The sequence below is a fragment of the Amborella trichopoda genome, chromosome 9 (genome assembly GCF_054954075.1).
Source record: "Amborella trichopoda isolate Santa Cruz 75 chromosome 9, AtrichopodaSantaCruz75HAP2 v2.0, whole genome shotgun sequence".
Classification (NCBI taxonomy): domain Eukaryota; kingdom Viridiplantae; phylum Streptophyta; class Magnoliopsida; order Amborellales; family Amborellaceae; genus Amborella; species Amborella trichopoda.
Window position 1 is genome coordinate 12,932,858 of NC_142344.1, and position 122,250 is coordinate 13,055,107.

Genomic DNA, 122,250 nt, shown 5'->3' on the forward strand with positions numbered 1-122,250 from the left:
AAGCCTTGCACTGTGATCTACTATAAATTAATCACGTCATGTAAGTGTTTGTATTTTGCACCATGGATATAGCTCATAACATTTTGCATGAAACTTGCAGCCTATTTTAAAAAACTATCAATCAAACTATTTATATTATGATGATTTAACAAATCACACCTGAACTAAAATTGCTATCCTCTTTAAGGAATGGAACCTGTCGGTGCTTGGGTTTTGTGCTTGACTGATGGTGAGTTTCACTGATCCCAAAGCCTATGCTGAGCTTTGAGTCTATAGTACTACATAAAGAAAGCTCGAAGTAGCCCTGGTTTTATTGCATACATTTGCTAAATTTGTTTGGGAAATAAATTGAAGTTTACTTGAGACATCACCATGCTTGAGGATTTCTTGATGAGAAGGGTCAAACTCCATATTGGAGTGTGCCTATGTTATCAAACATTCATATGTGTGCTTATCCGTCAAATATGGCATTCTTCATTTGTTTAGCTGAGCTACTAAAAAGAGTTGGCACGAAGCATGTTGAAATGCAAAAATATGCCAAACAAATTTTGGGCTGAGACGTTCTCTTGTGCTGTCCATATTTTGAATATTTTCACAATAATCCTCAGGGAATGCTTCAAATGATTCAAATGAAAGGCCACTCAAGACAAGATGCTTGAATGATATCTATGCTCAAACAGAAAATACTAACGATCAACATAGTTTATTTTCTTTCTTTGTTGATGGTGAGCATGTAGGTTTTAGTGAAGTAGTTCAAGACAAAAGGTGGAGAACAACTATGGATGAAGAAATGGAAACAATCAAGAACAGTGACACATGGGAGCTCACTTCTCTTCCACAAGGACAAAGAGCAATTGGAGTAAAGTAGGCCTTCATGGCAAAGAAGAATGAAAAGGGCGAGGTTGAATGATATAAAGCAAGAACGGTGGCCAACGGTTACAGGCAAAGAGCTGGAACCGATTATCAAGAGGTATTTGCCCATGTTGTTCGATTAAATTCTATTACATTAATTATTTATTTGGCTGTTGAAAAGAAATGGAATATTTTTCAAATGAATATCAAGTCTGCATTTTTAAATGGTTATCTTGAAGAGGAAGTTTACATTGAACACCCACCAGGTTACATTATAAAGGAGCATGATGATAAAGCTTATAAATTGAAAAGGACACTATATGGTTTAAAACGAGCTCCTAGAGCTTGGAATGCAAGACTCCATAAATATTTTTAAAAAAATGGTTTCTCTAAGTGCCCTTATGATCATGCTTTATATTTGAAGGTAAATTATATTGATAGTATCTTTATATGTTGATGATTTAATTTTCACAGGGAACAATCTTAACATGATTAATGATTTTAAGTAGTCCATGATTAGTGAATTTGCAATGACTGATGGTGGGCCTATAAAGTATTTTCTTGGAATTGAAGTTAAACAATGTGATGATGGGATTTTTATTTTCCAAAGTAGATATGCAAAGAAAATTCTCAAAATTTTAAAATGAGAAGTTGTAATTTGGTAACTAATCCGGTGGAAAGACATAATGCTTCTAGAGTGGATCCTACTTATTTCAAGAGCTTGGTGGGAAGTTTATGTTATTTAACTTGTACTCGCCTGGACATATTGTATGGAGTTAGGTTGCTAAGCTGACACATGGAAGCTCCCAATAAAACTCACTTGAAGACAGCGAAGAGAATTTGTCGATATTTAAAAGGAACACTAGACTATGGATTGTTTTATACAAACTCGGATGAACTCAAGCTTGTTGGTTATTGTGATTAGTGATTGGGGCAGTGACTTGAATGACCGGAAGAGCAAAACATGTATGTTTTTTATATTGGTTCCACAACCTTTACACGGTGTTCAAAGAAACAACCAATTAGCACTCTTATCAACATGTGAAGCAGAATACGTATCTTCATATGTATGTCATGCAATTTGGTTGTGTAATATGTTGAAAATTGTGAAGGTTCCACGAGGAGGCCCGACAATAATCAAAGTCGACAACAAATCAGCAATAGCATTAGCAAAGAATCAATTTCTTAAGGAGAAGTAAACATATAGATATAATATTTCATTCCATTTAAGAGCACGTTAACAATAATGAAGCTGACCTAGTCCTTTGAAGGACCGAAGATCAAGTTGTCGATATTCTAACAAAGCCTTCGAAGTCCGACATTTGGAATGATGAGAAGATTTGGAAAATGGGTTTAAGGGGGGATGTTGACTTGCATGCCATGGATACTATGGTACCAATACATGAAATGTGTAGTACCAATACATGAAAAATATTGGTTGGCTTTGAAAGAAGGGTTTGAGAAAATGAGATTCTAGAGATTGCTGTACTTTAGAGAGAGAACTTAGAGACATCTAGATAGAGAAGGAATGGTAAATAAATAGGATGTACTTGTAGTGTCTAGTAGAATTAAGAAAAAGAAAACAAAGGCGTACCTGTGAGAAAAGAGTGAGAAAGGTGAGACAAAAAGGAAGGCTTGTAAAAGAGATATAAGGAAGAAAAAAGTCGTAAGTTTTTAATTTTGTGCTTTTGTAGCACCTATCTCTCTTCATCTACTTCATACTTTCATTCTATTTTCACTTGTTTTTGTTCATTTGATTCAATCAAGATAAAACATTGTGATATATTTTCTATTTATTTAGTAAATATTATGTTGAAAGATGGGTTTCTACAAAGAGACTATTTATTTTTTGTACATGAAGGTCACTTTCATTCTTACTCATTGGATGTCAAATTAGATGGCTTGGGGTGAGTCACGAAGTCGGAGAATTTGTTTTTTGGAACTTTGGGTCCATTCGATGACACTCTTACAAGCACCCATTTTGAAATTTGAGAGACAAGAATAATTATGACCTCCATTTACAAAAGACAAATGGTTACCAAAATGACAAACCCTAAAAAATAATCCCTCATTTAGTTTATAAACTCAAGGGTATGTGACCGTCAATTATCAACCTTCACAGCACAAAAAAGTTCCAGAACCTCTATACATAATATCAATGGAAATTAATTGTAGCATACGGAAATTTCTCAAAACAAATTCTAGCACATGGAAAGTGTGTATTCCTACCTATCCAGAAAAGGAAAAATATTTTTACATTTTTATGGATTTAGTTGTTTTATTTTAGTTTACTTTTTTATGTCATTTTCGGTAAACTTTTGCTATTTTTAGTTGATTCATTTTAATGGCATTTTTTATAATTTCCTTTTCCTCAATCTTTCTATTACTTCATTTGGTGCGTGGCCCTTTCTTTCCAAGATTTATTAGTTCACTGTATCTTATTTTTGGAGACACCTAGCTGTCAAAAGAACGGATATTTTGGGATCTTTATTTTTGACCTCTATTTGAGGTAATGGAGTTATGAGGGGGAGGGTCCTCCACCCCTATAAATTCACCCTTCTCCGATACTCTTTCACTTAAGGTAAGGACACAAGTCCTACCAAGTTCTGCATGTTTTTTTTTTTTTTGTAGCACAGGAATGAGGAAGTATTATTGAGCTACTGTCCCATCTTAATCAGATAAAAAAGAGCCCAAAACCTAAGCTACTATCCCGGCTCAATCAGAGAAAAAAGAGCCTAAAACCACAGTTTCAGGCATTCTGATTGAGCCGCGTCAGTATGTCAAAACTTCAGTCTCTATCTCTATCCCACCTGCCAATGTTTTGGGAAGGTGCCATTCATGGCTAACATTTAGAAGGTATTGTGCTATTGTCCTGGCTCAATCAGAGAGCCACAAAAACCGAAACTACGGTTTCAAGCTTATCTGGTTGAGCCGCGACAGTATCTTAAAACTTCTCAATCTATTTTATCTCTCGCTGGCTGCAAATGATTTGAACATGTTACGTGCCACGCATGACTTACATTGAGAAGTTGTTGTGCTATTGTTTTCTCAAAAAGAAGATATTGTGCTACTGCCCCATTTACACCATAAAAACAAGTGTCCGAAACCACAGTTTCATGAATTAAGTTTTAGTATTAGCAGTAGATCAATTTTTTTACTCGTTCTTCTCTCTCTTGAACATCCGGCAAGTCAAGAATGAGTTAAGGTGAATAGCTTTTGAGAAATTGCTCCATCTGAATCAAAGAGACAAAAATAACTGAAAACTTTTTTTTCTTTTTTTTTGGGTAATTCAGTGGAACGAATTCAACTCAAGGCCTCCCTCTCTTCACTCTTCAACGAGCTGCAAACGATTTGAGCAAGGAAGCACCATGTGTGGCATGCATTAATAAAGTATTGAGCCATTGCGATATTTCAACCGAGAGACAAAAGTATTGAGCCATTGCAATATTAAGACAAAAGCATTAATAAAGTATTGAGACAAAAGCATTAATAAAGTATTGAGCCATTGCAATATTAGATTGTTTTAAGGTCGCAATCTTATGCAAACTACACCCTGATAATCTTTAACTGCACCACCAAAACCAGCACGTCCTAGATTTCCAAAAGAACCCTAATAAGATATTTAAAATATGTAATAGGATGCAAATATATTATGAAGTATGAACTATGGTAGACCCTAAATAAGCCCATTCTTATTGGATTATTTTTCCTTCTTCCTTGCATCAAAGCACCACGCTTGACATGCATTGAGAAAGTGTTGAGCTGCTGCCCCATCTCAATCGGATGCAAACAATTTGAAATCATAGTTTTTGGCATTCTATTGGAGCAATAGCAATAGCTCAAAACTCCTCATTCGCTTTTTTCTCTCTCTTAAATGTGACTTACATTCACTAGGTTTCGAACTATTGCCTCATCTGAAAGCGTTAAAAGATCAAAGCCAAAATCTTTGGAATTCTTATTGAGCCATGGCAATGGCTCAAAACTTCTCAATCTCTTCTCTCTCTCTTCAATTACAGCCAAAAGAATGAAAGATGAGGAAGTAAGTTCTCGTGGACGACTACAGAAAGAATATATTGAACAAATGCCTCATCTTAATCTTTTTGTTTTTTGGATAAATAAAAGAAGTGGTAAATGAGTGGAGATTTGGCCCCCACCCTTTTGGTGAGTATGTTAAAAAACAAGTGGTAACTTCTTAATATGTTTCTTCTCTCAACATTGCCTCTCTCTCTCTCTCTCTCTCTCTCTCTCTCTCTCTCTCTCTCTCTCTCTCTCTCTCTCTCTCTCTCTCTCTCTCTCTCTCTCTCTCTCTCTCTCTCTCTCTCTCTCTCTCTCTCTCTCTCTCTCTCTCTCTCTCTCTCTCTCTCTCTCAGCCTCAGCCATGAAGAAAAGAATAAATAACATTGTCAGAAACTACTCTGAGAAGGTGACATTTTAATAATAGGGACTGGATTCTATGCTTGCATTTGTGCCCTCCACAGTTGGCATGCACCCCACTATTCAAAGGTGAACGATGGGTTCACAATAGGAAAACCTAGTGCTAACATTTTATACAAAATCTTGTCAATAAAAAATATAACATTGTGAGATATTGTCAGTTTATTTAGTAAATATTATCTTAAAAAATTGGTTCCTAACTGATCTAATTTAACTAAAGGCTATTATGAAATGTATGTGGAACATCAATGAGCTTTACCAAAATGACAAACCCCAAAAAATAATCCCTCTTTTAGTATATAAGACCCAAGGATATTTGACCACCAATTATCAACCTTCAAAGCCCCAAAAAGTTCCAAAACCTCTTTAAATTATAGCAATGGAAATCAATTCTAGCACATAGAAAGTATGTCTTTCTACATAACCCTCCAAAAAAAAATTTCATTTTTATGTTTTTATGAGTCTTTTTTTTTATTTCAGTTTACTTTTTATGCTATTTTCAGTAAAGTTTTGCAATTTTTTACTTGATTAATTTTCAGGCATTTTGTTTCAATTAAAGAGGTGGTTTTATAATTGGAAAAAGTTTATATTGAATCGAGGCTCTAAACAATCAAATGAGAGCCTACCTCAACTATTTCACTAGAAGAGGTTGCTTTGATGCCCAAATATCTTCCAATTGATCAGCTCGACATCAAGATGTATGGACATGAGAAAAAAAATAGATTTCAAATTGTGAAAATAGTATACTTTGTAATGCATTTTGGACCGTCAAGTTTCAAGATTTTCAAGTTTTCATAGATTTGTCAATCTACACTATTTTTTAAGCTTTAAACTTTATAAATATAGATGAAAATATATTTTAAGGCAATTACAAAGATTTTCAGTATTAAAACCATATTTCTCGATACTTTTTGAAAGTAGGCTCTAATTTGATTGTTTAGAGCCTAGGCTCTATACAAACCTTACCCTTTATAATTTCCTTTTTCTCAATCTTTCTATTATTGAGTTTGGTACATGGCCCTTTTTTTCCAATTTTTTTTAGTTTTTGGGAGACAATATACAGTACCTTATTTTTGGAGACACCTAGCTGTCAAACGAGCAGATATCTTGGGATCTTTATTTTGGACCTCTATATTGAGGTAATGAAGTTATGAGGGGAGGGACCTCCACCCCTATAAATCCACCCTCCTCCTATCCTCGTTTGCCCAAAGTTAAGGACACAAGTCGTACAAAGTTCTGTTTTTTCTTTTCTTTTTCTTTTTTTTCTTTTGTTTTTGTAGCATAGGAATGAATGGAGTAATATGCCTCACATTGAGGAGGTATTAAGCTACTGCCTCAGCTCAATCAGAGAAAAAGAGCCCAAAACCGCAGTTTCAGGCATTCTGATTGAGCCGCGTCGGTATTTCAAAACTTCTCAGTCTCTCTCGACCACCTGCGAATGATATGCGAAGGTGCCATTCATGGCTTACATTGAGAAGGTTTTGTGCTATTGTCCTGGCTCAATCAGAGAGAGCCACAAAAACCAAAACTGCAGTTTCAGGCTATCTGATTGAGCCGAGACAGTATCGCAAAACTTCTCAGTCTATTTTATCTCTCTCTTGATGGTTGGCAAATGATTTGAACATGTTACATGCTATGCATGACTTACGTTACGTTGAGAAGAAATTGTGCTCTTCGTTTTCTCGAAAAGAAGATGTTGTGCTACTGCCCCATCTGCACCACAAAGACAAAAGTCCGAAACAACAGGTTCATGAATTTAGGTTTAGTCTCAGCAATAGTTCAATCTTCTTGATCTTTTTTTCTCTCTTTTCAACGTCTGGCAAGTCGAGGAACAACTTAAATTGAAAAGCTATTGAGCAATTGCTCCATATGAATCAGAGAGGCAAAAATAGCTCAAAACTTCTTCTTCTTCCCCATTTTTTTTTTTGTTTTTTTTTTTTTTGGGTAATTGCAGTACTTGAGGTCTCCCTCTCTTCACTCTTCTCTTCACTCTTCAATGACCTGCAAAAGATTTGAGCAAGGAAGCACCATGTGTGACATTCATTAATATAGTATTGAGTTATTGCAATATAGTTCAACTTAGAGACAAAGGCCTGAAACCAAAGTTCCGGCATTTTGATTGAGCCATTGCAACAGTTCAAAACTTCTCACCCTTTTTCTTCTTTCACTTCGACTACTTGTAGAATTAGATTAAGAAACGTTCTATGCGTGACTTCCACTGACTTGTAATCAAGTAAATAACAACATGAAGCATTTATTTTTGGGATTATCATTGAGCCATTTTATTGGTTATAACTTCGGAGTCTCTTTCGTGTATCTCTTCAACAATGGCCAACAGATTTCAACAAGAAGCTTTCCATGAATTGCCTACATTATGAATGATTGAATGTTATGAGCATTTCAATATCATCAAAGAAATAGGGTTCAATAAAATATTTAAAAAATATCTAGTAGTATGCAATTCTGATATGATTTAATGTTATGAGAATTTCAATATCAACAAAGAAATAGGGCTTTATAACATATTTAAAAATATCTAATAGTACGCAATTCATAATAGTTGATATACTCTGAAGTATGAACTATAGTGGACCTTAAATCTTATTTCATATTGACATAAATCAATTGTCCATTAATGTATTTTTATTATATTTGTGCTGTGTAATTTCTCATTGATTAGATATGCTAAAGAGAATGGATATGCTAAGGAGAGAGGGAGAATGGAAAAAGTAGAGATGAGAGAGCAAGGGATTAAAAAAAAAAAAAAAATCCAGATGAGCTGAAGGGGCTTAACGATAAAAGAGCTTAAAAAAAAAAAAGTACAGATGAAAAGAAGGGGCTTAAAGAGAGAGGGAACACTTAACCCAAACCAGAACAGGCGGGATTACGAATAGGGTCTACGAGCTCTCTGTTTTATGGCAGAGATCTCTCCACATTAAGGAACAGGAACCGTGATCGAAGCCCTAACTGAACTTCTTGAAAAGCCTTACTGCTAGGGAAGGAACAAGTGCCCCCCCCCCCCCCCCCCCCGGCCCCCTCCCCATGACTGACAGATGAAGTACCTATGTTATCTTTCTTTCTACACTCCAGCTGCCCGCAGATACATGGAAGATGTGGACCAGTATGTGACGACTTGTCTGGTTTGCCAGCAAGACAGACAAGCCCGACTCTCGTGCCCTTTACTTGTACCAAAGAGGCCGTGGACGAGCCTGTCTATGGACTGACGAATGAGTCTACCGAAAGTGGATGGCTATGGGGCTGAGTTTGGGTTGATTGCCCGAAGGGCTATCTGATCCGATCAACTGTGTACGGCGAATAGCTAGCAATAGAACCGGAGAGCAGGGTGATGCCTTCTTTTCTATGAACAACCCACCACTGAATGATGAACTTTGCCAGTCAAAGCCTCCGACTCGACCAGGAGAGAACACAAGGTTAAGCCAAGCCTGGTTTTATTAAGTTGGGATAGGGCAGAGAGACGCACGCGAAAGATTTTTAAAGATTACCCGTCAAGCGCGTAATAGATTTTCGCCTTTCATCGAGCGTAATGTGTTTTTTCACCTTTCACCATCGCGTGTAATGTCTTTCCCATTATCGATTGTCATGTAATAGATTTCCAGGTACCCAAACGGCCCCTTACTAAGTTACTTATACCCACTTAAATACCATTCATCTGTGAAAATATATTAAAATACCAACTTTGCCATTTTCCTTTAATGTCATAGCTACTTTTAGGTAACCAAAATTTGTAAAAATCAAAGAGCTACTTCCAATTTTAAAATGTTGTTACCGTCAAAATCTTTTTTTTAGTATTTATAATTGGAACCCAAGAATATTATAATACATTTATAATTTATAATATCAAATTATTAGGTACTTAAACTTGACAAATGGTTGTGTGACAATGAAATGGCTTGAACAACCATGCTAAGCTATATGAAAGATGACTGAATAAGTCCTTAAAGATTGTGAGACTACTTATCTTTAAAATTAAAAAGAAAACTATATTCAACCTTTGATAGACAAATCGGAAAGGTTTCTTTAATTCCCCTACAAAATAGAAGATTTATGCTTCCCCTACCATCCAGCCACCAATTTTGTTCAAGTGAGCCATTTTGATCTTAGATCCGACGCTTGAGGGTATTTTATTTTTATTTTTTATACAAATTTTATGAATATGAACTTTGGTACATGCCATCTTCTCATTGGGGTGCACCTACAAAAAAATATTAAAAATAATTTTTTGATAAAATATATTGACCAAAATACAGCTTGAAACTTCAAGGGTATTTTGGTCATTTTATTTTATTGTGAATATTTGTTTTATATTTTTTACATATGCGAGTTTAGTAGAGGATTGGACGCCCAAAATTTGGTGCAAATATATTTTATAAAAAAAATTAAAATAAAATAGTGAAGAGACATAACATTTTGATTAGGGCCATAAGCCCTCCATAATGGAAGGTTGGATAAAGTTTGCCCTAGAGAAATATATAAGTTTTATGTTGTAGGGGAAGCATAGAAAGCTTGACCTAGTTCTAATAGAATTAAATTACAGCATATGGTCTTGCTAAGCATGGAGTCATCTTCCTACTTCACTTATTTTTAATGCTTCAATACCTTCTTTGTAATTCCATTTTTTTTAAGCACTTATCCATAATGAGCTCTTAACATTCGCCAAACGACAAAAAAGGGGAACCGTATTTCACTAGTCTCTTGATTAATTGCAAACTTTGTTTTATTATCTTTCACCTTGATTTAGTTTAATATACTTTCCCATAGTATTTAATAGATGGAGCAACTTGATTTGTATTTCTAAATACATTAATCTGAATTTTGTATATATAGCCCATGATCAGCATTAATAAAAATAAACATAAAAAATCCAAAGTAAAGCCCATTTGGCCATGTACAATTAGGCCGTGGATACATTACAACCATAAGTTTAGGAATCACATCCCTATACTAACGATAACGATACAAGACAATTTAATCTCAATTTTTGTTTATTATCATTCTAATCCATCATAACCCACCACAAATGATTCACTGTGATGGTCGTGAACTTGTTATCATAGATGCCACCCAAGTTACTTTCTCTTGTGAACTGATTACTGAAAATTTTTGTCTCCAATAATGTAGCAGAATATGGATAAATTTAATGAACTTTATTTTCTAGGATTTTTCTGCCTCCGTGTTTGGAGAACCAGCCTTTTCATTAGTATTTTATGTAATGAAACACTAATTATATTATCATTTCACTTTTATTTAGTGTAAGGGATCGCTCGAGCAACAGTACTTTATATAGTAGCAAGAATTAAAACCTTTCGCATGAAATCTTTCTCTGCAGATTATGTATTTGCTTCTTGAGGAACTATTGACTTATGAATTATGTTTGAATTAAAGAGACTTTCCTATTAAAGGAAATAGGGCACAAAGTGCTTGGTTTCTTAGGGTTAATTAAATTAAGTACATAGCCCATATCCCCGGAGACGACATTAAATATATGACCCATCAAGTTATATGAGGGAATATCTGAGGAAGTCCCTCTTTATAACTATAATTGCATGAGTTGCCTTCAATTGTCTGTACAAATATTGCAGTCCTACGTTTTCATGTCGGAATTTTTCAAGGCCTCTCCCTCTCAATGCTTCCTTCCATTTAAAACCTTGAGATAGGACTAAAAGAGATTAATGCATGACAAGACATTCATAGGATTAATCACTAAAATAGTATAATATTCCCCTCTGTTAAGGTGACCCTGATCATTTCTATCAAGATATTTAGCCTCGTGAAAACAGGATTAGTCGGCTCAAGTTTTCCATTTCTGCAACCCGTTTTGAAATGGTGACTACCAAAGTATTTAATCAAGGGAGTAAATTTACTTATGTTTAGTTGGTAAAGAACCTTAGATTATCTTTAGAATCTTTGTATATAGCATCATGTCTTTTGAGGATTGACATTGAAGGTGAATACATGTCTAACGCCCTTAGGCCATGTTCCATAAGGGCTTTGATCCTAAGACTCAGACGGGCAAGTCGACTAGGCTGATTCATTTCTAAAAAAAAAAAAAACTATAAAGTTGTAAGACTTGCGAATCTCATGATATTCGCATGGGCTTCGCTTGCGTCCCAATGCAGCTTATCTATGCCATGACCTGAGCTAAATCAACAAGATATCAAACACTGGTTAAGATAGTTTTGTATTCAGGAATTTCACCACCGTACTAAGTAGTTAAGACTGCACTAGTGTTACTTATAGTGTTAATTTATTATCTTATTGATGGGGCACCACTTACCGTTGCATGGCTCCGATCCAATAACAACGACGACACTTTTATAGGACGGGTGACATCATCAAAAACACTCCAGTTACCTGCCTATTCTCATTCCCTGACAACTACGGATTTGCCACAATTAATGTTGCATAGTTAGGGCGATGTTTAGCGAACTCCATTTTTATGTATTGTTCAGTCTCCGCATTTGGCGGAACAATAAGTTAATTAATCGAACATGAAATAAAAACCTAACTGTAATCTACTACAAAGTCATGTCACATTAGTGTTCTATTTCACGCCACAGATGTAAGTCATAACATTTTGCATGAAATTTGCAGCCTATTTTAATAAGTTATCAATCAAACTATTCATATTGTGATGATTTACAGATTAACAAATCTCACTGAACTAAAATTTCTATCCTCTTTAAGGAATAGAACCCGTTGATTGGGTTTTCAGTTCAACTTGTGGTGTGTTTCACTTATCCCAAATCTAATGCTGTGTGTCAGGCCTATAGCAGTACGTAAAGAAAGCTCGACGTAGTCCAGGTTTTATTGCATACATTTGCTGAAGTTGCTTGAACAATAAACTGAAGTTGACTGGAGGCATCATCATGCTTGAGGATTTCTTGATGGGAAGGGTTAAACTCCATATTGGAGTGAGTTTCATCCTGCTAGAGATCCTTGACCTTGAGTTTCGTAGTTAATATTAATGTCAGTATTCCTATGTTGTCCGCGCTACTACCAGTGATCTAAGGGTTACATGTCTATTGTTGTCAAACATATGTGATATCTTCGACATCTAGACTGCAACCATTGGGCCTCTTACTCGACTAGGCTGATACTGGGGGAGCCTCCACTACTGATATTTCCCTGCATTGTAAGTAGTGATAAATTTGAAATCAGATCCTCACTGAAATTTCCTTGCATTGTAAGTAGTGATAAATTTGAAATCAGATCCTCACTGATATTTCCTTGCATTGTAAGTAGTGATAAATTTGAAATCAGATCCTCATTCTAAGGAGCCACAATGTTTCTCTTGGTCCAATCTACAAAAGCTAAAAGGATACTTCACATGGTGTACTTGCACTTCGTTACGGTAAGCAGTTTGAATGCAGCTGGTACCATTTGGTGTCTTTCAATGAATGATCTTTACAAGGGGTTTTTATTCGAGACCTAAGGCATATGTCGGATTCTCAATCAGCCTTCTACTATTTAGCAAGAGTGACATCAAGAATTGAATGTTCCCATGAAGATTTTGGATGCAGGTCTAAAATGGAGTTCCACATGCTCAGGCATAGTCTATATATTATTAATAACCTTAGGAATCCATAGAACATGGCCTTCACGACCAGAATGGTAAGTAAGGGAAAGGTAGGATTGTTCACCAATATTCCTCCCAAGACATCAGAGTTATAGGTGCCAAAACATGTTAAGGCATATATTTCCAAATCATGTAATACTAATATCCCATATGTTGATGGACTGCAAAATTGACATAGAAATTGTTTGAAAGTTCAAAAGTAAGTTAATCTACAAGTAAATGTTGGACTCTCTCTAAGTTAATCCACAAATAAATGTTCAAAATTTTGGGTGCATTACTTGACACTATTACGCACCATATAAAAAAAAAAAAAAGTAACACCGTCAAGATTTTAAAATGACCAAATGACCCTTATCATTTTTCAAAGATATTTTTGTCATTTTATATTTTTCTTATATGCCTTATTTTTTAGTAAACATGCCTAAAAATCATCACGATCCGATTTCTAAAAAAAAGATTAAAATTCAGATTGTGAAATATATTTTGAACCACACGATATAGATCTAAAGGCTCGAATTCCACTTATATTATTATTTTATTCATTATAAAAGTGTTTGTTAGCTTTTTCTTTTATATATATATATAAACAACATTATAAGAAACTATTTTATGCAGGGTGACATTTCAATAACCGGGACTGGATTCTATGCATTCATCTGTCCCGTGCACAGTTGGCAAGCGCCTCACTAACCATCCTTAGATAATTCAAAGGTGGGCGATGTGCTCACAATAGGAAAACCAAGTGCTAACATTATATACAAGTTCTTGTTAATAAATAATATAACATTGTGAGATATTTTGTGTTTATTTAGTAAATATTGTCTTAAAATATGGGTTCCTAACTGATCTATTTAACTGAAGGCTATTATGAAATCTATGAGGAAGAGCAATCCTCTTTACCAAAATGACAAACCCCAAAAAAAAATCTCTCATTTAGTTTATAAAACTGAAGGATATTTGATTGCCAATTATCAACCTTCTCAGCCTAAAAAGGTTCCAAAACCTCTTTAAATTATGGTAGCAATGGAAATTATTTGTAGCATATAGAAAGTATGTATTTCTACATAACCCCAAAAAAAAAAAAAAAATTTATTTTCTTAATTCATTTTTTTATGACCAATTGTTTTATGCTGGCTGGACCACATTTGCACAATATACCATCTAGAGGTATAGAGGATCCATCTTAAAAATAATTGCAACTAACTGACCAAATGTTTTCTTAATATTATTATTATTTCTAGTTTTCAAAATTTCATATTCATGATCTCCATGTCAAAGATTATATATTCTCTAAAAATTAAGATCAAATTATATTTCAAAAAATATTTATTGCCAAGTCCGCATATCTACATGTGCAGTCTTGACCACATGCCAACCGTGACATTTTTTTATTTTTTCTATTTTCAGTAAACTTTTGCAATTTTTGAGTTGTTTGGTCTTGGCTGAAAATTCACTTTCAGGTATTTTTCTTTCAATTACAGAGGTGGTTTTATAATTTCCTTTTTCTTAATCTTTCTATTATTGAGTTTGGTGCATGGACCCCTTTTTTTTTTCCAATATTTAGTAGTTTTTGGGAGACATGATACAGTATCTTATTTTTGGAGACACCTAGATGTCAAAAGAGCGGATATCTTGGGATTTTTGTTTTTGAGCTCTATTTTGAGGTAATGGAGATACGTGGGGAGGGTCCTCCACCCCTATAAATCCACCTTTCTCCTATCCTCTTTGCCAAAACTTAAGGACACAAGTCCTACAAATTTCTGTTTTCTATTTCTTTTTTCTATTATTCTTTATTTTTATTTTTTGTTGTAGCATAAGAAGGGATGGAGTAATATGCCTGACATTGAGGAGGTATTGAGCTATTGTCCCAGCTCAATCAGAGAAAAAAGGGCCCAAAACCAGTGTCAGGCATTCTGATTGAGCCGCGGCAATAGATCAAAACATCTCAGTCTCCCTCGACCACCTGTAAACGATCACTGCGAACCTTATGCGAAGGTGCCATTCATGGCTTACAATGACAAGGTATTGTGCTATTGGCCCGGGTCAATCAGAGGGAGCCACTAAACCCCAAAACTACGATCTCGGGCTATCTGATTCAGCCGTGATAATATTTCAAAACTTCTCAGTCTATTTTATCTCTCTCTAGTTGCAAATGATTTGAACATGCTACATGCCATGCATGACTTCCATTGAGAAGTTATTGTCAATTTTATCTCTCTCTAGTTGCAAATGATTTGAACATGTTACATGCCATGCATGACTTACATTGAGAAGTTATTGTGCTAATGTTTTCTTAAAAAGAAGATATTGTGCTACTGCCCCATCTACACTACAATTAAAGTTTGAAACCACAGTTTCATGAATTCAGGTTTAGTATCAGCAATAGTTCAATCTTCTTACTCTCTTTCTTCTCCCTCTGCAACATCCGGCTAGTCAAGAATAATTTAAATTGAAAAGCTATTGGGCAAGCGCTTCATCTGAGTCAGGAAACAAAAATAGCTCAAAACTTCCTTTTTTTTTTATTCTTTTTTGGTTGCTAGGGTGTAGTTCATTAGTAGTAGTCGAACTCGAGGTCACCCTCTCTTCACTCTTCAATGCCCTGCAAAAGATTTGAGCAAAGAAGCACCATGTGTGACATTCAATATTTTAATGCCCTGCAAAAGATTTGAGAAGCACCATGTGTGACATTCATTAATAAAATATTGAGCTATTGCAACATTTCAACTGAGAGACAAAAGCCTGAAATAAAGGTTTCCGGCGTTTTGATTGAGCCATGGCAAAGGTTCAATACCTCTCTCTCTTCGAGGACTTGTATAGTATTAGACCAAGAAACGTTCCATGCATGACTTACATAAGTTATTGTGCTATTGCCCCGTCTCAATCAAATAAATAAGAAAAAGTAAGATTGGTTTACGTGCGGACACTAAAATTTAGTACAAAATCTTTCATTTATATGTGAAAATTACAAAGAAGTCAGGTCAATTCAATCTTTTAATTTTTTCAAAACTGCCTTTTGGTCAACCCGAATTTTGATTTTTTTTCGTACCCCAAAACTTAAGGCACTCCTACTAACCAAAAAAAAAAATAAGAAAACAAAATTAAAATTTGGGTTTACCAAGGGACAATTTTAAAAAAAAATAAAAAACAACAGGTTGACCGACTTTCTTTGAAATTTCCGCATATAAATGCATTTTGTATTTTACTTAAAATTTGTAGGTCTGTACATAAATAACTCGAAAAAGTAATGTACGTATACGAAAACTAATGTGAAAAATGGAAAGTTTTATATTTGTTCAAATATTATGAGCAAGGTCAGTCTTCATGTGTTTTTGTTTTTTCCAGTTTCCATTAGACAAGTTTATTTTTATTTTTACTTTTTGTTTTCTCAAGATTGTGATATAAGATTTCGGTCACTTTTAGAGTAGTGCGATGTCATCGGACCACTCTCTATCGCCTAAAGCCACATTATTCCAAAAGAATTGCAAATAAAACCGGGCTGATATTGACTGAGGGGGAAAATTGAGAAGAAAAAAAAAACAAACGTGAAAGAGGCTGACCTTGCTTGTAATATTTGGGAAAATATGGACCTATCCGTATTTTTCTATTAGTTTTTGTGTCCATTTCTTTTTCAACATAAACTTTGCCATGCCTGCATTGTGAATGTTTTGAGCAATTCAATATCATTTAAGAAAGGAAAAAGTTTATATAAGGATGCAACCTTATAATGGAGAACTACAGATACACCTCAAAAATCCATCGGAAAAGGTTGTTTTAATGTTCAAAACCCTTTGATTGATCATCTCGACATCGAGATATATGAACATGAAAAATAAAAATATCTTTAAGTCTCAGAAATAGTGCATTTTACAACATATTGTATACACCGTCCATTTTCAAGATTTTCATATGTTTATAGATCTACTTGATTTTAACCATTTTTGAAATTTCAAATTTTATAATTAGATATAAAAATAGATTTTGAGATAATCCTAAGAACATTTTACATCAAAATTAGATACCACGATAAAATTTGAAGGTGCACCTTACCTCTATAGCTATGGAGGCATCCGTATGCCAACTGCAGCCTTTAAGAAATGGGGTTAATAAAATATTGAAAAATATCTACTAGTATGCAACTCATCATAGTTCATATTCTATGACCTATGAAAGTTGGTTAAATGAAAAATATTGGAAAATATCTACTGGCATGCAACTCATCATAGTTGATATACTATGAACTTTGGAAGTCCAAAAATTTTATTTTATATTAAATCTTATTGATATAGATCAACTTTCCACTAATGTATTTCTATTCACCTATTCCACATAAATACCTTTCATCTATGAAAATATATTAAAATCACCAACTTTGCCATTTTCCTTTAATGTCATAGCAACCAAATATCTACTTCGAAATTGGAAATGGTGTTATTATCAAAACCCTTTTTTAAGCATTTACTGGAACCCTAATGGTGTTATTATCAAAACCCTTTTTTAAGCATTTATAATTTGGAACCCTAATATATTATGATATACTCATAATATCAGAATTATAACATACGAAAAGTATCGTTTAAACTTGGTTAAATGGTTGTCTGACAATGAGGTTGATCAAAACTTGGTTAGGTTGCTTGTTCAACCATGCTAAGCTGTATGAAAGATGATAGAATAAGAGTCCTTAAGAGTCCTTAAAAGATTATGAGACTACTCATGTGATGAAGGCTTTTGGGGGAGACTGTGCGGTTCCACTTCTCAACCTTTTTTTTAAGGTACAAAAAAAATACCATATTCAACCTTTGATAGAGCAACTTGGTTCTAACAAAATGAAAGTAATTAATTGTCATATAATATGTGAATAAAATGGTGTGTTAGCCGATGACCTTGCTGCTTTTGGCAATCCAATTTGCCGACAGAAAGTATCTACCACGTTAAAGATTCTACCACCTTCATGGAAACCATTTACCACCTTCATGGAAACCATTTATTATGTTGAGTCTTTTCATTTGTTTGAGCACAGAGGTAAGATTTTATGAAGTATATTATCCTCAAATATCTTCTAAAAAACAAATTCATAACAGATTCAGATTTTACACAATGGTTTTATGAATTATGGAACAAAAGGATCATACATAAAAGCTAGGATTGGTACAAGTACAGGAAATTTGACATTTCATAATAAGAATAAAAGACAAATATTCTTATTATTGAGTTGTGGAATGACAACACATGTAGCTGTTATGTGCCATTGACCAATGACGACTTCACAAAAAGAAGCCCAAGTGGGAAGCAGTAGATCTACAAGGCCATTGACACACTGTGATGTTTTTAGGTGTGAAAACCTAGTTTTCAGCTCCCTAACACATCATAGGCTGAAAATAAGAGGCAAACTCTCTTGTTTCTTTATAGGTTGCATTTCAAAAGTTTGTAGTCAGAAATCATTTTGAAAAGATAACCATTGCAAAGCATGGTTATGTTTTTTTCTTCGGGAGTTATAATATGACTTCGGGATTTAGAATAAGACATTTCTATGGTTTTAATGATGTGGTTCAGATGAACCCTACTTGTTCCTATGTTGATTTTCTTTATGCATGTAAACAGGGATGGTGCTTGCCGGTGCAATTTGCATATAGGACATTTTTAATAAAGATAAAATGAAGTGGATGGCCATGAGAAACTCAATCACAAAGTTCAACTTGGTTGAATTTAAAACTTATGAGCCTTGTCAGGAAAATTAACTAGGAAACCATTTAAGATCATTCTTTGAGATATATGTTGATTCCCAGATGTCAATACATAGAAGAATGGAAATAATTTCTAACTTGCATTGAGGATTTCTTAAAATAAGGCAATATCTAATAAACAAGAAATTAATTATTGATCGATAACGATTTATGAAATGCCAGGTATACCTTGGAAAACCATGTCAACCTCCACTGTATATGAAATGACTTTTTTGGGCTGTAAAACCTTGCCAATATCAACTAGGAGAACAATCACCTAACACATTTAGGTGGTGTCAGAATTCATTAAAGAGTTTGCACCATCAAACACGAAACACATTTAGGTGGTGTCAGAACTCATAAAAGACTTTGGAGCATAAAAGAATCCCAATCTTATTATGCAGTTCACCTCAAAATAATATTTGCAGTCAAGAAGTAATACATTTTTTTTCTCAACAGCTCCTTATTCAGTATAAATTTAAGCATTTTACTCGGACAAGAATCAAGTAGAAAATTGGATTTGGGCCTTCACTGGTAGATTAATTGCTAGCAAGTGCAACGCTAACTCTAAGAATTGAAGCCCAAGTGAGTAACAGTGTAGACACCTACGACACAACTTTCCAAGTTCAATTCTTACTGCTGACCTATGGGAAAATAGGATTTTATCCCATGAAAAATCATTGACCAAGCACCCAACACTAAATTCTTATTTTGATTGCAATGATAGGAACTCCACTATAAATTCTTCTTTCCAATGAATACCATGCACTAGGAGCAGTTGACATTAGGCCGAAATAATATTTGAAATGATAGGCTAACATCCTTGAAGCAAGGAAGTAATGACATGGTATTAGTCATTAACAAAGTATACTATACACCTTTAGCCGTGCTCAGTTCCATTAGGATGATTGCTCTCATGATATTAGGATACAGGTCGTGTTTTCAGTTGCACACCTTGTTTTAAAAGGTGAATACCATGGTATTTTTATAGGCTGAGCAACTTGATTGTTGTTTCTTATGTACATGGATGCAAATTTAGTATGTAAACTACATGTGGTAATCTTAGGAATATATGAAGTAGATAGCACCAGTTCTAAGTATCAGCATTGAAGAAATATACCCAGGTAAATTGCATTCGGACAGTTTCAGTTTATTTTGGATAAATCAGAAACATAAGTTGGGGAATCGCATCTCTATACTATCGTTTTTATTGTTCACTTATTTCAAGTTAATTAAGAATCACCTTCCACCAATAATAACAAGGGCAACCCTCTTTTGTGAGATGGGTGTTGTGATCATAGATGCTCATGTGACCATTCTCTCGTGCATCGAATACTAAGGATTTTCACACAAAAATGTTGCATAATGTGGAGAAGTTTGATGAACTCTATTGTCACTTATTTTTCTGAATCCACATTTTTGGAACCAGAATTTCACCAGTCATTTACGTAGTGGCACTTTCATTAAATTGTCTTTTTACTTATTTAATCTTAGCTGATCAAAGGATGAACCATATTTTACTGCAACGACCTATCTACAGGATTTATTGATTGAGGAATACCTACTTACTAATTATGCCTGAATTGATGGAACTTCCCTCTTAAAGAAACAAGGCTGCATGAAACTTGGTTTTTAAGAATTATATTAAGCAGGATGGTGGTCATCAACAAATATGCTAGAGTGACCTGGCTATTCTCATGCTCCAACAGCACATTATTCGGCGTTTTTTGAGGAACTCTATTTTTATGCATTGTCCGACCTCCACATTTGCAGCATAAGTACATTGATTTACTGAAGCAATAATAAAAACCTTTCACTGTACTAGTCATAACTACTGCTGAAAATTGATCACGATAGGCATCATACTTTGTACCACAATACTAGTCATAACTTTTGCATGAAATCTGGCAATCAATTTTAAAAAATTCTCAGTTGTATGATATATTCAAGTGATTTACGGATTTAGAAATCACGCCTGAAATAAATTGGCTTTTCTCTTTGAGGAATGAGACAAGTCAGTGCTTGGGTCCTCTAGTTTGGCTGCCAAAATGAAGTCGAACTGGCCCGAAAAGAAATGCGAAGTGTAGTACACGGTGAAAGTTAAATAAAAGAAATGCAGTAGCACTCTATTTCTCTTGTGTTTTCTCTTCTGAATTTCATCAAATTGGTATGAGAAAGATGCATTTTCAGTGCCAGGGTGTAGTGGCACTCTATCGTAAGAGTTGCTGGAACTAGAAATGCATATGTACCATTAGAAAGTGCCAGTAACTCTTACGATGACCTAGAAATATATTTTTCACCAGAATAATAAATTTTAATATTCCAAACGTGATACAGATCGAGCAAATACAAAATGTTTAAAAATCATGAAAATGGAATAATGCATTACATGGTGCATTATTTTCATGAGTGGAAATACTTTTTCCTCCATATCTATCCATCTCAAGGTCGAGTGGACCAATTAGAGGGTTTTTTAGTATTGAATTCGCCTTTTGAGTGTTTAGATTCGTCATACTCTTATAGTACAATTGACACCTTATAAAATCTCTCTCTCTCTCTCTCTCTCTCTCTAACAAATGGTGAGATTCACTTCCAAAAGTCCCATTTTTGGCACAGCAAAAATAAAGAAAACACAGTCAAAATAGAAAATATATCAGCCACAAACACCCAATACGATGGCACTTTATATGCTTGACCTTGAAATAAGAGAGAACTAGCAAAATAGGTCTGTGTTCTTCACCCTGCACCAAGCTTTGCCCCTCATAGAGACTGAACCTTTTAGTGGATACCATGGGGTGACTTCCTAGGAATGAGGAACAATCACCATATGATGAACCTCCTCCTCCTCCTAAATTGAGTCGAGCTGCTAGCGAATGTAAGCAAAAGCAGAGCATATTTCACTAGATGCACGTCTCATAAAGGAACAAGTTGAGTTATATCAAGCTTTAGAAGCTAGTCTCATTCCATTGCAATTTAAATGTTCGAAAGTGGGAGTTGAGGAGGGAAGCAGTTGGTTCCCCCAAAGGCGGCTGATCCGGCTCCACTTTTTTTTTTTTTGTTTTAATTTTTTCTCAAATTGTTTTAATTTTTCTAGCCTACTTCTCTCAGCCGGATTGTCGATCCGTATCATCAATCCACCAGTCTGGACCGGTTCTTGGGATTGGTGCCCCAGATCACCCATAGATGTTTTTAAACCCAATCATCCTAAATCATGTAGTTTTTAGGGATCCAGCGATGAGTGGTTGGTGGAAGTGGATGAGCCACTTAATATGAGCACATTGCTGGAGATGATGACCCCCAAAAGTCCAAGGAAGAAGAAGAATGTGTGAACCAACACCCATAAGGAGGATGTGAAAAAGCAGAGGTAAGACTGCAATTTGAGGAGCTTTTCAGTGGAGAAACTCATCCCTCAACCAATTCAATATTCCATACAACAGTGATTGAGATCATGGTGGTTGGCATCACTTTGAGCCACCCTGCAGTTCATATTGTCTTTAGAATGTAGATTCTAAAAAAAAAATTATTATTATTATTCTTATGGATCTTATTATAGTTATTTTGCTCAAGTATTATGAATAAATGTGTGATACCTAAACACAAACTAGTTTATATGAGTTTTAATTGAGAGATCATCTACAAAGATACCATTTATCTTCTGTACATGGAGGTCACAATCACTCTTGTCGCATAATTTTCAAACTAAGCGGTTGTTAGAGTGTCATTGAATAGGCAGAGTTCCAAAAAAATTCTTGACTTTGTGACTCACCTTAAGCTATCCAAATTGACAATCTCCATGTACAAAAGATAAATTGAGGACAATCTCCCTTTAATTAATTTCATCAAATGTGCAATATGGTGGTCCAATATTTTCTCACATACCTAAATATATTGATTTGAAAAAAATATTCTTGACTTTCTGAATCATTTCCAATCAAAGGGTTGGCATTGTGTCCACATGTTGTGGACGCTTCATAGCACAATTTAATAGTTTAGATTGAACCGGCCTCATCCTGTGAAGATTTTTTCAGGTTTCTCTAAAGAGACTTAGTGTCCATCAATCACATGATTATACAGACTTGTCTTTTATAGACAAATTACATATGACAATAATAGAAACTAAATCATAGACATCCATATTATACCCATACTAACCAGAAGATACAAGGTATGATACCTACCTTTCTCATATATACTGATTGCATATACACTTTCCATATTAATCTGATAGACAATATATACTTTCTTTTCACACTCCCCTTCAAACTGAAGATGTTGTGAGAGAAAGCAGCTCGAGTTTGAAAATCAAGTTTGTAGAAACTAGCAGTTGAATCTTCAAGTACATAGCGTGACTAGTACAAGCAGCGCTTGTCATGCTCAGATTGCTTGAACAACAAGCACAAAAACCAGCGGTGGATCAACATGCCTCAGGAACAAATGGCCTTAGGAACTGAGGGTCATATTAGAGTAGGCTTGATCAATCAGATAAAATTTCCAGACAAAAGCAGTAGAGGCAGTTGGGAGAACAAAATGGCACAAAAATTGATGACAGACAGTGGATTTGAAAGATAGGAAAATAGGCGAAGGAGATCAAATAGATTAGAGAGCCGAAAACGACTTGGCAGAGAAACAAATTTGATAATCGAAACACGACTCAACATATCGTCTTGAAAATCGACGACAATGCTTCAGGGACGAGGAATAGGCACAACTAAGATGAATTTGGCTCTGATACCGTGTGCAGAGTCTCAAGCTTATCTGAAAATATTTAGTGTCCATTATTCATATGATTATCCAAACTTGTATTTTATAGACAAATTACATACGACAATAATAAAAACTAAATCATAAACATCCATATTATACCCACACTTACCATAAGATACAACGTATGATACCTACCCTTCTCAAATATACTGATTAGATATACACTTTTCATATTAACCTAATAGATAATATATACTTTCTTTTCATAATCCCAAGGCCCAAAAAAAAAAAAATTTATTTTCTAATTTTGACTTTTTATTTAAAAATTATATTAATATAAGAATCAGACTTTAGCTTCATTTTTATAAGTAGAATTGAAACAAAATAATACAAATTATTTCTAACAAATTGTATTGATCACGATAAATTTAAGGCAATTTGATCATTTTGTTATTTAAAATTTTTAAATTATTTTTATTTTGTTGTCTTTAAAAATATCTCACATCTCAAAATTTATATAAATATTTTATTTCAATAAAAATATAAAATATAAAACTAATTTTTGGCCATTAGATATAGCCCTGTGAAATCTCAACCGTTAGACGGGATATTTTTCCCCAATCAAATTCCCTTGGAATGCAAACCGACTCAATTTTTTTCTGCCGAGTCCTATTCCTCAATCGGCAAACGATTCCGCCGGCTGACCCCTTAAGTTGACGATTCGAGTTTTCAATCCGTAGCTTCGATTATTAACACGAGTCACACACAATTCTTGTTAGTCGGTTCCAGCCTCAAAAGCCAGGAACATAATTCGCGCTTAAAAGCTTGAAGAGTGAGAAATCGGGGCCTCTCTCTCTCTCTAAAACGCTGTTAACAGATTACTGCTTCAACCATCGCCATCCTGTTTTCTGACACTAATCGCCAGTAAAATGCATTTGATGCTAAGAAAGCAGGCGGCCTCAATGGCCCGTGCCTATTGGGCAGGAACCACAAGCCATTTCTCATCTCATTTGCAAAGAAGTAGAACAGTAAGTTGGGTTTCTCCATTTCCTGATATCTGAGCTTTCGGGGTTGTGTGTTCTTTGCAGAAGGTAAGCTAAATTAGGTTTTGTGATTTGTAAGGAATGGATGCAATTATATCGTGTTGATTGCTTTTTTATTGTTGCTGAATATTGGGTTTTGTTTTTGTTTGCGGCAAATGGTATTGCTAGTGAGTTGCCATTGCTGAAGGCTGTCTCTTGATGTTACTTCTCTTCCAAGATACATTGTTAGATGCAATTTGGGGACAATTATTAATACGTTTGAGTATATCCTTATGCTTTGCTTCTTCCCTATATTCTTTGTTAAAAATGGAAATTTGGTATTACAACAGTATTTCTTTTAAGATCAAGAAAATCATCTTTCAGTTATGAGTGTTATTAGAAACACAGGCCAAAGGAAAAAGGAAAAAGGCCCAAGAAACATTTGAATAATAGTTTGATGAATTGTGTGTCTGATGAGCTTGCTTAAGCGTAACATTACAATGTCTTTCAACTAATGACTTCTTTTTTAAGTTGAAGAGATTTAGCAATCAGGACTGGGTTCACTTAGCGACTCAACTAAGTGAGTATATCTATTTGATTTTCAGAATGAGCTAAAGAATCCAAATTTCCAAAAAGTAATACACAGTAAATACATATATGTGTATTTACTTCGGGGTCCATATACATGCGTGTGCGCTGATTTACATGAGTGCATAGAATGCACATAGAGGAAGAAAACATAGAGCTTTGAGATGTACAAAACTTGTAAAATTGTATATCATAGTGTTTATTTGATTTATTTATTTTTGTCTGTGGATTTTTTACTGCACTGTGTTCTATATTTTAATGCATTTGAAATGTAATATATTGTGTCACATACTGCAGTAGTTTATGGTTCAGTATATAAACATTTCTTTGGTGGAGATTCAGTATGCAAGCCTTCTTTCGTTCAAACAAAAAACCCGTTCTATTAATATATTTGTACATTCGATCCATAAGTAGAGATTAAGTAGGAATACTTGATTTAATTCAACTTAAATACAATTATGTGCTGACCAAGAAAAATACAAATATTGAGTCAGAAATGTTTTGGTCATGTCAACTGTAGAGTACTTTAGGTTTTTGGAGACTGAGGTGACATATCAGGAATACTGTGATTTTGTGGCTCTCTAGTCTCAAGTACTTTCTTGGCTAAAGGTGTACTTGCGTTTGAAAGCTGCATCACTTAGAGTAGATCTAGAACCCTTAAGGATGGATTGCATGAGGTTCATGAAAAATAAAATCTGATGGTTGCTCCTATGGCAGCTATGTCCATCACAAGTTCATGGCTTAATTAAAACTATCCTTGGAAGGTTTCTGATACTTTGTAGGGTATCATTCCACATTTATTGGATGTCTCCAAAGAGGCTACTTTTTTAGGGATCTATGGGATTATCTGACTCTCTTGAGGCAGAAATGCCAATGGAATTATGTCTAATCTTTGGTTGGCATTATGTTTTCTTGCCTTTTTTTTCTTGATCTCATTGATTATAAAAAGCTATTATCCCATCACCAGATGGGCTCATGAGGAGGGCTATCTGCCTCTTTTATCCATATGCCAAGACAGGTAGAAATGAGGGCTGTTGGGTGCCTCTCCCTATTGGAGATTCTCTTCCTCCCGCATAACTTCTTTCCCTGTTTTTTCTTTTTTATGTTCTTCTTTTATTTCCCATTATTTATTTGTCTCGTTGTTTTCCTTCTCATGCAACTTGATTGGATTTTACTACTCAGTCACTTAAAAGACAAAGGAAAAAAAGTTGTCATTGTAAAGCAGAAAGTCATCATTGGCAGTGTAGGGATTTTCCATGGGCAGCACTATACACACGAACAATTGTATATGTAGGAACTAGTTTATGTTATTCTCATCTTGATTGGTTCGAAACATGAATTAACCCTTCATTTTATGGAAGGGAATCGACTTCTATCATTTTCATCTTGATCAGTTAGAAACAGATTTCAATTCGTTACTTTTTAGGAGGAGATTTTAGTTATGTTCTTATGATCCTGGTCTTGTTCATCAGATATCCAGTGCCTACCTTCTATGCATTGTCCAGTCAGCTAAACACAATTTTCGTGCTTTAGATTTGGGGAATGCATTAGCCGTTGCACTGTGTTTGATACCTTTAGTTGAACTTTTAAATTTTTTTTTAAAAAAATCAACCACGTAGAAATAGTTCAGAAGTTCAGCATTAATATCAAGTTATAGTTCTCAAAGTTCGAATGCTCAAGATTGCTGGGTTCTGGGAAATGTCAATTGGACTCAGTTTTTTGGAAATCTTGACCTTACATTTGATTTGACACTGGCCCTCCCAAATTTATGAAATTGTCTTTTACCGGAAAAAATAAGTGCTTCCCTTGACGGTATGCAACATTGGTTACTTCCACTCGTGGTAGTATTAGCGCGCAAAAACTGTTGCTTCCTAGGAAATCCAAATTAGCTATAATGACTTCATTTGACCTTTTGCTTCTTTTTCAAGAAACAGAGAAAAAAAGAAAAAATTTATTGTTCTTGCAGTGGGCTGGGTGTCTCATAATTTACAGATGCAATTAATCTATCCTGCCAATTTTCTGTCTTTTGGCATTCTTGTCTTGCAAGATCTACTTAAACTGCCTTATATACCGATCCCTTCGGTATAGTGAGAGCATAAATGTAGTGTTCACCTTCTATCCTCCAGTATTTGTACCCCTTGTTTTGTCTTTGTTACTATGATGTCCTTATTGCTGTATTTTCTTCTTTCTTGGTCTCATGCAAGTAGGTGCCTTCTTTATTTACATCAAGCAAAAGCTTTTCGGGTTCTGCAAGGGGATATGCATCTCAACCATCCGCTCCCATGGAAAAGCCTTCTGGTAAAGGGTCTCCAATGACACTGTTTGTTATAGGGGGTGTTGCAGTTGCCGCAGGTCTTTTTGCAGCTTATCAGGCAGGGGTAATTGGTCAACGTCATGACCAAGATGGCATTCCCATTTTCAAATCTACAATGTCTAACAGTAACCAGAAGAATTCTGATGATATCAAACATCAAAAAGATCAAACCTCTCTGAGCATGGAAGGGTTAAGTAGTCCAAAACGTGAGGAGGAGACTCACTCTTCTGCAGTTGAGGGTGAGGATGAAAAGAGCGAAACTCTAGCAGATGTGGGACATGTTGAGAAATCACAAAACAGTAATATCGCAGATGAGAGCCATGCACCAGTGAACAATGAAACAGTCAAGATTGTGCCCCTTGTAGAAGAAGAGTTGGCAAGTGTACCTTCAAATGACAAAGCATTTGGTGGTAAAGACTCTACAAGTCCATTTGAAACATCATCTAGAGAGAGTCTAGATATGGGAGATATTCATAGTGAATCTTCAAAGCTCAAGACAGATACTGTACAGAAAGAAGACACTGTTGGTTCACAAGCACTTGAAGAAAGTGACACAAAGGAAGTACCCCATGATGATCTTGCTTCCAAGGTGATACTAAAAGATCATATGCCCCTCCTTCCTTCCCTTGCAATGTAGTGACGTTTCTTGTTCATTAATTTTGAGGATGTAAAATTTTGTTCCTGTGTTGCCATGTAGTTGATTCTCTTTTATTGTTGGTAAGCTTTAGATAAAAAATGAATATGGTGTCTAATGGTTTCTAACCCAAACCCCCCAGATTAAGAATTTTAGGCCAGTTTCAATCTCTGCGCTGACCTTGATATAAAATTTGAATGATGAAAATTTTCCCTGACTCATGAAGTATATGGTTTTTCGAATGTGGCCTTAACTATGAAATAATACTTTCCATGTTCTAGTGAACTTTTCTTGCTAGATGATAATGGTAGAGATGTGCTTCCGCATTTCATTCTCTTTGTGGGTTTTTGGTATGATTTATGTGGTTGTCTCATCATGAATGGATTGCAATATGTTATGATTAATGTTCTCATGCATGGATTATCGACATGTTTGATTGCTAGATCTTGTCCTGTTACTTTTGGGAAGTTGATGGTATCACTATGTTCTCATGTTAGAATCTCTGGGTGCTGTCATTGAGAAGTGATATGACACCACTTTGCATGGATACCTTTCACTGGCAACAACAACTAGATTCTCGACATTAGACTTGTTAATGATGACTGTTAAGCTTATAGGTCTGTTAATAAACTTAGCGTAGTCTGTCTCAGTTGTTGTAATGTTTCTGCTGGCTTTCAGTCGGTTCTATCCCGGGTTGAATGAATATGGGATGATTGTTATGCTGCAACTAAGAAATTGTAAATAACAAAAAATCTGAAAAACCCTCTAATTGAGATGCTCTCCCCCAAAACAATTTTGTCTTGGTGATTTTTCATGTAAAGAAATCTTTTTTGTATGAATTTGCCACTGATCATGTATATGTATATTTATATCTATATTGTAGGATACTGAAGTTGATGAAAATGAGTACCAACGGTCAGGAAGTGGTCTTTCTCATGCATATTTTCTGGTGGAGAATGACGCAGGAAGCTTGTCTGAGGACGATGATGCTGATTCTGTAATTGTTTCTGAAGAAAAAGAGGTTATTTCATGGCAAGAACTTTTTACCCTGCTATATGAATTCTTTACTTGACTGTGATGTTATGTCTTGCAATTGTAAACTTTTGCCAATATGTTTTTATGTACTAATGCTTGCTATCTTGACACTGCAGGTTTCAGCACAAAAATTTGAAGGCTTGGATTACGTAAAGAGCAGTGAAGATGGAAAACTAGTTCTTGATTTCATAGAAGCCATTCATGCAGCTGAACGAAAGCAGGCTGATTTAGATGCTCGCATTTATTCTGAGGAAAAACGATGGTTGAAGGTTTGTCGATCTTCACTTACCAATTGCCTCTGACAACTTGAGCTTACCCTTTACCCTTTACCCTTTACTTCAACTGCATATAGTGGTTTCCATTAATCGGTCTCCACTCTAATGTATTGTCTATTAGGAGAAGTATGAGAAAGAACTAAAGGATACAAGGGCAAGGGAACTCATGTATGCGGAGGAGGTGGCAAGCTTAGATAAGGTTCTAGATGCAGCTTCTTTCTTTTCATGATTGTTCTGTTAAAAATGTATTCATTGTTAAGATAATCTGTTACCGCTGCTTTGTAATTTGCTTCCATTCATGTCCAAATTTATATGTTGATATATGTTAAACATTGTTTTATATTGGGTTTGAGTCTTTCCATTTTCCTTTCCTCATTTTGTTTAGTTTACTACATGGCATCCAGAAAACAAGTTCAGGGGACTTGTCTTGTAGACTATAAAAAAACATGGATTGTGATCCGTTGTGTTCCAATAGACACGTTGCTAGCAATGTCGTTAATTATTTGTTGGAAAATCCACAATTTAATCTAACTTATAATGTATGGTTAGTTGTTCAAATGGCAGAGGAAGAAGAGGAGCTTGGAGCTGTTGGATTCTAATGCCTTCAAAAGCTTATGAGCAGCTCGTATGTAAAGTACTCATGCCTGATCTGCATCAGCAACCATCCAGCATGATTGATACTTGTGCATTAATTTCATCTCTGAATATTGGTTTTAGACAATGAGCGTGAAATCCCATAGTGGAAGCTGAACCATATCTATGAACTCACATGTTCATTGTGTAAACATTTGATAATCAGTAGTTTATCCTTGCTTGCCTCAATCCTTCCCTGAGTCACTTGGCTCAGGCATCTACCGAGTTTTTTAAAAAATATTTTTTTAAAAATGTTACTATAATCTTTTACCAGGCTCAGCTAATTCTGAGTCTTGCCCGAGCTTAAGCGAGTTTATAAAAAATAAGTTAATATTCTTAAGAATGCTTAAGTTTGATATCATAGGGGATAGCAAGTTGACATGGGAGCCAGTGAATGAGTAGGGTGCTTCTAGGAAAGTGGTTGTGGCACGTTACCACCAACCACGATTTGTTGTGGCGTCATATTCTGATTCAAAAGTATGCCTCTGATATTCACCCAAAAAAAAAGTATGCCACTGATTGTCTGGGCTGGTTCCCATAGAGGAACCCAAGGCCAGCTGCCTAATCAGGCTTTTTTAAAAAAAAAATTCAGCTGCCTTGATCTCTTCATGCCTTCCATTCGATTCAAAGTCAACTCAGGAGGAAAGGTCCACTTTTGAAACCACACTTGATAGGCAGTTCACCACTAAAAGAAACTCGGGCTACCTGTTTTCCATTGCTACCAATCCAGATGCCATTGTTGCCCACTACTTCCAACGAAACAACCACCACCAAACCTGGACACCCATTGTCAAAAGAGATCTTCTAGATAATGAACTTGATGACCTACTTACCCTCCTGTGCCTTCTAGCCTCGTATTTCGTCAAATGATCCGACATTGGCAAACCAAACTGGAATTTTGTCTCATCCTTCTATAGAGCAATTGACCCCACTCATTCGTTGCCACTTACTGCCCACAACAAAGCCTAGATCACTCAAACTCCTCCTAAAATCCAAGCTTTTACCTTGTTGACCATTTCCAACAAAAGTCTCACACTTGACCAACTTGAAAGGAGGGGTTTCAACCTTGCCAATGGGTTCCCTCTATTCCATTCTCACCTCGTTCTCCATTGCAACTTCGCTGGACCAAACATCTTTGTGACTTTGATTGGCGATGGGCCACTCCATTGTCAATCAAACAACTCTTACCCCTTGCTTTTCTCCCCTTCCATCTTGGCAGGCCTCTTTCTTTGGAGAGCTTCCATCCAAGCTATGCTGTGGTCCTTGGGGGGGGGGAACGTAACTCCCAGATTTTCTGTGAAGCCAAGAGCAGCCCGACGGCCACAGCAGATAGAGCTAGAATCTTAACAACTTTCTGGTCCACTAGCTGCAAACTAACTAAACGGCTTCTCCAAATCGTACTGTGGAACCAATTGGAAGGAATTCTTACAATTCGAGAGAAAGGCATGGGTCTGCCATCCCCAACCATCATGGTTATTTCTGCAGCTATTTCGAGTGGACTTTCATCATACCTGTAGGAAGGTAAACTTAGCAGTTGATGCTCTCGCAAAACAGCAAGCTTCTCTAGCATCTTCTATCAACCAAGCTTAGTTTGGTGATGTAACCTTGCCTCCCAGTGTACTATCTGTAACTTCCGGCTCTTATTTTGCTCTTCTTTCTTCTCTCTTTCTTTCTTCCAATCTTTCCCTCTCTCTTTCTTCCAATGCATTCTTCATTTCTCTCTCTCTTCCTCTACCTATCTCCCTTTCTCTCTAACTTTCTTTCTCTGACCTCTCTAACTCTGTCTGCTCTTTCTCTATTCCCTTGCTACTCCCTTTCTCCAAAGTTGCCTTCTCCGATCTCTCTTTCCTCACTACTTTTCTCCTCCCCCCATCCCTCTCGTGCCTTACTTTTTCTCTCTTCTCTAAACCTTGATACTTTATTTCTTTTTTTATTTCAGTGTATGTTTCTCAGCACATGATATGTGGGATACTGCTTCCCATATCTCATGGTTTTGGTTACTCATATTATTAATTAATATACTTGTCACCTTTATTACAAGAATGAAAAAAAAGGCATGGAAGTCAGTGAGTTACAAGGCTCAAGACCTATGTGAATTCCAAGCTTTGAGTTGAGTTGAGTTGAGTTATAGACATTAGTGGTAGTACGAGATGCATGTAAGGGATGGCAAGTTGACTTGGTAGTCGGTGAGATAGAAGGCCTAAGACCTGGGAGAATCCCTAGATGAGTTGAGCTTCAAATGTTGTCAGTAATACAGGATGCATGTGAATTGTATATCATCTGGCTTCAGTCTTCCATTAATTGATATTGGAGCTTTTTCCTATGGGCATGTTTGAGTGCCTTCTTTTCTTCCTATCTAATATTTGCATTATGCAACTTGCCCCCAAAAAAGAGAATCTTGAAACTAGCTTTCGGCCAATTTCATGTAATACACACGGAGTGGTTGGTTTTGATAGTGCTGGATTTTCCAAATGGCATTTCCCAGTCCATTTTTAAAGTAGTTCAACTACAAAATATTGGCATAATCATAGGGGCCCCACACTTTGCATTTTCTAGTCCGGTGAGATATGAAAGCCAAAAATCAGCCTTGGAATCCATACTTATCTAAGCCCCCATTTTAGCCTTAGTGATATCCCAAGTTGTCTCGATAAGTTCTCTAGACCTCCATGGTGAAAATGACCTATAACTACCAGGCCATGATAATTAAGGAAAGAAGTATTTTTATTAGGGGGCAAATTGAGCCAAATGTATCCTGAAAGGTTCCAAGAGCCACTTTTATATATTTGAAATCTAGTATTCTTTGAAAACCTAACTGGCATCTACCTAAATCCCTATTTTATTTACTCATGGGTCACGAATGCATATCACATGAACCCATTAGAGATTGTGAGAAAGCTTTTTTGATGTACGAATTTTCAAAGAACTTTGAAGGCTTAAAAGATTGAACTATATTATGATTGTGTTCTATGAACGAATATTTTATTGGTTTGGTAAAATACGATATTTCGGTCATGCAGGTTTTTACTCTTATCTTGATTCACACATTGATTTTCAGTCTTGTAGAAATGCTTGTTTTTTCATGATTGGTCAGGATCATCATATCCACTAAAAATGAATTAACAATGCATTGAAATACGTAGTTGTAAGCTGGTGTAGGAGGAAGGGATCGTCATTGGTAAGATGGTCCCTCTCTTATAATAAATATAAAAAGTATGGAAATTTAAAAATAAGAAAATACTCACAATTTTTATATAAATTATATTAAGGTATGCAATAAATATATTAGGAATATATTTATCTTACAAATATATTTTCTTAATTAAATTTTACAACTCATATTCATTTACTCGAGGCTTGTTATATTAATGGTGTTGCGTAATAATGTATCATAGTTATTTGTTACTTGATCAATATATTGTGTTATTTAATAAAAGATATTAAAAGATTTCTGTTAAATCGGTCTTGCCCTTTTCCTTCCCTTAACCCTTCATTATAAATTAAGAAAGGAACTAAAGCATTAATAGAAAGAGAATAACTATAGAGCGATAAGAGAGATGAATTTTCATCCAACGTTGCTAAACTCGGACCTATCATCCCTTCTTTAATTCAATTATGAAAACAGTTTATTTAGGACTTCTTTTCTTAAAAAAAATGATCTAATGTAAGCAAATTTTCCTGTAAAAAAATGTGCCATGCAGGAATTTGATCTTTCTTTTGTGATTGGCATGCATTTAAAACAGTTTGTTTGTAGATATGTATTAACATCTGCTTTCCATTTGCAAAAAAATGCAGTTCTTGATTTCTCACCATAATTACCTTCTTCTTTTATTGATATTCATTTAAGATTGGATTTTTTGTAGAAGGCATATCTAACATGGGTGTGAATTTATATTGACTGATTCCTAAGGATTGGGATCGTGTTCCCCCATATGGGGGCGTGATCCACTCGATATCCTGCTCTGGGAATGTGGGATCGCTGGGATTGCCACCAAGTCGGGTGATCCCACAGCTAAATTGAAAACGCCTCAGGAATTGTGATGAATGTGTATGAGTTAGTATGATATATCATAACTTTGTGCTTTTATTTTAGGAGTTAAACAAAGAAAGAGCTAAGGCAGCTGCGATAGTGAAGTCACTTCAAGAAAAAGCAGAAGAGAAGCTTAAGATGGAGCTTCAGCGAAAAGTACATTCTCTTATATTCATCTTGCTTGAAAGAACTACTTTTAATTGTTTTAGCATAGTATGTGACTGAAATTGTTTTGGTCCTTTTGGATAATTTATTCTTCAATATATGCAGGACGAAGAAGTGGAGGTACAGCTAAAGAAGGCCCAAGAACTAGCTAAAGCAGAATTAGCTGCAGCTATTGCAAAAGAGAAGGCATCTCAGTTGGAAAAAATGACTGAGGCAAATCTTGATGTATGATTTGTTGCTTATAGCTAATTCATTATTTGCTAGCTTGGCAGGTTGCTTGCACTTGCCAAAACAACACACTCATGTCTCATCGTTTGCTTGCCATTGACTTCTTCAATCTCTTGGGCTGAAATGACCTTGTTATATTCCTGATCTTAAATTTACGGGCAATAATGCATGACTCACCTAATTCATGATTCCTATGTCCTAGTAACTAGATGATGATTCACATGTCATTGAATTATAGCTCTATATATCCACTTGAACTCTCCATTTTCCTTGGTGTGTGGATGTGCATGTGCATGCTCGTACACATACATGTTATGTGCATGACTTTAATGCATAAGTTGGAAACCAGGCTTCCCTACTTGGCCAGCATGTTTCTTATTATGTCATACAACTGATTGCTATAATGTTATTTGTGTCTTGCACAATAATCTTCTGCTACTTCTCACTTTGTTAGTTATTACTGATGTATGGGATTTATGTGTTTCGATTGATTTGATTACAGATAAATGCCTTATGCATGGCATTTTATGCACGAACAGAAGAAGCTCGTCAAAGTCACTCTGTTCATAAGCTTGCTTTGGTATATACTTGTTTTCTTCACTTGAACTTATTTATCTAATTTCCATAGCTTTGTTATCTCTGACTTGTTGAATTTATTTAGTTTTCAGTATTTCACTTTAATACATGCTATTGGTTTGTTTTTGCAGGAAACACTAGCTTTGCAAGACGCACTGTCAAAAGGATTACCAATTCATCGAGAAATAGCTTCTTTACAGACCACATTGGAAGGGATTGATAAAGATTCACTTGTAGATCATGTTTTGTCTTCGTTGCCAGAAGAAACCTTGCAACAAGGAACCTATACTCGTTCAGAATTGAACCAAAAGGCAAGCTTACAGTTTTTGTTATTCCCATTCAATATTACCCTGCCGAGTGTATGATATCATTTCATCAATATTTTGACTTAGTCTTATATATGTAAATGCTATACAACTTCTCAATTTGCTGAAGAAGCGTCGAAGTTTTCTAACATTTTTGAGAAGGAAAATTATTTCATGTGGGCTGGACCGCATTTCTGCATATGCGGTCCAAAGAGTGTAAAGCATCCATCTTAAAGATGGATGCAAGTAGGTGTTCCATCTAAAAACAATGGAAACTAACGGTCCAAATGTTTTCTTACTAGAGTTATTATTTTTTGTTTTAAAATGTTTTTTATTTTTTCATATTCATGATCTCCATGTTAGAGATTCCATGTCCTTAAAAATTAAGTCTTAAAATCATTCTTAAAAATCGATTTATTAAGAGGCCTGCATTTCTACATATGTGGGCTTGGCCGCATAGAAACCGGGTCCTTTTGAGAAAACCCTCAGTTGATATGATATAATCGAAAAGGTATTATGGCTTTCTACCTGAAATCCCAGTTCATTTTGCCAATAGGACTTCAAATGTTCATTCTATAACATCAGGTGTACCAATCTTTGCTATTAAATATGACTGCGTGGGTTCACTGGCCCTCCTCAAATGCAGGAACTCAAATCTTGCATGTGAACAATTGATTCATGAGCAGACCCAGATGCTCTCCTGGGCTTTCCCCTTCTGCGGCAAAACTAGCCCATGGATGGACCATGCTTTTCCTCCTAATTGTCAGTGGAAAAGCCTTTGGAGGGGTCTAAATCCCATACACCAACCCGAGAGAAAATCTCTTAGATCCAAGATAAGAAATTAATATGTTACAATTTTTTTTTTGATAGAAGTTAAACCAATGATCTAACTCCCATAGAGAAATTCGAAATATGAAATGTAGTAGGCTATTGTTGTAGGTAGTGAGTAATGATTGAGACAAAAATGTTATAGCCGGTGAGATTAGATGCTTATCAAGCTTCGTAATTATTATGTTGAAATGCTCCTTAGAAACATGTGAGCAGAGTGAGCTTCAATTTTAATGTTTGAAGGCCTTCAATTCCCATTTTCCCTATTTGGTTAGATCAATGAGGTGTTCATGAGGGATTATGTGGAAGAGGAGCGGGGGAGAGGTTGCATAGTATTTGCTTTCAGAGGATCTGGCGTATGTAGAGACAGAGAGTGGAACTGGGATGTTGCGGTTCACAATTTCAGTATTATCATCTCAAAACTCATATTCATGGGAAGGTGTAGGTCAGCAGGTAGCCTTGTATGTGTTTAGGAGTTCATTTTCAAGTTTGCAGTGGTGCATTGTATGCATCGTTCCTGCTAATATGGAGATTGAAATAGTTCGTGCAAATGTGCCACTGCGACCCTGTTGAGAACAAGGTTTTTTTTTTTTTTTGGAAGTGTTAACTTTATTAAAGGGAAAGAGTGTAATAGTATACCAAAATTGGGCAGCCACAGTCTGGGTGCTCCAACCGCCATAACGGTACTATACAAAAAGTAAAGCAGAGAGGCTATGCAAAGTTGTGTAGCCTGAAAGAAAGCAAAAGTGTAAGGGAGCCAAAGCTCAAAAAGCTGCCAAAATGGTTCCCTGAGAATTGAGTTGGGTCGCCCCTTCTTTAGCTAGAGCGTCGGTTGTTTCAAAAAATGCTAGGTGGCTCCTAGGTGGACAGCCTGGCGCCCAACTCCTGGGCACTGGGCTGGCACCTAGAACCTCGGCGCCCGAAGGTGAAAAGTTTTACAAAATTGCTTATGTGTTGTTCACACACACACACACACACACACACACACACACACATATATATATATATATATATATATATATATATATATATATATATATATATATATATATATATATATATGCGCATACTTGTGTTAATTTTGTATTTTTTTGCATTTATATGTATTTTAACTAACTTATTTCCTTGCAAATATATACACATGGAAGTTGAAACATGTTGAAAACTTCAAATCATTAAAAATTTAGTGGAAAAAGTCAAAAGCATTAACAAGTCCATGGTATATCATTTACCCAAAAACAAGTCCATGGTATGTTGGCCTCCAACTATCAAATCCAAACTGAGTATGGCATACTCCATAGTGAAGCACGAACACGATCTCAACCAGACACAATGAATAACAAAAACCTTCACTCATCATCATCATCATTCAAACCTTATCCCAATTATTTTGGGTCGGCTATGATGATAATATGTGAAAAAATTTTACGCTGGCTGCCTACCTAGCGCAACCCACCTCCTTTACCAGGCTTGGGGCGGGTTAAGGGAAAGTTTAAGGTCCTTACCCATATTAGACCACAATTGGACATAGATCAGATATGGATATGGCACTGTAACGTTGACGGCAAAGTGGATGCATATAAAAATTTTCTACTTTTTCTTTTGAGAATGTTGACTTTTGACGTTTATAGTTTTATCAATTTTATGTATCAATAATATAATATTTTCCATTTCTTTCTCCCAAAACAAGACAACATAAATATATATGAAATTGATGATATACTAAATATATTTTCCCAAAAAAAACAAAAAACAAAACCTAGCGAGAAGTCCAATGCACCACACAATCATCCAGATGGAAAACTTCTTATACCTCCCCACCAAAACCAAATGCAGCAGACAAACATATAATAAAAAGTTATTATCTACGAAGTAGAAAGTAATTATTACAATGCAGCGTATAAAGATTAGTATTTGAAAACTTAAAATAGCTTTAGATTCTTTGACTTTTGTGGTACTACAAGCAAGAGGCCTCAAAGCATCAGGGAATAAGATTTTGTATTGACAAAATAAATCTGAAGACAAGCGGGCAATATAGGGACTAGCAAACATCATGGATTATATAGGTAACTAGCTGAGATAATACATGAGACTAGCATACAGACATTATGAAATTCCCCAGGCTTGTCAAGGTGGCAAGATCTCTTTTGAGAAGATTCTGAGGAAATTAGCGAAGCAGATGGATTGACAATAGAAGTGGTAATGCGGTAGCATTGTAATGAGAAAGTCCTTCAACTTGGGATGAGCACAAGGATACTCCTAACGTTCCCTGTTCTGTTTTTCTCTTCTCCAATTAGAGCATTCCTTTCTATTATCTATTATGTACGTATCTCCATTGGCCTTACTTTCAGTGCGACTACATGGATGCAACTCTCTTTCAATGCATCATGAATGATTAGAAAATGATTATAAGAATTTACTTCTTTTTTATAACATAATTATGGAATTCATGCAGGATTAACATGGGTGATCATGTAGTCAAACTCATATTAAAGCGGGATTCATATGGAAGTAAAAGCATGAAACTTATCCAATAAGAAAAAGAAGGAAAAAGTTTATATATGGTTGAGGCCCTAAACAATCAAATTAAGGTGCACCTCAAAAATTCACTAGAAAAGGTTTTTTCAATGCCTGAATAACCCTCAAATCCGATCATTTCGACCTTGAGATACATAAACGTATTAAAAAAAATGGACTTCAAGTCTTAGAATAGTGCATCTTGTAATGCATCATCTAGACAATCAATTTTCAAGATTTTCAAGTGTTCATAGATTTGCTTGATCTACACTATTTTTGAACCTTTAGTTTTTATAATTAGAGATGAAAATAAATTTTCAAGCCATCATAAATATTTTTGGCACTAAAACAACATCTTTCAACATTATTTGAAGATGCGCCTTACTTTGATTGTTTAGGGCCTCAGCCTTATACAAACTGCACCCATAAAAGAAATGAGGGTCCAACTACACATTATCCGAAGTACCTGCTTCAATAACTTTGAAATTTCACATTAATGTATATATGAAAAAAATCCAACAATGAAGGGTAAGTTTTTGGATGCTTCTTCAAACCTCATTCTTTTTTCGATTCAAAGAAATTTCAAAGTCAATCGATTTGGGGGCTTAGATTTGATTTCTTTGGTTTTCACTTTGAGTATTTAGAATATCTCCAATTTATGTAAGATTCATGGGTCAAAATGACCCTATGTGCCCTTAGGGGACACTCTAATCTAAAAAATAGGGGCCCAGTACCTGGGCGCCAGCCTAGGCCGCCTAGGCGGGCTCCCAAGGAGGACCATCCAGGCTTGGATGTGCACCCTAAGGTCCTTTTTCCCGCCTAGGTGCTAGGCAAACCATTTTCTAAAACAATGCTCCAAAGGTGTGAATAAGCCTGCAAATGTGGAAAATCTCGTCAAAGATGTGTGCGAGTCTCCAAGGAAATGGTGAGGAACAGTTATTAAAAAGCGCTAGGGGGGTCCTAGGCGACCTGGGGCGGTCCAGGCCGCCTAGTGCCTAGGCGGGGGCCCAGAACCTGGGCGGCTGCCCAGTTGAAAAAAAAAGTAAAAATCCCAATATACCATATTCCCAGTTAAATAATAATAATAATAATAAAGATCGAACTCAAGAAGAGAATTTTGATAATCCATATTGTTAAAACAGTAAACTGTGAAACCATACAAGTGTAGGATATAAAAGTCAACACTCAACACAACAGAAATATACAGAAATTTAGAAAATATACGGTCTAACAAAAGTCAACACTCATGACTCAACACAACAGTCAACAGACTCAACACTCAACACTCAGCAGTCAGCACCAAGAGGCAAGAGTCTACAGTCATCATCATCATCATCATCATCATCATCAGAAGGAATATCAATAGCGCAAGCCTCATCATATGCATCAGAGTCATCTCCCTCTTTAATATAACGCGCGTCCTCCTATGTTTCGTCTGAATCCGCCTCTTCCTCCTCCTCGTTTTCTACCTTACGTGCAATCTGTGCAGATGAGGCCTTAGGAGTCTTGGCTGCTCTACCTTTTTTTTTGTGCTTTTTTGAACTCAAATATTGTATAATTTCCTCTTTGGTAGCCTTAGGAACATTTTTACACGGGACAACAACCCCCGTAATATCGGCTAGGTGTTTTTTAAACCGGTAAATGTCCCCCATTAGTATCTTTTTCACAATAATTACATTTAATACGATTTTTATTACTTGGATTCGGGTTATAACCATACTTCCAACCCGGATCACCACTCTGACTAGAAACTAGAGAAGATACTTCCGTAGAACAAGGCTTATTTTCATCCTTTTTTGGTTCTACAAAATTCAGAAGGTGTCTAATCTCATTTCAAACTGCTTCAGGAACCTTTGTACAAGAAGCAACATTGCCTCTAACACCAGCAAGGTCTTTTTTGAATCGGATATTACGCCCATTGGTATTTTTCACAAAAATTACACCTTATACAATTTTTATCATTGGTTTTGGGTTGTACCCATACTTCCAACCCGGATCACTTTTTTTAGGAGTAGCAGAAATAGATTGATGACAAGGATTTTGTTCTTGTTTTTGTTTTCCATAACTTACAAGGGGCAACATCCCCCTTAATACCGGCAAGATGTTTCTTAAATCGGTTTATGCATCTTTTTGTATTCTTTTCACAAAAATTGCAACTAACGTAATTTTTGTCATTTGGATTTGGGTTATATCCATATTTCCAACCCGGATCTCCATTCCGACTAATTTCTAAAGAAGACATCTCAAAATAAAACAAGCAATCCAAAAAAATGCACTTATTTTGGTTGAATTCCAAACTTTGAAAAACACTTCGATGATTTGATCCAATGAAATGTAGTTTTTTGGAGGTTTTTGTTACTCTAAAAGGTGTTCTGGTGGGTTTAGGGTTCAAATGAACCTAAAAGCCATCATTCTTAACTTTTATATCTTTGAAAAAAAAATAACGTTTCTACCTCTAGGCGGGGCGTAGGCTCTGGGCGGCTGCCAGGGACCACCGCCCAGTTTGGCCGCCTAGGCCTAAGCGATGCGCTCAGGCCTTCTGGACTTCCTAGGCGCTGGGCGGTCCGCTTTTTTGAACTATGGTGAGGAACGAGAACCCCATGCAATAACGTTCTTAGAGTCCCCCTCTATAATCAAAATTGAAGCAGGGTTGGTTGAAGTTCCCAAGGCTTTGGATTAGAGCAAGGGCCTCAACGGTGGTGGAATCAACTATGCCGACAGACTTGGGGACGGAAAGAGGAATTTGATTGTCCTTGTCTCAAATGGTGCCCCCTATACCTGCTGGTCCCAGGTTGCCTAAAGAGCAACCGTCGAAGTTTTTGTTTTGAAACTATTAACATTGTATTAAGGGTAGAAGTATTACAAAATCTGCCCATACTGGGCTTAAGCGCCACCGAGAAAAGTGGCAAAGTGAAAGGTTATACAAGCTGGATTACAAGCAGGAGGATCGGGATTACAATCATAAGAAGTCAGTGCAAAAGATACAACCTATTGTTGCTGGATACAGAAAAATAAAAAAAAAACACAGCTTAAGACTACTACGCCATTGAGGCTCCTTACTTAGCTAGTGTGTCAGCCACTTGGTTGGCCTCCCTCCAAGTATGCATCCAAGACTGGGTTGCCCAGAGAGGATCCATTGAACTTGAGTTTGATTTGGCCCTCCTCAGGGGGCCTCCAAAGAGAGGAGCGAGGCACCCTCCTAAACCTATGGTAGAGAATGTTGGACCAATTAAGATGAAAGTGCGAGGCTAAGATGAGCTTGAAACAGTTATGGTTGGTAGCCCAGAAAATCACCAGGCCCTTGATAGTTTCCTTAACTTTATGAAGGTGGGAGTACTGGCCCTGGAAAATTTTGTTGTTTCGTTTCCTCCCGATCTCCTAGAGAGTGGCCGCTACTGTAGCCTTCCAAAGCAAAGTTCCAAATTTAGGCAACAGAAGGTGAGCTGCTTGCTGGAATAGTTGAGGCACCGATTCTGGGTGACCCATGACCAACCAAAAAGTTGAAGGAGGTCCTTCCAAATGCTACCCGCAAAAAGGCAGTGTATGAATAAGTGGGAGTTGGACTCCTCTTCGAATAAGCACATCGCACATCTGTTGGGGGTTTGAAGACCTCTTCTTTGGAGTTGCTCAACTATTGGGACTCTCTCCCACAAAGCAAGCCAGTTGTAGACCTGTATCCTGGGTGGAATGAAGAAGTTCCAGGCTTTGGCCATGGTAGGAACTAGGAAGATGCACCATTTGCCTGGAGAGGGGGGAGTTTAGTTTGTGGAAGAAAGATGAGACCGTGAAGATCCCAAACGGGGACAGGGTTCAAATGATTTGGTCCTCCCCATGGGGAGATAGAGCAAAGGAGTGGAAGAGAGAGTAGAGTCCAGGAAGGCTGGAAACTCAACATCCCACAAGGGTCTGCAAAAGTTAGGGTTCCATGGTCTTGAGTTACCAGTGGCAGCACAAAGCTTGGCTATGGAGGCTGCAGGGTTCCTAGCTAAACAAAAAAGATGCGGAAAGTGAGTGGAGAGGGGGAGATGGCCTAATTAGAGGTCTAACTAGAACCTCACTTTTTTCCCTTCCCTTGGATGAAAGCGAATGAGAGATCTGAAGAGATGAAGGGTGTGAAGAATGGATTTCCAAATCCTCGAGGCCGAATGGGGATGTCTAGGGGTCGTAATGGGTCGGGTCCGGCTTGACCCAGACCCGAATAGTATTTGGGTCCAAAAATTGGACTCATACCCATACCCGTCGGGTCCTGGGTCTGGTCGGGTCCATTGCCACCCTAAGACCATGTGCTTCTCTTTTCTTTTTTTTTTTGCCTTTTTTTTACCAACATATACTCATATTATTGGTAACAAGGTCACAATCACCCGCTATTAGATTTCAAGCCATCTGATTGGTCGTTTAACAGCTAAAGATGACTGCGAGTTCTTATTGTCTACGATCTTTAACACAACCAAATGAATAGGGCTTAAGTAAAGTATTTAATCTCCATCGGTTTACGGGTACGAGTCGGTTCCAAAAATTGGACCCATTCCTGGACCCGAGGTCGGGTCTACTAGTCGAGTCCATTGCCACCCCTAAGGATGTCTCGGGGATGGACCAAGGAGAGAGGGCGGACGGTATTTGTGGCGCAATATTTGGTGCCATAATTGACCTCCCTGACTGGCAAGTCTCCACCACCATTTGCTTAAGAGAGCCAAGCTATTTTTTAAAAAAATTCTAAATCCCCAGACCCCTGGAGGCCATGGGCTGGCACACTTGGTTCCAGGCTAAGAGATGGTATTTTTTGGATGCCCCATCCGCAGACCACAGGAAGTTGCGCATCAACTATTCGAGGCAGTGAGCCACTGAAGTGGGCATATGGAAGAGGGACATTTGGAGAGAGCAGCTTTGCTGAGAGTTGTTCTACCCACGGGAGAGAGGTATCTGCCCTTACAGGTAGCTAATTTTCACTCGAATTTATCGATTAAATGGCTCCACTGGGCCTGTTTGGGTTTTCCGTAGCAGAGAGGGAGGCCAAGGTAAGTGGAGGGGAGGGTGTCAATGCCATAACCGTTGAAGTTGATCTTGGATTGGCCAGGTTCGAGGGGTGTACAGAGTGATGAGCGAGGAATGTGGCCAGGGCTGAGGGCAAGAATTGTTTGCCAATTTGGTAAGAAATCTGCACAACCAAGGTGCTTGAAACAATTTTGTTGCGTGGCCCAGAAAATGACTAGCGAGGTAATGCACTCAACTAAAGCTTCCACCATAGCCTTCTCACCTCGGAAAATTCTGTTGTTGCGCTCTATCCATAACATACATAATGTGGCAGTTACAGATGCGTGCCAAAGTAGGATGCCAGGCTTTGGTGATGGAGGGCGATGAAGCTCTCTGAAGAGACATGGGACCGATCTGGGTTATCCAACTCCATTTAAACAGCTGCAGAATATGACCCCACAGAGCTATGGCCACTTCACAGTGAAGGAAGAGGTGAGCATTAGATTCAGCATCCTGTTTGCAAATTGGGCATCTATTGGGGATGGGCAATCCCCTGATTTGGAGTTGGTTCAGCGTTAGGACTCATTCAAAAAGGGCAATCTAAGTAAAAACATGAATTGTGGGTGAGATAAAAGGGAGCCAAGCCTTAGTAGCGATGGATGGTGGGATAAGGTTGGGAAAGAGGGTGGCGTGAGGAGTTCGTGGTAGAAAGAAGAGTCTAAATGTTGTCCCGAACTTTCAGAAGCCCATAAGATCTCGTCCTCGCCATCGGGGCGGGGGGGGGGAACGTCCTCTGTGAGTGAGGGTGGAGAGAGCCAGGAAGTCATGTAATTCTTGATCAACAATAGGCCTATGGAAGTTGGGAGTCCAGGGCCTGGCAGTTCCTTGAGCCGTGAAGAGCTCGGCTACTGTGGCCTAGCTATTGCTAGCTAGGAGGAGAGATTGGGGAAGAGGTCTTTCAGAGGGGTATTTCCCAACCAATGGTCGTGCCAAAATTGACTTAATTGCCAGCTCGGGGCTGGAAGCAAATATTGTTCATGACTAGGTTGGCGCACCACACAAGGGATCGCCAAAAGCCAGATGATCTATTGCTAGCCCGACAGCTGGGGACTGAGGTGGGGGCATGACAGTGGTATTTGTGGCGCAGCACCTCGAACCAGAGGTGGTTCTCTTGGGTGAGAATGCCCCCCCACCACCACTTACCGAGGAGGGGGATGTTGTTGAAGTTGATACGGCGAATGCCCAGTCCTCCCAACTGTTTTGGGTAGCAAATTTTTTCCCAAGGGATGATGTGAAACTTCCAGGGGCTGATGTCTCCTGAGCACAGGAAGTTCATCATGAGTTGCTTGAAGCGGGCTACCACGGAGGTGGGCATGGGGGATAGGGACATATGGAAGACCGGGATGTTAGAGAGATGTTGCCTTGACAATGGTAATTCTGCCTGCTGAGGAAAGGAACCTGCCCATCCATCTAGCCAATTTGCAGTCCAATTTGTCGATTTAGAGATCCCATTTGGGTTTGCCTATGCGCAAAGCCAGACCATGATAAGTTGAGGGTCAGTTGTCGACCTTGCATCTCCATCGATCAGGGAGGGAACTAATAAGCTGGTCCTCAGAGAAAATCCCCGTTTTTATTTTTCCACATTAACCCTGAAGCATGTGGTCATTTCAAAGAGCTTCGAGAATAGTAGAAGGGAATCAACCTGCTCGGTGATCGCGGCACAGAAGAGGAGTGTGTCGTCCGCATATTGCAAGTGGGTAATGGTGGGATCCCTTCGACGAATTTTGAACCTTTTGAGGAGGCCATGTTGATACATTCTAGCAATGGATCTTCTAAAGACCTCAGCTACATCTGCAAACAAGAAGGGGGAGAGGGGGTCTCTTTGTCTAAGACCATGGGATGCCAGGAAGAAGCCTTTGGGCGAGCCATTGATGAAGATAGAGAAGAATGGATTCGAGATACAACCTTGGATCCATGCCCTCCAACGGGTATCGAAACCCATCCGATGCAAAGTTTCGTCTAGGATCGACCAATCCACGTGGTCGTAGGCCTTCTCCCAATCTAATTTGATGACCAACCCTGGGATTTTGGCCTGATGTCTGGAGTGGATGCATTCATGGGCTGTGAAGACCCCATCGAAGATCTAGCGGCCTTGACAATGGCCCCCTCAGTTTGGAGAGAGGACCCACCCGAGGACTGCTCTAACGCGGGTTGCAAGTACCTTGGAAAGGATTTTGTAAGAGCTGTTAATGAGGCTAATGGGCCTAAAGTCAGTATGCAAAGTAAGTAAAATGCGCCACTCTTAAGTGCATCTTGACATAAAAGTCCACTTCTACTGTTTAGTCGTTATAGTTAACTTTCTTCTGGGTACAGAACTTGATAAGAAGCACAAATGTCTATGGTGAGCTCACAGATGGAACTGCTGATTTGTATGCTTTTAGTAATCAGAGACTTTTTCATTTTTTGTGTGTTAAGCTGAACTGACCAGATGAGTTCAAAACTACATGAAGGAGCTCGTTGTTGACCACTTAAATAGTAACCGGAACTAGTTCCAAACTCTAGACCATGTGAACTGGAATCAGCCCATGCTCTCATAGCCAATATCTTTCAATGGATTTGAGTTATGTAACTGTGGAGTTTTGACCTGTTGAGACCTGAATATTCAAGAGGAGCACCATCTAATATTCATTTATTTCTTATCTTGCATGCTATTCAATTTGTATATTCACAGAAAAAAATTAGTAATAATTGATTCTGTGTTTTCTAAAAAATTTGCAGTAGAGTTTACGAGAGACCTAGCTGTGTTCCTTCATTCACAAAAAATGCAATTTGGGTAGGACTTGATTTTTTAATTATTTGGGCTATAGTGATACTCTACTCACAATCATTGATTTTGGTTGTACTTCCACTTTTTCAAAGTGTAATGTATCTCTGAGCCAATCCGTGGAATGTAGATGGCCATTTGAAGTTAGTTTTTTCTTTTTTCTTTTTTCTTTTTTCTTTTTTCTTTTTTTTATGATGATTAACAAGTCCTTGATTTTCTTATTTTATAACTGGAAAATATTTCAGCTTGAAGCCTTAAAAGGAACCCTGCGACATCTGACTCTCATTCCAGCTGGAGGTGGTGGTGTGCTCGCTCATGGTTTAGCTCAGCTTGCATCTTTATTGAAGGTCTTTCTCCCTCCCTCCCTCCCCCCCCCCCCGCCCCCCACTCATTCTCTCTCTCTCTCTCTCATTCAGCTTCCTGTCTGCAGATAGAAGAACATGGCGACTCTGGAGAAGGTATCGAGTGTGTCATCAATCGAGTGGAGAAGTTATTAGCAGAGGGGAAACTTGGAGATGCTGCCAATTCATTGGAGAGTGGTGTGCATGGAAGCGAAGCAGAAAACATTATTGGTGGGTGGGTGAAACAGGTGAGAAATAGAGCAGTCACTGAGCAAGCTGTCATGCTACTTCAGTCATATGCCTCCGTTGTCGGTTCTACTTGAATTTTGACAGTTTTTCTGCAGTGCATTAGCTTCCTTTTGTTGAACGTCGCCCCTCGGAATTACTAAAACTGGCATTGAGATTTGACATTTGAACTTTATGGTTTGTTTCTTGTCATTATTCTCTTGAATAGTTGCTTGAAATAAGCTGTCGGGGTTTCCTTCATTTGAAAACCTGAGAACCCTTTTCTCATCTTATATATAAAAAGAAATGAAACCCTTATCATCCCTTAAACCTTTAACAGTCGGACTTTCGTGTTGAATCCCAATCTTTTCTTGCATATTACAATTAGTTCATGGTATCCGTTTGCTTCCTTGAAAGCCTTTAGAACCATTGGCAAGAACTTAGTTGGCACTTACAGGTCTGGCTTGTCCCAAGTCCCAACCAGGTCCAGAGCTATTATGTAAAATTAGCTATAAAATTTTATAGAGATTGGAGAGCAGGATTTCGCTCTTTTATAAGAAAACAAAAGGTCGCATTGTTCACATCGATTTAAGTAAGTGCGAATAGGGTTTTCTATTATTTTTAGTTTTTTTTCTTTTTCATTTTTTTATGCTTAGGATGCCATCGATTGTCTAGATATAATGTCTATGAATGACATTCTGATGGTGGGAACTTGTGTAGAAATATGTTTAGAATTATTCTTTATTTCATTCATGACACGGCGTGTCTGCTTTATGGACACCCAAGTCCACATATTGACAACAGGAAATTATACTAATATGATCCCCAAAAGATGGGGCATTTCAGGTAGGATTTGGCATTTTTTTAGGGAAAATTATGTAAATATTCATTTTATTTTTTCTATTATTACATACATGTCCATTTTTTGAACTTCATAATCATTTTTTTTTGAAAAAAAAATAGAAACTACCTATTTTCAGTTTTTGAAAAACCAAAATTAGGTAATGTTCTTTTGAACCCTACTCTTCTCTCTAGAGAGGAAATTTCATAGATTCACAGAATTTAGAGAGAAAAAATTGTACATATTCACAAAAGTTAGAGAGAGAATTTCATGAAAATATAATATATTACAAACATCTTGAGGAAAAACTCCTTCGTCCAATGTTCTTCCAAGGAGAAGTGCATCACCACTCCACTCCGTACCATCTCAAGCTGTAATAAAAACATAAAAGAATGCCCACACACAATGGGGCCAAAATCACATGAACAATTTCTCTCTCACACACTCAATTTTTCTCTTAACAGAGCATGGAAGAGGTCGGAGAGCGAAAAACCATTTCCTCACAAGGAATGGTAATTCCTCAAATCCAATTTCTTCTTCTACTCTTTGCAAGAGTGACTGAAATTCAGGATCGCTTAAGCAAGAAATTGGAACCACAAAGCAAATGCGCTCCAAATTTTCCTGAATTTTCATCAGAATCAGGCCTTTGTTTTCTCCTCAAGCTCGATGAGCACCGTTTCAAGATCTGTTCGAGGCCAGCAGTTTGTGGAAGCTTGCTCCGTTTCCTCACAGCCATGGCCAAATATGATAACCCAAAAAGAAAAACTAGAAAGAGGGTGTAGGTAGTTCCACAGTTAGAGAGAGGAAACTAGAAATGCACAAGAAGAAGAAAAGGTGTAAAGATCCAAGATAGTGGTGAAAATTGTGAGTCTAGAAAGAGAGGGCGGAAACTACCAATAAGTAGAAGATGGGAGTTCCAAAGAAACGCCAAGAGTGAGATTACAGAGTCGAAGTCAATGAGCCAATAGATGTGGAAGATAACTTAGAGAGAGAAACACTGACAGGAGAGTGAAACCCCATACAGACGAATAGAGATGAGAAAAATATGCAAGTTTCAGAGTAGAGAGAGGGAAGCTGCAGAGGCAAAGGGCAGGAGGCTGAGAGATGAAAGAGAAAAAAATTGCATAGATTTATTGTGAGAGAGGAAAGAAAAAAAATTGCAGAGAGTACGAGTAAAGATCAAAAGGTTAGGGTAGATGGGGCATATTCGGTTTTTCAAGAACTTAAATCATGCTCATTTCGGTTTTTGAAAACCAATAAATGGGCAATTCAGTCTTTGTTTTTTAAAAAAAATTGTTGTGAATTCCAAAAAATGGACGTACGAGTAATGTGAAAGCTTTCTATGTTCTCCCTACAACATATAAATTCTATCCTCCCCCTACCATCCAACTGTCCATTTTTTGTCGAAAGAGTCACTCACCGTTTGATCTTAGATCCAACGTCTCAAAGTATTTTATTTTTAATTTTTTTAATACACATTTTCTGAATATGAAATTTGGTATGTGTTATCTTCTCATTAGGGCGCATCTAAACAATAATTTTTCGATAAAAAAATAATGACCAAAATATCCATTGAAACTTTTAGGGGTATTTTGATCATTTTATTTTATTGAAAATATTTTTTTTATATTTTTTGTTAGTGCGAGTTTAATAGAGGAATGAACATCCAAAAGTTGGTGTCAAAATAGTTTATAGAAAAAAATTAAAAATAAAATAATGTAAAGACGTGACAGTGTGATTGGGACAATCCTAGCCCTCCATTAAAAAATAGACGGTTGGATAAGAGGAGGATAGAACTTCTATGTTATAGGGGAATATAGAAAGCTTTCCCATGAGTAATACCTAAACATTTTAGATATTTTGATAATCTTAGCCCTCCATTAAAAAATGGACGGTTGGATAAGAGGAAGATGGAACTTCTATGTTATAGGGGAATATAGAAAGCTTTCCCAGAGTAATAACTAAAAGTTTTAGAAATTTTGATAATAATGAAACACGTAATTTTCCCTTGTGTTTTAATAACAAATGGCATTGATGTACCTCATCACACACATCTCATATCTTTCAGTTTTTTCGCCAAAAGTTTTACTTGTTGCTCGTTGTATTGAATGTAAAAAGAGTTACAAAAAGGATTCACGCACCACACACAATGGTTGCTCATTACAGGTTCCAAAAATGCGTGTCAAAGTTGTACAAAAAAGGGTTATAGAAAAGAAATCCAGAAAACAAAAACATGGGGGGAGGGGGGGGGATCCGAGCTCAAAAGGTTGCCGAGGTCAAGTTGGTGGGTGCGTTCACCGCTCGTCAATAACAAGCACCAGCTCTAGCAAGACCGTCGTGTCGTGGCTCACCTCGATAAGGGCATCAGGAGTCTCTTAGCCTAGGATATGATCTGATATGATGATTTGGGAGTCCCGACTCCTGTCCCCTCCAAAAGGCCCACACCCTCAATGAACCTAGAATAGAACAATAAAATGTCACCACCGTTATCTTTACAAAGACCACCAAAACTTGCTCCATCCCATATGGATTGTTGAGAGAGCAACCATCAAAATTGAGCTTAATCCAGTCTGGTTCGGTTCTAGAGGGGTGCCATAGAAAAAATAGACGAATATGGGTTTCCAAAATAGCCTGCTAGTTATGAAGAAAGTCGTTTGGATGCTGAGTGTCGACCTTGTACAATTTGTAGCCCAAAAATAATTGTAACATTAATCCTATCCATAAAAGTCATGATAGATGCAAATATTTAACAAAACACAAATAATTATGGTTAAAAAGTAGCAAAAAATAGATTCTAAAAAATGAGCTTATGAGTTGTGACATGGGTATTTTTATAAAAAAAAATTTTTAAAAAAAGGGAAAATGTAAAAATAAGTATTGCCAAAGCACATTCCAATCTTTGCCAAAATGATAGAACAAATAAATAAATAAATATGGTACAATTATATATTTTTATAATTTTTAAAAAAAATTAAGATTCCCTAGTTGAACTTCCAACTCGAGCTCGGCAAAGGCTCGGGATCGGCAACACATTAAGCTTTCTCAAACTCTATTTATTATGTTTATAAATTCTACGGCACCAGATTAAAAAAAGGCAAGGTGCTCTCAATGACGATTTTATATTCTAATATTGGTGCTCTTAATGACGATTTTATATTCTAATAAGAACAAGAGATCTTTTGTCGATCAATTTTTTATTTCTATTGCCCTCCTTTCCTTTTTGGGTGCAGTTTGTATAAGGTCGAGGCTATAAACACAAAGTAAAGTGCACCTTCAAATAATGTCGAGCAATGTGGTTTTAATACTGAAAATCTTTGTGATAGTCTTGAAATATATTTTCATCTCTAATTATAAAATTTAAAGCTTCAGCAATAGTGTAAATCAAGTAGATCTATAAAAGCTTTAAAATTGATGCCCAAAAAGGCAGTACAAGATGTACTATTTCCAAAACTTGAATCCATTTTTTTTTCCTATGTCCATGCATCTTGAGGTTGAGTTGATCAATTTGAGGATATTCGAACCTCATCTAATAAAATTTGTGAGGTGTGCCCTAATTTAATTGTTTAGAGCCTCTCACTTATATAAACATTTTCCTTTCTTTTTTTTCTTTTTATTCCCTTCTATCATTCCTTGAGTCCCATAGGTTTGATCCTGTACAATCGAATCCATTTTTTCATCCAGGGAAGGGCACACAATCAATCATATTTTTTTTTCGATTAAAACAAAGGTACACATGACCATTACACATTACATGTAACCCCTACTCGGCCATCCTAATTGAAAAAGGTTGGCCCTTAATAACAAAGGACACACAATAAAAATAAAATAAAAAATTCCCAAAACAGGAAATTAGCTGAATACCCGTCATTTTGGTTAATTTTATAACAAATTTTTTTCTTTGCTAGGTGCACCCCAACAAGAAGAAGGTAGGCTCGAAATTTTATTCAAAACTACGTTTTAGAAAAACCATTAAAGATCGAACAATATTTTTGACATAATCTCGTGACGAGTGATCCTAGCCATCATTCAGATCAAATGACGAATAATATAAATTATCTACAATTTGTATGTATATGGGGTTACATATAAACCATCTTTTTTCATTCCTAAACAAATTTTTTACAAAAATATTCCAATCCTTTCTGATTAGAATGCCACCCCACTTAAAAACAACATCCCTATCATTAATAATTTGCCCCACTCTAGAAATCCCTTTCAAATATGATACGCTATCAACTCCTTCAAATAAAGGAACCAGTATCTTCCCCACCAAAATAGGTATCCTTGGCCCTATGCAAATCACGTCACAGTCATCCAAGCTCAATCTCCCAAACTTCTAGTTACATAGAAAAAAAAGGAAAGAGCACCCCTACAAATTGGGAACCACGCTCAAAATATTAATAGAAACATCTTTTAACCCTGATAATGTGATTCATAAAATTAAAACTAACAAATAATAAAAAGAAGTCCACCCATATCTCTAAATTAAAATTAAAAATTTTTAATCAAGAAAGTTCTTGAATGTCTCGGATGCGATTTACATCACATATCCCCTTTGTACCCCTTAATATCCTCTATTATCATTCCCTATGAGAATGTCCTAGACTATTCCATCTATGTCCTCCCAAAATTGTTTCTTAATTCTATCATCTAATCCTACTTGTGGTGCATGAGCACTAATTGCATTAATTATCTCTTCCCATAATATAAGTTAAATTAACAAGAGCCTATCACATATTCTTTTGACATTAACTACATTTTTTAAATCTTTATCTACTATTATGCCGGCATCATTTTTATTATTATCTTTTCTTGTATACCAAAATTTATACCCATCTATTTCTCTAGTTTTTTCGCCTTTCTATTTAGTTTCATGTACACAAGCTATGTTTATTTTCTTTCGTCTCATTGTATTCACTAACTCCATATTCTTACTTGTAAGCGTTCCTATATTCTATGTGGCCAAACAAATCATATTCTTTTGGACTAGCTTTTTTACCCACACTCGTCTAGGTTGTCGCGAGAACCCTTGCCTATTTTTCACTGCAACCGAGCGGTGCTGTGGAGCGTCGCTTATAAAGAACGCCCTAGCTAATCCATACTTATTTATCACTGTACCCCGTGTCTGATACACATCGCTTCTAGGCAATGCCTTAGCTACCCCTTGCTCATTTCTCACCGTACCCGGGTTTTGGTGCTGCGCGTCACTTTTAGGGAACACCATAGTTATTTGATCAATAGATTGTATCATTTCATAAAGGGAGCAGTTTGCATAGAGCCTAGGCTCTAAACAATCAAATTAGAGCCTACTATCAAATAGTGTCGAGCAATGTGGTTTCAACATTGGAAATCTTTGTGATAGCCATAAACTATATTTTAATATTTATTTATAAAATTTAAAACTTCAAAAATAGCATAGATCGACATATCTACGAAAACTTGAAAATCTTGAAAATTGACTGTCCAAAAATGCATTACAAAATACACTATTTCTAAAATTTGAAATCCATTTTTTTCTTATATCCATGCATCTTGATGTCGAGATGATCAATTGGAAGATATTTGGTCATCAAAATAACCTCTTCTAGTTAAAGTTTTGAGGTAGGCTCAAATTTGATTGTTTAGAGCCACGGCTCTATATAAACTTTTCCCTTCCATAAAAGAGTAATGACACTATGAGACCCTCCCACACCCACGTGTGTAGGACCCCAAAGGATCACCATTAAATTTTGGCACAAATCTCTATAAAGTTATCAAATGGGTGTGGGACTTAGGTGAATGGGGTTATTGATAACTTTTCTATATCAAAATTTAATGGTGATCTTTTGAGGTCCTACTCACATGGGTGTGGAAGGGTCTCGTAGTATCATTAATCTTTATAAAATATATTAAAAGATTTATGTTAAAATAGGTCTTTTGCCTTTTTCCATCCCTTGCACCTTTATAAATTAAGACATGTATTAAAGCGTTGATAGAAAGAGAATAAATATAGAGAGAGTTAAGACAGATGAATTTTCATCGAAAGTTACTAAACTCGGACCCACCATCCCTTTTTTTAATTCAACTATGTGACCAGTGCATTTAGGACTTTTTTTTTCTTAAAAAAAATAATCTGATGTAAGCAAATTTTCTGCTAAAAAAAAAGTCCCGTGCAAGAATTTGCTTTCTTTTGTGATTGGCATGGATTTAAGACAGTTTTTTTTTGTAGATATGCATTAAAACATCTCCTTTCCCTTTGGAAAAAAAAATGCAGTTCTTGATTTCTAACCATAATTACTTTCTTCTTTTACTGATATTCATTTAAGCTTGGCTTTTTTTTGTAGAAGGCATATCTAACAAGGGTGTGAATTTATATTGATTGATTCCTAAGGATTGGTATAGTATCCCCCATATGGGAACGTGATCCACTCAATATCCTGCTCCAGGTATTTGGGATTGCTGGATTGCCACCAAGTCGGGGGCGATTCCTGTAGCCTAAATTGAAAATGCTTTAAGAATTTGATGAATGTGCATATCATAACTTTATGCTTGTATTTTAGGAGTTAAACAAAGAAAGAGCTAAGGCAGCTGCAATTCAAGAAAAAGCAGAAGAGAAGCTTAAGATGGAGCTCCAACAAAAAGTACATTCTCGTATCTTCATCTTGCTTGAAAGAACTATTTTTAAATGCTTTCAGGATAGTACGTGATGGAACTTGTTTTGGTCCTTTTGGATAATTCATGCTTCAATATATGCACGAATAAGAAGCCAAGTTACAGCTAAAGAAGGCCCAAGAACTAGCTAAAGCAGAATTAACTGCAGCTATTGCAAATGAGAAGACATCTGGCTGAGGCAAATCTTCATTTATGATTTGTTTGTTATGTCTAATTCACTATTTGCTAGGCGGAGGGGTCGAGGCTGCTCATTGCCTATGCGGACATCCCGGTGGGGGGCAGGCCTTGGGCGGCCGCCCAAGGCTGGACACTGGGACCCTGTCTAGGGGGCAGGTTCCCTGGAGCCTATGCAAACGCCCAGGCGAGGTGCAGGCCTTGGGCGGCCACCCAGGGCTGGATGCTTGGCACCTGCCTTGGGGCGGGTTTCCTGGCCCCTGGGACACCCAGGCCTTCTGGACCGCCTAGGCGCTGGGCGGTCTATTTTTTAAAACATTATTATGTCATACATATTGTTATAGTGTTATTTGTGAAAACTTTAATGTCTTGCACAATAATCTTCTACTACTCACTCTTTTAGTTATTATTGGTAGATAGGGTTTATACGGATCTTATTGGTCGGATTACAGATAAATGCCTTATTCATGGCATTTTATGCATGATCAAAAGAAGCTTGTCAAAGTCACTCTGTTTATAGGCTTGCTTTGGTAATATACTTGTTTTCTTCGCTTGAACTTATATATCTAATTTCCGTAGCTTTGTTGTCGCTGACTTATTGAATTTTTTAGTTTTTAGTATTGAATTCACTTTAATACAGTTGTTGGTTTGTTTTTGCAGGAGAAACTAGCTTTGCAAGACGCACTGTCAAAAGGAATACCAATTTATCGAGAAATAGCTTCTTTACATACCACATTGGAAGGAATTGATAAAGACTCACTTATGGATCATGTTTCGTCTTCATTGCCAAAAGAAACCTTGAAACAAGGAACCTATACTCGTTCAGAAATGAACTAAAAGGAAATCTTATGGTTTTTATTATTCCCATTCAATATTACGATGTCAAGCGTATGACATCGTTTCAACAATATTTTGGCTTACTCGTATATTCATTAATGCTATATAACTTCACAATTTGTTGATGAAGCGTTGAAGTTTTCTAACCTTTTTCAGAAAACTCTTTGTTGATATGATATAATTGAATAGCATCCATGTGGATGGAATCAATTCAAACAACCTATCTCGAGATATTTGTCTAAAAATGTAATGACAGACAGACTGGGAATTATTGTCAACTTTGATGAACAAGGCAGTATTTTCATGTTCAGAGGGCAAAGGGGTAACTATATCAAAAGCATGATTTTGTAATCTATACACCATTTGATAACGGAGTGTAGCTACAGTGGCTGTTTCAATTTGCTTGGTTCCTATAATTTGTAATTCGACTTTGAAAGCAGAACTCAAATGGGGGTCTTTGATTGGGATATTAAAGTTTGGAAAAAAGGTAACAAAACTAGTGCCAGCGTTTAAGGTTGTTTGCACAGTTCCGATACAGGCATAATGGTATTCTAAAAATCAGGAATCTAACAAAGCAATCCGGGAAACTGCTTCCATACCTTTTCTTCCATGAAATGTTAAGGCTAATTTTATGGCTCCAAAATGAATATGAGTATACCCATCTTTAAGCCATTGGGGAAAAAGATTTCTGGGTAAGGTGATAGTGATGTATTGTTCAGCTTGGGTAGTAGGGATTTGGTATTGATCAACGGAAGAGGCTTGAACATATTCCTTGATGGTTTCAGGGTTCTTTTTTCCACAAAGTGTTTTTATTCTTTTGGTCCAATTTAAGCTAGATTTATCATAAACATGATAAGGATTAGTTATCTGAGAACTAGTTTCAGAAAACCTGTCAGGAGTATAAGTTATTTCGAAAAGATGTTCTTGTTTAGAAAACATGGGACCTAAATCTGGAGTAGAAGAGGAAACACTATCTAAAGAGATATCTGAGACACTTTCTTCTGTCATTTTTGAAATAATCTACTGTGTTGACTGTAAATTTTTAAAATAAAGGTTAACGCCAACTTTCCTTTTCTAGTTAACAATGTATGAACTCCTTCCACGGCCTTCTTTCCTCAACAAAGCTCCTGTTATGTTAACTTTCAGAAAGTATTGACAGTGGAATAACATCAACACTCTAAATTAACCTTTGATTTATACTATGTTTTCTGATGCGAGAGACCCCGTGGTACTAGTTATTTCAAAGGTCAGGTGGTCATTATGAGTCCATGATTTGGAGACTTTGTAGACCATGCTTTGGATAAAATTAGGCATGAATTTGAGGGATAGTGACTGAAGGTGCTCAAATATAATTCTTTCAACTAGTGCATTGCACTTTTAGCACTTTCTGCTTCCTCTTTTCGGTGATGAATGCTATTTGGATGCGAACTTTGTAGGATCCTTGTGCCGATTTTTATTATAGAGGTAGTGTGCTCCTTTTGTATGTTGGTCTCTTCCGAAACTAAACTAGCCCCCGATGGTTTCATTGTGTACTACAAACTCAGAGCTAAAGTAATTCTCATCATTTGTCTTTAAGAATCCCTATCCACTAGGGCTTGGATAAAGTTATCATTTTGATCTACACTTGAGTTTGTTGGTCGGCTTCTTCCCGTGACCCAAGGCCATATTAGGTGATCTTCAGGCTTGGACATTGATCTTCACTTGTTGACCTTTATCATATTAATATCCACCACAACTCTCTTTATGTTGCTTGGGGGTATTATCTGGCTTCCCTGAGTTTGCCATGAATGAGCCCTATCTACATCCCTGGGCCATTTTGAAGGTGATTCTGAGTTAGTGAGGGCTTCTGGCTCTCCAATCATCAACTCATCAAGGTATTATCAAGTAAGGCTTCATCACGGTCGAGCTCTTACCCTAAATATAAAGAAGCTTCTAACAAAGAAGATTTTTGCCAGACCACCGAGGAAAAACCTCAAATGTCTACAGCATCTGAAAGACCAATTCCCACTATAAACAACAGACGGGAAGATCTAAACAAAATATACGTTTCGGTCACTAAAACATATTTGGATCTTAAAAATATTCCCTTCTCTGAATACAAACAAGTAATCAACGAGTGGGTACAATCTATGACTATTGTTATAATAAACAATCCTACATAGATCACTGATAGATTTTTCGACTATCTAGCGAGAACTATGCAAGGCGATGCTTTACAATATCTTTGAAATTGGGAGGAAACTATAAAAGGATCCGTTCGCAAAAAAGAACTTTTTGACAAGAAAAAAGAAGACCTTTTGAAAGAAGTAACAAAACTTCTAAGAGAGGAATTATGTGGCACTGCTTTAGATCTGAATCTAAAAGAAGATTCCGATTACCGTCTCACAAAGCTAAAACTTTGCAAAATCCAAAGTTTTAAGCCTTTTTAAAAATAATTTCAAAAATGGTACCAAATGTTAGATGAAATCAAATATGAATTTTGGAAAAAAAACAGTTTTTCAACAAACTACCTTCTCCATGGGATGAGATTTATACCGAAATATACGAAAAGTATGTTACTGATACCGCACCAGTAGATACTCTCGAAAATAGAATCAGATTTGTTTTCTACATGATAAAAAATCACTACATCGAAGTAAAAGCAACCAAGCGAGTCAAAAAAGGACTTAAGCATAAACGACTGCACCAAACTTCTAAAAAAAAAAATTGAATTTCGGAGTGATGCAAAAGGAAAGAAAAAGAAATTTTTCGAAAAGAAAAGATTTCGTTGGAAAAAGTGGAAAAAAGGAAAGAAGTTCAACAAGAAGAAAAGGAATGTTGTTAGAAAAAATAACAGCAGACCTAAGAGTTCATGCCGTTGCTATATCTGAAATTAAGAAGGTCACATAGCACCAAACTGCCCCCAAAAAGGGCAAAATGCCAAAAAGATGATCAAAATGCTCGATGAAAACAATTTCGAAATATGCTTTGGAAAACAAATCTCTAAAGATGAATCTGAATTTGAAGTTGCCTCTAAATCTGACAGCGAGTCGGAAGAAGAGGATGAATATGTTTTCATGATGCATCCTGAAGAAAACTCGAAGAACAACTCTGAGATTTTTGAATAACTTTCTATCTGAAATCCCAATTCATTTTGCTATTAAAACTTTCATATGCTCATTCTGTAACATCAGGTGCTATCAAAAGTGATTGCATGGATTCACTGGCCCTCCTCAAATGTAGGCACTCAATTCATGCATGGGGATGGGTTAGTTTCTTCATGAGCAGATCCTGATACTCTCCTTCTGCAGCAAAACTAACCCATGGATGGATGATGTTTTTCCTCCTGATTGTCAGTGGGAAAGCCTTTGGAGGCGTCCAAGACCCATGCAATGCCTTGCGTTGTATGCATCTTTCATTTTCAAAGTTTATAGTGTAGACTGGGAAAGTTTACAGTGTACCGTGTATAGTGGAGCATTGTATTACAGTCTAATTCAAAGTTTGCAGTGTACAGTGTACAATGGAGCATTGTATTAGTATATCACACTGTAATACACTGTATTGTACAATGTATGATATAGCATATTATTGTATAATACAGTATATTACAATGTAATACATTGTATTATACATTGTTTCTTGACCACCCAACATTCCGCTTCACAAAACAAAGTTGGTCTCACAACTGTTCTATAGAACTTGCCCTTCAGCTTCTTTGGTATGCAGTGATCACATAAAACTCTAGTTGCACATCTCCACTTCGCCTAATTTATTCTAATTTTATGTGCGACATCTTCCTCAATCTCTCCATTTTCCTTGATTATCGATTTAAGATATCGAAAACGCACTCTTTTTGGTATTTCTTGACCATCAATTTTTATTACATTCTCATCTCTACCCTATTAGTACTAGACATATAGTCTATATAATTTGTATTACTATGACAAATTTTAAAACTTTTAGATTCTATAGCATCATTCCAAAGCTCTATCTTTGTGTTAACGTTGTATCAGGTCTTATCGATTAAAACTATGTAGTCCATAAAAAACATACACCAATGTACCTCATATTGTAGGTACCTAGTTAAGTTGTCCATAACTAAGATAAACAGGTATGAGCTCAATGTTGACCCCTGATGTAAACGTATTATCACTTGGAACTCACTTGTTTCTCTACTAGTTGTTCGTACACTAGCCAACAATCCCTCGTACATATCTCTCTTCAAGTAAATGTATTTCAAACCTAAAATATATTTTCAATTAAATAATTATATTTCAAACTTATAACTTATACAAATAAGGACATTAGCTCATCTTCAGTTGCCTAGCCAAAAAACTTGAATACTCATGATTGTTCGAGGTTCCCAACTTGGAAGAAGATTTCGCTTGTGTTAATGTTTTAAAAAAAAAAACTTGGAAAAACATTTCTTTTAATGAAAAACCTTATATTCGATCAAGAATCTGAACAAGCAAGGTAATCTGGTTAGAAAGTTGTATTACTAAAAGGTTTTTTTTATTGGAAAAAGTTTGCATAAGGTTGCAACTTTAAAATGTAGAATTACAGATGCACTTAAAAAATCCATCAGAAAAGGTTGTTTTAATGTTGAAAAAAACCTCTAATTGATCATCTCAACATCAAGATGTATGAATATGAAAAAATAAAAATAAAAAAAAATTTGAGTCCCAGAAATAAGGTATCTTGCAATACAGTATCTAGACTGTCAATTTTCAAAATTTTCATATGCTTTGACTTTAACCATTTTTTGAGATTTGAATTTTATAATTAGATATGGAAATAGATTTTGAAAAAATCTTAAGAATTTTTTTCACCAAAATTTTATGTTATGATACAATTTGGGGGGTATGCCATAATTTGATTGTTTAAGATTGCAACCTTATAAAAACCACACCCTTTTTGCAAACATAGAATAAGATTATAAGAGGCCAAGTGACTTCTAGAAGTAGGCCCTAAGGTCACATCCCCCAAATTCCGGGCTATAAATGTTCGCTGCTAGAGCAAACGTACACGTTGCTCTGCGCGAGCACATAACTCCTCTTCTGCAAAAGAAAAATGTCCCGCCATCTTTTGGCTCTTTGCCCTTTCAAAAGAGAGAGGGGGAGAGCCTAATAGAAAAAAAAAAAAAAAAAAAAAGCGAGAAACAGAGGCTTGTTAGTGGTATCATTAACGTCTCTCTATACGCTGATTCTGTCTTAAATGGAAGACGCAGATAGACTCTTCGAATGCCTGAAACGAGGCCTTTCTACTCCCGGTAATTTCTCTCTCTCTCTCTCACTCTCGGGATACTTTCATTTACTTATGTGACTAATGATATCTGAAATCTGAATCTTTTCTCTCTCTGAGATTCGCGTGATGGCCATTTCGTCGATTGAAATGTTTTTTTAAAACTTTTCTATCTACAAATACCAATTTTATGGCTGAATTCGGAGTGCTTGATGAATTGAACTTCATTGTACACTTGAAGATTTTAACACTTTCTAATTTTACTTGTAGCCCTTTATTTTTGGGAAATAGTATTCTTCTGCATCTTCATTGAATTGAAATTTTAAAGTGCAAACCCTAATCCCTGATTCCCAGGTTCAACTATTGGATAATGAGTTTGTTGTCTTGTTACTTTGTGGTACTTATGTGGTGAACGCCAATCTTTGAAACATGCCATTCTCAGTGGTTTTGTGATAAGTCTATGATCTTTGATGGAAAAATATTATTTTTCACCCAAAGGTTATGATACAATTTGCTCATGCGCCATTTAAATAAATTTCCAATATTGTGATTTTTTTTTGGGGGTAATTCATACTGTGAATTTTCATTATATTATTTATACGAAGTGTATAAATTTTGCAGCAAAATATATTTATCTCCAACATTGCCGAATCCTAGGGTTAACTTTTTTGGTTACATCCTCATCACCCTCTATGGGGAGTAATGGATATGATTCATGGAGTTTGGGGGCTTGAAAAAAAAAACTTTAGGAGTGATGCCAAATCAAAAATTAAATTTCTCTTCGTTCCTCAAACTTGAAGATTGCCGTTGTGCCTGTCATTGATGAATCTTTGAGGAAACTAACAAATTTTTTTCCTCATCAAGTGTTTCCTTTCATCTATTGAGAACTCAAGCCTTCCTTTTTCTAAAGAGCTTTCATTTGTTTCTCGTTTCTCCATGGAGAGGGTCCATTGGCCATTTAGAGATATGGCTTGTTATGACACTTTTTCATTTGTATTTGATCTTGGGAAACAAGCATTTGCATGAATGACCAGATGATGCAATCAATGAAAGGTATTCTACTTCTGTTTTACAATCTCTTTGGGATATTATCTAATGCAGGCAACCTATTAAGCCTGGCTAGCTTGCTAAAACTATTTACTATGAAATGAAATAGATGTTTCCACCCTTTACATAGTTTATTATGCCATAGGAAATTTCAGAAGTTCATTTCCCAAGATGTCTTGATAAAAAAAGTGGCATTACACACTTATGTCTGAGTTATATGATGTGTCCATTTGGCTTTTGGCATGGGCACCTTATCCATCTTGTTTTGAAGATTATTCATTCATAAAGAAGTGGAGCAAGGGAGAGACCTAGTTGTTGGGAGATAAAACCTTGAACTTCTCTATTCTTTGGATAACCTAGAATCTGGTAATAAATCGATTATATGTATCGTTTCTCCTAGAGATAACTTATAGATCGACAAATCATTTGATGAAAGCACAATCTCTTAAGGGCACTAGGGCTACGACCCAATAACTAATGACGGAATAAACAAAATAAATACTGAATTTCTCGTTGAGAGGCAAAGTGAAATAGTAAAAGTCTAGAAAAATGATTCAAGTGAAAGAGATATAATAAATAACAGTGTTACGAGAAAACTTCCCCATAATACACCTTATGTACAAGACTTTAACAATATGTTAATTTATATAACAAGGTACTATATGAGATTGTTTGCTATTGAAGTTTCATGGGGTTGATATGGTGTCATTTCTTTTAATCCCAAAAATAATATTGCAAGAAGCACTTTTGGGCAGACAAGCGAAGATGATATCATGGCTCATACATATTAATAGGATGCTGGTATATTTGAAGAGAAAGTATGCAATAAAGCTATGTGCTTTTTGTACAAGGAGGTCAAAATTACCCTTAGTCATTAGATGTGAAATTGGGTGGCCGGGGGTGTGCTTTTTACTAAGCTTAGAGTCCTAGAAGAATTTTCTGGGACTTTGTGAGACACACCAAGTTGTCTTTTTTCACATCTGATGACTAGAGGTGATTGTGACATTCTTGTACCAAATGTAAATTGTCATATAGTATACTGTTCTAAATTTGAAATGCATTAGGCTGGAGCCATTGGATGAAATATATGTTGAATCGATACCTATGGATGCACCTAATTATTCTCAGTTGTAGGTTACCAAATGAATACTGCCGCATAATAGAAGGTACTCCTGTTCATTGCATGGATTTTTGTCCTTAATATGACCAAAATTATGTTGGCATGTTACTTTTCATTCGGCTAGCATCCTTTATGTTAGTTGATGCTGTGCAAGCTAAAACTTGTTTAAACAATTTGTTCATTTGAGCTTGATGCAATGAATTGAAGATTAAAATGAAAAGAATGATGTCATTGTTTATTTTTTTGTTTTTTTTGTTTTTTGCATTTTTCAAACGTAGAGCTCTTTTGATTATTCCTTAGTCCTTTACTATTCTGATGGTTAGTTATATAAAGTTTACAACCCTTAGTAGAAAAAGAATTATATAAACTATGGATATTCATCGTACTTACTGAATTGACTGTGTTTTTTTAGAATTAGAAATGATGATATTCCTAAACAGAAACTTGGGTTGGATTTACCAGAGCCCATGATGAAAGCAAGAAAGAAAAGCTGTGAACTCATAGGGCAAACGAGTTCGAGATGTCAGGAACCCTCTGGTTATGCTGAATTTGCTTCACCTGGTTCACCAACAAAGCGCCAGCAAACTATGCTTAACAAGCAGCTTTCAATAGAGAAAGTGGGTACTTCTTGGCATTCCTATTATTGTGCTTATGCTCACAGTGCCTTACAATGACTATAAGGTAGTAGGAACATTGAATAATTATTTATTTTTGGTTCCCGATTGGCAACAAATTCAGTTTAATGACAATTTGGAAAAGACCAATAGGTTGCTAATATTGCAACTGTTTTCTTCTCATATTACTACTGTTGATTATTTGGTTATTGCTCACATTCCTTAGTCTGTGGATTTAGCTCTCTCTACAAACTTGAAAGATGCAACCAATGAAAGTGGACCTTACAATATGTATTTGGAACAAGTTCCTTTACAAGGTTTCCTTGAAATTAGCTCTAAAGCAGCTGTCTCCAAAATCCTTAGTAGATTGTTAAAACCACCACAAAGCATCTATACTTTGCATGTACAATAGTTGAGTTAAAGAGATTGCAAACATCTTGAAACATTCTATTATAGATATAGTATCCAAGTGCAGATTTTATTGAGTACTTTAATACAATCGACAGAGATCCCTGCCGCGCCTCCTCTCATCCTCCCAAAAAGCTCCAGCAATACCAAAACATTAATATTGCTTTCGGCAGCTACTATCGGTCGGCGCAACATTGTTCCATATTCAATGGCGGAACCGTTCTCAGAACGGCAATCAAGAAGTTGGAACAATCCTAGGCCGGAGAAGAAAAATTGTTGACAATTCTAACCCAGAGCATGTACTAGTATAATATGTCTATTGATGTAGGATCACATGGGCTTGTTTATCAACGAGTGTGGTAAAGGCTTGGTGGACTACATCTATGTAAGTTCAGCAGGGTTTATTTTAGATTATGTACTCCTATATTGAGTAGGAGTGGATTGATAACACACCTAAATGGGGTAAAACTAAAACTAAGTCTATGGGGGAGGATTTGGTGAGGTTAAGATTAATGTTTTAATTAAAAGAGGAATAAGCCCCAAGCCTCGGTGGTCAGTGTGGTTGGGCCCTAACATGATATCTCAGGTTCCATATCTACCTATTGTACAAACAAAAAATGTCAACATGTCAAGAAAACATTTCAATGGAGATTAAAGGTGCGCCGATTTAATAGTCCAACATGATAAAGGGGTGAAAGGAACTCATATGAGGGTTGGTTTTACAATTGAAAAGACTAATACGGTTTCTTGGGAGCTGGTTTTTCTAGGGTTTAGAAGAGCTTTTGAGATGATGGAGGTTGGGTTTTCCATGGGTGGTGGGATAGATAAAAACGAATTAAAGAGGAGAGAAATGATAAAGGAAAAAGAAAACCCTAGGTCAACACCATATGCAAATTGGGAGACCTAGAACTAAGTTGGCATCAACATCAGCGTGAAGACTTTATTTTTCGAGTACTTCTCTTGAGCATGCAACATAAAGAAAGCTATACAGTGCTTTCTTGGGCTTAGTTGTGTCATGTAGTATTCTTGCCACAACCTAATTGCTTCTCAGATTTTTCAAGTCAAGGGCATCAAATACCTCAAAGATAGCTTGAGTATCTCGTGCCTCTAGGTCCGATTGTTAAAGCGAAAGGTTAATTGTGTCTCTGATAGTGTTACCTAGACACTTGACATAAGGTTGGTATTACGTGTCGACACAGATACATGTCGATGTGCATAGACTGGTCCGGCACTGTGACCATATGTATCAAGCATTTTCATAAAGTTTTAGTACGTGTCGACAATTTATATTAAAGTGTCATCACTTTTCTTAACATAAGAACCTTAAGGTCCTTAACGGCCTTAATAGGTCTCCATATTAAGTCCCAAGGCGTACGTTTTTAAAGTGCTTTTCAAAATAGGTCTCCATGTCAAATCCCAAGGAGTACCTATTTCTAATTTGTTTTTTAAGAAACATCACCGTTTAGGTCCATGTTGCTTTTTGTAAAGTTCCAAAACATTATGATCAGCATCAAGGTTGGAACCTTTGGTGTATTGATAGTGAATGGTAAGGGCCACCGTCAACGAAGCCAACGTGATGTTTACATAATTAATTATAGATATAGTTATTAGGAAAAGGTTTCTATGCTTCCCATACTGCATAGAAGTTCTATCTTCCCCCTACCATCCAGCCGTCCAATTTTGATCAAGAGGGCCACCCACCGTTTGATTTTCGCTAGTGCTAGTTTAATAGAGAAACAGATATCCAAAATTTGGTGTCAAAATAGTTTATAGAAAAAAAAATTAAAAATGAAATAGTGTAGAGACGTGACATTGTGATTGGGGCAATCTTAGCCCTCCATTCAGAATGGATGGTTGGATAAAAGGGAGGATAGAACTTCTATGCTGTAGGGGAAGCATAGAAAGCTTGCCCTAGTTATTAACTACAATATAGTTATTTACTAGGAAAAAACACCTTTAATAAAAAAAATTCCTTAATGGAAGTTTTTTAAAGGATCATTTTTAAAAATATGATACATAAATAAGTATGTTTGTTACCTTTGTTGCATAAAATAAATTTATATATATATATACATGGAAAAAGCTAACAAACACTTGGCAACTATAATGAATACTAATATAAGTGGAATTCTAGCCGTCACATCTTCATTGGGTGGTGCAAAATACATATCACTATATGAATTTTAATCTTTTTTCTAGAAATCGGATCGTGGTAAAATTTTGGACATATGTACTAAAAAATGGGCTTAAAAACCCAGTACGGCCCCGACACGTCCATACAATTATATATATAGAGAGTAAATCTTTATCCCTTGGTTTAAAACACAAATCACTATTTGAATTTTAGTCTATTTTCCATAAATCAGATTGAGATGAAATTTTGGGTGTATATACTGGACACTATTGCGCACCATATAAAAATATAAAACAAATATTTTTCAAAATATAAAATGACCAAAATATCACTAAAAATGAATATTTTAGTTATTTTATATTTTGGAAAATATTTGTTTTATATTTTTTTCTTCTGCGTTGTGTTTGTTAAACTCGCAATTTGCAATCGTAAACGTGTCATAGGGATTTTAGCCTAGTGAAATCACCTTGAAAATTTTTAGTCTCTTTGCTAAAAGTTCTGATATAGAAAACACTGCGCAACTGAGATTACAATGATCGCATATGATTTTTGTTATATTTGAGATGTCCACTAACGATGCATTGCGACTTCTAAAGCACTTTGGCAACAAAATGATTTTAACTTGGGACCTTTCTTCCAGGTCAATACACCAGTAACTGCACACAAACAAATATCTCCCGGTATCTTCTATGGGTCTGCACATGGTGCACCTGCAAAAAGACAACATCAAGTATTGCGATTGTTACGTGATATTTGTGAAGATCTTAAAGAGCACAGTGACTTGCGGTAATTCTTTGTATAAATCATAATATTGACTTTGGGCTTCTGCTCTACTTTTTTAGTGTATTTTGTAGTTCCGTATCATGTAGTTCCGTCTCTTATTACTTGTGACGGGCATTGGATGATTTTTGTGTATGTAGAAAAGAAATTTGGGCCACATTTCCACGGCAGGACCAAGCAATGAGGTTTGCTGAAAGCCATGGGCAGGTTCCTATATTCAGCTTTCAGGATCATTTTAGTGGACAAAGAAGGTTCCTTGTGTCCACATATGAGGAGTTTTGGCGAAGGTTACCAATAAGCCAATGTTTCTTAACGTATTGCTAGTGTTGTTCATATGATGTGGTGATTTGATTGCAGTCCATCTATGTATCTAATTCTCGCTATTTAGTTCATTGATGTCTCCAATAATGTTGACATATGAGCATGTGATTGGGTTGCTAGCAGGTATAAAAATATGGCATCCAAATTTCGCCATCATTATGAAGTGATCAAGGAGGTTAGTGCTTATCCTATGAGATTGTATGATTCATTTATGTGAAGTTGCATATACATATCAAGCCTAAAGGGTAGAACAACATTGACAAGTATTTTACGTTAATGTGACAACACCCTTATGGATCCTTTTCAAATTTTCTTGTCTTAGAATATTGCTGTAGTGTGATCTTGTAGAAAGTCTTTGCTGATGTACAAAATAAGAATCTGGAGTCAAACACCTTGAAACTGAAGAAGAACATGGAAACTGCTACTTCACTCATTTATGTGTCTATCTTGATAATGCTCGTGACAAAGTAGGAGGAAACATATGAAATGGTTGCAATGGATGTATGCCTATTGCTTGATGAAGCTATTCCCTTAGTGACACTTTTGTACATATGTAGACATGTTGTTTCCACTAAAAAAATTTTAGATACACTAATGTCATAGTCTGAAGTATTGGTCATTTTTTATGTGATTTATTCCAGGTTTAAAACAGTATTTGGAATCTATAGACACTTCATTTGTCCACATTCAGGTGATCTATTTTGTCATAAGCCTCATTTAGTCGATTGAGGATTTAGGGGACCTCATCTCCTTTAGATGCCATGATCTCCTGTCTTCTATTGCCATCATCTGTCAAAAAATGACTATGGAACTGACTTTGTTCCAATTCGACCACAAAAACCGTTAGTTGGCTTTAACTTTGTTTGTCTCTATCAAAAAAGTGATTGCCGCTACCACATAAAAGATGTGGCTGTGTGGAATTCCAAACTATAAATTTGAAAATTTTGTTGGGAAAAGGCGTTGATGAAATTCAAAAATGTATTGTTTCCTTTATTAATAGCTAGAATTTCTAATTACAATTGCCACAATATAATGTAGAAATAGGAAGTTAAAGCTACTACAATCAAGGATCTTTAAATCTTATTGGAAAGAAAAAAGAAGCTTTATTTAACTGATATACAATAATGAAACTTTTAGGAAGAAAAAAATATGCAAAAATAACAGCAAATGAAACTATAAATAAATAAGAGAAGACTTGCTTTTGCTTCGGGTTACTCCTTTAGGGCTTAGCACTCCTCACACGTGTGACCTGATCGATGGTGCACTTGATCCTTAGATCTTGTTGAATCCACCAATCTAAAATGGAAGCACCTTTGGAACACCAGACACCCTTATGTGAAGTCTATGGGGCTAAGAGCACGGGTCACGATTAGGTTTCTTAGACCCTTTTCAATCCTTAGGGCATGCCACTGAGTGGCAGCCCCAAGCTTAATCTATGGCTGGGAATGGCTCCTTTTCTACCCTTGTGACTGGTGCCGTACAACCCCAGTGTGCTTATGGATTGGCGTGCCACTTAGAGATGGGGAAAGAGAGAGAGAGATGGCATGAGAGAGATGGCTTGGAGAGGAGAGAGAAAGGGGAGAGAGAGGGCTCAAAAAAGGTGTAGAGAATGTAAGGGGGAGTTCCCCTCCTTATAGAGCCTTGAAGGGCCCTATGGTGTTCCAATCAAATCACGACTCAACAATATATAAAAAATATGTACGTAATTTGTGAGGTGAGAGAAATGATCTGAGCCATCCATCTTTGAAATTAGCAATCATGATTTAGGGAGAATTTTAGGAATCTTATCCCTTGAATCTTTTGATCGATATCCACTTCTAGATTTTTAATTTGATTTGAATTATAATTAAAGTTTGAGTCCTAGTTCAAGTAGGAATCCTAATTCCAATAGGACCCTTAATTCATTTAGGACTCTATAAATAATATTTTATTAATATTTAAAATTTTACTATCACTTTGTGTGTGTAGGAACTGTGGCCCTTGTGGGCCCCACTTGCCACCCTATGTGGGCTAACTACGTGTGGGAGCTGGGCCCATGCCCCCTTACATGGATCTCACATAGAAATAGGCCCCTACTTAACTGTAAAATATCAATTCCTACAATAGCTGCGGGTAGCTGCAGCTCAGGGATGTTGCGCAGGGAAACTGGGGTAGAGAGAGAAAGAAGAAGGAAATAGAGGGGAAAGAGGAGAGAGAGTGGGCTTGTGTGACGACCCAAAATTTTTTAAAATAGAAAAATAATAATAATAACAATAATAATAGTAATAATAATAATATAAAAATAAAACAAAATACCTATATAAAGAAATAATTTTGAGTGATAGTTCATGGTGTCAAGAATATACCGTAGGGACCATTCTTTTGATCTTTCCTGATATGTTTGGAAAGAGGTCTTGTTATTTTGAAATAGGTAGTATGGTTAGCTTTTTGTTAAAAATTAAGTGTCTCAAAACCACTTAAAAATTTTGCTGGTCCATTTTGTTAGTGTGGACCTTTGGTCCACCAGCTTTTGCAAAAAGTTTTAACCTTAAAAGGTGGGTACAACCACCTATGTGGCAACTCAATATCCTAGCTTTTGCATTAGTATTTCTACATGGCAATTCAATACTCTCTCATAAAAGGATATAAGATAACTCTTACATGAGGTGTTGTAATTTAAAAGGTCTCTCTCTCTCTCGCTATGCTCTCTCCTTCTCATAAAAGGCCCCTTTATGGGCTTAGTGTTAACAAGGGGCCTGAGACACTCTCTCAACAAGGCATGTCGTATTGTCTGACAGCGATGGGGTGCCACTCGGACTCAACCGAGCAATTGTTGTTCAGTCTTTGATCTGATTCTTAGTAACGCTAGCATCTTGTCAAGTAAGTGACCTCATTCTACTGAAAAATATAGTCCGCTTTTAATAAAATGATTATTTCTGTAGATTATCATGAATTTTAAACACTGCAAGTTTTATGTGTAAGTGACTTCATTCTCCTGAAAAATATAGTCCGCTTTTAATAAAATGATTATTTCTGTCTATTATCATGAATTTTAAACACTGTAAGTATTATACGTAAGTAATCTCATTTTTCTGTGAAAAAGTTATTTAAAAATTGGTATTTCTGTCTATCAGGATAAATTTTAGATATTGTAAGTGTTGAGTGCAAATGGCTTTGTTTTCCTGTAAAATGGTTATTTAAAATTTGTATTTTGTGTTTAATTAAATCGTAATATTTCCATCTGTAAATCTTAGACGCTATAAGTTTTACTTATTCCTGTAAAATGATTATCTGTGAATTTGCATTCCCATAAAATTGTAATATTTACGTATTTAACTTTGGATTTCCATAAAAGCTCATCTATTGATAATAGACTGTTCATCATGTTACATTTCAGGAATGTTTTTCAAAACTGCTACCTTTCTGAAATCTTGGCCCAAAATGTTTGATTGGTTACTTGTAGGAATTTCAATGAAAGTGATTGTTTTAAATTGGCTCAAATGAATTCATGTTAATGATTTCAAGGATATTCTGAATATGCGATATTGCTACTTTCTGACGTTTAAAGAATTTCAGAGATACTTTAAGTATATAAATGGACTCATCTGTTACGTCGGTGAGGATAAGTGGACCTATCCGGTATGCCGGTAGAGATTAAGTGGACTCATCCGGCACGCCGGTGAGGTATAAGTGGACTTATCCGGTACGTCGGTAGGAATTAAGTGGACCCATCCAGGACGCTGGTGGGAAATATAGGTGGCCTACTTGGGACGCCAGTAGGATACTTTGTGAAATCTTTTGAATTATGCATCTCTGTTAAAGTGTTTATATGTATTTCAATCTTTTGGATTTTGCTAAATTGTGTATCACTGAAAATGAAATTGTTCTCTATAAATGCTCTTCCTCATATTGTTTCAATAGACATCTTTTTAGGAAATGTTTATATCTTCCAATCATGATTATTTTGAGGACTATGATGATCACTTACTGAGTAGCCAAACTCATCAAACTATGGTAAATTCTTTTTAGGGTAATTGCAATCTCATAGTTTGAATACACAGCAGGACCAGCTTTGAAGAAATTGTAGTCATGATTAAATTTTTCTTTGTAACTTTTGTTCAAATTCACCATTGTAAATTTTTTCATATCAACAGATGGATATATCTAGACCTTCATGTTAATGTTAGTTATGAGTAGACTTTGTACAAATTCTTAGAAATGAAAATATTTGTTTTGTTCTTTAAGAATTGTTTGTCACATCTCAAGAATTTTAGTATTATAAAACTTGGGGTGTGACAGCTTGGGGTGTGACCTAGCCTAGGTGCACCACCTTTGACCCCTTTGCTTGCACATGAGAGAGAGCAGGGCTAGCCATGGGTCAAGATTAGGATGCATGGACCATGGCGTAGGTTAGGGAGTATGGACCATGGTGTAGGCTAGGGTGTATGAGCTAGGGGTAGTTTCTCTCTCTTCATCACTTGATCCAAGAGTTAGAAGCAAAGCCCAATGAATACAAGCTAATGCCTCAATTTTATTCATGAATGATCAAAGCCTTTTTACAAATGACCTAAGCTTGTTTATATAGAACACCCACCAAACATGGGTGGAATACTCAAAACTAACTTAAATTGTGGAAAAATATAATTTAATGGAATCAAAATAAAATCCCTTGTTTGGACATAATGACCAAAATACCCCTTAGATCTTTTGAGCAAATGACAAAACCATCCCTCCTTGAGGGGCCTCTTGCCATTGCTATACTTCGGGAGCTTTCTCGGACACTTGCATCAGTGATTCGGGCGATTGGTCGTCGTAGAATCGTTGCTTGATCTATCACGAACATTTTGATGCCATTTGATCGTCTTGAAACAGATTTTTCATGAAGGGCCAAAAATCCGGCTAAGTCCATAAACTTCGACTACCAATCCGGTGCGATCCGTGATGTTCCGAGTCGTCATTTTGATCATAAATTGAAGAGGAAATTATCACGATCATTTTGCACCAAATTTTGTCTGATTTGGTTTCCGTTTGAGCATATCGCCAATTTGGGAAGTCGTCGGAAAGTGTGACTCCGGCAACCGAAAATCTTGCCATTTTTTACCTTGAAATTCACGCTATCCAGCCTGCAATTGAGCACAAAAAGTATACCAAATTGTACCCCTTCGCGGCACGGTCGCAATGGACCTATATTTGCGACGATCAGACACCCGGATCTCAAGTTATGACTTCACGAAGTATGGGATGTCTTCTTTTAAAATTTTGATTTTCATGTTTTTGGGTGCATCTTCTGTCTAAAAATTCTCTTATCTCGGGCTATGTCATGACGTGTGCTATATGTCAAAATGGCCGGGTCGTTGAGACCTAGCTCGTGTCCGAATTTGAGCATGTTTTGACTTAAAACAAACGAGTTATGAGCATTTGAACTCATCCTAAGAGGTGAAAACACAGTTTCCATAAATGGAAACTGGTTCATAGAGGCTCACTGCACTAGCGTAAAACCCACCCTTTTATAGTAATTTGGGCCCAAGATTGTCTTGAAAGGTTCGATTGAGTCCAAATTTGGTCCCCAAGGGTTTTTCAACTATCCGGATCCAATGGCTGTGGTCTGGTACTATTTTGAGGCCCCGAAAATAGGGCTGTAGTTATAAAGTCCCTTTTCAACATGATATGAATTGTATTTGCAAATCGAGTGTTGTTTTGATTATGTCAAAACTTGTCGGAATGTCACGAAACTTTGTGAGCGTCCTTTGGGCATCCCAAACTACCCTTTTCATGCATTTTGAAGTCGTTCTAGTACTCTTTCCATGGTTGTCCAGCTTTTAGCTTATTTTTACAGTGTTCCCATGGTCTGGTGGTGTCTTGGGTGCCGTCGGGGCTAGGTCGCAACTGGCTCTCCTCTTATTCATACCAGGGATACAAGTACATAAAAAATGACGTATAACACGCATCTGTTGGGGATTGGAATCCCTTTCTTTTGAAGCTGGTGAACTGTGAGAGCCTGTTGAGAACAAGCAATCCAGTTGAAGGTCTGCACTTTGGGAGGAGCAATGGTGGACCAGACCTTGGACAGGACAGAGATAAGATTGAGTGGGAAGGTACGTAGTTGAACAAGTCTTTTGTAAAACGAGGCCATTGAGAAGGTACTAGAGGGAGCAATGGTCCAGACTAGAGAGTCCCTCCCAAGTGGAGCTATGAAGATGGGATGCAAAGCAGCCGAAAGTGAGAGGAAAAGTCTGGTTTCCTCTTCAGTGAGGTTTCTTCTGAAAGAGGGGTTCCAGACTCTTTGGCTCCCTGACAGGACTATTTCATTAGCTATGGTAGAGTCTTTGTTAGAGGCAATATGGTAGAGGGACGAAAAGAGGTCCCTTAGAGAAGTGTGTCCTATCCGAAGGTCTGACCAAAAGTGCACTCTTGTACCTTCTTTAGGATGAAATCGGATGGATTGTTTGAACACCCCTTATCCCTCTTGAAATCATCACCTCTCTGAGACTAAAGAAACCAGACTAAAACAAAGGGACTCCTTTCCCTCATTAAGGATCATCCGATCATATCTTCATAACTTTAATCCTTCGTATGAAGCGTACCTGGAAAACTTAGAAATCTTGGACTTGAGTTAATAGAAATAGTCTAGAAAGCTGAAAAACAATCCTTGTTTTGTTGTAAGTTCCTTTGTGGAGATAAGTTTTTTATTCTGATTTTGTTATATGAATGTTCAACCCTTATTTGTTTCATGAAGATAAACATAACTCAAATGTGTTTCAACTTCATTCCCCGTAGTATTTCTGTTTTTAAAAGGTCTCACCACGACCAACTATTGATGGTGTTCTTCTACAGTAATGCATAGTTTTTCTTTTTCTAACTTTTCCTTGTTTTCAATTCTCTTGATGGTATTCTTCCTCTCTTGTGAATTGGTATGTATCACATACACAATGTTAAGTTTTCATTACCTTTGGGGGAAACTTGTTTGGGTATGCTGTGCTGGGATCTTTTGAGGAACTTTCTCAGTATATATTGTCGTATTGACATTTCATGTGATATGTACTTTTTATACTAAAAAAACTTTGCTTGCTCATGTACTTTTATTATGATCTACTTCCTTGATATTTTAGTCTGCGTAGTGTTTCTTTCTCTGTGATTGATGACAACTTATTTCTTTCTTTCCAGGGCATGCCGTGCCACTTGTATTTTGATTTAGAGTTCAACACCTTGTTGAATGCTGAAAGGAATGGGGATGAAATGGTTGATTTGTTGATATCAGTCATTTTTGATGCAATATCTGAGAAATATTCAATACAAGGGAAGCTTGAGTGGATCTTAGAGCTTGATTCTTCCACTACAGGTTTTACACTTAGGAGTATTTTTTTTTTTCTATTTTGGAAATGGATGGTAAAGTTGATTTATACCAGTTTATTTTCCGGATGAACTTGCGCTGCATGTTTCTTTTAGTTGGTGTTACTCCTCTAATGTGGTCATCCTTGGCTTTACTTGTTCAATCATTATTGAAGTGGCAAGTTGCTATAATGTATCTTTAATTTGTAATTTTCAGTAAAGTTTGTACTCAGCATTTAGAATTGTGTTTACTTTATTTGTCGTAAAAATAAACGCTATTGGTGGCTGAAAAGGTTATTACTTTAATACGGACGACAAGTGCATAATGCCCAAACTAACTATAATGTTCATCCCCCTAAAAACGATTGACATTGATGAGTTTATGGGCTTTCTAATTTGTCCTGGTGTGTAGTGTGGTCAAAATCCACTTAATTGTGATGCTATTAGTCTATGGCCATTGAGATTAGATTTACTTTAGGCATATCATGTGGCCTTCAATTGCTGTTACTAATCAATGATTAGCATGTTGAAGTTTAATTGTAGGTATTATTAATATCATAAAAGTCCAAAATCTTGGCCCTATTTGAAGCCTAAGGAATCAATGGCAGCTGACGATTGTTATTGTTGTGATGAACCGTAGCAATTTATATTGGGAAACACTTGTTTAAACCATTGGTCCCATCACAAAACACTTGTTTAAACCATTAGCCCCATCACATTTCAATTTTTGAATCCTTTTGGAGGTTTGCTGATGTTAAAACTAGTTGGTTTCATATGAAGTGCCTGAAAACTGATTGTGAATGCAGCCATGCATATTATGGCTGTGAATGTGATGATGGTCGGTGATCATCACAGCAGTATGTATTAGAATGGAAATCCCCTGGATCGGCGACTACCTTTATTATTTAGTCTCTCAGAGCTGGGAGAAATCAGCTTCCAATTAATGGTTGACCGCAACAAAAACACCTTAAACACGCACATCTGTACAATAAAGGAGTGGAGCTATCAAATAACCTAACCCTTTTTTAAGTGACAGCTTGTCTGTTATGCAGAGGATAGTTCAGCAGCTTGTTGCTTTCTACTCTGATTTATATAGTTGAAGTTGTCTTTCCGGGCCAAAGTAAGTCTTCACAACTTCCCAATTGCTGTAATTGGTGTGATGCATAGATTTGAGCTTGTGAGAGAATATATGTCAGGTACACAATTTACAATATCACAAATGCAAAAGTACAGCTGTCCGGCCCATGGCTGGAGAGATGCTAGGAGGCGAGATAGAGAGAGGAGGCTGAGCTACCTACGATGTTTTCACCCTTTCATCTATCAACAATAGACATGCTTGAAACTATGTGAATTTCAATTTTCAAGTACAGGTTGGTTGCAAGAAATTTGATCCAGCGTATAAGTAATACAATCTGGACATTCTGACGCTTCCCTTTCACATAATATCATGTCTGGTATTTACAACTTCCTTGCACTAGAACTTTCCATCATTGAGCTGTGAAATACTCTGCCAACTCCTGCCATTAATAGCATTATCAACATAAGTGCCCTTCCCTAGAGCCTAACGCCAACAAGCAATGAAAGGAAGTTCGCATGCTTAAGCAGTTATCAACCAGTTTTTTTTTTTTTTTTTAATATATATATATATATATATATATATATATATAGACATACATAAGTCGTGCAGCTATAACCAAATTTTACTTATGATGTGGAACTTCTTGGAGCTTTTGTTCTCTAACTGTCATCCTCAGCTGATGCAAATGTGTTTCTCCTCTGAGAGCAACAATATCCATTTCATGGATTCTGAAAGGCTTGCAAGTCTAAAATTTTAGTGGGCATAAATGTTAGAGGGCTTTTGAAGGTTTAATTAATATAAACCTTTTCATCCTACTAGGTTGAAGAGGAGGTGAGTCATAATCAGTGTTCATCAAGAAAATCGGAATATAGATTTATCCTCAAATTAAGTATTAAACTGGCACCAAATTTCTATCTGATTGATTTACATTACTTTTGCATGAGTCCTTGCACTATGCTGTTGTGAGTTGTGACTTCTCACCAAGTCTCATTGTCTATTTCATACTCATGCACTGTCAGAACTTAAGTATGAAATTGGATTTTAGTGACAGATAGTCCAAAGAGCTTCTATATAGCCTATACCTTCAGGGCAAAAGTACTGGAACTCGACAAGTTGCTCATTTAATCAACTCATGATAGTGGGCTAAATTCAAGTTTTGGAGTGCTCTGCCCCATTGCATTACTAGTTTAGACGAATTTACAATGGTTATAAGGACCAAGTCGTTACATGTTACAGAAGAAAGTATACAATAAGACCACTTGCTTTTGATACAAGAAGTTGATAATCATCTAGCTGTTAGATGTTAAATCTGATGGTTGGGTGTACCGTTGACCATGCTCATAGTCAAGAGATGTTTGGGATGATTGCGACCTTCTTCTACCAAAGGAAGATGGTCTTATAGCTATAGTATACAATCACATTACAAAAACCCACTAGCCTCAAGGGATGTTTTGGATGATTGCGACCTTCTTGTACCAAAGGAAGATGATCTTATAGCTATGGGATACAATCATGTTAAAAAAGGGTGTATGCAACTGTAATTCTACTTACCCCTCTCTCTCACATGAAGCAAGAGGCTGGACTAGCTTTTTCATCTCTTGTCTCACTTGTACACACTCCTAATCTCACTCTGAACTACTCTTAATGGATTTTTCATCTTTTGTGCGTCTTTCCATCTTGTACGCGAATTACTCATCTTCCATAGTGTGTCTTAGGTTACCTTATGCATATTGAAAGATTACCTATCACGGGCTGCTGATCCTTTGCTTGCTAAGTTGCTCAACAATAGTTGAAAGAGATCCTTTTGAAGGTTTGAGTGAAGTTCTGTTATTGTACTTCCTCTTGTACAATTATTGCACATGCCTTTGGAGATTAGTACGGGTGATGGCCTCCATATCCTTTTGCATTCGAAGCACTTTGAGCATAATTGGACCATTTATTAAAGAAGTTCATAATAATCATGGTGTACTCATGGTCTTATTGTGATTAACTTGGTAATATGTTGGAGCTAAATCTGGCAATTCTGCATAACTTCAGTCAGAAAATATATTCATTTTAATTGATTTATTCAAAATGCTGGTCCAGAAACCTGTTCCAGTTATTCTGTCATTTACCTATCAAATCACCGAAAAGCTGATCACTTTTAGAAAAAGCGGCTGAAAGTCCAATGAAGTATGAAAAGTAAAAATTCATAGAAGGTGATAAGAAGAAGGTGTAACAATTGACATCAGACTCGAGCAGAAAGAAATGAAATCTGTAGTTTAAAGTAGTCCTGTGTGCCCTTTTGTAATTTGGAAAGCCATTAATGACCCTCTAGATTGGGTTTTATATTTCTTTTTGTTCATTTAATGGATTATTTTGGTACCTTGTCCTTGAAGCTTGTTTCTTTATAGGAATGTTTAAAACAAAATATATTCCATTATAGTATACTTCATAAATATAAACCCATCTTCTAATATTGTGCTTATATCCGTACAAACACATGGCATAAGAGTGAGAGGAGATCATATGTGGCTTAAAGCAAGAGAAAAGAGAGAGGGGAGCCCTTTTTCTCTTTTTTATTTTCCAAAAGATGCCACTATTAACTTAGGGAGGTTCACTGCGCCCCAAACCCGTCAAAATCCCTTTCTCTTTCACTGACTTTTATCTCTTGGTGAAACCCTCCCTTTTTCTCTTCATGTTCCCGTAGCCCCTATTTTCTTGCCATGGCTCTCTTTTTTTTTTTTTTGATAATGTTAACATTGTATTATTTTAAAAGAGGAAAGAATACAATAGATTGAGGGAGGAGAGGACTGAGAATACCCACGAGACAGGTATCTCAGTCAAAAAATTGGTTCACTGACCCTATACAAAATATATCCTTTTGAGGTGGCTGTATACAAAAGATTGAGGTGTCAAAAAAATGGGCGTATAAGCACGTCCTATTACAAGAAGCAGCAAAAAATATCTAGTGTCATAGAAAACCTCTGTGGTTCAGAGCAAAAAAGGAGATGGACCAGTCATTATCTTCCATGTGTGGTCGTCGCCGTGCTCCGTCTTTAGCCAGAAGGTCGGCGAACTCGTTCGACGTCTGCCATATATGCCTCCAACAAACATTGGTATCCATGCATAAGTGGTAAATTTCGTCAAATATCCTAGATGGGTACCAAGGGGGGGTAGTGATGCCTGCTGCCCATGATAAAATGTTTTGAGCGTCTCCTTCCACAACCAAGGATTGGCCGCAAGATGGATTAAAAATTTTAGGCCCATTAGGAGTGCCAAGGCTTCAGCAAACTGTGAGTCTTCGTGTCCGACACATTCTGAGTATGTCATGAGAACTTTGCGATTGTGATCACGGAAAACTCCCCTACTCCTGAAGGGCCCGGGTTTCCTAAAGAACAGCCATCGAAGTTAAGCTTTATGGCATTTTCTGGAGGAGGCAACTAGTTGTGAGGTCTTTGTACCGTGAAGGGCTGGAATTGGATAATGTTCTCCCATTGCCTGAGGAAAGAACTCATAGGAATCCCACCAAAGATGCTGTGGGTGGAAGCCCAAAAAGTTACTAGGGATGTAACCTTATCAAATAGCGCTGAAACATCATTTTTGTGTCCTTGAAAGACCCTCTCATTTCTTTCTAGCCATAAAACCCATACGGTAGCAGCGATTGCTGCCCTCCACAAGGTTCAAAATGCTTTGGGCCAATGACCACTTGAGTAAAAATCTTTAACCAAAGGTGGGAGGACCCAATGGAGACTAAACAAGTGGAGAATTGGTGTCCAAAGCTCAAAGGCCACACTGCAATGTAGAAAGAGGTGGGGATTTGACTCCTCCATCAGGCACATTACACATCTGTTTGGGAGCGGCAGACCTCTTTTTTGATGCTGGTCAAGTGTGAGAGCCCGTTGACAGCCTGCTATTGAATTGAAGGTCTGGACTTTTGGAGGAGCTATTGTGTTTCAAACTTTGGAAAGAGGAGAGGTGGGATTTAACGGAAATGTAGGAGGTTGGATAAGTTTCTTATAGAAAGAGGCTACTGAAAACTTACCAGATGGGGATATATTCCATACCAAAGAATCATTCCCTGATGAAGGTAAGAACACTGGGTGAAGAGTAGCTGAAAGGTTGGTGAAAGCTAAAGTTTCCTCGGAGTGATTCCTTCTACAAGAAGGATTCCAAGTTCTACACCCCCCTGCCAAGACCATTTCATCTGCTATAGTGGACTCTTTGTTGGAAGAAAGTTGAAAAAGGGTGGGCAATAGGTCCCTAAGGGGAGCATGTCCAATCCAAAGATCAGACTAAAAGCGTACTCTACTGCCTTGTTTTGGATGGAAGCGAAGTGCTTGCTCGAACTGAGCAAGAGAGGAAGCGAAGGATTTCCAAGCTCCTGAAGCCCTGCTTCGGGAGACCCTTTCAGGCACCCATTTGTGATTTGAAATGTTGTATTTATTCCGAATAACCTATGCCTAGAAAGAGTTTGGTTGGGTGGCCAATCTCTACCACCACTTCTCCAGTAGAGCCAGGTTATGTTTTCTTAGATCTCTGATTCTTAAACCACCATGGGATTTGGGCAGTCAGACTCTATCTCAAGAGATAAGATGATGTGTCGTTTTTTCTGCTTGGCCGGACCACAGAAAGTTCCTCATTAATTGGTCCAGCTTGTTAGCCACCAACGCTGGCATATGGAAGATGAACATTAAGTATATAGGGGAGTTGTCCAATGTAGCATTAACCAAAATAGAACGACCGGCAAGAGAAAGGAACCTACCTTTCCATCCAGCTGAGCGCCTATCAACTCTGTCCATCACTTAGGCTCAATGTCTCTTTTTGGGTTTCCCTAAGCCTAAAGGTATCCCCAAATAAGTGGTAGGTAGGTCCTCAAAATTCATTCTGGCCATCGTCTTATCCAGTAATGACCAGTCCACGTGGTCATATGCTTTTTCCCAATCGATTTTGAAAATCAAGCCTGGCTTCTTGAATGGGTGCCTGGAGTGAATACACTCATGGGCGACCAGCGCACCATCTAGGATCAACCTTTCTTGAATGAAAGTAGATTGGGACTACGAGATGATGAAAGGAAGGACCTGCTTGAGTCTTGAAGCCAGTACCTTGGCCAGAATTTTGTAAGTAGAGTTAAGCAAGCTAATAGGACGAAAGTCCTTTAGCTCTTCAGCCCCTTCTTTCTTTGGGACAAGGTCTATAAAAGTGGCATTGATAGCTTTGTTAAGGATCCCCCTATGATAAAATTCTTCAAAGAAACTCTTGAGATTAGGTAGGAATGTACCCATAAATGATTTAAAGGGGGCCATGGGAAAACCATCCAGCCCCGGAGCTTTGTCTTTGGCAAATTGGTCAATGGGGTTGGAAATTTCCTCGACTGTAAAAGGTCTTTCCAACTCACTTGACCAATGATCAGGAACAGTTAGGAAGTCCAAAGTGGTCATCCTAAGCCTAAGTCCCACAGGGAGACCTGAAGTAATGTAGGATGGTAGCTTCAATTTCATCTGACTGGGTAAGAAAATTGTTATCCACCTTTATTATGGATATTAGATTTTCTCTTCTTCTACAGTTGGCTATTCGATGAAAGAAGGTAGTGTTTTGGTCCCCTGTTTTTAACCATTTGACCCGGGATCTCTGGTACTAATAAAGTTCTTCTTTCTTGAGTGTAGCAAGGTATTCCAACTTGGATTGGGTTCGAAGAAGTACTTCATAGTCTGAAAGGGGTCTAGTTTCTTCTATTTTATCAAGGTCTTGAATGAAACTGAGCAGAGAGCTTTTTAACTAGGAATAATTCCTTGGCTGAGATTGACTCCAAGTTTTCAAGGACTTTTTGAGAAGCTGGATTTTGGTTTGTAACTTGAATCCCGCTCTACCCGAGACTTGAGAAGAGAAGGAATTCCATCAACTGGGGATGAGACTCATAAGGGAATGCTCTTCTAACCATACTAGTTCAAAGCGAAAAGGTTTTGGCCCCCTACAAATTGCCTGTGTATCAAGGAGAATGGGACAGTGATCCGAGGTGGGTTTAGGCAGAGTGAGTGCGTGTGAATCAGGAAAAGCATCTTCCCAATCCAGGGAAAGAAGGAAGCGATCCAGTTTAGCCAGGGAAGGCTGAGCGGAATGGTTGGACCAGGTAAAGGCATTCCCTTGAATAGGAATGTTTAAAAGTTATTGTCTAGAAATGAAGTCGGAGAAATCCAACATTCCCTGGGAAATATTGGTGTTGAGGTTTCTCTCATGGGACCATCGGGTGATGTTGAAATCACTGCCCAGGAACCACGCAGGGTGAGGTAAGGCTGCTACGAAGTTCAATTCAGACTAGAGACGGGGGCGAAGCGAAGCTGAATTAGGTCCATAAATGGCGGAGAATTTAAGTAGTGAACCATCTGTTGTCCTGGAGAGAAGGACGGTGATCGAGAAATCTCCTATGTGGGATGAGAGGAGATTAAAATCAGTTGGGTTCTAAACTACCCAAATACCGTCAGAAGCCCCTGTCGCCGGTAGTGATTCCCATTGACACAGCCTTTTGCCCCACACACTGCGAATGGATTGCAGGGTAGGCTCCGACTGTTTCGTCTTTGTCAGGGCAAGGATCAATGGGGAGAATTTTACTGAAAAGTCTCTCACCGAGTCCCTTTTGGACTTCTGTCCCAACGCTCTAATGTTCCAAGAGAGTATTTTCATTGGTTAAGGGGAGGAGCAGGGGTGGAGGCAGTCCTGGGCGATCGCTTAAGAGTGGGGGAGGTTGGGGTGGTGTTGGAAAGAGGGTTGACTGCAGTTGCATGTTTGTCGTAATTAATAAAAGAAAGGAGGTTCAACAATTCTTGTTGTCCTTTGAAATTCACCTTGAACCTGCTTTGGGCATCCGTCAGCAAGAACTGATGCGCTTGGCCTTCAGGTCCATGGTGTTAGCCCATTACCTTGTAGATCTCCTTCATCCTGTTAGGTTCTCGGTTGTTATCTTCTCCACCAGCTCTCTCTAGATCGCCATTTGCCGAATGGAAGGAGGAGGGTGCAGGGGGGAGTGGCTCAGGAGCTACTGAAGAAGGTTATGTGAAGTGGGTGGACAAGACATGGGGAACAGGGGGATAAAGGTCAAACGGCAGGGAACGATTGCTGTGGTCAAACAATTGGGTAGCGGGATACTCAGAGATTGGGGTACCCTGGAAGGATGCAAAAGCAGGTGGTGAAACAAGAGGGGGCCCAGGGGAGGTCAGGTGGTATGGGGGCCAAGTGTGTGAAGGGGCAAGGAGCCCGGACGGGAATGGGGTTGATCGGCAATGATACGGGGGAGTGTAGAAGGATAAATAGTGATGACGGTACGGTTGGGGATAAAGGTTGAAAAGCGCAGTAGGAGAGGTCTGGTAGGGGAAGAGGATAGTCGTTATCCTGTCGAGTGGAATAAGGAGAGAGGGCTGAGGAAAAAAGGGGCCGAGAAGATTAGAGAGAAAAGCTGGGTCAAGGGGAGATGGGTGGAGGGAGTGCACGGTGATGATTCCAAATGGAAGAAGGGAAGTGTCCAGTTCCATCGGCAGCAAAGAGGCAAACAGCAAAGGGTCACCGTACGAGTGGAAGAAGAGGGGCAAGAACGTCAAGGATAAAATAGAGGGGGACCCCAAGGTGCTAAGAGGGCAAAGTGGACCTTCACGAGGGGAAAGGATAAAAGGAGGGACGACGGTAGGTGTAGCGACAGGAGGTGACTGCTGCGAGAGGCCAGGTGGCAAAGAAAGGGGTGGGAGGGCACCTTGGGCAGTGTGAGGAGCATCATCCGAGGGACTTGGGCTGCTGTCGAAGCGATGGAAGACGGTGGAGGGGTGGCAGCTGTCTCCTCATGAAGGCCTGGGACACGCGGGGAGTCAGGCATATGCCGCATAGCCAGAGAATCAGGCTTCAGGACGCCAGGTGTAAAGTCGTCCGTTGAGGTCCTCGACGTAGGCATAGGGTCAACTATCGTGGCCAGATCCAAAAGCCCGACCGAGGAAGACAGGTCCTTTAATAAGCTCGACGGCCCAAGAGAGGATTGGTAATCTATGTCCACTACAACCTCCTTATCGGGTCAATGGGTCGAGGAAGCTGAGAGGCCCAAGGGTCAGTGACAGATATCTCCAACCCCACCGCCATCTGGGATTGGTCCTATGAGGGTGGACCCCAAGCAAGCCAGCGGTGTCGACTTACTAACTCCACCATCTCCAAAGGGCGTTGGGAGAATGCCACGTGGTATCCAAGGGGAGTTTGGTGACGAGCCAGAATGCATGGCCGATTGTCGGGTCAGGAGGTTGGCCATGGAGGTTTTGGCGGTGGCATCGCTTGGCTCTGCCGGATTTCTTGGAAACATAGAACCAAGAATGGGGAGAGGAAGCCTTTGGCAACGAGTGCGGACGGCTATCGATCAGGTTATCCGAGGGGGGGGGGGGGGGGAAGCCCCAGACCAAGACAAAGATATTGGATAGAACATGTTTTCCACTTCTATCCACACGCATGGTGGAATACTTTTAGGGTCCAGGACCTCCACAAGGAGCTGAATGGAGCCAAGAGGTAGTGTTTCCAAAGATTTTCAGTGAATTGAAATCAAACTGCCACAAGCCTCTGCTATTCTCCCAAAAGTTGCAGGAGACCAGGCATGGAGTGGCAAATGATGAAGCGTAAGCCAGATTTTTTGCTTTCTAAAAGATCCTTCCTGGGGAGACCAAGCACGAAGGCGCAGAGTTGCCCCTTTGAAAATCGTAGAGTTGGAGTCCTGCAACACTTGGTAGGCATGAGCTTGTGATGAAAACGTGAATAGGTAGTCTCTGCCTGAGAGGCACCTAGCCGAAATATTGGTGTCCTTCCAAATATTTAGTGCCCTTTTTTCTATTCCTCTGAAATCATCACGAGCAGGGCGGAATGTGCCTACCAATGATGACTGGAACTTAGCTTTAAGCAAAGAGGACACTTCAGGAGGGATGGACACGAAGAAGGGACAGAATGGGGGATGGCTGTTGGGAAGAGAGGGAGTCTCCTTAGGACAAACCGAAGGGCTGCAAGAGGAAGGGAAGGCGAAGAGCGGGCAACAACTTGCGAGAAAGACACAGGAGGCTCAGGTTCTGCGGTTGGTGACACTCTTTGTGGGGTGTCGAAAGTTAGTGTCTGCACATTCTTAGGAGATTCTTGAGGGTATAGGTCGTAATGCAATTCCAATTAAAAGGAGTAGCCGAAAACCGAAAAGGGGGGTGCTTGGAGAGAAAAGGTGCTGGAGGTGAAGGACGAGCAGGTGCAGGATGTGGAGGTGGAGGAAGATGACGTCTCCTCCTCATTGGATTTTTGGATCTTCCACTAAAGGCCATTACTGTTTCAGCAACATAAATTGAAAAATGAAGAAGAAATGTGTGTATGAAATTCAAAGAAAAATTCGAAAATGATGGTTCAACCTCTAATGTAAAAATAAAAAGATGGCTATTTTCAAGAATCTAATCACTCTAGTAGACAGAAGTGGAATCTACATCAGATGGAGCTGAAACCTATATACGATTCGCCTTCTTGCAATGGCTCTCTTGTAACAAAACTCAAGAAGAGAAAGACCTAACATGCTCAAAACTGATTTAATGGACATTTGTTCTGTCTCATCCTCTTCAAACCTACTAGTGTGTTCTGACTCTTTGGAGCTATGGTGGGTTCTCTAATGATGGTTGGATTCACAATAAAATAGGGTAGTTCAAGAATGGGGTTGGTTTAGTCAGGTGATGGCTAGCATGCACAATTAACCATTAATTGAGGTACCACTGCAAGAGAAACCTTTTTATTTAGCATGGATGCCTTCTTTTCTTCAGAAGTGCCATTGATTTTTTTAGTTATGGAATCTTCATTTTCTTAGATGATGACCCATATTCGAAATGGAATTAATAGAACAAACCCCCTCTCTATAATAAAAGAAACAGGGGTACAGAGTGAACCCTCCTTACGGTAAGCAGAGAGGTGATCATTTCCCATAACTGAAGTGCACCACCTCTTGGTCTCTAGATGAAAATATGTTGGAAAGAGAAACGAGAGTTGAGAAACCCAAAGAAAACAGGGTTTTATAGAGAGAAACGAGATCCCATACATCATTGGTCCGAGGGAAGTGAGTATCAATGAATTCCCCCCCCCCCCCCCCGACGTACCCCGCCCTTGCTTTTCTTTCTGTGACGAGGAGAGAGGCAAATGAACAAGCCCTCATAAGAAGCTTCCATTTTTCTAGAAGTGGAGAGCTTTGCTGCTCCCTTCTGACCTTCTCACTCTTCTTCTCCAAAAGTCCTTTCCCTCTCCTCTAAAACCCTTGGAAGAGACACCTGCAAAGACCCAACAGTGTTCAGAATTAGTACCCAATCTCGTCGCTAACAATCATAATACCCATAACACTAGCAAAACCAGTTGCCATAACTGGCCTACCAAGACCCAGGCTCTCAAGAAAAGCATGGTCCAAGCCTTGTGCCTAAAGCGTAGGGCTCATAAAAACATTCCATGCATTTTTCGCCCAAGCAAGCCTTTCTCCCAAATTTTTCTCTCTCTTGTATTTTATTCCATCTACCGTGTTTTTTCCCTCCTAGCTCATGCCACGTAGTATTCGGGTCAACCGTTATGTAATATTGAAAGATAGTTTTATGTTTATGAAAAATATAATAGCTAAATATATTTTGTTGTAATATACGTTTTTCTTATTTATATGCAAATACACTAAAAGGATAATTTGCATGTGTGATCTATTAAACTTCTTTATGAGGAATGTGTATCTGATGTGACCAAAAATTGAAATGCCATCTGAGCTTTTACAATATGTATTCTTCCTTATTCTATTTTTCCGATGTATATTTATGTTTATTTGTTGGCAGAGAAATTTTCACGTCATTTGATCATCCATATTCCAAATGTGGCTTTTAAGGACAACTTGCATGTTGGAGCATTTGTGACAGAGGTTGGTGTTTCCTGTGTATCTATGGTCTTTCTTTTATTTATATGAAGTGATATACTGAACTTTATTCGTTTTTAAGTGTCATGCAACTGGCCTTTTTGGGTTGTTGAGTCTTTCCTAGTTTTATGCATGTTAGAACTCAGCATTTAGGGAACAATTTGGAGAATATCCACCATTTACTGCATTTTTTCAGTGACACAATCTATGTACTGGATTTTTTCAATATATCCACTATATACTGGAGATATTCACTTTATACTGGATTTTTGGTGCACGTATGAAAAATTGGGTAAGATACAATGTGTATCATTGCCTGGTTCTCACAATAAAGTGGAATCGGTTGGACAAAGGTCAAGTCCCATATTAGAGAGAAGTGCCCTTAACTAGGTAATCATGCTGCAGAAGCCGTGGCTTGATACTTAGCCTTTGCACTAAATCGTGTCACAAAATACATTTTTTACTTTTTAAGGGCACCAAACTGCTTTCTACAAAAGTGCATGTCTATCAGTGGGTCCAGTCTGCATTAGAGTATCTCACTAAGTCATGAATTATGAAATAACATGAGTCCCTTGCCACTGTGACGTGACTGATATCAGTTCTAATAATTGTCAAATAGATGAGTAGCCAACAAGTCACTAATTTAATCCTGCCTTCTGAAGGAGTAGTAAAAATGAGATCCAATTTAGTGTGACGATCTATAGGCGAGTTTATTAGTTTCAACCCCTTCAGGATTTGGAGGGCGCCACAGTCTGTTGATATCAAATTTATGATGCAGGTATTGCTTGTCTTGGGCAATATCATGAACATAAACTAGAAACCCTACACTTTGCAAGGCATTGTTGAACTTATCAAACCATGCCCTAGAACATTGTTACGACCCATGTGAAGCTTTATGAGGCAAGCAAATTGGACTTTCAGGCGTGGGCTCGGAGGCTATATGCGGATCCTACATACATATTTATTGAATTAAATCATCATGAAGGAAGGTATTCTTGACATCTAGCTATTATGAGGGCCAGTTTTAATTGACTTCAACAGACACTAGGGCATTTATAGAACTCAATTTTTGTAATAGTGCAAATGTTCAATTATAGTCTATACTATGGGCCTGTCTGATAGCTTAGTTTTGTATTAGTGCAAATGTTTAAATTATAGTCTATACCATGGGACTGTCTGTTAGCTTAGCATACCTTTAAATTAATAAAAAAAATTGCAACCATCTACCATTTCAGTACTTTCCTCCAGAAAATTGTTGTTTGAGGGTGCTTTGCTTCACCCTGTAATGTTTCCAAAAGAATGTATCTGCCCTCATGTTTTGTACTCTAAGAATGATAAAAAGTTTATTCTTTTAAGAACTTTTGATTTTCGATAATCAGGTTGAAGTTGAAATTGTAGTTTCGAGTTTTCTGCATTACTTTGGTCAAACTAGTCGAGGAATGGAAATACGCGTCGGATTGCTCATCATGATAAGTTCCTTCTAAGATTATATGAGTTTATCATCCTCATCATGAGAGCGCTTTCCGAACTATTTGGGATTGGTTACACGAATCCCGGTCTAGCATTCTGCTCTATTAGGGCCACACCCCTTGTGAGGTTACAAGTCCCAATATCGTTTCTCACTGCTTCCTACCATGGCCCTTTGGGCCTACCCTCCCTTGCCCTTTTTAAGCCTTCCACTTGAACCTACTCGCACCTCCTACGGATCTCCATGGCCAGCCTACCTTATCTCAACTACATTCATTCTATGGGTATGTTGTTTCTAGACAGCCCAACATTCTGCCCTATGAAGCAAAATTGGTCTCACAGTTGTCCTGTAGAACTCCCCTTCAGCTTCATTGGTATGCGGCGGTCACATAAAACTCCAGTTGCATATCCACTTCGCCCACCCGGCTCTAATTCTATGGGTGACATCTTGCTCAGTGTCTCCATTTTCCAATATTATCGACCCAAGATATCGGAATTGTGCTCCTTTTGGTATTTCTTGGCCATCAATCTTAACTACTTTCTCGTCTCTATTCCTATTATTACTAACCTTGTATTCCATATACTTTGTCTTACTCCAGCTAATTTTAAAACCTTTAGATTCTAGAGCATAACTCCAAAATCTTACTTTGTGTTGATGCCACTTCGGGTCATTGGATTATATGAGTTACGATAAAAAATTAACATCATGAAGTATGTTGTTATCATGCCACTATACCTGATGGTTCTTTTTGTTCCTTTATGTCATTCACTAGTGATATTCACTAAGTATATTAATAAATGTATTGTAATAAACGGTATTTCTTTGCCATGGAGCTGCTTTTGACTCTATTGTCTGCCAATGACATATAAACGAGGCAACCAAGAAAAAGCTTTGTAAATAAATGAGATTATCTTATTTCTTTGTTCTCATTTTCTTGTTAGCTCTGTTCTCGGATTAGTAGCACACGAGATGGAGATTCAAGGCTCAGTTTGCTCTATGTTATGAAAGATGAAAACATTGAATCTCCACAACAGCTTTTCATTGACACTGCTGTATACTCTCGCAATCGTTGTTTCCGTTTAGTGCTGTCTTCAAAGGCAGGGAAGAAGTCTGTTCTCTTGCCCACTGGACGTTTCAAATGCAAGAATCTGGTATGCTTGTGTTTGGCTTTGGCAATATATCGGTTCCTTGTGATCTATATGATTTTGATAGAAATATCTTTTATATTGATTTCTCTTTCTTATTTCAGCTCCAAGTTAGAATGTATGATGTTATAGAGAGTTTATTGTTCATTTTCTTTTTCTGGGATGAATGAATGTGTTTGCACATTTATTGCTAATTTAAATTTTAATAATTGGATAGTTCTTTTTCCTCCCTCTTTCAAGTTCTCACAGATTGAACATTCACATTGGATTAATAATAGTCATTTATTATTAGATTTTTATTTTTATTTTTTATTTTTTGTTTTTCCTGTGATGTCGTTGTAGATATCAGGGATCAATCCCTTAACCTGGTTTTGCATGAACAACACATAGAAGCCAATTGTGCCTCTTGGATATATCAAGTCACTCGTTATGAAGATATTTGTGTAGTAACCTGTAATAAATCTATTGATTGATTTTCTAGTTTGCGTTGTAGGCAAATAATCGTAATAGTCTTTCTGCCCATCCCTATTCGATTGACCAGAATACTATCTTGGGTGCTTGACCCATCACCTTATCTCTCAAATCCTTCCTTCCAAATAAGATCCTGGGCTCAATTGAATGATAAAAATTATGTGTCTCATCTCTAGCTTTAGAAACTTCGCTACCTCTGTTGTCCACTAATGGCTAGTCAAATGCTTTTATGCTCAAGTATGCCTTGATGGTGAGAGAGAGGGAACAAAAAGCATGTTAAAGTAAACAGGAAAAAACACAGACTAAGGGAGAGGAGGAAAGAGATGAACAATGAGAAAGGGAGTGCTCGAGGACATTGGTGGCTTTATTGTTAATCCCTTAAATGGTATATATATATAGGACAATTAAGTTTATTGCAAAGCAATATTCCCAGTTCTTACGATATCTTCACTTCCATTTGTATTTATTTTCTTTCTTCTCCTGTTTGATTCTTCAGGTTTCATGATGTGTGTGTACAGTTTTTTTTCTTTTTTGGAAGAAACCAGTGAACAGACACAAAATCTTAGATCAAGAGTATATGAAGGTTTTTATGTGAAACCATTTGTTTTAGGCTCTCCCTTGTTTTAGTGGTAGAGACCCTGAAATTTCAAACAATGAAGAATCAAATTAAGGACAACGCAAACATCTACACATCCAGTTCTGTAATCTTGTTTACCTTGCAATAGAGGACCAAGTGAACTGCGCACCTTTCCTTAGTGTTCACTTGGCTTGGGAATTTGAGGGAGGCTTGAGTTCAATCCTCTCAAAGTGGATTTTGGCCTCTTGGGTTCTTGGTACTCTCCTAATCCTAGTTTTTTTATGTAGCTGCCTTTGGTTGAGAATTTCATATCTAAGGGTGTGAAACTTAGAATTAAGGTGGTAATCTCCTTAGAGATGGGCTTGATTCAAACAATTCTCTCGCTGGAGGGTTCTCTTCGCTCTTCCTATTAGTCACTCAAAATTCACGGCTATGCTCTCTCACTTACGGTCTAGCCCAAATGTTTAGTTCAAGCCTCTAACCCAAGTGTCTAACTCCCTCAAATGAAGACGGGATGGGGTATTTGTAGACTCAGGCTGAAGTTATGGTTTTACCCTGTTTTTGCATCTTAAGGGCAATTCAGTTTGCATTAGAAGTGAAAATGTCACTCATTTGCCCTTGGGACCTTGGTCTCAACTTATACCATCAATTTCTCCTTTCATCTTGACCCAATGTCTATGGTTTTTATGCTAGATTTGCTCCATGATTAATGGAGAACTGGGCTAAGAACCATTTAGTACAATTCACCCTAAAACTCCTCATATTAATGGAGTTATGGATCAAACAGTGCCCATGGGTCACACTGCATAAGACCTTGTTAGCCACAGTGGGCTTCTATCTGCTCCCAAATCTTAAAGCCAATGGTTTCAAGGGCTATATAGGCTTTTAGGGTATTGAATGAAAGATCATATCTGCTAAGGTTTAGCCCAAAACACTTTATAATTTGGGAGAAATTGAAAAGAGAAGCTTAAAGTTCATGCAGCCTGTTGCGGGCAGTTGTCCTTTATGACTTGATTTGTTCTGCAGTCCGATATATAATCTAGAAATAAACAGCTCTAATATTTATATAGATTTGACAGAGAGTGAGGAATATTCCCTCTAAATTTCAGCTCATTTAACTGTGGGGTTGGGAGAATCATAATTACTAGATTCTGGAGTTCCCTCTTAATTTCAACTCATCTTGCTGTGGTGTTGGGAGAAATCATCGTTACTGGAATCCAGAGCGAGGGAAGCTCTTAGATTGGAAGCAAGAGTGTGGGATCGAGCGATGTTTGAAGATCCGTAGTTTGTGGGAACGAGATGTGTATATCATTTGCTAAAGGGATCGAGAACCCAATATGTAGGGAGTGCGATTTAAATTTGTCCTGGATCGAATAATAAAGTATACGGGATCAGGGTATGTGAAGCTTAGTTTCGAGGCTCCTGAAGATCGCTTCACTTGCGTACTCTAGTTCGGGAACAACTTCCAATACAAGGATTCAATTCCCAGTGCCCTTGAACTTGTTTTCCCTCCTTTGTTTCCTTTTACTTAGATGGCATTGGGCGATATAGTTGACAAGAGGGCAAAGGTCTTCCTTCACTCTCTCTCCTCCTCTCTTCCCTTATATTGTTAATTAATGCTAAAAATTAGAATTTTTATACTCTGACTCTCCTTGTGCTTTCTCCCAAAAAGTGGTGGGCTATGCCATCACTGCTTCACATTCAAATGCTAGCAACCTCTCTCTCTCACTCTCAAGTGGTGAAGGTCTCTATCTCTCTCCCTCTTAGATATACGCACATTGGGAGTTTTGTGTACTATCTTATTCTCTCCAAATTCTCTCATTCTCTTCAAATTCCTCGATGGGGTACATTGTGATCAATCTCTCTCTCTCTTTCCCTTTCTCTCTCCCCCTCCCCCCCCCCCACAACAACGAGAGGTGGATAGGACCCAACGAATTAGGCTCAAAGCAGTTGAGACTATCAATTGCCACCTCTTTGCTCGTGGATAATTCTGTAACTCATCTATCCTTACTATCATCTTCTGTCTTCTTCCTTTTCTCTCTCTCTCTCTCTCTCCCTACCTTCTCTCGTCGTCTTTCTTTGAAACTAGTCACAAGTCACGACTCATAAGGTGTGTAAACTGTAAATATAAAACATATAAGAATTCAAGGCCTTGACATAGAGAAAAAGTATATAAAGAAACCATTTAGTTTTGGTACAAGAAGGTCACAAACACTCATCTTTTAGATTTCAAATTGTTTGGTTGTAAGAGTGTCATTGACTAGACTCAAAGTTAAAAATAAAATAAAAAATTCTAACTTCGTGTCACACCCCATGCCATCTAATTTGACATCGAATGGGTGGGAGTAATTGTGACCTCCTTGTAACAAAGATAAATGATCTCATCATGAACAATCCCTTACATAAATCATAGGTCGTCAAAAAAAGAAAAAGAAAGAACCTCCCTAAGTAGGGAGTCTATGTCAAATTGCCTATAGCTCATAGTTTAGGCAAAAGAATTCTCATTCATAACAACTAAAATATATTGGTGATCCACACCTCCATTGTAAATGATCCCCGAGTGTCTTGGTGAACCTTATTCCAATGTAGAAGAAGCTTGGTTCTCTGTTAGTGGAGACTCGATTCTAATTAAACGTGGACCCATGATTTGGATAATAGGGATCTAGATCACATTAACCAGGGATCTAGATCCTAATTTTGTGGATCGAGATCCCTAAAATCAAAAAATGCTTGGGATTGAGATCCCTTGTCCCGGAATGTGGGGTCAAGCTTCTAGCATTGGGGTAACCACCTCTTTGGGAGAAGCCGCTGACTATGGGAGAAATCAAAGAAACAAGGCCCGCAGGTCACCACAATCAGTGTTCTTGCCTTGATTACAACTTTTGGTGCATGGATGCTTTTCCTTTTCGAAATGGGTAGTGTTCATTTGACCTGAAATTTGGGGTTAATCTTGGGATTACCTATACTACCATCCGAGCAAGTTTCATCTCACTTTAAGTTTATTTGCTACCAGTTGGTTTGTCAATCAGACCCCTTCCTAGTTCCACTGTTTGTGTGAGTAGTGACTATGTCAATACTAACCTTTAAATTCCAAGTTCCAGAAGGGAAATGATGTCAGAATGCCATGATATATGGTGGATGGGTCAAAGGGACCTTAGGTTAAACCTCCGCCCATTTTTTGACTTGCTTTGATTCCTCTGCACAGGGCTTTCCTCTGCTCAGGGCTTTGACCGATCTTTCCTATCAGTGGTATCTTCAGTTAAATGCTGTCCTATGATCCAAATCCCTTGATTTTTTTTTGGAGGGGTCCCTCTTGGCATATCTTGAGGACCTTCCAAATCTCATCCCCTTCCGAGGACTTTTCAAGGCCTCATGTTGAATGCTTGCCGCAAGCATTTTGGCTTGTTTCAGATGCCATCTGCTTGTTTGGTTGGTGATCCTGTAGCGGTACATCACCCATACTTAGTTTCCTTGGTAGTTTCTGCCGTTTAAGGGGTTATTGGAAAATGTACAAGGGCAAAGTCTATTCCTGGGCTTTGTGCTGCTGTTGTCAGGAAGACAGCCACCTTTTTCTAGTCTGAATCTCCATACATCTAGACTAGGTTGATGCCTGTTTGGGATGTTTTGATTCAAATTACACTCAGACACTCTTATGTTCATCACAATGATTGACTTCTTGTTGCTTAGTGGATTTGAGGTATCAGAGATTATGATAAATTGTGATAGGGTGGTGCATCTTCTTGAACTGGGGGATCCTGTTGTGTCTTTCTAGGGCCTTCTTATGAAGGACCATTTTGCGAATGAATTCATTTTGCATCTTGCAAATAGACTGTGGACATACACTAAACTTAAGGAATTAGGAATTACTGCTCCTTGTGTATCATGCTTCACTACTTGCAAATTGGTCTGCTTTCCAGTTAATTCAGTTGACAGTCCTTGCTAGGTGTTGTGTTTTAGGCTCTTTATAGAGGTTTGAGCATTAGACTGGTCTTGTCGTGATGTTGGAAGCAATACAAACTTCTGGTAGCCAAGCTGAATTTGGCCAATGCAAAAATGTTCTTCTTCTTGTATGATCAGAGTTAAGTTGTCTGTGGTTTGTAGGTATACTGAGTAAGCGTGTTTCATCCTCATTGATTTGGGACATATACTTGAAGTATTTCATGTACACATTTTGTTAGTTATATACATAGGACAGTCCAATTTGATGCCAAAAAAATTGAATTAGACAACGTGCTCTTTAGGCTGGTTTGTTGATTAGATCTCATTGATTTAATGCATTTTCTAATGAATGAAATGTATTTATTTTGTCAATGTAAGCCAGCCTCTTGGTTATTAAATAAATTTTGTGTTTAGTTTAGGTTTGGAACTACATTGGAAGTGCTCTATTATTTAATGAATTTACACTTGTAGGAAATTTTTGAAAGAAAATCTTCATTATTGACATTTATTAGTTGGGAAACGTTTATATGCTTCCCCTACTGCATAGAAGTTCTATCCTCCCCCTACCATCCAGCCGTCCAATTTTGATCAAGAGAGCCACTCATCGTTTGATCTTAGATCCGACGTCTCAAAGTATTTTATTTTTAGTTTTTTTTATACAAATTGTATGAATATGAAATTTGGTACGTGCCATCTTCTCATTGGGGCGCACCTATAAAAAATTTTAAAAATAATTTTTCGATAAAATATAATGACCAAAATACCCCTTGAAAATTTCAGGGGTATTTTGATCATTTTTTTATACTTTTCACTAGTGCAAGTTTAATAGAGGAATGGACGTCCAAAATTTGGTGTCAAAATGGTTTATAGAAAAAAAAGTAAAAATAAAATAGTGTAGGGACGTGACATTGTGATTGTGGTAATCTTAGCCGTCCATTCAGATTGGACGGTTGGATAAGGGGGAGGATAGAACTTCTATGCTGTAGGGTAAGCATAGAAAGCTTGCCCTTATTAGTTCACTTACATTATTGATGTTTGTTAGTTCACTTGTTTACTTATAGTTGTCATTCGCCTTTCTGCAGAATGAACAAGACATATTCTTGGAATCACTAATTTGTAGAATGGATTTGGATTGTAGAACGATGTTGTGTGATGATTCTCAGGTAATATTTTCATATATTTGTATGATCTTTTGTTTAGTTATAAACTTGTGTTGGCTTCTACTCACCAACTGCTTCTTTCTAGTTTCTCTCAGATTTATTGTTGTCTGAATGGTATTTAGATGGTCATGATAGCTCACTTCCAAGTAATCTAAAAACTTAATTTGTGTTTGCTATTTGTGATAATCAAGGCTTTTATGTAAATCATATCATTCTTTCTAGTTTCTCCCAGATTTTTTTTTGTCTGAATGGTATTTAGATGTTCATGATCGCTCACTACCAAGTAATCTAAAAACTTAATTTGTGTTTGCTATTTGTGATAATCAAGGCTTTTATGTGAATCATATCATTTCTGAGGGCTTGTAAAGAGATTGGTGATGGAGTGCATATGCTGAAGCTGTTCTTCTCATACCATAAGCCTAGATTTTATATACTCAAACACAAGAGAGAAAAATGAAGAGCGAAATGACGATACACTAACTCTATTAATAAGTACGGTTATGGCCTACAAGCAGTCCAAGAGAACCATGTACCATGATGGATATATTCTCCTTGATAAACCCCTTCTGTAGCAACTTTAAACTAGCCTCTGTAACTCCTCATGCTCCTTAGGGCTCTTTGTGTAGACCACTTTATTTGGGACTTTAGAACTAGGGATGAGGTCGATGTGATGTTGGATGTCGCACATAGGAGGTAATTCCATGGGAAGAGCATCTGAAATATGGCATCATTGAACTCCCTCATAAATGGCTCTAGCTTACTAGTAATCAAGCTAATGGGCTTTTGTGAATTGGCACCACAACATACAATATAACCGACTCACCAAATCCCTAATGTACTTTGTAAAAGATAAGAGGTTAGTGTCCCCATCTTCTGATTTTGAAGCACTTCCATCTTAGAGGATTCCTAAATCACTTTAACCCCATCCTTGACAAAGGAGTAAGTGTTTTTGAAACCATCATGTGTGGTACATGTGTCATACTACCATGGTCTTTACAACAATAAATGGCAGTCATCCATGGGCGCTACATCTCCCTATAGTTCATCTTTGTATGCTTTTCCAATAGAAAAAGAAACAAGACATAGTATGAAACTAGTTTCCTCAACGCGTTTTTTGAACCATGCAATTTTATAAAACTTTGGATGTGTTCTGTCTTGAGCTTAAGCTCGTCAACCATCTCTTGAGAAACTACATTTTTGCAATACAATGTGTATGAAATATGTTTGTGCGCAACTAGTCATCTTCCTACACGACCCGAGGCGTAAACATGTTGTGCCGGATCACCAATGCCTCCCCATTATCACTTCTGGGTCCTCTTCATCAACCAGCTTATCGTAGACTTGTTTACCTTCAAAATAGTGCTTGTTGTCATTATCATAAAACTCCTTAAGAAGATTAATGAACTTGCAATTGGGCACTGTGATAAGAGGCGCTCTATGTCGAACACTTGTAGCACTTGATGTTGCTACCAGCACCCCTTTCTGGTCATCCAACTCCCAAAATAACCCCTTTTTGATCCAGGGCACCTTGCTGGTTGGTTGTTCCAACAATGCGAGTTGTCGAATCAGCACTTGCCAAGCTGCCTTTCTTCCAAAATCACCATCATGGGCTGCTGCCTTATTTCCTCCATCATTCGCACCTGCGCCCCACCTGTTTGATGGTTGTTTATGCTGAGTTTCAACCCTCTTTGCAAGGTTGTAGACCTCATCAAGGGTCCAATACCCCTGCAAAACTACCACATCTTGAACTGATTGGCGCTATCCATTCACATACCTAGCAATGGACTACTCTTCCCTTCGATCATATCACTACAGGTAGCCAAAGGGTAAAACGCATCTTTGTATTCATCCACTAACCTATCTCCTTGGCGCAACACATGCATCTTTTGATACAAAGACTGTAAATAATTTTTAGGGAGATATTTTTTCTTTATCTTTTTCTTCATCATCTCCCATGACACAATTTTAGGTTTTCCCATTCTTTCTCGCCTTGCTCTCAGCTGTTCCCACCATACCAAGACACTTTTCTTTAACTGAATGGGAATAATTTTAACCTTTTTATTCTCTGGCACCTCCTTGTAATCAAAGACCCTCTCAATTGTGTTTAACAAGCCTATAAAGTTGTTGGGTTGCGACTTTCCTTCAAAATCAGGAATATCTACTTCGAGATCTATGGGTTTTAAGTGGCATCTATACCTCTGATCATATTCCTCTTCACTTGACTCATCCTGTGGAGCACGATTGTGAATACTCAACATCATCTTGGACGGACAAAACTTCCATCTTGCCTATGGTTGATGCCTGCAAGGTACCTTGTAAGTTCTTGAACTTGTTGCCTCAGATCCTCTATCTCTTGATCCCACTCTTCATGCAGTAGATTCATATGAATGCCCATGCCTGAACTACTTCTTGCTGTCATTGGTTCACTGAGATGACAAACCCTAGGTAGAGAGCCAACAAAACTTGGCTGAAACTATAAAGTTCTAGGCTGATTTGACAAAACTTAGCCTGCAATCAGCAAGCCCTAGACTTGGCTATAAATCTCCAACTTTGTTGTTGAAGAAAACCTAGGCACTTATTCCAATTGATGTAGGAAAGTAGAGAAAAGCGGCAAAAACAATTCAATAAACCATCAATACAGGCCAAATTTGAGTGGATATGGCTTTCCTTGCACAAAGAAGTGGCCCCAAAACCCTAGGTAGGGCTTGTTGTTAGTGTTCACACCATGTCTTTATTGTTCACCCCCCAAAGTGTTATAAACCCTAACACCCCATGCCCTATTATTGTACTATAATGAAGACTTAAACTACCCCCACTTAAAACATTATAAAAATCCACCATTAAGTCCCTTCACTAAAATGAATATATAAAAAATTCTCTAAACTTCCCTTAATTTTAATTCGAACATTGGAAATCACTAAGAGACTGTAGAAAACAACACAAACTAAAAATAAACTCCTCTAAAAAGTTGGCCTTCCCCTCCTGGGTCTCCTTGTGACCCTGGGATGTAGATCATCATAAAGGAGGTCGTTAAAAGATGGACTGATTGGATCAAAAGGCTCATGAGAATTGTCTTGATTAGTTGAAGGACTGTCCGATGTACCAGCAAGAGTCATATGTGTGCACTTTGAGCATAGTTTGAGAGTTCAAACCCTAGTTCCTTACTTTTAACATTGAATGTCAAGAATTTCAGTTTATATTTACATGGATCTAAGACCCTGGATGTTCCATTCTAGGCTTAAGTTTGAGGCTTTGTTCTGATGCCATGCCTGCAGTTTGTTTTATCTTTTTTGTTTTTTGGAATGTTGATGATATCTTTGAATTACTATACCAAAAAATTACAAAATATGTAGTGAGCCCTCACAAAGGGCCCAGTCTTTGAGATCATATACAAAAAATGGTGCTTTACAAGAGCACACTATACACAATTAAAAAACAATAACAAATACCATTGCCAAAAATGTGGAACCAAGCTCAAAAACTAGCTGGTGAGGTTCCACTGCTGAGGTCGGTAGGGGCTCATTCTTTTGCTAGTGCATCTGCACTAGAGTTGGTGAAACTGATTTCCTTTAACATGTTCGAGTGAAACTAATTTCCTTCAATACGTTTAAGGGCTTAACCCTTTCACACGACTTAATAATATACACTGATCAAATTGTCTTCAAGGTTCTACATACAGATAAGGGAAATTTATCAAAACACCAACAAGAGATGAATTATTTGACATTTTACCCAATTGCAACTCATGATTATGTCTTTGATGGGTATTTTGAAATTAAACAAAAAAGATATGGGTAGAATGTTAAATACTTCATCTCTCATGGATATTTGGATAAATTTCCCTGAAATTAATGCATGGTGCATCAAATAACAAAAGTGTCCTTGAGGTATACGCATTTTCATTAACGTTTTCATACTAGTTACTGGACTATTCCTAAGTCCTCGAGGATTATCAGCAACAAAACTAAAGCTGTATCCCCAGAAGAATGGTAGACCTTCAGGAATGTATTCTAATATCTTTTGCTAATAACTGTAGCCGTATTTCATTTTGAGAGAATATCAGGCCCATGTAGCCCAGATATGCTTTATCTCTAGTTTGACCTCATTAAGAAATGAATGCTGTTTTCTTTTGAATATTCGGTGGATCGCGAATAGTTCACGAGAACGAGAAAGATTTATTTTACACATCTCACTCTAGAACATAGGGAGTGAGGTGAAGAACCCTTGTATAGATTTTCCACCTTTGATCATAGCCATTAAATCTTACTGAACTTGATATAAACATACAAGATCTGAGTGTTGATGCTCTCTTTTAAGGAACTATTATACCATTGGCTGCAGTAAACTATGTTAGATTGTACTTCTCAACTCATCCACAGAGTTTGGGATCTAGGTTATAATCTGAGCATTTTCTGGCTTTGATAATGCTTCTTGTATTTTGGTTTAAGATGAACCTTCAACATTATTCCCTTCAAATATCTTGCAATGGAGAAATTCTGAAAGTGAAATGCATCATCTACTCTTACAGAATTTGATATATTGGACTCTTTTGTGCCTAGAATTGCTATGATAGACAAAAATTGGCAAATATAAAGTCCATAGTTCCTAAGTATAACTGTCCATATTGCATAGAACTGAACAATTCTCACACACTAACTTAGCAAATGAAGTTGAACCTGGCACAGAAAATGTCTCTTCGGCACCCTATTTTCTTCTCATGTTTTATTGATGTTCAGCAATTGGATAAGTTTTTTTTTATATTTTATTCGTGATTTCTAGATATTATTTGGGTTTCTTTGAAATGCTTGTATTGGTCTTTTTAATTTTTTAACAACTGGGTCCTAAATGTTTACTCAGGTTAACATTTCTGATATTCCACGAGCAACTATGCCACGCACATGCACAAGTCACATAACAGGGCAGTACTTTTCAGCCGCTTCTCCATTTGCTAAATTGGATGCTTTCATAGAGTCTGTTGCCTGTGTTGGCAATGTTCCAGGTGTGTTTTGTCATGCACATAACTTTTAGTCATCAATTCTCTCATGTCTGTAGGTTTAGAGTTTTTTTTTTTATTGTCTTGTGCATGGTTTTAAAAAATGGATTGGTGCCCTAAATCGTCTTGGGCACCTATTCCCAATTCAAAAATCTCAATTGGCCCGATCGGTGTAGGGATGTAACTAAAATAAATAAATGAGAATTGTTAGGAGTGTTTAATATTTCTGTAAGGATCATATTCATTTCTTTGTACTTCATTCCTTCTGTTATCCAGAGCTAAATGTTTGTACTCATTCTCTGACCACCACCACTACAGCATGCCCCTAAATTAGTGTCAATCTTTATCTTCTTCATCTTCCAATCTAATAAATGATCTGGACCAATGACCTTTATCCACTCAAGTGAAGAGAGGTATACATCCTAACACCCTCAACTTTAGTCTCAAAGTATATATCCACCTATAACTGAGTCAAGTATGCCCTCAACACATGCTGAAAGGCCACCAATCAGTTTTATACTCTCAAGAGCAAAAAGTAACTTAATTGTAGGGGGACATACTGGACTATGACTAAAAGTGGAGGGCTCTATGGATCAATGTCGAACAAGACTAGTAGTTAGGCTCAAGGTTTCAAAAAACACTAGGCGGCTTGCCTGGCGCCCTGCGGTGCAAATACTTAGTTTTTTATTTATATATTTGCTATCCAAATACACATATGCATATATTTGTGTCAAAATTTGTAATTTATTCTATTTGAAATTGAAAATATCGCAAGTTCGCAACATACCTTTTTATATACAAACATATCACATGTCTCAGCCTCTCAGGCAATCAGGTTGAGAATAAATTTATTCAAAATTTTGAACTATACAAAACATTTAAAAATCTAATAGGGTAATGTAAGGTCTCCAACTCTCATATTCTCCATATTCCATATCCATAAGGCATAAAATAAACCATAATAACATCCAAGTCTCCAACGCTCCAAGTCATCAACAAACTGACTTCCAAAACTATAAAAAAACCAGTAAACCACACAACGAAATAGTCCAAAAAGGCAAAAAAATTACAAACCACATAACTAAATAAAAATCGTTCAAATTCCAAATGTCTAAAGCCTAAACCAAGATGGTGCAATAAAGTATTAAAGTTACTTCAAAAGAAGAGAAAAGACAATCAAGACACCAATAAGAATCAGAATCATCATCTTCATTGCTTTCATCTGCATCAGAATTGAGGCCATCATCATCAGAATCATCACCCTCTTCAACATATTCCTCTTCTTCCAGAGATTCTTCTGAATCTGCCTCTTTTTCTCTCCCTCCGTGAAGTACCAGCAGAAGACGTTGCTCGAGTGGCCCTCCTAGGATCACAAGCTTGCCCCGAAGCCTCCTCGACCATTTCCCATGTCAAACCCTCCTCAGGGAAGACCTCCTCAGTACCAGGGTCACTAACTAGCCAATCTGAAGCATTCTTCATGTCTTTCGAAGAGATAGGGTCCTTCTTTGGCTGGTTTTTCTTCTCCTTGAGCCTTTGATTGTCTCTAACAAAAACCAAGTCATTGATCTTCCTTTGCTCAAGCCTATTTCTTTTCTTTGTATGCACAGCTATAAGGAAAAATAATGCATAAGTAACTACTATAGGTCTATGATCTTCTTACCTTTTATGAATCTATATTACAAAATGAATATGAACTTATAAACAAAAAAAGCATAAAAAATTTTATTCCTTTAAAATAGTAAAATACCATCTCAAACGAACTCCAATTGCGCTCACAACTAGAAGGGGTAGATGTCAAACTCAAGATCCGCATAGCCATCTTCTAGAGGTTTGGAGCACTATTCCCATGTTGTCTCCACCATTGGGCTGCAATATGTGGGCAACCTTTATAATTAATTCAAGTATTTAACATTATCAGAACTTGAAAGGAAATTATAAATTTATATTTATATTTTATAAAATAAATGTACATAAGTCAAAAGAATATTACCTGGTTCGTCTTTGTTTCTCTGCCTTAATGCCATATCTTTCCCAAATGACATCAAAGAACACTTGTATGAAATTAGCTCTTCAGTTGATATCTTATCTTGGATATTTGGATCAAGAACTAATTTCTCAAAGCACTCCTTAAAACCATCCATAATTACCCCTTTTGACTCAATATCTCCATCTGCATGAAAGAATTTGGGGTTCAAGTAGTACCCCACTGCATGCAATGGTCTATGGAGCTGCCTATCCCATTTATCATCTTTAATCTCCCAAATTGGGGCATACTTTGCTGCATCATTGCCCAAATTCTCTGCAATCTCATTCTTAGCCCTTTTCATTGCATCATATATAAGCCCATAGAGGGCTTATCAGCATCAACCAAGCGCAAGACCTTCACCAAGGGAAGAAACACTAATATCGCATGCTTCACTCCACGCTAAAAATATTTCGAAAGAATAATATCTCGTGTCTTCTTTCCCTTGGCATCTCTAGACCACTTACACCTACTCCACTCCTCTGAAGCAAACATAGAGACCTTAATGCGATCCTCCTCTTATACATGCTCTGTAGACTAAGGTAGGCAGTGGCAAATCTAGTGACCCCAGGCCTAACTAGCTCTCTCTTTTTTGTAAACTTGCGCATCATGCTAAGGGTAAGTATGTGACTGTATATGAAGATTGTAACCTCTTTAGCCTTAAAAATCATTCCTTTAATAGGAGGCAATTCACCAATTGCTTCAAGCATAAGATCTACGCAATGTGCAGCGCAATGAGTCCAAAATATGCCAGGCCTCTTTTGTCGAAGCAAATGATCTGCAGCTAGATTGGGAGCAGCATTATCTGTGACCACTTGAATTATATGTTCCTCCCCAACCTCCTCAATACCTTTATCAATGAAAGAAAATATGTAATGCGCATCATGAACATCATTGGAAGCATCGATTGAGCGCAAAAAAACTGTACCTGTGGGACAATTTACTAATAAACTCATGTTACTCCTCTTATCACTCCACATAACTGTCATAAAAAAAAACCCAAATTTAGCCCATCCCTCCTTATGAGTCTTGAGATATTCATTAGTATACTCGATTTCTTTCTTTAGTAGTGGCTCTCCAATCTCATAAAGAGTTGGAGCTTTCAAACCTGGACCAAATTGCCCAATTGCTTCCAACATTGTATGGACGCTATTCAAACGAGCAATGTTAAAAGAAATGCCCTCATGGTAAAACCATCGAGCAATATACTGCATGTCCCTGACTCTATCTTCCTTTTTAAACCTATTTCCAATTGTCTCCTGTTTTTTCCCCTTTCCCTTGCCTTTTTCAATCTCAAGGCTAGGTGTAAAAATACTATCTATAGGCCCTCTCGTACAAGCCTTCTTAGACCCAAAAGCCCTCTTGGTCTTAGAGCTCTGAATACCTACCATGGCTACCTCTTCTTCCCCATCTTCATCATCCTCTTCTTCAGTTTCAATATTATTATAAAAAATATGAACCCTTGATTTTAATTCTCCTATATCCTTTTTTTTTTGCAACTTTTTTACTCTTTTCAGCTTCAATGTACTCCAAAATTTCTTTCTTTACAAGATCTGGGACTTTCTTACATGGGGCGACATCACCTCTAATATCGGCAAGATGTTTCTTAAATCGATTTATGCCGGCATTTGAAACATGTCCACAAAAATTACACAATTTTATTTTTGTCATTCTTATCTGGGTTAACACAATATTTCCATCCCGGATCTCCACCCCTAGTAGACCTCGCAGAAGACATCTCAAATTGAAAAAATAAATCTCAAATAAAAATTACAGACTGACATTTTATACCCAATCTCTGATCTTCGATGTTGGTTATCTCAATCAAGCTACGAATCAACTTAAAAGTCTTCTAATACCACCAATAGCACCCTAAAAATAATTTCAATCAGAAAAACAAACTTTTTCAATCCACAAGAAGTACTTTCGATTCTCAGCAATTGCTTTAGATTCTCATAAATAAGTTTAAGATTGAGGGTTTCTTGTTTTTTTTCAGTTTGGGGATGAAAAATAAACCCTTAAACTTCTTTTATACAAACTTGGGGGTCAAAATGACCCCTTTTGCCCTTTTGGGCGAAGTTTAAAAAAAACAATTCGTAAACTATGCTGGGCACCCGCTTAGGTGCCTGCCCAGATACAGCCGCCCGTGTTGGAGCGCCCAAGTCAAAGCATGCGGAAATTTTTTTTTGGGCGCCTAGGCACCTGGCGGTCTGTTTTTTTAAACATTGGTTAAGCTTTTTAGGCAAAGTGTTTGGTCTAGTACTCTTGGTTTTACAACATGACCTTGTCACTATCCTTAAGATGATTATAGGGCATAGTTTTCTTTTTGTTGCTACAATTGATAAGTGGCCTACATTTTTTTGCATGTCAAGAATGCCTTTGCTTCATGTTTCTGCAAGTACCTTTATATTTATCAACCTCCTAACCCTCAACACTCAAAGGGATCCTCAATAAGGTGAGTATGAAAGATATATTATTTATAGGACGGCTGTAAGACCAGCCATGCTTTATGGGACAAAATGTTGGGCTATCATGAAACAACATGTTGATAGAATGAGTGTACCTGAGATGAAGATGTTAAAATGGATGATTGACAATAAAATGAAGGATCAAATTCGAAATGAATACATTAGAGGGAACTTGGGGGTTAGCCCTAATAGGCGATAAAATAAGGGAAAGTAAAGTTAAGTGGTTTGGTCATGTGCACCGTTCAAGTGAAAGACTCCAAATAGGTAAGGGGAAGTCCCATGGATGGGAGTACTGAGAAAATATATGGTGACTTATAGTGGAATTGAGGGTGTGGCCCTTGATAGAGTGGAATGGCAGAACAAAATTTGTGTAGCCAACTCGAAATAGTAGTGATAAGGCTCGAATGATGATGATGATGTTTTCTGCCCCCTTTAAGCGTAATTATTCTTCTTGTTTATTTTGGCGATGTTGTCGTAAGATATTGATGTGCCTTGATACTTCAAATGGCAGCTAAAAAATGTCCTTCCATATGAAAACTATTTGCATATCCCTTTTTTGGTTGACAGTTGAAGAAAAAGGGGTGGGTATGTGAAAAGTGGTCTCTCTTGATGCAAATGTAGATGCATTTGGTATCAGAGAATGAAGAGAGAGATCAATCAGTGGAATATAGCTTTGTACATTGGTATTGATGACGAGAGAAGTTTTATAGACCCTACTTTTGGCTAGGAAGTCAACCTTCTCATTGGCCAATCTCAACACATGCTGAAAGGACACTAGTCTTCCATTGTACAGGTCCTCAATCTCTGCCATAGCCTCAATAATCCTCCAAGTAACTCACCTTCCTTCAATGATCAATGAGAGGACAAGAACAGTCTAAGACTAGGGCCACACATTCAAGATGCTCGCATGGCCAAAATGATAAAGGGGGGTATCTAACAACTTGCTCCATAGTAAGGTGACCTGGATTTCCGAAGGACCTCGTGTTGAAGTTAAGCTTTAAGACACCACATGAGTAGATTTGTTTAACAATAGTGTCATTACCCTAGAGCGACTTGAATGATTTTTGGGAGGGATAGCCTAATGTACATCTCTTTTCACATAATTAACAAGGACAGGCATTATAGCAAACAACAAGCCAGATGGATATATCTTTTAAGCTAAATCATCATCATCATCATCATTTTAGCCTTTTCCCAAGTAATTGGGGTCAACTACATGAATCATGGTTCTCCATTCTGCTCCCTTTTAAGCTAAATGTGAAATTTTATTGTTTGATAGGCGCTCGTGTTATAGAACCTCCTACAGACAGGAAATCTATATGTGTTGTAGTCCAATCTAAAAGATGTCTTTTTGTGTATGTGTATGAAAGAGAGAGAGAGAGAGAGAGAGAGAGAGAGAGAGAGAGAGAGAGAGAGAGAGAGAGAGAGAGAGAGAGAGGAGGGGGGGGAGGAGGGGCTACATTGTAATTGCATTAACTTAAGAATGGGATATGGTTAGTAGTTATTGAATAACCATACAAAACTTGATGAAAATAAGGATTTTCCATGGTCGGCCTCCTCAATTTCACAAACCAAATTGTACTCATTAGTAGCAAGATTACCATTCCCTTGGTTGTGAGTCAAATTGTGCCCGCCGAAATCAGCGATATACACCTTTAAATCAAGCACCCTTGAGTGATGTCCCCTACGTCTAGGTCTTCTATCACTTTCCTCTTCACTCGACTCCTCACACAGTGCACGTCGGTGAAAGGGTGATACTGAACATCTTCTTTGGTGAAAAGATTAACCATCCTGCCCATGATTGATGCTTACGAGTTGTTGTTCATGCTGTTGAAAATAAATAGAATAAGCTTTATGGTATTTGATGGACAAAACTGTCAATTATCTTTTGTTTAGTCCGTATTTGTTTTATGTCTCTAAATAAGGGCAATATTGTCCACAAGTTTTTTTGGCTAATATTGTCCACAAGTTGTAATAAGCGTTATTACTTAATATTATAAAAAAGGTAGAGGTCACAAGTGACCTCTAAGCCACTCACTTTCCCTCTCTATCTCTCACGTCCCTCTCTATCTCTCCCTTCTTCTTCTTCTTCATAATCATCTTTATTTTCTTTCCACTCTTCTTCTCTCTAGATCCTACCAAACTGTTTTCTTCTCTACTTTAATTTGAACTCTTGCATCCTAAGATCTTCATCTCTGCTTGTTGCTATAGGTTTATCAAAATCACAAATTCTAAGCAGAAAATCAGCAAATCCTAACTTAAATTAGCAAGCTCTAGGCTGAAATTTAGTAAAATCTGTGGTGAAATCAGTAAATTCTTGATTGAAATCACCATGTATGGACCAAATTCAACTAACCCTAGACTTGACTGAAGATTTTTTCCTCTGATGCTCAAGAATCCTTTGCTTTGATATCATTTGATGCAGAAAGAATTTTGTAGGGAAGAAAATCAAATATTCTATTGATTGGAAAATTAAAGAGGATGCCTACAAGCTAGGCTTTAGTGGCTCTTCACTGATTAAACCATAAAAAAAGATCTAAAAAACGCAACTCTCTCTTGAAATAGACGTTCTAATTAAATACATAACTTGTAAAGACATTTTTAACCCTGATAAAGCAAATTATTCCATAAGCACTCAACTACTCTGTTAAACAACTCCTAAAATCCTAAAAGTATAAAGGAAACCCTAGAATCCCTAAAAAAGCTAAAAGCCCTAAAATTAAAAATTAAAAATTTTCATCATTGGGACATATAAACAAAAAATTCAAAATAAGAATTACTTTGTCAGGCATTACCATTGGTCTTTCCATAACCTTATCTGATCTCCTCTTTCTAAATTGAATCTAATTTTCTCATTGAAAGTGTGCATGCCACTCTGTCAATGCTATTTCGTGCTCTTGAGGGCCCATTGTCGTGGTATTTGGGGATGCAACCTCCATTTCAGTGCCATATTTCACACAAATAACCTTCCTCGACAATTGGGTTGCCTCGACTGCAAATTTCCACCACCATTTGCCTAATAGTGCCAAATTATTCTCTTTTAGCCTTCTAATCTAGAGTCCTCCTCCTGACCAAAGAAAATTTCTTATAAGGGTCTTTAGGTTGGATACGATAGCCAAAGGCATATGGAAGAGGGACATTTGATATTTTGGGCCATTGGCAAGTGTTGCTTTTATTAGGGTTATTCTTCACCCTAAAGAGAGGAACCACCTTTTCCAATTCGCAGGCCTGTTATTGAACTTCACGACATCTAAGTCCCACAAGTGCTTCTTGGGCTTGCCTATACACAAAAGCAGGCCTAAGAATTAGTCCTGCAGCTCAACTCAAGTGTTGTTCCAAGGCACGAACTTGTATCCAATTCTAGTGCCCAACATTTTGGTTTTAGGCATATTTACCTTTATTTAGTAGAGACCTCAGAGTACCTAAGGAATAGCCAGAGGTTATCTACCTGAGTTGGACAAGCGTCACATAAGATGAAGGTGTTATCTCCATATATCTGATGAGTGATCTCCATAGATAAAACCTCTAAGGTGACCTTGATCATAGAGTCTGGTGATGATCTGGTGAACAGTTTGCCTATTATTGCAAAAATGGAATGGGGAGAGTGGGTCCCCTTGGCGCAACCTCCTATTAGTTGTACAGTAACCTTCTGGCGATCTGTTGATTATGATAGAGAAGCTTGGATTAGTGACAACCCATAATCCAAGATTACCATCCAGTGCCAAAACCCATTCTTCTCTGTATGTTGTCCTAGATCGACCAATTGACATGGTCGTATGCCTTTTCCTAGTACAACTGTATCACTGGGCCTTGCTTCCTCGTCTAATGCCTTGTGTATATGGCCTTATGGCCGTGGACACCATCGAGAATTTGTCTATCTGCCACACAGGTGGACTGAGTTTTGGAGATAACCTTGTCTAGATCTTTCTTAAGTCTGGTTGTTAGTGCCTTGGTAAGGATCTTTTAACTGGAGTTTAATGGACTGATGGGCTAGAAGTCTTCTGATTTTTCTGCTTCTTTGACCTTAGGTACCAGGGTAAGGAAGGTGGACATCCTGTGCTGTAATTTTCACCTATGTGTAAGGGGTTTCCAATCATTCTAGTCATTGTTTTGTCAGGAAATTACTCATTTTTATCTTGTTCTAGTTACTATCTAACCATTTGAAGCAACATGACGTACTCCCAAACTTGAGTTTGACACTTTGTTGGCAAAAAACTCGTGAATCACATTACAAAGTTCTACATAATCACTCAGCACAAGTTTTTTCGTGAACAAACTCTTGATTACCACCTCAAGTTTGAGGGGGAGATTACTATTTTTATCAATAAAGAGGAAAATTTTCTATTTTTCAATATCTTGTTTTCGTGATATTCGCTTATTGTACAAAGGCAAATAACCTAAAATGTTGTATATTGTTTTATGCCTATATGCGTGTCTGCCTTCATATTGAAAGTTTACAATGTCACTTATGGATTGTATTATGCTTGTTATCTGTACAGTTTTATTTGTCACGTGGCTTATGAGTTGATATTCTCTATCAGGCAGGATCAGAAGCTGGTATTGGTTTTCAGAGCATGGATTGATGATCTACAATATAATAGGGAATAGATTTTGTGAACGAATCGGAAGGGAGCACAAGAGCAATCATGGTATATTTCCAATCATTTGAGGTCGCATTTTGCTATCTTTGTGGGGAGATTTTACTTTCCTTGTTCATGCATGTAAACCAGAGATTTCCAAATACCACACTTTTTCTCTACAATAGAATTATTTTATGAACAATTTAAAATGTATTATTAATACTGTGTATTTCAAACCAATGATTATTTCACTTATTTTGACTGCAAATATGAAAACATGATATGAGGCTTATATGTGATCCAAAATTGTATTCTTTTTCTTTTATCTTTACATGAGAGATGTTTTGCCATTTGCCCATATTCAAGAGTATTATGTATAATTCAAATGATGTATGATATTTCAATCTCCATACTTAGCAGTCTGCATGGCAGCTCAACATTTGCAAAACCTATAGGTTGCAGACCATCAGAACCCAAGTTCCTTATCTATGTGGTGACCATAATGTTTTTTTTTTTTTTTTTCTATTCACTCATATTTAGTACCTAATGAACCTAATTCATATACAATAAGGAATCATCTGCATTCTCAAAATCTCAAAAGTTCACAATCCAAGTGGCATGTCTGATTGCAGACTCAGTAGGTTCCAAGTCAACACAAAACTATGCTTGTCCTTTATTTTTGTACCAAGTGACCAACTCGAACTTATGCAATGCTGTTGATCAAAGTGCAATCTGTTGATGTGATAAAAGCGATATTATCAGGACCTCGTTGGTCACAAACTGGTGGTCCAAAGTCCAAACAGGTCAGACTGGTTGGTTTACAAGAAAGAGCTGTCTTTAACACACATACACACACACAACCAATCAAAACTGGTACGAGCTATCAGAACCAGTCTATTCAGTCTTAATAACATGTAAAATAGTGTTGTGATGTCTCTTTTTTGCCCTTCAATTTAGATTAGGAGCTAGTGGTTGAAAAAGTTTTTTTTGCTAAAAATTCGCATCTTCATCATCATCATCATCATTCGAGCATTATCCCAACTATTTGAGGTAGACTACAGGAATATTGTTCTACTATTCCGCTCTATCAATGGCCATATCCTCAATCTTACTGCATGTTACCGTATCTCTTCTCAATACTTCCATTCGTTTCCTTTTGGGCTTTCCTTATGCCCTCTCAAGAGCCTTCCATAGGTCACCATGCCTAATTAGTGCTACTCTAGTTTGACATTGCACATGGCTAGACTACCTAAGTCTACTTTTTCTCATCTTATCGCCTATTGAAAGCACCCTTAAGTTCCCTCAGATATATTCATTCTAAATTCTGTCATTTCTTCTCTTGTCATTCATCATCTCAACATCCTCATCTCAACTACATTCATTCTATAAACATGTTGTTTGTAGACCTCCCAATATTCTGTCCTGTAAAGCATGCCTGGTCTCATAGGAGGAATCCTATAGAACTTCTCTTTTAGTTTCATTGGTAATGCGGTGGTCACATAAAACTTCATAAGTACATCTCCACTTCGTCCATCCCGATATCTTCCTCAATCTCTCCATTCTCATGGATTATCGACCCAAGATATCGAAAATAACTTCTTTTAGGAATTTCTTGCCGATCAATCTTAATTAATTCCTCGTTTATACTTCTATCATTACTTAATGTGCATTCCGTATATTATGTCTTTGTCTGGCTAGTGTTATGATCTTTTGATTCTAGACCATCCCTCCAAAGTTCTAACTTAGGATCTGTGAAATAGATGTGGCAAAATTTTTATGCTAGCTGCCAACCTAATACAACTCCCCTCTTTTTTCTGGTCTTGGGACCGGCATGACCGGCTTGGATTGTCATGTCAAAGTTTTTGCAAAAACTCGCGTCATAGACATAATACTGATGCAATGATACTAGACTTTGGGAATTACTGATGCAGGACAAAATTATTTTAATTTTTAATTTTGTTTAATTTCAAGAGATGTATATTTTAATTTCAGTTTTAGTATTTATTTTTATGGTTTTTAAGTTTTCTAGGGATTTTAAGGTTTTTTATATTTTGTATTTACTATTCATGTGATTGTTCATAGGGGTATTTTTGGAGTTTTAGTATTATTTAAGAGTATATTAGAGTCTTAATGTTACTTGCATCTCAAGTTAATTTTAAGGTTTCATAGGCTTATAAAAGGTTAATTCTCACATTTTGAGAGGCTTATGTTATTGGAATGAATTTTATTTTATGAAAGAAGAATGTTCTTCTCTTGGCTGAATTTATTTCTCCATTATTGCCCGTTTTACTTGTTTAAGGTTTAGAAAAATGGTAGTTTTAATTTCCCCACCTTTCCTTCCTGCATTTAGGGGTGGCAACGGTTTTGGTGCGAGTCAGGTTGGGTCCAACTGGACCCGGACCTGGGCCTAAATAGTATTGGGGTTCAGGTTTTGGACTTGGACCCGATCCGTTGGGTCTCGGGTCTAGTGGGGCCTATTGCCACCCTATGACTATGAGGTTCTTTTCTTTTCTTTTCTTCCCTTTGTTTTACCATGATATACCTATATTATTGGCAACAAGGTCACAATCACCTGCCATTAGATTTCAAGCCGTCTGATTTGTCGTTTAATAGCTAAAGATGACTATGAATTCTTATTGTATACGATCCTTAATACACCCATAAGAATAGGGCTTAAAGTAAAATATTTTACCTCCAACGGTTTATTGGTATGGGTCAAGTCCTGTTGGACCCAAGCCTGGACTCGAATAGTGTTCAGGTCCAGTTTTGGACCCAAACCGGACCCATCAGGTCCAAAAATTGGACCCATACCCAGATTCGAGGTCAGGTCTACCCATCAGGTCTTGGGTTTGGTCGGGTCCATTGCCAACTCTACTTGCATTAAGTGGTATCAGAGTTTAGTTCGAAGATGATTAGAGATTGCGATGGTTGGTCGTAAAGGTCTTAGTCATAAGGCTGCCAATCTAATCCAATTGTGCAAGGAAGTCAACAACTTGACAGAGAGGGTCAAAAAGTCGTTGCGCAAGAGAGGCCGACAACAATGTGCCCTAAATGAAGAGGAATCTACGGGTATAGGTCCAAATTATGAGACTTTTTATGAGTCTAAGTCTGAGTAGGATTAGACTGATGACGTGTCAAACGACATAGATGGGTTCTATGTGCGATGGCATCAATTAGAACATAATTTTGAAGAAGCAGCAGACTCCAATCTTCTATTGGATTCAATATTCTTTGAATCAGTAGAGGGCCTATCTTTGATAGTGCTTCAATCTGCTATAGTGATCCCATTGTTGATAAAGAACAAGGTGTCTCTTTGATGGTGATCATATTTTGATGAATCATTGGACAAAGTTGAAGAATTTAGATAACTTTTCTATGATAAGAATCATGTTGAAGATGTAGATGTTTGGGAAGAGCATCTTGCTCCTGAAGAATATGGAGAGAAGGCAGCAGATGGACTGATCAAAACCGTGGCCTTTGAAGATCTCAAGGATATCAAAGATGGGGAGCATTCAAGATATTTAGGGTATTGAAATCAAAATAACACGGTGGAAGTGTGGTAGACTCATAAACTGCAAATTGTGGCCTTGGTTTCAGAGAGTAATGAAATAGATGTGGAGAGAGCCTTTGAAGGATAAAAAATTAAGTTTGAAGTTTTCCACACAATTTTTAAAAGTTCAAGGATAGCTGTATTTGATAAATATGCATTGATTCCTCAATATATATATCAAGATCCATTTTTTTGAGGAATTCTTTTTACCACAAATAATATTTGAGTCAACAAAGAAGAAAAAGGTTGAAGAAGATGGTTTTGATGTTGAATTCATCTTAGCACACTTCAAAACTTGAGCACGAGTTTTCTCCATTCACGGGAGAATGATGCAGGACAAAATTATTCTAATTTTAATTTTTGTTTAATTCAAGAGATGTATATTTTAATTTTAGGTTTATGATTTATATTTAGGTTTTTAAGTTTTCTAAGTATTCTAGATTTTTTTTATATTTCTATTGTTCACTGGTGTTGTTCACAATTAATTGAGAAAAGGCTATGATGATGATGATGATGATGACTATTCACTGGTGTTGTTCACATTACTCTATTCATGAGTATTGTTCATCTGTTACTGTTCATAGGGGTATTTCTGTAATTTGAATAATGTTTAAGTGTATTTGAGAGTCTTAAATGTTTACTTGGATCTCTTTTACGGTTTCATGGGCTTCTAAAAGGTTGGATGTCATATTTTGGTAGCCTTATGTTAGTGGAATGAATTTTATTTTATGAGAGAAGAAAGTTTTTCATATGGCTTGATTTACAGCCATATTTTTTCTCCATTATTGCTGATTTTACTTGTTTAAGGTTCAAAAAAATGGTGGATTTAGTTTCTCACCTTCCCTTCCTACATCAATTACTTAGAGCTAGTATTGGAGTCCAAATGTTTCTACAAAAGGAATGTGGTATTAAAGAAAGATGTACATTAACATGGAGAAAGAGTACATGCAAAGCCTGGGAATGTCCCAACTACCTCGCCTTCAAAACTCATAACTGCTTGGGTTAAGCTCTGTTGAGTAAAACTATACTATGAGAAGATACGTATATTTTACTAAAGTAAACATATAAAATATTTATCTGCCCTTCAAAACTCCTACCTGTCATTTTCTGCCTCCCAATTAGATTAGGAGCCATTGGTTGAGAAATTTTTTTGTGCAAAAGGTCCACATCATGGACATACTACTGATTTAGAATCTGGTAATCACTTAAAGCTAGTATTCGAGCCAAAATGTTAATATAAAAAAAATGAATGTGGATTTTAGAAAGATATACATTTGCAATGAAAAACAGAACATTATAGATAATTTACAACTACCTGGCCCTTCAAAATTCATTACTGGTTATGTTAGGCTCTACTGGTAAAATTATGAGAAAATAGGTGTAGTTTAAATTATAGATAATTTAGTTCATCATTTTCTTTGCTTTATTTATATTCTGCTTGGAAAAGGCATAATCCAACTTGTGCTTTTTAATTGTCTTGCATCTTTTCATTTGGGTATGTCAACTTGGTTTGCCAGTGGATGGTTCAATACCAAGGCCTCTTTTGTGGCATACAGGTCTCAATGTTGAGCCAACGGCTTGTTGATAAATTGTTTTAACATCTTATTGGGGTTTATTTCTGCTTTGCTTTAATAAAGCAGAAAGCTTCAAGTCTTCTTTTTTTTTTTTCTTTTTTCTTTTTTTAAATTGGGCTAGTGACTTTGGACCCATAGTGCCTGCCAGTTGAGCTGTGGGATTGTCCGCCAGCATGCATCGATTATCAAGTGTAACTTAATTGCATGCATAATTCTAAATGATGTGTGTAAACTATTTGTGTGTATGACAAATACCAACAATACCTTCATCAAAAGTAGTTATTTTTAAAAGAAATTATATTGCTTTATCTGCAGGCTAATATGCATCTTTGACATGGTTGCAGTAATGTATGTCGTGGACTTTAGAAAAGCTGGCTACTATCAGAAATGCTATGATCCAGACTGCCGAGGTCAGTATAGTGCTGATAATGCTCTTTACTATCACTATGCACTAAATTTCTTGCTATTTAAAATTTGCCAAACTGATTATGTTCTCAGGTTTTCGGTCACCTTTGCGACCAATACCCTGGGGTTTTATCCCAGATGATTCCGGCATCTATGATTCAATACCACTAGAGAAGAATGAGCGGACAGTGGATATTGACTTCAATCTTCAACTTAATGAAGGGAATGGGAATCCATTGTTGCATGACAATCTCAAAATCTGTGAGAGTTCAAAGACAGATTCCAGATGGTGGAAAGAGGTCTTAAGAACTGCAATTGACATTGAAAGCACCAGGAAAACACTTGAGTTTGGGAAAGTGGTGAAGTAGCATTCTCTAACCCTTTAATGGCCTTTGGTTTCTTAGTTATTTGTGACTTGCGTGTCTCATCTATAAAATGATCCGTTCATCTTATATGCCTTCTTGCAATTGTTTGGATGATATTGGGTGTCTTTCCTAGTTATGAGGGTGTATTCTGGCTGGCTTGTTTCTTCTGGCTTGCTATGTGAATGGATTGTAAAACCTAAAACCAGTCACTGGCTTTAATGACAAATAAATCATTTTGCGCATAGAGGACCACACCAACACACACTAGGGGTATTAAATCTTCCATTCCGGAACTTGCATCCTAGTATATTTGCTCAGGAGATTTTCTGGTTTTAGTTTTTCGAGTTTCTTTTGCTAAAATCTTAAGAAAATTAAAAGATGGGGAAAATACAGTAATTATGTGAAATTAATAAAGTATGATAAGGAAAGGCAGAATAAGATGATACTTTTCCTATTTTTGGAATTTTAAGTTTCTTGAACTTATATTATAGTTGTCTTGAATTTTTGTTGATGTGTTTTTCAATAATTAATTACTTGTAGTTTTTGTTCTGTAAATTTACATTTGAATTATTCATAACTTTATAGGGTGCAATTTGTATAGGGCCGAGGCTCTAAACAGTTAAAGTAAAGCGCACCTTCAAATAGTATCGAGAAATGTGGTTTCAATACTAGAAATCTTTGTGATAGCCTTAAAATTTCTTTTCATCTCTAATTATAAAATTTAAAGCTTCAAAAATAGTGGAGATCGAACAAATCTATGAAAATTTGAAAATCTTGAAAATTGATGGTCCAAAAATGCATTACAAGATACACTATTTCCAAAACTTGAAATCCATTTTTTTCTCATGTCCGTGCATCTTGTGGTCGAGATGATCAATTTAAGGACTTTTGAGCATCAAAACAACCTCTTCCAGTGAAATTTTTTAGGTGCGTTGTAATTCGATTGTTTAGAGCCTCGCACTTATATAAACTTTTTCCTAATTTATATTTTAGAAAAGTTGTATAGGAAAGAAGTATCCAGAAAATATCTCAATGTTAAATTGACTTTGAAATTGTTCTCATACTTTCCCAAGATGTTCAAATTTGGTGATATCCGGCACCACAAAGTAGATCTCACATTCACATTTTTGGAAAGAGTGACAGTCTATTGCTCTCTGCTGTGCATGAGGTAGAAGAACCTATTTACTAATAGTCTGCACAAAAAAACCAAACTTGTTAATCTACTCAATGAACAGATTATTTGACACGTGGAACTATATTTATTTTATCAGTTTGCTATTACAGCAGATCCATTGATAGCTGTTTTGGGGTGTTTTTGAATCATTCTGAGCTTAAAAATGCATGTGGGGTAAAAATGCAGAATTCAATACTTTTGTGATGTAACAATCACATAATCTAAACAAGAAGCTTTAAAATGTTGGGGTGTTTTTTAATCATTATGAGTTTGAAAATGCATAACTGGAATTAAAATGCAGAATGCAATACTTTTGTGATGCAACAATCACATAATCAAAGCAAGAAGCTTTAAAATGAACTCAAACTTGAGCAAAAAGATCAAAATGATGTTACAATTCAAATTTTGGTTACAACTGACAAACCAATGTCTTGGAGTGAATTTGGTAGCTGTGGTACATAAAGGATTAACCGTGTCAAGAAGTGTGGCACTTCTTCAAATATGAAATTCCAGGCCAATTTTTATATAATTAGGTTCAAACTTGTCGAAACACGTTCGTCAGTGTACAAAATGCAATTAATTAGAAAATTATGTTAGAAAAATGTATCCTTGAAGTTTAAACTGCGGTTAAAACCTTTAAAAGTCATGAGTGGGATTTTTGGACTATAATGCCCTTATCTTAAACGGGGAAGCTTTAAATTGATAATCAACTATTTTTTCAGGCATCATAACCATAATATAACCCCTATATGACAGATGTCTCAAAGGGATGAGATATAAAATCCACAGGCTTGTGAGGGTTCTACAAAAAATCCCAATTACTCTTAGCTGCCAAAATAACTCTTCCACCATATCAGAGTTAAAAATTTTGGAGAAAAAAAAGATTTTTTAACTAGGGAACACACAAGATACAAGCAGATACAAGCATCATCCAATCAGAGAGAAAACATAGAACATTTAAAAACTTTGAAGAAGAATTTTACCAAGCAATAAGCAAGTAATTTGGGCAATCTAATCTATTTTGTCTTATTTTCTTCAATGTATTCTCTATAATTTTTATTTATTCATCATCATCATCATCAAAGCCTCTTCCCAACTATTTGGGGTCGGGCTACAAAAATCTTGGTCCACCATTATGCTCTATCATGGGCCAATGAGGCCATATAGCTCCATATTTTTTTTCACTACTTCCAACTATGTCCTTTTTGGCCTACTCTATATCCTTTTTTAGCCTTCCATTTGAACCAACTCGCACCTCCAAACATGTACCATACTAGGTTTGCGCTGCACATGGCCTGTTCACCTAATCTACTTTCGCTCATCTTATTGCCTATTGGAGAATTTTCAATTATATAAAGAATCATAATTTTTCTGGTTCCAAATTGTTACCAGTATAATTAGCAAAGCATCTATGAGTGCTCAAAAAAGGTGTACTTGGTTTCTGGCTGTTGAGCTCTTTCTTCTTTGTTTAAACAATGCAATTTCAAAGTACATAACAACTAAAGTCCAAAGCATTCGCAATGCTACTAATTTAGATGGTTATTTTGTACCTAAAAGCATAGTGTCTTGTAATCATTGGCAATTCCATTATAGTATGAGGCCATATTTGATTTCTTTGGAAGTTGGGGCTATGTACTTAATTAGCTGATACCCAAATGAACAGGATTGTGATGAAGGTGATGACTGGTGGCGAGATGTTGGAAAGAGTGCTTCCCAGGTTGAAGAGCGAATTACTAGTGGGTCCCAAATTTCCTAGAGCAGCTACCGGTATGCTTGACTTTTGAAATATTTTCATCATCTTTTTCATTCCAAAGATTTTATAAACTTCAAAATCTTAATTGTTTGATGTTTCTACCCAGGCTACTGCTTCTGCCATGGATAACTGTGGTTCCTTAAGTTATTATCAAGGAATTTCCATCCCAGCCTTTTCAAATCCTTCTTCTATTCACTTCCTGATTACTGCTGGTAATGAAGCTTGAAACGCCAAGTATCTTCTGCGTATAGAAATAACCAAGAATATTGCAGGTGTATATATACGTCAAGTGTTGCTCCTTTAAAAAGTATGTGATTCCGTATTAAGAGATAAAGCTAAAGCACAAATGGGAAAAGGAAACTCTAGTACTTTTGGGGAAACAACACTTCTAAACGGTTGAGCTGCTCTGCAGGTGATGAGCATAACATGGGACTATAAATTAGATTATTGGGAACCTAATTAAGTCAATATTTGTAGAATCTAAAATAAGAAAATCTTAAGAGAACTATTTGTGCTTGTGCTCTTCTGATTTTCTGATGTGGATCTAAAACATGCTAGAGGAGTTCTTCATAGATCAGGTCCATGTTAGCTACATAATTTGGATTTAAATTTTTTGCACCCAAGCTCTCGCAGAAAATAAAAATTTATGAAAATGTTTGAAAAATCTGGGACTGCTACCTCTAATCTACAAATTCGGTATAAAAGAGGCTTAAATCTTATCGTGTTGAAATTTTCCCTTGGGAACTTAGGATCTTTTTATACAGCCTAATACCTTGAGAAACCTATTGCGAAAACCTGAAAGCAAGCTTAGCAAGGGGTAAGCGCAGGCAGAGAGAGAGAGAGAGAGAGAGAGAGAGAGGTTACAAACAATTTGCATCAGTTACATTCTCAATTGATTTTTTTGGTGTTCTCTATTCAACTTTCTTGTTTTTCAGCTGTTTTCCTTTGCTTTCGAGCATCGGATCCTTCATCACATTAATGGTGATACGCACAGACCAAACTTCAATTTTGTATTTTATTTAAACCCAAGTATGCAGTAATGTTTAGGTTGAAATCACCATTGATGAATTAATCCAGTAATATATCCATTCATTTCAAGTAAATCAAAAGTGCATTCTTTATGTGGAGCTCACACCCATAACCATTTACCATTTACCATTTAGCTCCCTAAGGTGTTTTCTTTCAAGAGAACACATGATTTTTCTCGTAGTTCCCATAGATTTTGCCTAGTTTAATTTGGAGAATATGACCCACCCTCTGTCTACCTAAGATGATCTTTGGTCATTTGCAAGCTTGAGGGTCACGATTGGAACAGCTAACTCTCATCTTCAAGCAGGACTCTATGTAGAATGGCTATAAATCATATAAAATGGTGAATATTATCAGTTATGTGTTTGGAAAATTTGAAGTCTATGGCTGCTTTTATGTATATAGGGGATAGTTTTGAAGCTTTTATTGACATATTCTTTTTAATAGACAGTGATTCGCTTTTATTGATATATTAGTTCAGGCCTTAAACCCGAAAACTTCAGCAATTTCAGGGGAGAGAAGAAGACCATTTGATAGCATGCTACAAATATGTATGTGAGAGAACTCTGTAGTGTGGAACTGTGGATTAAGAAACCTTATCTGATAGAATTATAATTTGAAGCTCGTACAACTTATATGAAACCCCATATTGCAACATTGTACACAACAATTTTTATTGTTCATTTTTAGTTTGATAGGCATACTGTAATCTGAGATGCCTTGTGCATGTCCGATATTAACAACTCTATGGGAGATATGAATCATGTATTCTAGTTAATATTGTTTGAATGGAGTAGAACCCATGTTTTATATTTCTACCATGCGGCTCACCGGTCTGGAAAACTGGATTTGCCAATTCCACTCTATTTAATAAATCATAACTATTTATCTTTTTTCTTGAGAAAGCATCAATTAAAAGGTAGATTCATCTTATATACGTATGTACGTGTATCAATGTTTTAAAATGCACTTGCATCCGCATCGTGAACTGGTGCATATGCGCCGCATCCCGCATCAGATTGCATCGCACCACATCTGTTTCCAAGGGAAAAAAAATTCGATTTTGCCCCTCATGAAGGGTCAAAATGGTCTTTTTATAGTTCCAAAGTTTAGGGAAACTGTTTGGGGGGTTATTATATCCTCTAAACATAGATTTCCAGCCACTTTTGTGGCTTTTTTTGCATCAAATCAAGGGAAAAAAAAAATTTGGCGAAAAATTTTTTTTCATCCAAATTTTCGAGTTGACGGTTGTTTGATGCTTGAATGTTCATTTGATACCTTTGATTGTTGATTTGGGAATGTTAAGTTGAATTTGTGATAAGAAATTGGGGGTTTCAGAGGTCGTGAAGAAATCAAGCACTATTTCACAGAGTCGGTAACTTTTTATTATTTTTTGTACAATAATAATGTTATACTTATTTTTGAGCCAATTTCTTCTTCCCAATCTTCTAGCAACAAGGATCCGGCTTGAAAATATGTTAAACTAAAAAATCCGAAAGATAGAAATTGTGTGATATGTTTGCTCTGTAGAAATACTTATATGGGTGGTATTTTTCGACAAAAAGAGCATTTAGCCAAAACTTCTGGGAATGTAAGAGCATGTCCACAAGCTACAGATGATATAAAAAAGGAGATTGGAGAATATTTGGATAGATTGAAAAAAGATAAAGAGAAAAAGAAAAGAAAGGAATTACTTGATGATATGGAATTATTTGATGATGTTGATGATGATGCTGATGATGATAATATGTCTGAAGTTGCTATGAGGCAAATGGGTACTCATACTCCAACCTCAACAGAGAGGGTTATAAATATTGGTGGTAGTGCTGAGAGAAGAACACCTCTCTTTAAGGGGTCAATGGATTCTTTTTTCACCCCTAGCCCCAAAATTGTGGTTTAGGGAAAATAAAAAAACAAAACAAACCACAATTGACAATAAATATAATACAGAACAAAAGAAGTCGGTATGTAAGTGGATTGTAAAATGGATTTACATGGCCAACATTCCTTTTAATACTATAACTCTGGATAGTTTTGCATGTATGGTCCAGGCAATTGGGCAATATGGCTCAGGACTTATTCCTCCTTCCCTACATGAGGTTAGAGAGCCCTTATTGAAGGATGTTGTATTTGATGTGAATAAAATTTTGATTTCTCAAAGAGAAGGGTGGGAGAAATATGGGGCTACGATTATGTGTGATGGTTGGTTCGATGGGAAAGCAAAGGCATTCATTAATTTTTTGGTTAACTGCCCAACAGGTACTTTTTTTTGTTAAGTTTATTGATGCATCAGACAAGTCACATGATGGTACATACTTATCTGGCTTGATGGATGAGATTGTCGATTTTGTTGAGGAGCAAAATGTGGTACAAATTATCACTAACAATAGTGTCAACTATGTTGTAGTTGGGCATTTCTTGACTTTGAAAAGGAAGCATATGTTTTGGACTCCTTGTGCAACTCACTGTGTTAATCTTATGCTTAAGGAAATGGGTACGGCATCTTTATCTAGTGGGGTGATTTCAAGAGCTATATTTGTTGTTGAATTTATTTACAATCACACCATAGTCCTAAGCATGGTGAGGTCTTTTACAAAAAAGAGAGAATTAGTGAGATCGGGTATCACTAGATTTGCCGTGTCATTTCTCACTCTTCGAAGCCTAGCCAAGCAAAAAAGTGTCGTGAGAACCATGTTTGCTTTAGAGCAATGGAGTCAAAGCATAAGGATAGGAGAAAAGCTGAAAAAAATTATTCTTAATACATCATAATTGCATTGGAGGTGGCTCGCTCTTTAGTGAAAGAGATTCGACTGGTTGATGGTGATGCGAAGCGCGCCATGGGCTACACACATGAGGCAATGACTAAGGCAAGAACTGAAATAAAAGATGTTTTAAAGGATGATGATAATATGCGTAAGGCTATACTTGAAATTATTGATAGGAGATGGGATACCCAGCTTCACAGGCACCTCCATTCAGTCGGTTATTTTATAAACCCATCTCTTCACTACAAGCACCCATCCATTGAGTCAGATCGTATAATAAATGGTGGGTTTTTAGATGTGCTGGAGAGATTGGTACCAGACAAAAGATATCCAGGATGAGATCCAGAGTCATGAATTGATTAAGTTTAAGTTAGTTTTGGGAAACTTTGGAAGAGATATTGTCACTCGAAATAGGAACACTACAGATCCAGGTGAAGGCCAAAAGCTCAAAAATAATCTTACTTGTCTCTTACTTTATGTATAGTTCTATTGTTTATTTTATACACTTAATTTTTAACCATATTCTAAATTATAAAATATTATACAGCTGCTTGGTGGCCATTAGA

At 37.2% G+C, this 122,250-nt stretch overlaps 2 protein-coding genes and 1 long non-coding RNA gene across 42 annotated transcripts; all 3 read left to right on the top strand.

Moving 5' to 3' along the window:
* The first annotated feature begins 24,159 nt into the window (after positions 1 to 24,159).
* Positions 24,160 to 47,145, top strand: LOC18424365 (MICOS complex subunit). Of its 11 annotated transcripts, none has more exons than XR_016040445.1 (12): positions 24,160 to 24,335; positions 27,125 to 27,820; positions 28,749 to 28,886; positions 29,017 to 29,169; positions 29,297 to 29,374; positions 29,725 to 29,800; positions 33,899 to 33,991; positions 34,106 to 34,225; positions 34,731 to 34,808; positions 34,936 to 35,115; positions 46,495 to 46,596; positions 46,680 to 47,145. XR_016040445.1 is itself a non-coding variant. In XM_088846335.1 (12 exons), the coding sequence occupies exons 6-12, from the start codon at positions 29,774 to 29,776 to the stop codon at positions 46,911 to 46,913; spliced, it is 834 nt and encodes a 277-aa protein (XP_088702461.1). In that variant the 5' UTR covers positions 24,160 to 24,335; positions 27,125 to 27,820; positions 28,749 to 28,897; positions 29,017 to 29,169; positions 29,297 to 29,374; positions 29,725 to 29,773; the 3' UTR covers positions 46,914 to 47,145. The 11 variants fall into 11 exon arrangements, 10 of the variants coding, with proteins under 10 accessions (XP_088702461.1, XP_088702459.1, XP_020517227.1 ...); XM_088846335.1 differs by having other exon boundaries at positions 28,749 to 28,897; XM_088846333.1 differs by lacking the exon at positions 29,725 to 29,800 and having other exon boundaries at positions 24,160 to 24,398; positions 28,749 to 28,897.
* A 6,582-nt stretch (positions 47,146 to 53,727) lies between these two features.
* LOC148780394 (uncharacterized) lies at positions 53,728 to 55,696 on the top strand. The gene is made up of 3 exons (XR_016040446.1): positions 53,728 to 54,081; positions 54,196 to 54,276; positions 55,142 to 55,696. It is a non-coding gene; the product is annotated as an uncharacterized LOC148780394 (long non-coding RNA).
* Positions 55,697 to 60,226: 4,530 nt separating this feature from the next.
* On the top strand, positions 60,227 to 119,735 carry LOC18424367 (DNA primase). 30 transcript variants are annotated; one of them, XR_016040465.1, is made up of 17 exons: positions 60,227 to 60,566; positions 63,168 to 63,322; positions 66,502 to 66,647; positions 66,782 to 66,928; positions 67,086 to 67,137; positions 69,740 to 69,821; positions 74,106 to 74,280; positions 86,169 to 86,251; positions 88,655 to 88,864; positions 94,928 to 95,008; positions 99,863 to 100,004; positions 109,031 to 109,138; positions 114,538 to 114,603; positions 114,692 to 114,962; positions 117,801 to 117,904; positions 117,997 to 118,102; positions 119,396 to 119,735. XR_016040465.1 is itself a non-coding variant. In XM_088846338.1 (16 exons), exons 7-15 carry the CDS (start codon positions 74,109 to 74,111, stop codon positions 117,891 to 117,893), a joined length of 1,221 nt encoding a protein of 406 aa, XP_088702464.1. In that variant the 5' UTR covers positions 60,227 to 60,566; positions 63,168 to 63,322; positions 66,502 to 66,647; positions 66,782 to 66,928; positions 67,086 to 67,137; positions 69,740 to 69,821; positions 74,106 to 74,108; the 3' UTR covers positions 117,894 to 117,904; positions 117,997 to 118,406. The 30 variants fall into 30 exon arrangements, 6 of the variants coding, with proteins under 6 accessions (XP_088702464.1, XP_020532227.1, XP_088702462.1 ...); XR_016040466.1 differs by having other exon boundaries at positions 60,504 to 60,566; positions 63,118 to 63,322; XR_016040447.1 differs by lacking the exon at positions 69,740 to 69,821.
* The last annotated feature ends 2,515 nt before the right edge of the window (positions 119,736 to 122,250 follow it).

Bases quoted from the DNA above. Each gene is read 5' to 3' on its own strand.
- LOC18424367 (XM_020676566.2), top strand. From the start codon at position 60,538: ATGCCTGAAACGAGGCCTTTCTACTCCCG. The intron at 66,929-67,085 runs GTTACCAATAAG...GGTTGCTAGCAG, and splicing joins TATGAGGAGTTTTGGCGAAG to GTATAAAAATATGGCATCCA. The intron at 88,865-94,927 runs GTATGCTTGTGT...GCCTTTCTGCAG, and splicing joins GTTTCAAATGCAAGAATCTG to AATGAACAAGACATATTCTT.
- LOC18424365 (XM_006828954.4), top strand. From the start codon at position 24,237: ATGCATTTGATGCTAAGAAAGCAGGCGGCCTCAATGGCCCGTGCCTAT. The intron at 28,887-29,016 runs GTTATTTCATGG...TTGACACTGCAG, and splicing joins TTGTTTCTGAAGAAAAAGAG to GTTTCAGCACAAAAATTTGA. The intron at 29,375-33,898 runs GTTCTAGATGCA...CTTTTATTTTAG, and splicing joins AGGTGGCAAGCTTAGATAAG to GAGTTAAACAAAGAAAGAGC.